The 124,727-nt window shown below is 36.6% G+C and overlaps 13 protein-coding genes and 1 long non-coding RNA gene across 41 annotated transcripts; 5 read left to right on the top strand and 9 right to left on the bottom strand.

Moving 5' to 3' along the window:
• Positions 1–24,650: 24,650 nt before the first annotated feature.
• On the bottom strand, positions 24,651–31,375 carry LOC112294698 (DEAD-box ATP-dependent RNA helicase 13). The gene is made up of 13 exons (XM_024545450.3): positions 30,950–31,375; positions 29,838–30,503; positions 29,314–29,570; positions 28,953–29,141; positions 28,465–28,641; positions 27,302–27,948; positions 26,919–27,099; positions 26,574–26,696; positions 26,226–26,342; positions 25,820–25,927; positions 25,462–25,602; positions 25,276–25,341; positions 24,651–25,116 (listed from the first exon to the last, which is right to left on the bottom strand). Exons 1-13 carry the CDS (start codon positions 31,119–31,121, stop codon positions 24,811–24,813), a joined length of 3,150 nt encoding a protein of 1,049 aa, XP_024401218.1. The 5' UTR covers positions 31,122–31,375; the 3' UTR covers positions 24,651–24,810.
• A 618-nt stretch (positions 31,376–31,993) lies between these two features.
• On the top strand, positions 31,994–34,349 carry LOC112294699 (COP9 signalosome complex subunit 6-like). 2 transcript variants are annotated; one of them, XR_002973449.3, is made up of 5 exons: positions 31,994–32,300; positions 32,797–32,965; positions 33,155–33,248; positions 33,559–33,620; positions 33,999–34,349. XR_002973449.3 is itself a non-coding variant. In XM_073540376.2 (4 exons), the coding sequence occupies exons 2-4, from the start codon at positions 33,158–33,160 to the stop codon at positions 34,008–34,010; spliced, it is 165 nt and encodes a 54-aa protein (XP_073396477.1). In that variant the 5' UTR covers positions 32,917–32,965; positions 33,155–33,157; the 3' UTR covers positions 34,011–34,159. The 2 variants fall into 2 exon arrangements, 1 of the variants encoding a protein (XP_073396477.1); XM_073540376.2 differs by lacking the exon at positions 31,994–32,300 and having other exon boundaries at positions 32,917–32,965; positions 33,999–34,159.
• Positions 34,350–44,395: 10,046 nt separating this feature from the next.
• Positions 44,396–48,563, top strand: LOC112294113 (flavonoid 3'-monooxygenase CYP75B137). The gene is made up of 3 exons (XM_024544287.3): positions 44,396–46,684; positions 46,841–47,034; positions 47,604–48,563. Exons 1-3 carry the CDS (start codon positions 45,919–45,921, stop codon positions 48,240–48,242), a joined length of 1,599 nt encoding a protein of 532 aa, XP_024400055.1. The 5' UTR covers positions 44,396–45,918; the 3' UTR covers positions 48,243–48,563.
• Positions 46,569–50,667, bottom strand: LOC112294114 (uncharacterized). 2 transcript variants are annotated; one of them, XM_024544288.3, is made up of 5 exons: positions 50,244–50,655; positions 49,839–49,997; positions 49,465–49,584; positions 48,458–48,698; positions 46,569–47,871 (listed from the first exon to the last, which is right to left on the bottom strand). In XM_024544288.3, exons 1-5 carry the CDS (start codon positions 50,311–50,313, stop codon positions 47,853–47,855), a joined length of 609 nt encoding a protein of 202 aa, XP_024400056.2. In that variant the 5' UTR covers positions 50,314–50,655; the 3' UTR covers positions 46,569–47,852. The 2 variants fall into 2 exon arrangements, with proteins under 2 accessions (XP_024400056.2, XP_073396485.1); XM_073540384.2 differs by lacking the exon at positions 48,458–48,698 and having other exon boundaries at positions 50,244–50,667.
• A 4,611-nt stretch (positions 50,668–55,278) lies between these two features.
• LOC112294050 (protein N-terminal and lysine N-methyltransferase efm7) lies at positions 55,279–58,791 on the bottom strand. 3 transcript variants are annotated; one of them, XM_024544161.3, is made up of 7 exons: positions 58,475–58,790; positions 57,593–57,701; positions 57,341–57,405; positions 56,880–57,013; positions 56,562–56,704; positions 56,155–56,226; positions 55,279–55,862 (listed from the first exon to the last, which is right to left on the bottom strand). In XM_024544161.3, the coding sequence occupies exons 2-7, from the start codon at positions 57,645–57,647 to the stop codon at positions 55,504–55,506; spliced, it is 828 nt and encodes a 275-aa protein (XP_024399929.1). In that variant the 5' UTR covers positions 57,648–57,701; positions 58,475–58,790; the 3' UTR covers positions 55,279–55,503. The 3 variants fall into 3 exon arrangements, with proteins under 3 accessions (XP_024399929.1, XP_073396593.1, XP_024399931.1); XM_073540492.2 differs by having other exon boundaries at positions 57,346–57,405; positions 58,475–58,788; XM_024544163.3 differs by lacking the exon at positions 57,341–57,405 and having other exon boundaries at positions 58,475–58,791.
• Positions 58,792–64,314: 5,523 nt separating this feature from the next.
• On the top strand, positions 64,315–67,305 carry LOC112294439 (F-box protein At1g47056). The gene is made up of 2 exons (XM_024544844.3): positions 64,315–66,127; positions 66,645–67,305. The coding sequence occupies exons 1-2, from the start codon at positions 64,733–64,735 to the stop codon at positions 66,789–66,791; spliced, it is 1,542 nt and encodes a 513-aa protein (XP_024400612.1). The 5' UTR covers positions 64,315–64,732; the 3' UTR covers positions 66,792–67,305.
• Positions 67,306–67,886: 581 nt separating this feature from the next.
• Positions 67,887–74,437, bottom strand: LOC112294438 (glutamine-dependent NAD(+) synthetase). 5 transcript variants are annotated; one of them, XM_024544842.3, is made up of 15 exons: positions 74,099–74,387; positions 73,280–73,412; positions 73,107–73,166; positions 72,356–72,579; positions 71,982–72,085; positions 71,606–71,743; positions 71,251–71,419; positions 70,990–71,125; positions 70,671–70,812; positions 70,125–70,301; positions 69,752–69,919; positions 69,453–69,548; positions 69,074–69,202; positions 68,635–68,848; positions 67,887–68,370 (listed from the first exon to the last, which is right to left on the bottom strand). In XM_024544842.3, the coding sequence occupies exons 2-15, from the start codon at positions 73,369–73,371 to the stop codon at positions 68,111–68,113; spliced, it is 2,109 nt and encodes a 702-aa protein (XP_024400610.1). In that variant the 5' UTR covers positions 73,372–73,412; positions 74,099–74,387; the 3' UTR covers positions 67,887–68,110. The 5 variants fall into 5 exon arrangements, with proteins under 5 accessions (XP_024400610.1, XP_024400611.1, XP_024400609.1 ...); XM_024544843.3 differs by having other exon boundaries at positions 73,966–74,102; XM_024544841.3 differs by having other exon boundaries at positions 73,107–73,412; positions 74,099–74,437.
• A 1,300-nt stretch (positions 74,438–75,737) lies between these two features.
• Positions 75,738–82,163, bottom strand: LOC112294434 (uncharacterized). Of its 11 annotated transcripts, none has more exons than XR_002973352.3 (10): positions 80,757–81,770; positions 80,018–80,146; positions 78,565–79,891; positions 78,268–78,375; positions 78,046–78,111; positions 77,865–77,930; positions 77,401–77,727; positions 77,114–77,271; positions 76,732–76,976; positions 75,738–76,190 (listed from the first exon to the last, which is right to left on the bottom strand). XR_002973352.3 is itself a non-coding variant. In XM_024544835.3 (9 exons), exons 2-8 carry the CDS (start codon positions 80,134–80,136, stop codon positions 77,116–77,118), a joined length of 2,109 nt encoding a protein of 702 aa, XP_024400603.1. In that variant the 5' UTR covers positions 80,137–80,146; positions 80,757–82,163; the 3' UTR covers positions 76,356–76,976; positions 77,114–77,115. The 11 variants fall into 11 exon arrangements, 6 of the variants coding, with proteins under 6 accessions (XP_024400603.1, XP_024400600.1, XP_024400599.1 ...); XR_016498034.1 differs by having other exon boundaries at positions 76,732–76,991; positions 80,757–81,764; XR_016498035.1 differs by having other exon boundaries at positions 76,732–76,930; positions 80,757–81,764.
• A 268-nt stretch (positions 82,164–82,431) lies between these two features.
• Positions 82,432–83,672, bottom strand: LOC149987575 (uncharacterized). 2 transcript variants are annotated; one of them, XR_016498038.1, is made up of 4 exons: positions 83,516–83,672; positions 83,077–83,159; positions 82,689–82,798; positions 82,432–82,586 (listed from the first exon to the last, which is right to left on the bottom strand). It is a non-coding gene; the product is annotated as an uncharacterized LOC149987575 (long non-coding RNA). The 2 variants fall into 2 exon arrangements; XR_016498039.1 differs by having other exon boundaries at positions 83,520–83,657.
• Positions 83,673–84,113: 441 nt separating this feature from the next.
• LOC112294435 (uncharacterized protein At4g15970) lies at positions 84,114–88,249 on the bottom strand. Its single transcript, XM_024544836.3, has 4 exons — positions 87,440–88,249; positions 86,622–86,987; positions 85,409–85,717; positions 84,114–84,599 (listed from the first exon to the last, which is right to left on the bottom strand). The coding sequence occupies exons 1-4, from the start codon at positions 87,680–87,682 to the stop codon at positions 84,393–84,395; spliced, it is 1,125 nt and encodes a 374-aa protein (XP_024400604.1). The 5' UTR covers positions 87,683–88,249; the 3' UTR covers positions 84,114–84,392.
• Positions 88,250–89,402: 1,153 nt separating this feature from the next.
• LOC112294436 (uncharacterized) lies at positions 89,403–91,991 on the bottom strand. 4 transcript variants are annotated; one of them, XM_024544839.3, is made up of 5 exons: positions 90,975–91,991; positions 90,785–90,826; positions 90,568–90,632; positions 90,372–90,464; positions 89,403–90,214 (listed from the first exon to the last, which is right to left on the bottom strand). In XM_024544839.3, exons 1-4 carry the CDS (start codon positions 91,191–91,193, stop codon positions 90,380–90,382), a joined length of 411 nt encoding a protein of 136 aa, XP_024400607.1. In that variant the 5' UTR covers positions 91,194–91,991; the 3' UTR covers positions 89,403–90,214; positions 90,372–90,379. The 4 variants fall into 4 exon arrangements, with proteins under 4 accessions (XP_024400607.1, XP_024400608.1, XP_024400605.1 ...); XM_024544840.3 differs by having other exon boundaries at positions 89,403–90,041; XM_024544837.3 differs by having other exon boundaries at positions 90,372–90,456.
• Positions 91,992–93,896: 1,905 nt separating this feature from the next.
• LOC141046440 (uncharacterized) lies at positions 93,897–97,649 on the top strand. 5 transcript variants are annotated; one of them, XM_073540362.2, is made up of 7 exons: positions 93,897–94,359; positions 94,508–94,631; positions 94,743–94,854; positions 95,258–95,363; positions 95,694–95,885; positions 96,014–96,142; positions 96,624–96,790. In XM_073540362.2, the coding sequence occupies exons 4-7, from the start codon at positions 95,285–95,287 to the stop codon at positions 96,668–96,670; spliced, it is 447 nt and encodes a 148-aa protein (XP_073396463.1). In that variant the 5' UTR covers positions 93,897–94,359; positions 94,508–94,631; positions 94,743–94,854; positions 95,258–95,284; the 3' UTR covers positions 96,671–96,790. The 5 variants fall into 5 exon arrangements, with proteins under 5 accessions (XP_073396463.1, XP_073396462.1, XP_073396464.1 ...); XM_073540361.2 differs by having other exon boundaries at positions 94,495–94,631; XM_073540363.2 differs by lacking the exons at positions 93,897–94,359; positions 96,624–96,790 and adding an exon at positions 97,179–97,649 and having other exon boundaries at positions 94,366–94,631.
• On the bottom strand, positions 97,482–101,970 carry LOC112294433 (uncharacterized). Its single transcript, XM_024544830.3, has 4 exons — positions 101,180–101,970; positions 99,507–101,018; positions 98,544–99,134; positions 97,482–98,277 (listed from the first exon to the last, which is right to left on the bottom strand). Exons 1-4 carry the CDS (start codon positions 101,714–101,716, stop codon positions 97,792–97,794), a joined length of 3,126 nt encoding a protein of 1,041 aa, XP_024400598.1. The 5' UTR covers positions 101,717–101,970; the 3' UTR covers positions 97,482–97,791.
• Positions 101,971–104,581: 2,611 nt separating this feature from the next.
• On the top strand, positions 104,582–118,008 carry LOC112294475 (kinesin-like protein KIN-14C). Of its 2 annotated transcripts, XM_024544939.3 has the most exons (26): positions 104,582–105,209; positions 105,613–106,651; positions 107,341–107,498; positions 108,285–108,422; positions 108,658–109,036; positions 109,183–109,325; positions 109,738–109,812; positions 109,996–110,073; positions 110,212–110,313; positions 110,589–110,618; positions 110,781–111,122; positions 111,290–111,371; positions 111,674–111,769; positions 112,107–112,289; positions 112,515–112,621; positions 112,981–113,159; positions 113,311–113,475; positions 113,801–114,054; positions 114,233–114,396; positions 114,721–114,939; positions 115,242–115,554; positions 115,735–115,791; positions 115,953–116,130; positions 116,385–116,593; positions 116,785–116,840; positions 117,482–118,008. In XM_024544939.3, the coding sequence occupies exons 2-25, from the start codon at positions 106,354–106,356 to the stop codon at positions 116,832–116,834; spliced, it is 3,999 nt and encodes a 1,332-aa protein (XP_024400707.1). In that variant the 5' UTR covers positions 104,582–105,209; positions 105,613–106,353; the 3' UTR covers positions 116,835–116,840; positions 117,482–118,008. The 2 variants fall into 2 exon arrangements, with proteins under 2 accessions (XP_024400707.1, XP_024400704.1); XM_024544936.3 differs by having other exon boundaries at positions 115,242–115,791.
• Positions 118,009–124,727: the final 6,719 nt, after the last annotated feature.

Raw genomic sequence — 124,727 nt, 5'->3', positions numbered from 1 at the left:
AAATTTAAAAAATGTAATTTTTCAAGTAAGAGGCAATTATTAAGGATCTTAATAGGCATGATTTAGTTTTGAATTAATGATTGTTGATTAGTCAAAATATTGTAAATATATATATATATATATAAATGTTTATTCTTTCAAAATTGATTTAAACAACTATAAGGTTTGAATTTATGCAAAATGTTTAAAAAAATTAAAACAGAATCAATTTGTAATTTAATTTTATTTGAATTTGTAATTTAAAAGTTACATTCTATTTGAGTTTTGTTTTATTAATATATTTAAAAATTATTTTATACATATATATATAAATTTCTATAATAAAAAAATTAATTTTCTTATAAAATATTTTTTTGTTTAAATGATTTAAATCAAGTATCAAAAATTTTAATGTTAATTTCTTAATTATACATATGTAAAAAAATATATAAAGAAATTGTATTATTAATTCTCCATCTTTTGACTATCTCTATTTAAAATTAAAAAACTTGGTTTATTATTCAAATAACATACACCTTGTTTAAAATCATATAATTCCTCATCACATACAAATGATCTAATTTTCACCTATTTATTAATAAATTTACAAGTTTTTATTTTTTAAAATTTAACATGTGAATTTACTCATGAAGATAAATTGATTATGTGTCTAAATGTTGTTGTGTTGTAATATGGACATAAGGTGAAAAAGAAAAATATGAATTATACTTTAGAAAGACATGGATAAAAGATAGGGAGATAGTAATTACATTTAGTGTTAATATTGCATTTTTATAAAAAACCTTCTACTTACTTTGTGGGACCATAAACAAAAAAAAAGTGGATTGAATAAGCAAATAATATAGGCATCTTTAGGAGGATGTTAAGAGTAGTTTCTAGCAAGTATTATCTTAAAAAGCTAGAAATTGATACATGGAAAGGACATGTGGTGAACTAGGGTGAAAACTAGACCCCAAGGCATAAAGCCACACATCTATGGCAACCTTGGGATTTTTTGTTGATCAAAGAATAAGGCTAGAGAGCAAATGTACTAGTATTTGTTTGAGTGTTGATATTAGATGATTTGGATTAATGTTAAGTTGTTGAAGGCTTTTCAAATTTGGAGGTATTTAAAGTGATTTGAGATTTTGAGAAATATATATTTTTTTACATATTTAAAGATTTTTTAAACATTGTAGCAAATTGATAGATGAAACTTTGTTAGATTGTAAGTTTTCTTATCTTTAATGTGTTTTGTGAAGTTTAGAACAATCAAATGGCTAGATTGAAGGTTATTAAAATCCAATTAGATTTAGAAACTTGGATTTTAGAATTCAAACATTAGTGCATATTTCTTTGAACTTGGAGAATCTGCTATTTGGATTAAGATGATTTTTTGTGAGGTTTTAGTTAACTTAGATTGAAATATTTTTGTAAATTTTGAGGGCAATGGAATAGTACAATGGGAAGAAACAATCATTGGTAGATTAACATCAAGATTGAAGAAAGAAGCTAATCAACATTGGAGTAGATTAAGAGCATATTCTCCCAATTAGTAAATTAGATTTTCAAAATTTTCTTGTGCTTATCAATAACCAATATATTATAATGCATACAAATTTTGAAAGAACATCAATAATTTGATTAATAATTATTTTGGTTTTAAATCTATTATAGAATTTGAATAGAATATCTTAAGGATCTTATTAAGATTTTAAAGATTAGATTAGGATTTCATAAGGATTTCATTAGGATTTGTCACGATTTGGTTAGAATTTCATTAAAATTAGGATTTGACTAGGATTTTATTAAAAACTGCAAAGAATTAATTAGCATTTATTAGGATTTGATTAGTATTTTATTAGAATTTGATTAGGATTTACTTAAGATTTGATTAAAGTATATTTGAAAGTTTTTTTTAAAGGTTTTTTTTTAAATTTTTTTTTAATAGATTTTTAAAGATCTATATATATATATAGTTTTTAAATAATTTCTTTGATTTTTTGTGCTTTTTTTAATGATTCTTTTAGGATTTAATTAATATTTTATTAATTTTCTAAAAATTCAATTAAAGTCAATTTAAGATTTTATTGGAATTGTTAGTTTCATAGTTTATTGCAAAATAAAGGTTACCTTCCATAGCTAAGTACTTGGTGCATTCTTAGACAAGACAACATGTAAGATGACAACATATCAAATAAATAAAGATTTTTATACCATTCATAACATTACTTGTAACTAGCATAGTTTGTGGCTAGAAATTTTGATTTTTTTTAATCTTAAATCTTTATAATATTACTAAACATATCTTTAAATTTTCCATCATATATACAAATTTATTATTTTTTTACAATATTAGCTTATTTTATAGAAGATATACTTATATTTTTTATGAGTCACTTAAAAAAAATATAGAAATATAATAAAATATCTATATTAGCTTTATTTTTATCATAGTTGATATTTTTTTTGTTAAATTTTTTTTACTATTTAATTATCATTTTTTAAAAATAATATGGATTTTAATATTTATAAATATTTTATTTGTGCTTTGTATTTTAATTTTTTTAGATTTAAAGATTTTTATTAAGTACTTAGATAAATTAAATTTAGTCAAATATTTAAAGTTTCTTAATTTATTTGGAATTAATTTCAAGCTTGAGTATCCATGTAAATTAAGTTTTTTCAAAGATATAAAGTTGTACAATTCACTTGGAAATAATATTAAACTTAAGCACTCAATAATAGCAAATAAAGTTAAAGATATAAATCTATGTAATTTATTTGATAAGGATTTTAAGCTTGAATCTAAATGTGAGAAAATAAAGAAGAAGTGTATTGCTAAGATAGAAGTTTTATGAAGCAAATACAAAAGAATTCTCTACCTTACTATCAAGGATTGAAGAAAACAAACGCTTAAAATAAATCTCTATTTCTACTCCTTACATAACACAAGTCTATAGTTTAACCACATGGACTTTCTAGTGTGAATATAGAAACAACTAGCCTAGTCAACAATGTCCAATTAGCATGTAGATACTTGTCTTGTTAGGCTGTATGATAACTTGATAGGATATGGTGGCTAAATGGTATTACCACCAAAAAATGGAGGCTATAACTTGTCAACTAATAAAGTGGTGTCAATAGCCTATTCTACTTTATGTCTAATAGGAGTTATACACTCTATTAACACTCCTACTTAATGACGTATTAGACTAACTTAATTTGATGATTTCCATCATTTCTTTGAATTTATAATATTTTTCATGAATTAGATCTTTAGTCAAAACATTTGCAACCATGTCTTGAGTCTCACAAAAAACTAAGTTGATGTCACCATTATCAATCTTTTCATCAACAAAGTGATGATAAATTTTAATATGCTTAGTAGTAGCGTAGAATGTAGGATTCCTTGAAAGAAAAATGTAACTTTGATTATTATTGAAAATATTCAAAGGACTATCTTATAAAAATCTAATGCCTTTAAAAAACCTATGAAGCCAAATTACCTCCTTTGTAGTATGAGTAGCTGCTATGTACTATGCTTCAGTGGTAGATATTGTGACTGTTGGTTGCTTCTTGCTATTCCAACAAGTTGCACTACTAGCCAACAAGAATGTTTAACTAGTAGTTGAACATCGTATATCAATATCTCTTACATAGTCTACATCAGAATAACTAATCACTTGCAATCTTGAAGAGCTTTGACCATATTATAGCATATAATATGATATGCTTTAAAGATATCACAAAATTTATTTCACAGCTATTCAATGTTGTGGGCTAGGATTTGCCATGTATTGGCTAATAACTCCTACTAGATATGAAGTATTGGCCCGAGTGCCTATCATTGCATACACTAAATTGTCCATTATATTTCTGTATGGAATCTCTTTCATTGCTTCAACCTCCTAAAAAATCTGTGGACTCATGTGTCTTGACAATTTATTGTTAGAATCCAAAGATATAGGCAAAGGTTTACAATCTTTCATGCCAAACCTTTCAAGGACATTTTCCATATACTTTTGTTGATTGGGATAGATTTTACAAATCTTTTGGTTCCTAATAATTTGTACATCTAAAATATAGTGGATTTCTTCTAAATCCTTCATTTTAAACCTCTTAGCCAAGTTTCTCTTTATTTCTAAGAGATTTTTTTTGTTATTAGACACAAGCATCAAGTTATCTATATAGAGTGCAATGGTGATGAAGAATCCATCAGTTGTCTAAAAAACATAAATGTTAGAATTAACATAGCTTCTTTTCAAATTTTGTGAGACAAAATAATCATCTATCTTCCTATACCATGCCCTAAGAGATTATTTGAACCCATAGAGAGTTTTAGAGAGTTTATACATCAATTATTTTTCACCTTCTAATATATAGCCTTCTAATTGATCCATACATATATCTCCTCTTCAACATCTCCATTTAAGAATGTTGACTTGACATCCATTTGATGAACTTTTAAATCTTCAAATGTAACTAGTGCAAGAAGTATACAAATCGAGGTCATTTTTGCCACAGGACAAAAGTCTTATTATAATCAATATCTTCTTTGTGTATATAATCTTTTGCAACAAGACTTGCTTTGTAGTGCTTCACTGAACTATTTACATTATATTTGATCTTCAAAATTCATTTGCAGCTAATCGATTTTTTGTTTGCTTGCAAAGGTGTCAAAGTCCAAGTCTTATTGTCAATAAGATTCTCGTACTCTGAATCCATTGCTTCTTTTTACTTCCAAGTATTATTCTTTTTTATAGCTTTAGTGATAGTAAATGATTCTTCAGTGCTTGTGTGAAAAGTATGTACCATATACGTTGAAGATATGAATGACTTGGAAGGAATTCAAGCCAATTCTAATTTATTAATTACTTGTTATTGTGCCAAAAGTTGAGCTCTTATATACATCATTATAAGTGAAGGTGGAGGTAGAGGTAGAATTAGAGGTAGGTTTAAATTTGCATATTGTTGTTCAAGTGCTCGAGCTTGTATTTGAATATCTCAAACATAAGATGAAGATTCAATAGTTTGTTGTTGGTAACCTTTAGTAGTGTCTAAATCTCCCATTGTATCTTCAGTATTATTTTTTGAATTTGATAAAGATTCCATAGATTTAATTTTAATCCTTATTTCTTTAGGTTTATCAATAGAAACATCCAAAGTTCCTTCCGTTTACTTAGAGTCTTCACACTCAATAAACTTAACATCACAATTCTTACTTATGGAACCATTTTCAATATCATAAAAATGATAGTACTTAGTATCCTTAACATAGCTCAAAAATATATATTTTTTGCTTTTGAGGTCAAATTTTGTACATTTTTCATTTGGAACATGCACATAGGTATTACATCCAAAGACACAAAGGTGTTGTAATAAAGATTTTATACTTGATTAAACTTCTTTGGATATTTTTTCTTCCACAATTGTAATAAGAGCTCCATTAAGGACATATATTGTATTATTAATGGCTTTTGCTCACCATTCATTTGAAAGTTGTTAATGTTGTAACATGCATTTCACACTCTCAAATAATATCTAATTCTTGTATTCTACAATTCCATTTTGTTGAGGTGTATAAGGCATTGAAAATTTTCTTTCAATGCCATATTACTCACAAAATTGCTTAATGGCCTTAAATGTATACTCTCCTCTATTATTACTACATAGTTTTTGAATCTCTAAGGCCATTTGTTTTTCAAGTAGAGCCTTAAAAATCCTAAAGTTATCCAAGACTTCAGACTTTTGTTTTATGAAATATACAAAAAAAATTCTTAAAAAATCATCAATAAAAATAATAAAGTATTTTTCTCTTCTATGAGATCTTATCCTCATAGGACCATTTACGTCGAAATGTATCAATTCTAAGAGTTTTGTTGCACTAGTACTATATTTTGTTGGAAAAGCATCACAATGTTGTTTTTCATAAACTCATTCTTTACAAAACTATAACTTTGTGTCCTTGCTAATGTTCAAATGAGTAACCATATCACCTGGTTATAGTTTCTTCAAGCCCAAAATGCCAAGATGACGATATTGTTGATGCCAGAGATCAGCCTTGTTTAAAGTTTATTTTGTTTCAATAATAAAAGAAGTCTTTTTATCTTCATCTAAAGATCTCAATAGTTTGTATAAGCTACCATGTCTAACATCTTTGATGGCTATGTTGTTTCATTTCATGAGACATGTATCAACATTCAAATTGATTTTATAACCTTCATTTATCATTTTACTAAGAAAAAGCAAATTCTTAGCCAATCTTTCAACATGCAAGATATCATGTACATCCTTGCAAATATTGTTAAAAAATTGGAAAGAGATCTTACTTTTTTTTTTGGTAGTAAATCTAGTATCATTGCATAAATAGACTTTAGGGCCTTGCAATAGATTTTTATAACTTAAAAATTAACTTCGATTTCTTGTCATGTATTGAAAAGCACCAGAATTCTTGTACCATTCTTTATCACTCATTGTAACAAACAATGCAGCTACAAAGATATATTCATCAACTTTTCAATCTTTCTTATCTATTGTATTAGTTTGCTCTTTTGAAAAGTTTTCTTTAACTTTCTTGACTTCATGTCCTTCTTTTTAATCCAACACTCTTTTTCATAGTGACCTTTCTTGCAACAATATCTACATTTGAAATTCTTTTTGTCATCATATGAAGACTCTACATGAGTATGAATATGAAAATGTCACTTGGATTTTCTTTCCACAGCTAATATTGCTTTGGAGGTTGATCCCCCATTCTTGTCGTGAGATTTTTGCTATAATAGTTGAGTTGTGACCATTTGTAATATTAATTCCACTTGAGATCTTGTTCCTAGTGTCACCACTAATGCTCGATATGATTCTAAGAGATTCTCCATTAGTGCCATTATAAAGTATGTATCAAAAATCTTCTTAACAATAGAAGAAAGTTACTCAGCCATCTCCTATAGCTTGCTTATATATGTAACAATGTTGTCACTTTCACTCATTTGCATAGTCTAGAACTTGCAAATCAAGTATAATAGGCTCAAAGTATTTTTTACTTCATATGTTGCTTCTAGACCTTGCTATGTTGTCTTTGTGTTTTCAACTTTACTTGAGGTCAAAAATTTTGTATCTATAAGATATAAACAAATTATAGATAATGCTCTTTGATTTATATCTTCCCATTTTTCTAATTCTTGTAGATCTACAGATAATCCAATAGGTTTCTTATATTTTCCACAAACAACCTTCCATAAATCCTTAGCAATGAAAAAAAATTAGATTTTTTTTTTACAAGTTCTAATTGTCTCTATCAAGTTTTTCTATAATATCATAATTCATTACCATCTTACAAGAAATATGCCCTAAATAGAAGAAAATAGAAAAATAGAAGAAGAAATAGAAGGTGAACAGAAATGAGATTTACGTAAGATTTTATACAGACTTATAGACTTTTTGAGTATTAATAAAAAATCTTAAAGAATTTCTAAAAATTTCTAAAATATTTTAAAATATGGAAATTATATCATTAACATTTTAAAAATATTTCAACTTAAAATTCTAAAAATTATAATTTCTAGACCTCTTTACATGAAACTATATCCAAAAACTTAAAAATAAATCAAATTTAGAGCTCTCTAGTCTTGTTAGAAATCCTTAGACTGTATTGGCCTTGCTCTCATTGCCGGGTCCTGCTGCTATTGCTGCTAGGACTTGCTACTATTGCTAGGTCCTCCTTCTGCTATGAGGTCCTACTACTATTGATGGACCCTACTATTAGTCTAATCAAATAAATAGCTATAAGTTCTAGCACCTATTGCTTGTAGCACTAAAATTTGAAAATATTCTTTTTCTTTCAAAATTAATACCTCATCGCTTCAATTATGAGCTATCAAAAATATTAGTGGTTTGAGTTCTAGGCTCACTAGAGGTTCAACTCCTTTCAAGCTATTGTAAAAAATAAAACCTCTTCAAAGTTGATGAAAAGATCGAGTCCTGCAAAACAACCTAAATTGATTCACTCAAATTTATTAAAGGATAAATCTATAATATTAAGGCTTTGATATCATATGAAAAAATAAAAAAGAAGTGTATTGCTAAAATAAAAGTTTTATGAAGCAAATACAAAAGAATTCTCTACTTTACTATCAAAGATTCAAGAGAACAAATGCTTAAAATGAACCTCTACTTCCACTCCATATATAGCATAAGTCCATGATCTAACTACATAGACTTTCTAGAGTGAACAAATAAACAACTAGCTTAATCAATAATATCCAATTAACATGTAGATACTCATCTTGTAAGGCCATATAACGGCTTGATAGGCTATGATGGCTAAATGGTATTACCACTAATAAATGGCAGCTACAACTTGTTAATTGACCAAGTGGTATCAATTGCCTATTCTACTTTATGTCTCATACGAGTTACATATTATATTAATAAATAGTATAATAAAAAATAGAATATTATCTAATTTATTTAATAATAATAATGTCAAGCATAAGTACTTATATATTTCAAGTTTAATCAAAGATGCAAGATTACTAAATTTATTTGACAATGATGTTAGATTTTAGCACCTAAATAGAGAAAGTTTAGTTAAAGATTTAAGATTTTTTAATTCATTTGATAATAATTTTAAGTTAAAATATGTTTTATATAAAATTCAATCAAAGATGTAAGATTGCCTAATTCATTTAGAAATAATATCAAACTTGAATATCCATATTGATGAAGTTTGGTCAAAGATATATAATTTTTCAATTTGGTAGACAATGATGTCAAGTATGAATCTTCTTTTATATGAAATCTAATCAAAGATGTAAGATTGTTTAATTAATTTGGCAATGATTTTAAGCTTGAGTACTTAGTATCGAGGACATAAATCTTGAAGAAAGAAATCTTTAATACACTCTTATGATATTAAAAAGAACTCAAAAGTCACTCAAAGATGATATATTATTGAATTAGAATGGCTATTGCAATAGACATGAAGTTTAGAAAGTCTTGAAATAAGACTAGGGACTAGAAAAGCATTGACAAGAGTGAAGAAAGCTTCATTCTTGCCACCATATATACTCTTAACTAGGAGCTATGTAGCAATATCCTGTACAATCTCCAAAACGTGTTAACTTTGCAAGACACATATCTTAACTTGCAAAGCAAGTTTTCTATATAAGCGCCACATAATTAGCTTGTTTTGAAAGCTATCAATACGTGGTTAATTTTTTGACCAAGTTTCTAAACTATCAATCAATTACAAACACATATAAAGTCAAAGCAGCATCTATAAAGCTTTTAAGAAGCTTTTTTAGAAGGTATTATGAAATTAACTTACTTTTATCTACTTTTATTTATTTTTACTTACTTCTATCTAATCATATAGATATTTATCAAAGTACCTATATATATCTGTAATATTATTCTCCCTTCTAGAGATGAGTTTAATGAGGAGCAATTTTTATATGTTGAAGAAATCTAAGATGTGATGAATTATATTTGTCACATATTTTGATCTTTGTTTTCTTTGGAGATAGTTGATAGGTCCTTTTAGCCATCAATAATAATCCATAATAAGATAAGAAGACCACCTTATTATTCTATCATTATTACGGTCTTTGTAACTTACTTTAAATAAAATATTTAGAATACAGTCAGGAGTTGTTCCTACCTTTAATAAAATCACCAAACATTAGGAGTCCCTTCTAAGGTCATGATATCAAACACGTTGTGTCTATCCATCTATTCAAGAAAGGACATGTTGTTCTTGAGGATCTTCATCTCGATTATGTCATCTTGAAGGTTGTGACAATTGCAATGTCTTATCTAGTAAATCTGCAAATGAAAGCTCTTGAATTGAATCTATTGGTTGTTAATTCTCCATCTCCTTAGCATCACAAATATAGAAAAGCTACCAAGACAAATAGAAGGTAGAATGTTATCTTCTTATGATCTTCTTTCTTTTATACCAAAGATTTGATATTCTTGATTTTTATTTTGATGGATGTTGTCAATGAAAAGCTTCAATTCTCTTTACTGCATTTGCAAGATTCTTTGCTGGCTCTCATGTGTATTCATTAATATCATATCTATGCCAATGAATAAGATATTTCAATATATTTCACCGCCACCTTAAATCTAAGACTTTTTCTATCTCAAACTCTTGATTATTATTTATTTCTATAGAAGGAGGTAGTATTTGTCTTTTTCTTGAGATATTGTCACGGACACAGAAATACACGCTCGAGATCTAACAAGAAGTTCAAGAAGAACTGGCAAGAACTAGATTAATCAGATGAATACAAGAACAACACTAGAGAGGTGAGCTAGAGCTCCAAGAGATGTGTTGTCCAGACTGAAGAACTCTTCAGCCTTGATTCTAATATATACTCCTATTTACGAAGCTTCTTAAGCAACTTCCACCAATTAGGAAGCTTCTTAAGCAACTTCCACCAATTAAGAAGCTTTTCAAGCAACTTCCACCAACTAAGAAGCTTCTCAAGCAACTTTCACCAACCAGGAAGCTTCTTAAGCAACTTCCACCAACTAGGAAGCTTCTCAAGTAACTTCCATCAACTAGGAAGCTTCTAGAAGGTTCCAGAGACTTACTTCTAAAAGATTCTAGAAACTTGTCTCTAGAAGGTTCTAAGTACTATGTTCCTAACATCACCCCCTCCTTTAGCTTCAAGGTCTCTGAGAAGCAATGTTATTGTTAATCAGTACCAACGTAAGAAAATGAAGATCGGTCGCATAACGTTTGCTATGGACTCCAACTGTTGTTCATGAGGCAAGTGATTCATCAGCCCTTAAAGCCAACAGTAGTGGCCCACGCCTTCGACTTTTCACCAAGCATGAACTTTCGTATCCTCATTTTAAAATTGTCCTACAAACATGCCTTGTGGCTGACTATCGTAAGCAGGCTCGAACTCAAATACAATCACCAGTGATCGGTTACTCGGTATCCTTCGTCGTGGTCGTGGTGTAGGTGGTTCTTCATCTCAAGGTCGCCTTTCTGAGCTAGTCGATTGATATAATCTGACTGGCATAGTATCTATCTCTTGGCTATCCATATTAGAAGACCAAAATAACTACATCAACTACGAGTTTTGATGGTGCTTACCTCCTTTCTTATATTCTTGGGTGAGCAAGCTTCAGAAAGAAGCTATCGTCAAATCGGCTTAGGTTTATGAAGATGTTGTTGATGAAACTTCTGTATCTTTTACGACGCATTGGCAAGATTTTCAGCTGGTTCCCACGTTCGCTCATTAATATCGTAGTCGCATCAATGAAGAAGATACTCTAACTTGCCCCCATCTTCGTCGTGAATCCAACACCTTTTTGACCTCGTATTCCTCGTGGTTCTCGATTTCAATACTAGGTGGCGGACATTGCATTCTTCCAGAAAAAGACGACTCTTGATAAGGCTCCAACAGAGAAGCATGAAAGACTAGATGTACCTTAATAGAAGCCGGTAATTCCAGACGGTACGCCACTGGATTGATTTGCTTCTAGATGATAAAGGTCCCAATCTTCGATAGTCCAACTTATCACATGGTCGCTTGGTCTTGATATTCCGTCAAAGAAGCCATGCTTTATCTCCAATTTTGAAAGTAGGTGCTTGATTCTGAAATCAATCTATAGACGCCTTGTAGGATTCTTGAGCGGATTGTAATTGAAGCTTCAACGTATTTTGAAGCTCTGATAGTTGTTTCACAAATCCTTCAACTGTTGGATTGTTACTTGTTGACGGACTCAATAAATCAAGCTTCGGATGATACCCATAGTTGAAAAAGAATGGTGTGTATTGAATCGACGCATGGAGGGTGTTGTTATATGCAAACTCGGCTAATGGCAGATATGCGGTCTAATCGTCTTGTTGATAGTTGATGCTGTATTGTAAGTATTGTTCCAAGACTTGATTCACCCGTTCCGTTTGGTTGTCAGTTTTAGGATGAAAAGTCAAAGAAAGCTTGATATCCACCTTCAGTATCTCAAAAAGAGATCTCCAAAACTTTGATACGAACTGGGTTCCTTGATCTGATACGATATCATCTGGTAGTCTATGATATCGATACACATTATCGAGAAAGAGCCTTGTTGTGACTTCACTGGACGATGTCTTCTTGCAAGGAACAAAGCGTGCCATCTTTGTAAGCCGATCTACCACGACAAAGATGCTGTCAAATGAGTTCGATGATGGTAGGTCCGTGATGAAGTCCATGGAAACTAAAGACCATGGTCGACATGGAATCAGTAATGGTTGTAGGAGTTCATAAGGGCGATGTCGAGGATTCTTAGATCTTGAACAAATATCGTAGGAGTGGACAAAATCTTTCACATCCTTCCACATTTGGAGCCACCAAAAATCTTGAGAAATAAGCTCCAAGGTCTTGTTGAATCCAAAATGTCCCGTAGCTGGAAAATCGTGGCGAGATTGAAGAACTCGAAGTTGTGCTAGTCCTTTTGGAATATACAACCACTCCTCAAAGTATAAAAGATCTCCCTCTACCTTGAACTTGTCGTCATTGGTACGCTGCTTGATATCAATGGCTACTGGATCTTCAATGGTTACGGCATATACCTGGTTCAGGAAGTCAGCATCAATTGGCACAATAGTAGCGCAAAGCTGAAATTGCTCTGGCTTCAATAACGTCGTATATTGTTGAATAAACACTGCTTCTCCAGCCTTTGGTACAAGATACAATCTCCTCAAGAAGGCATCGGATAGTCCTTGCTGCTTTCCAGGTCGATAAGTGATAACAAAATTGAATCTAGATAGCAACATACTCCATCGAGCTTGACGTCGATTTAGAACTTGAGCCGATATGAAATACTCCAAATTCTTGTGATCAGTGTATATGGTCACTGGGTGTGCAGTTCCTTCAAGAAAGTGATGCCATTCTTGGAAAGAATCCACTATAGCAAGAAGTTCCTTATCGTGGATCTCATAATTGATTTCAGCAGCAGAGAACTTTCGAGAATAAAATACAACTAGATGGAGCTTCTTGTCTTCTCTCATTTGTGAAAGTACAGCTCCCAAAGCAAAATCCGAAGCATCAGTTTCTAAATAGAAGGCCTTTGTAAAGTCTAGATGTACCATGATTGGAGCCGTAGTAAATGTCGTCTTCAGGTCTTGAAATGCCTTCTCTGCTAGAGGTCCCCATTCCAGCTTATCCTTGCATGTCAATCGAGTGACAGGAGCAGCAACTTGAGAGTAATTCTTGATGAAGATTCGATAGAAGTTAGCAAAACCAAGAAAGCATTGTACGTCTCTCACCGTCTTCGGAACCTCCCAAGACATGATTGCTTCCACCTTCTTGGGATCCATCTTCAAGCCTTCCGTAGTCGCAACGAACCCCAAAAACTCCAATTCTATTTGGTGAAATAAACACTTCTCCAACTTGGCATATAGTCCTCGCTTGCATAGTTTCTCCAAGACCAAACGAATGTACTTTTCATGCTCTTCCTCGTTTTTGGAGAATATCAAAATATCATCCAAGTAGATGACAATAAAATCATCAAGGTGCTCCCAAAAAATGTCGTTCATCATATGTTGGAAGACTGTTGGAGCATTGGTAAGACCAAAGGACATGACATTATATTCAAAATGGCCATACCTTGTATAGAACGATGTCTTCCACTCATCTCCTTCCTTGATTCGTACGAAGTTGTAAGCTCCCCTTAGATCAATTTTTGTAAAGATCCTTGTACGTCCAAGTTGTTCTAAGAGACCAAAAATCAAGGGTAACGGGTAACGATTCTTCTTTGTTATCTTGTTGAGGCCTCGATAGTCCACGTACATTTGCAACGAGCCATCTTTCTTCTTCACAAATAAGATGGGTGCCCCAGTTGATAATTTTGAATGATGGATGAAGTTCTTGGCTAGATTCTCATCGATGTACTTCCGCAACTCCGCCAACTCCGTCTGCGATAGATTGTAGATTGGGCCAAAAGGTGGTTGTGCTCCTTCCTGCAAGTCTATGGCGCAATCATATGGTCGGTGTTCCGATAGCATGTCGGCATTCTTCTTTTGAAACACGTCTTTAAAATCCTTATATTGCTCAGGTATACTTACTGTCGAGATCTCCTCTCCAGTACTTGGAGCCACATAAATGACAAATGGTATGCCTTCCTTGGACGATCTTATAAACGCTCTTGCTCCAATGAATAAGGATTTCTCTATTTGGGGTTTTCTACTAGGCTTGCTCTTGGATGATTTTGTGGAAAAGGTCATCTTCTGCAACCTCCAATCTATGGATGGGTTATGCTTTTTCAACTAGGAAAGACCAAGAATAATAGGATTTGATGGGATTCTAATAATATTGAAAATAATATGGCTACTATGGCCCTTAAACGTCACTTCTATAGGTTCTCATTCATGAGTGACACTACCAGACAATAAAGGTCGCCCATCTATGACCTCAACGTGAATAGGTTTGGATTTTTGTACTAAAGGGATCTTATGATGCTTTGCAAATTCTTCGTCTAAGAAACAAGCAGATGCTCCTAAATCTAATAATGCTAAGGTTCTCAGTTTTTGAGGGCCAATAAACAAAGGGATTGTAAAACAAAGGGCAGGATGAGCAGAAAGAAAGGAACCTGATTGTTGTTGCGATATTTCACTGTCTAGTCGCACGGTTCCTATTGTGGCTAGGCATCCTCGTTTTTCTAAACAAATACATCCCTGGTCCTAACAATGCGTCGATTTTGCTTCTTGGGATAGTTTCCAACTTTGTGGCCTTCTTCATCGCAATATAAGCATAAACCTTCCTCCATACGCCGCTTTTTTTCTTCTAAAGTAAGGGATTTGATACGTACCACATCAATTTGCATGTCTTCTACCTCTGAATGTGAATTCATGCTGCTTGGCGACATAGTTGGGGCGTGACGAATCATATGTTGTCTTGAACGTTGGTCTTGGCGACGTTGAAATAGGCGGTTATCGTACTTCATAGCTTAGCTAATAGCTTTGTTGAGCGTTCGCAGATAAGGAAGAATTAGTAGTAAATCCTTCACATCATCCCTTAAACTCCAATAGAATTGACTCATCAATGCTTCTTCGTCCTAATTGATGTCACATGCTAGTTACCTGAAATCCGATGTATAGACTGATGTAGAGCGCATCCCTTGTCGTAGTGACCGGATCTTTGTTGTAGCCCATCGAACCTTGTTGTGTTCACCAAATGCTTCCGCAAACGCCTCCAAGAAGGTTTCAAAGTTGTTTAGTATGGATGATCGTTTCTCAAACAAAGGGGCAAACCATGATAGAGCTTGCCTTGTAAGTAAGGTTCCAACAAGCCCAACACGTGACTCCTTCGTTGGATAGTGTTCGGGCTATAAAACTGTTATCAACCTGATTTGATTGACAAATCCTCGAAACTTGGAACGCGTACCATCAAACTTGTCCGGAAGGCTAACTCGGGACTCCTTATGTTGTAGAACTAACGGTGCTTGTCAAACTTAAGGCAAAGTTGTTTCTTCAAGTGTAGAAGTTTGAGGCTCGTGCAACCTAGATTGTGCCATCCCAGATGCTCCATCATTATGAAGCCTTGCCACGACTCCTTCAATTTCTGCAGTTCTTTGCAATAACGTATCGAGGGCATTCAAGATAGCATCCAACTTGGACTCCGAACTTTCTGTCATACTAATGTCTTGGCCTCCAGCCATTCTAAGAGAAGGACAGAAATGACTCTACAAGAAGACAATATTGGTTTAGAAGAGGGTACTCTGCAACCTCTAAAACGCCTTAAGAGCTTCAAGAAAAGAGGTAATGCACTCTCTCCAAGAAGAATAAGACTCTAATATTGCAAAAAAAGAAGTATCAGTTTAAAGGAGGGTAATTCGCAACCTCTAAAATGCTAGTACACCTTCAAGTAGAGGGATAATCCACACTCTAACGAGGAAGAAACTAGCTCTGATATCTGAGGTGAGTTTGGTCTCGACAAACTATCACGGACACAAAAATACAGGCTCGAGATCTAACAAGAAGTTCAAGAAGAACTGGCAAGAACTAGATTAATCAGATGAATACAAGAACAACACTAGAGAGGTGAGCTAGAGCTCCAAGAGATGTGTTGTCGAGACTGAAGAACTCTTCAGCCTCGATTCTAATATATACTCCTATTTAGGAAGCTTTTTAAGCAACTTCCACCAATTAGGAAGCTTCTCAAGTAACTTCCACCAATTAGGAAGCTTCTCAAGAAACTTCCACCAACTAAGAAGCTTCTTAAGCAACTTCCACCAACTAGGAAGCTTCTCAAGCAACTTCCATCAACTATGAAGCTTTTAAAAGGTTCCAGAGACTTATTTCTAGAAGGTTCTAGAAACTTGTCTCTAAAAGGTTCTAAGTACTATGTCCCTAACAAATATTCATTGTCTTATATGGCTTAAGAAGAGATGTGTGAAATATAGACTGGATTCTCATAGACTCCGGTACATATAATTGATAAGCAATATAATTGTCTTCTTCACTAATAAGAAAAGGAGCAAGCTTAGAATAGTCCAACTTGTCGTAAGGACGAGTAGTCTTGATATTATAACAAAGTAATTATATCTTGTCACCTACATTGAATTATAATTATTTCTTGCCATAAGCATCTGTATTACTTTTATGTCATTTATGAACTCCCTTCAACTACACCTTCATTGTTGCAAGTAAGTCTAACAAATAATTTACTAAATCTTTTACCACAAGATTATTAATTTTTAAAAATTTAAAAATATCAAGTTGTAGATAATAACTATAGTTGGTAAAGAAAGATGTTTGTTGAGTAGAAGAATGTATTGAATTATTGTATGTAAATTGTGTCAATGGTAGAAAAATTGTCCAATCATCTTGATGATTGTTGATAGTATACCTTAAATATTGCTCTAAAACTTGATTCATTTGTTTTGTTTATCCATCAGTTTATAGATGAAAAGTCAAAGAGAGTTTTATATCCACTTTTAAAATCTTGATATAAATTGAATCTTCTTATTTGATATAATATCTTTAGATAATCCATGATAGCAATAGATATTGTTAAGAAAAAGCTTAGCCATTTTTTTACTTGTTATAGATTTTATATATAGTACAAAATGTGCCATCTTAATAAAACAATCTACTACCATGAATATAAAATCATACGAACTTGAGATTGAAAGATTTATGATAAAATCCATAGAAATGAAAGACCGCAATTGTTTTGGAATAGATAAAGATTGAAGAAGTCCATAAGGTCGATGGCAAGGAATTTTAGATCTTGAATAAATATCACATGATTGTATAAAGTCTTTGACTGCCTTAAATATTTGAAGCCACTAAAAATCTTTCAATATTAGCTTCAAAGTCTTGTTGTATCTAAAATGTTTGATTGCTAAAAAGTCATGATGAGTTTGAAGAATTCATAATTGTGCCCCACCTTTTAAAGTATATAATTGTTCTTTGAAATAGAATAGGTTGTTTTTGAATTCAAACTTAGCAGTATCATGAGAGTTAGAAGAATTATTCTTGATACCATGAATAAGAGGATCAAAAGATATACTTGATTGAATTTGCTTGACAAACGTTGAATCAACAGTCAATGTTGATTTTATTACTCAAAGGTGAAAATATTTTGGCTTCAAGAGATTTGAACTTTGTTGATTAAAAGATGTATTTTCTTCTTTTGGTACAAGATAAGAACGTCTAGAAAGAGTGTCCAACAAACCTTGTTGTTTTTCGTGTCAATAAGTGATCTTGAAATCAAATCTTGATAAAGACATGCTCTAATAAGCTTGGCAATGATTTAAAATATTAATTGATATAAAATACTTAAGGTTCTCGTGATTTGTATACATAGTGATTAGATTCAAGGCGTCTTTTAAATAATGATGTCATTTTTAAAATGCATCCATCATTGCAAAGAGCTCTTTATTGTGGATTTCATAATTAAGCTTGATTACAAAATACTTTTTAGAATAGAAAGCTACTAGATGGATTTTGTCATCTGCTTCCATTTGTGATAATACAATATCTAAGGCAAAATGTGATGCATCTATTTCCATAAAAAATACCTTGAAGAAGTCGACATGATATAAGATTGGTGCAAAAGTAAACTCTATTTTTAAAACATCAAATGATACATCAATTTCTTTACTCCATTCAAGTTTATCTTTACAAATCAAATATATAAGTGGAGTTGTAACTTGAAATTTTTTTTTGATGAAGATCCAATAGTAATTGGCAAAGCTCAAAAAAAATTCCATGTCTCTTACTGTTCTTAAAATCTTCGAATTCATAATAGTTTGGATCTTCTTTGGATCCATTATTAGTCCTTTATTCGAAATGATGTATCCTATGAGGTCAACTTGAATAATGTAGAATACATATTTTTTTAACTTCCCATATAATCCTATATCTCTAAGTTTTTGTAACACTCGACAAATATGAACTTCACGATCTTTTGTATTCTTAGAATAAATTAAGATGTTTTCCAAATAATAGATAAAAAAATCATTAAAAAACTCATGAAAGACATCATTCATTAGATGTTGAAAAGCAACTAGTGCATTTGTGAGTCCAAAAGGCTTGATGTTATATTCAAAATGCCCATACTTGGTTCAAATTACAATTTTTTATTCATCTCTTTTTTAAATATGTACCTGGTTATATACTCTTTACAGATCTATTTTTGTATAGATCTTTGCTTGATTATGTTAAATATTACTATGCTATTGTGATCTTTAATTGCTATATCTAAAGGAACAATCCCTTGCATAACAACTTCAAAAGATAGCAAATGATCATTTATAACTTTTACATGTACATGTTTAGTTTTTTTGTCTAATGAAATCTCTACTTTTTTGATAAAATCTTTGTCTATAAAACATGTTGAGGCTCTTGAATCTAACAAAGCTAAGACTTTGTGATTTTTTGGTCCTAAATAAACTTCTATTATAAAACAAGGTGAGGAATATGAAGAAAAAATAAGACCTTCATTAAGAATTACATGAAATTCTAGTGCACAATTCCTATTGTAGCTAGAGAAACTTGTTTTTTTGTAGACTACCTTCTTTTACTACCATGCTTCTCATTTTGTGGTTGCATTGTTTCTTTAGACAATGTTGAGCATTTTGTTTAGCTTCTCTACAATATAAGCACTCATATGGATCTAATTTAATTAAAGGAGTGTCATGAATATACATATTTATTTTAATAATTACCTATATGATTAGATAGAAATAGGTAATAGTAGATTAATTTCATAATATCTTTTTAAAAAGCTTCTTAGAAGCTTCATAAAAACGGTTTTGATTTTATCTATGTTTTTAGTTGATTAGTATGTTAGGAACTTGATCAATATATTAATAATATGTCACATGTATTGATAGCTTATGGAACAAGCTAACTATAAAGGTGCATATATAGAAAACTTACCTTACAAGTTAAGATACATGTCTTGCAAAGTCAACACATATTAGAGGTCCTATAGAACATCGCTATATAACTCCTAATTAGATAGTATATATGGATGCAAGAGTGAAGTCTTCTTCATTCTTGTCAATGCCTTTCTAGTCCTTAGTCTTATTTCAAGACTTTCTAATCTTCTTATCTTTGGCAATAGACATTCTAGTATATCATCTTTGAGTAATTATTTAATCTTTTTGAATGAAATAAGAATAAAATAACCTTTTAGTTCTTTGAGGTTCATGTCTTTGATAAGAGATAAGTTTTTTTTTAATTTATTTGATAATAATTTTAGCTTTGAATATTCAAATAAATCTAATTTAATAAAAATATAAGATTATTTAATTTATTTGGAAAAAATTTAAACCTTAAGCATCAAAATGTATTAATTTTGGTCAAATATTTAAGATTTTTTTAATATATTTGGTAATAATATTAATTTTGAGTATCTAAATAGATCAATTATATATAAAGATTTAAATTTGATAAATTTAATTTGTAATAAGATTAAGCTTAAGGACCTAGATAAATTAAGTTTAAACAAAGATATAAAGGTGCTTAAATCATTTGGCAATGGTATCAGATTTAAGCATATGGAGAAGTGAAGCTTAGTCCAAGATGTAATATTGCCCAATTTATTAAGCATCATTTTAAAGCTTAAGTACCTACAAAAATTAAGTTTATTGAAAGATGTAAGTTTACTCAATTCATTTTAAAACATAACCAAACTTTTACATTCTTTTAAATTAAGTTCCAATTTGTAATGATCTTAAAATTGAAATTTAAAAGATTTTTCATAAAATATATATTTTTTAATTTCAAGATATTTAAATTCTTGCATTTTATTCAAATATCTTTTTTATTTAACATTTGAGATATTTTATCAATTTAAATAGATATTTTTAGTGATTTTTTTAACCTATTATATTTTTAAAATAACATAAGAAAAGTATTTAATATTTCATTGACTTCTCTTAATGACATTGCAACAATGTCAAAACTCAAAAAATGCAAAGAATAAAGATAAGTACTTTCAAATCTTATTGGTATAGTATCATTTTGTCCATTATAAATTAATCCTTCTAATTAAGAACAAAGATAGTATAAAAATTATAAATATTATAATTTAAAAAATTATATTATATTTCATATCTATGTAATTTTTATTTTTTTATAAACCTTATATTAAAATATACATAAATTATTTTCATTACTAAATTTCATTGATTAAAATTTCTTTTGTTTCATAATTTATTATATTTTTATTTTTATTATTATATAAGATATACAAATAATTATTAAGAAAAATACCTTCTTTGAAAATCCATTACTTTATTATATGCTTATATTTCAATTTTGAATGCATTTATAATTCATATGAATGTCAACAATCTTTCTATCCATGTCTTGTAGTTGATTATGCATTCTTGTTATTCTATTATTTTCTATTTTTATCAATTATTTATAGTTGAATACATCTAATATATATATATATATATATATATATATTTTATTTCTTTGTATTTGTAGAAAATTATTAAATCTATCTATCCAATTTTTAAAATCAATCTATCTATTATTATATACTTCCAACCTTTGGTAGAAAAATTCTTAAACTCAATTATTCTTTCATTATCATAACTATTGCTTAAAATAGATTATTTGTAACCAAAAAAAAATATAGAGGTTTTTTTATAAAGCATGAGGAATCTAGAAATATTTGCTAGACAAACTACAAGTAAAGAATTGAGTCACATAACTTAAATACTTTACTTCAAATTTTATAAGAAACTTAGAAAAATGATACAAAGCTACAAAGTGCTTCAAGCCTTGATTTTTGAGAAGATCAAGACTTGTAAGAGAAAATAAAAATCTAGAATAAAAAAGAAATATAGACTATTTTTAGTATGATCTTGAGGTCATAGATATTTTATTTCAATTTATTTGCCATAGCTGCAATCAAAGAGCTCGTGTTTGTCCTTAGAAGGCCATATAGGAGACACCCTTGTAGGAAACTTGCACATACATGAGTAGTATATTAGTAGGACATATATATATATATATATATATATATATATATATATATTTGTATAGTGATTTAAATAGACATGTCTATATACCTAGAACTTATGTTCAAATTTTCATGTATTGATACTATTATTACTTCATAAGACAATTATACAATTCTTCTTCATTTTTAATGTTTCTACATGGTATCAAAGCTGAATAAAGATCAAAAATTATAAAAAAAATAAATTTTTTACTTATGCATGAATAATTGGTCATAATTAAAAATCATATAAAAATGCCTACATCAACAATCTAATGTGAAGGTTATAGTTGGTATTAAGTCTTTAATCTTTCATTTCATAAAAGACAATGCCCACCCTATACAAATCAAGATATTATCCATAGATACAATTAGCATAAAAGCATTTTAAACCATATATCTAAAATTATAAAAAATATTAAAATTTGTTATACAAATCAAGATACTATCCATAGATACAATTGGCATAAAAGCATTTTAAACCATATATCTAAAATTATAAAAAATCTTAAATTTTTTTATACAAATCAAGATACTATCCATAGATACAATTGGCATAAAAGCATTTTAAACCATATATCTAAAATTATAAAAAATCTTAAAATTTGTTATACAAATCAAGATACTATCCATAGATACAATTGGCATAAAAGCATTTTAAACCATATATCTAAAATTATAAAAAATCTTAAAATTTGTTATACAAATCAAGATACTATCCATAGATATAATTGGCATAAAAGCATTTTAAACCATATATCTAAAATTATAAAACATCTTAAAATTTATTGAATATGGCACTTGTAAAGAACAAAAAATAAAGATTTAACAATTTCCTATTTGTAATGCTATTTTTTTTAACATGCCTTGTCGAAACACAACATTATATAAAGAAAAACAAATATCAAAGAACAAGTTATTTTCTTCAACTGTCAAGTCATTAAAGTTTATCCTTAAAATATTCAAAATCTTATAGTGACTAATTTTTCATCTCTATCAAAATTTCTTTTCCTTCTCAATCTTTGTAAAGCTTTCTTCCAACATCTCAACCTTTGTTTTTCTCTTAAAAATGTACTCACAACTTTTTAACTTTAAGGTAGGCCATTGCAAGCTTTTATATTATTTTCAACCTCAAAAAAAATTCATTAGTCAATTTATATTAGTCTTTGTAAGAGTGAGTAATGTATAACTTTAAACTTGAATCTTGATCAAGCTCTTCAATATTTATTTTTTGAATCATCATAGATCATGACTTTATTGATTTCTTATCTTTAGTTGTCACAATCAATGTACTTTTATTAAACATACAAAAACTCATAGATACAACACCTTCAATTTGACTTTGGTTCTTCACTTCATCAAAGACCAATACAAATTTGTTTTTGGTAGAAAATGCATTTGATGTTTTTTGAGTTTTTTTTTTAATAACTTTAATTTTTCAAATTTGAAATTTTCTTAATATATTGCAAGAGATTATATATTTTTCATGACTATTTTGAATTTTTCAACAAAGTATGCATTAACATATTTGTACTTTACATTATTAAATGTGGTCTTTGCTATTGCAATCTGAGAAATAGGCAGAAATAGTTGATTTTCTTTAAAAATACCAACTTGCAAATTAAAATAATATCATCAAATTAAATCATATCACAAAGCTCATATTTTAATCTAATTTTATATATACAAAAGTTTACATTTTTGGCATAATCTCTATTCCTAAGTACATGTATGTATATAAGAATAATATTTTTATTTATGCCTATTTTTTGAATGAATGCTAAGTTGCAATATTATAAGAATCTAAGAAATAAAGTTAGTAGTAATATCTTCAAGAAGGAATGACAACTTTTTAAAATTATTATAGCCATTTTTTTACCATAATAGTGTTAAAAATTTATGGAAGAATCTTCACCTACAAAAGTTTAAAATAATAAGAGTATTTTTAGAAATGGATTATTTGAGATTGTAAAAAATTGTAAAGATCTATTAAATAAAAGATTTGATGAAAAGATCTCTAAAGCATGCCAATGAGGAGTTCAAAAGACCAAATCCATCATTGCCTTTAAACTTGTGGATAGATACCTTGTGCATTTTCAAGTTTATGAAAGATCAAGAAATGCATTTAGGATATTTCATAATGTACTTAATTATAAAAGCTCATTTAACATTCTCTGTGTAATGTAAGTTTTTTGTAGTTAAAATATAGAAGAGATATGATAAGTTGGATCTTATTAATGGAAAAAATTACTTATTAATCCATTTTCTTATATAGAGGTAAATTTTGTAAGGAAGATGCAGTGATGTATTCATTCATATTTTACTAAAAATTGTCATATTCTTACAAATACCTATTTGAAGGTTTAGAAGTCAAATCCATAATAGAACTTATTTGAGATAATACCTTTATAGAAAATTTATACATAAAATAATAATAAAGTCCTTGCTTTAATAAATCTATAAATAAAAGATGGTGTTTTAATTTCATAAAGTTTTGATGCTTAAAATTACATTTGTGAAAAGTATAAGTCCACTATAATAACAACACATAATGTATTAGATTTATTCATCATAAAGAAGAATCAAAGGTGCACATAAAGCAATTTAGGTTTATAAATAAATTACAGTTAAATACAAACTTGTATTGTGTGGCATAGAATACAATGTTCAATTTGACGTAAATATATTGCTGATTGAAAACTAATAAGATATCAATACAAACCCTAAGATGATATTATGCATTTAGTTTTTGGCATTCATATTTAAATTCGTGATTTGAAAGAACCTGTTTCAAGTATTTTTGGGTTATTAACATATACTACTTTAGTTATTTGAATTCATTATTTAAATATTTCTCCACAAATGTAGATGGAGTTAACTGATCTAGACCGGTGGAGTACCAGCTAAAAAGACACATTAGGACCGCTCTAAGTGGCTCTCTGAAACAGAACCAAGATGCTTCAGGAGGGAACGGTCCCACAATGGGTCAAGCACAAAGTGCACGCTCTAGGCGAAACGTAGGAAGCTCCTTCAGGAGAATAGGTCTTGCCTTAGACATCAGCCTCGAAGTCCAAGGGGTAATTGCAAATGGCACGCTGATCATTGCAAATTCTAACCGCTCTCTAGAATCCAACATTGAAACAGTCAAAATTGGCTTACAGAACGCCAAATGCCATGTAGCAATGAAGACGACACTGAACCTGATAGATAAATTGTTTTTGCTGCGTCAGCTTGGTGAAATTACGAGACGCAAGGAATTTTTGTTCAAAATCCAAGGTCATGAAACAAATAGTTAAAAAAAACAGGGTTAAATAGCTATGGTGTCAAAATTTGGTTAAGTGGAGATAATGAGTTTTGATGCATCTCATCTTCTGCGCCGCTTGGACTTGGGACCACTAGAACTGCCTTTGGCCTTGGAATCGCCGGGAAATCCTTTCGACTTAGGAGCGGTAACAGAAATGGCTTTTGACGAAGTCTGCAGTACAGCTGACCGACGAAGGGCATCCAAAGGTTCTACTGCCTCTTGTCCAATCACAAGAAGCCTACTTTTAGAGGATGCACTGTTTACAGTACTAATAGGTGTCTTGCTACTTTTCTTGGTCGTCTTTGAGGTTACCTTAGAGGCCGTATACTCCTTCAATTGTTTCGCAAGCACTGGAGTGACTCCTGACTGCTCAATCCGACAGAAACATGTCAGAACAAGAAGCCACTTTCAAACACGCAATAAATATGACAAATTTACTTGCAAGAACATGAATGGGGGGAACGACACAAAATAGATGATACGAAAGCTCAAAAAAGAGGGAGGGGGCACAGGACGGACACATACCCCCGTAACGTATCGCCGGGAAAATGCCTTCGGTTCCAGAGGTTGATTTAAAAGCACCTGTAGCTCCTGTTAAATACGTCAAAAGAAAGTCAATTCCCAGTAACCTCCACTTACTACCAGATTATTATTGGAATTAATACGAAATTACAAAGAAGATCAAAAAAATAGTTTGTAAGTAGTGTTAACCTGCTGCAAAGCTTGAACTTTCATTAACTCTCGCTTCTCCACAGGCATCTTAACTGAGGCCTCGTCATCATCATCGCTATTTTCAACATCAAGTTCAAGAGCCTCGGCATTGCGTTTGACCCATGACTGTTTCGCTTTGAACTGCCAAGTGAATCAACACGTACTTTAGCTTTCATAAAGCGTGAAGACATGATCTTCAGGTCGCCAAACTGCACTAAACTTCTCTCTCTTTCTCAAAGTGAATTACAGTGCAAACTGGATGGAGCTTCAGTGCAGCCTGATAAACCGACCTAGCACTACAATGACTCTGCAATGCATATTGGGCATACTGAATTCAAACTCAAAGCCAACAATATACCTGCTGATGTTTGCGCAGCACTCTGTCAACCTGGAATGCTAAACTAACTCGCTTCAAAACTGCTGGAATATAGGTCACATCTATCGGAAAAGATGGCAATCCATTTGTCTGCACACAAATCATCCACAAAGAGCAATCAAACTCTGATAGCACCCAACAACGCATAAATTTGTGCTAGATGCGTCCGAGAAACTAGACCAGGACTCTAAAGGTAATCAATTTTTTTCGACGTAAGTATAAGATCAGAGATGAGGGCTACCTAACACCCATACTAGGTATTGTTACAAGGGTAGAAAAAAAGCAGAAAATACTAGCATTGTAAACTTAAGCATTTAGAACTGCAATAATTCGTACTGACATGTAACGGTTCGTAGAGAGTAGGGATCAAAACATACTGCACGCATACCTTGTCGAGGTTGCGACACAGGGTGTTGTACTTTGCACGATCTGATGGAGAAATAATAGCAATACTGCAACCATCAGTATCTGCACGTGCAGTTCTCCCACTTCTGTGAACATACATCTGCAGGTGTGGTAATAACGCGTAAATAACTAAAAATGTGACACGACCCACTTACTCGTCACTTCAGACTTAATTAAATAATGACAACAAAACAATGAATAGAAAAATACTACTTATATGTTTGCAATGTTATGTAGTGATTGCTATGATAGATAAACCCTGTGCAGGAAAAAATTGCCTCAGCAATCAACAGTAGCAGACATATATGGAACACTATAAGCACAAGTTTACCTCAGCAGAGTGAGGCAGTTGATAATGAATCACAGTTCGAATACCAGTCACATCAAGTCCTCGAGCTGCGACATCTGTTGCTACCATCACGCAATCATCAGCAGATTTGAATCTATCCATTGCCTGGTTGAGTGCACCAAATTTCTCATTAGTAATGGAAAAGCAGCAAAAATATCAGATGAACAAACAAAATAGGTGTGCTTCAATAAAATTGATAACTACTTGCAAATGCATTGATGTGAACTACGAAACAAGTACTGCTAACATGAAGTCAAACTGCAAGTTCTGTTTCGATCGATTTAAAAGTAGAATTTCAAACGAAGAAAATGAAAGAAGATTTGTTACCTTGAGTCGCTGCTTCTGTTGCATTTGAGCATGCAGCGGCCAGACAGAAACTTGTAAAAGTCGAAGAATCGCGGTTACATGCCGAAGAGCTGCAATGGATGTGCAGAACACCAAAGTTCGTCCACAACCATGTACCTTCAATATGTAATAAAGATACGCATCCTTCTCTTCATCGCGACACCTTCACAGAACTTAAAGACATCAATGACAGAGCTGCAGCAAGTATTTTATTTCATAACCGCCGGATGTTCAACAACGAGAAGCTAGGAGAAAAATTCCATACCAAATACACTATAGACTAGCTCAAAAGTTCCGTGTTCCTGTTAAAAACGTCAATTAAAACAAACTCAAAACATCACAACATCATGAAAGTGGCAACTTACTGTATCACTGATTCTTCAAGCTTTCTTGCAAGGACGTCTTTGGTAGTGAGATCAATTATCACTGCATTGTCTCTCATTGCCGCCCTTTGTATAAGAGATGCCACTGAATACTCGTTCTTCTTTGATGTACTCTTGTCATTAAAAAAGCCCCTCTTTAGCTTCTTCTTAAAACCAGGGGGAAGTGACAATGTGGCCGAAAATACTAACGTTTGCCGCTTCTTCACTGGTTCTATAACAATTGTTTCGGTAAAATCTTCCTTCATGGTTGTATCTTCTGCTGGTTTTGACTGATCTTCATCTCCTTGCTCACCATCCACATCTTGTTCTTCATCTCCATCTTCTTCATCTTCATCTCCATCTCCTTCTCCATCTCCATTCTCGCTGTTGGTTTCTTCAACATTATCATCATCAGAGTCTGGATACACCTCAACATTTTCGTCTTCTTCAGGATCATCTCCTTGCTCTTCCTCGTTTTCTTTGGGGGTTTCTCTTCTCCTTTTACGTCGTTGAAGCGGCTTTTCATCATCTGCAGCAGGTTCACGTCCAGTCTTCGGAAGCATATCCATGATCGACTGAAGTTCCTTGAAATGACCTCTTTCTACCATACGATCGGCCTCATCCAGGACAAAGAATGATAGTTGTGCCAGCTACATCCCACGAGGTAACAAACATGGTTAACACAGCAAGACAAGCGCCGAAGGGCTAAAAAACCCTTTCTCTTCCTCTCATACTCAACTAAGAGACTTGTTATGTGAAGCGAAAGAGCACTTAGGTTCAAAAATGAAAACATCATATAAAAAGACTACAACGAGTGTCAAGAGTAAATCAATTGAAAACCTATGACCAAACATCATTCTCTTTTATGACTACTCGCAGGCCATACACCAAAACGGTTTGTACAAGACAAATTCCGCACCAAACATTCATACAAAAATTCCCAAGCGTCTAATTTTTTTGCATTTACACAACATTCCAGCATTGGATATCTGTATTGCGACATACTACAAGTGAACTATATCCACCTGCTCATAGATCATAGCTAAACAGGTGGACAATTATTAATAATACTATGTTAGCAAGGGAAAAAATGACGATTGCCTCTAGATGTCTTTTTCCTGATGTCCTCCCAAACTAACTGATAGTCATACAAAATGAAAACTTACATCAAGAAGATGTGCTTCACCGGCACTCATAAGCTCCCACAAACGTCCAGGTGTCCCGACCACTATCTGTGGCTGGTATCTCAGAAGACGCTGTTGCTTTTGAAGGGCCATTCCCCCAACTATGGGCACAACATTGAAATTTGTGAATTGAGCCGCTGCTCTCAAATGATCGCACACCTGCCACAAGGCCGCAAATCAGAGTTAACGCCACTTAAGCAACTAGAAAAAGAGAAATGACCTAAAAATACTAATTGATAAACGGATTTTTCCTCTAGAATATCATTTTTGAGAGTAATGAGCTTTCAGATCGAAAAATACAATGAGGTTTCCAGCTGATACCGGCAGCAGTTCAAAAATCCAACCCAACAAACCTAGCACAACCACCGTCGGCTCCTATTCCGGAAACATTTGCTTTCAGAAACCTTGGAAACAGTAAGCACCCGAAAAAGTGTTCTAATCGTAAATAATGGCTTTTAATAAGTGCGCACCTGCAATGCAAGTTCTCTTGTAGGAGTAACGATGAGAGCACGCAAGGGACCTCCAGATTGTTTCTTGCTAGCCTTGTCAAAACCTGATTTCCTTTGAATCTTTTCATGATCATCCAGAAGCCGTTGTAGTATTGGAAGGCCAAATGCAAGAGTCTTTCCCGATCCTGTCTCAGCAGCACCAATGACATCCTGAACATCCATATCAAGGTATAAATCTAAGCTCATGCAAAAAACCGCATAAAATTAGGATGCAGAACGTGGAGAGAAAGCACAATCAATCTCAGACCCAACTGCTTTCCATGAGGGGAAACTGACAGGCGCATAGACAAATTCATGCAATATTAAAAATTGGGCAGCACACCTTTCCCTGGTAAGCAGCAGCAGCAATACATTTCTCCTGAATATGAGTTGGCTTCGAAAATTTTAACTTCATTAAAGCCCTCATTAGAAGAGGATTAAGCCTTAGTTGAGCCCATGCCGACATGTCGATTTCCTCTATGTCATCGGCTTCAATAGAAGGTGTATTTTCTAACCTCTCTATTTCCATATCTTCACGTTTACGCATATCCGCTTCAGAGATTTTATCCTCATTGACATGACCCTGTTTTCCGTCGACCCCTGATAAAAACCTTAGCTAGTGTCAATAAGATGTTAATGAAAGTCTAATGCATGCAGCGGCTAATCTCTCCAACTCCAACACCCTCAAGTGACAATGTTCAAGAGCCCACGTAATTAGTTTATGCTACTTTTTTGAAAAAGTACAATTGATAAAACCTTCAGATTAAAGGTTTCTGAATATGAACAAGGATCCATATACATGCCAGGAACACAAAAGAACATAAAAATAAAAATTGAAAATTGAAAAAACCAGGAAATGATTGGCACCGTTCTGTTCCTGCTGCTTTTGCAACCGAAGAAGTCTCCTCGCTTTGGAACCAAGCTTGACTTTCTTTCCTGAGCCATCCTCTTTGATGTTCTTGAGTGTGACTTTTGTTACGGCCGTACTGTCCTTGGCGTTCTTAGTTTCAATGTCAGTTACAACCTCTCTAACATCCTTGGGCGCGCTCCCGTCAGTGTCCCCCGCAATAGTATTGATTACAGGTCCCATTACAAACAACGACTTGCTGTCTACTTTAGACGAATTCTTCTTAGACGGTGGCACGTCTACTTTGGAATTATCTTCTTTTGTCTCAAAGTTCTCTACATTTGAGGAACCATCAACCTCTGCATTCTTACCTACTTTAAGTTTTTTCTCTTTTTTTTTCTTCTTCTTTTGCTTCCTTTTCTCATTCCCGGCACTAGATCGAGACAAAGATCCTGGAGTGCTCCCATCAGATGGAACAATTGCATCATCTCGTTCAGATGGCAAGGTAAGCCCCTCAACAAGCTCACTTGACTCGACAGCTTTCTTAGAATCTAATTCCTTCTTAGTTCTTTTCTTAATTTTCTTTTCGGACTTTGCATTGGCTTCTGGTATCGCACCGAGCAGACCACCCTCCTCAGTCGTACCGACAAATACATCCCCATCAATCTCTTCAAGTGACATAAACCCTGTATTCATACCACAAATGCATAAACCTTAGAAAAACCTGACCATTGACCAGAGATCAGCCGTAATTTATAATTGCGCGTCGAGAAAACTCGGCGCTTTAAAAACCAATAACCGCAACCAAATCCGAACTAAAAGCCGAACCACAACGTTGCCTGCAAGCGCCACGAGAACTTGACCATGGCATCAACTGTGAAGGAGCATAACAAGCTCGCCATTGATGCAGCACAAAATTAACCAAACAAAAAGCTAACTAAGCCCAATAATCTCCAACAAGCACTACCACAGCCCCAAGGCAACACGTGGAAAACCCTAAACACAAACCAAAACCATTGTACGCTAAACCCTGACCTAATACCACCACGGGGTGTCAATTCGGAACTCTTCAACGCATCTTCAAACAAGGCTAACAGGCAATCAAGAGCCAGTAACGGTGACACGAGCGCACCTCCCTCGTCGCTGCCAATAAGGATCGACAATGGATCATTCGGAGTGACATTTTTCCAGGCAAGAGAATTCCCCCACACTGCATCCCGGGATCCCTTTGCACCGGCGGGCCTCTTCCTCTTCTTCAGCTTGCTCTCGCCCTCTCCGGAGCCCTTCTTGCTCAACTTCCCCATCTCAATCCTCACTGGTCCTCCAAAAACCACCACCACCACCGTCAGGGGAACCTGCGCCTCTGCTCTTCAAACTCCTAATCCTACATCCTCCGCAGTGAAATTCTGCGCTACTCGGGACCTACCCCCTCAAAAAAACCAAATCAACGCACGCTCCTAACGACTTCTGATGAACTTCAGAGTCATGAAAATTGAATCAACAACATTCAGCGAATGAATCCTTGCGAGCTTCAATTCACACAACAGCTCCGGATGAAGCCCTTCAACCAACTCGCTTCTCGGCCTGGCGGCTTGAAGGCCAATTTGTTCGTTCGTAGATTTTAAGAGTAAACTCTTCTTCTAGTATACATCACCACTTTAGTTTTCTAATGAAGATAATTGATGTAATAAATTCAGTTTGCGAAGATAGGAATTTAGAGATCTACTCTTTCGGATAATTATGGAGCATGATCTAAGAATATTGTTAGATCGTAGGATCTAGGTTACGGCGACGGCGAACTTGTCGGGGCTTGAACTGCGTGCGTGCGTTGTCGTCGTCGTCGTGAAGAGAGTGTGAGTTCCCTGAACTGGGTTAGTTAAGCTTTGCGAGGATTTACGCATTCCGCGACTACTGCCTCTTGTGCCCGTTGCTGTGCAAACCGAATATTATCATCAAAGAGGTGGATGAGTGGGCTAAATTTAGTCAAGCGCTTCGTCTTTGACGTTGGCGTAATTTGAGAATTTAGGGGTTGGTTTAATGGATTCGTGACAGCGTGGAGGTTGGTATCGGAGAATTGCGTGGAGGATCTTTGGAGGACTACGGTTCGTGACATTTTTCATGAATGTGAATTGGAGCCTAGATTGCAGATTGAATCGTCAATCCACCGTCCTTTTAGTTCAGGGCGAGACGCGAGGTCTGGAGACTCGTGCTCAGAGTGAGAGAGAGAGAGAGAGGGTGAGAGATTTCGTCAAGCAGTGGATTGACCTTCAAGTTGCACCCTCTGCTGATTGTTAGCATCTCCGATCATCATACCCGGATTATGGCGCAGATTGGGGATGCTAGTTGTCCACCTCGGGTTTATGGCTGTGTGTTAGGGGTGCTAGTGGGGCGTACCGTTGGGATTTTCAATAGTTTTGAGCTTCTTTACGACCTGGTAGCAGGGGAGCTGTGTCGCGAATTTCTCGAGGTTAAGCATCTGCAATGTGAGTTGAATATTTTATGTTTTATTTTTTATTTTTTTATTATCTTCTCCAAAGTTCCCAAGCCTATGTGTCATGTTATGATTGGTTTGGTCATTCTGATTTGTTTTGGAGAAACTTGTGTTGCTGCACACTTGGAAATTTTAACCTACTGCTTTTGACCTGCGTCTGGTCTGAAGGTAGTCTACATTATAGAAACAGAACTTATGAACTTCCTGTGCTATATACATTACTGGCCTTATACTCGCTGTTAGATGGTTTCGGTTAATAGTATCCGTTATTACAGCCTCTTTTAAGTAAGCTCTCACGCAAAATGAAGGCGCATCCCATGAATCAGCGAATTCTACAACGAACACTAAATAGTTATGTTGTATTCTACGGGCATGTTCAGAAGCATTAGGGCGGACTTTCGTACGCCTCGAAATTGAACATCCGATTCTGAAGCTTTAAATGAACTAGTTTGTTGGAAGCTTGAATGTTTTTGATTTGGTGCCAACAGACAAGAAGGTCTTCCCCAAGTATGACATACTGGGCTGCTACTCAACTGGTAGTGATGTCCTGGACTCGTACATGCATATTCATAAAGCCGTAAGAGTTTGGGAGTCTCAAGAAATCTATACAAGTAAATGAAATGAGAATTTCATGCATCCCTAATCGTTTCTTCAGCGGTAATAACTCTTACAAATCTCTGTATCGTCCTTTATCTGATGAATTCGAGTTGTGCTCGCGTTGTCATGTTGTGTTAGTATTGGCGAAGACAAGTATTGAGGAACTATTTAGTCCCCATTGCAAGTATTGTCCCTATAAGTATTTTGACTAGGTCAAGGAACCTGACGTGTTTTCTCTCTGTATGCCAGTTCATGGACATTGATGAGAGTCCAGTGTATGTACTGCTGAGCCCTGCTATCAACCACGCACAGAAAGACCTCCTTATCAGTACTTTCGAAAGCGGTGGGTTGCTCTGTGCTGTGAGCATACATGCGTTTGCAATACCAATTCAGCGAAGTTTTTTTGGCTAGAATATCTGATCTCTTAGCAACTAGTGGTTGCATTCAAGCGTACGATATGGGGGAAACTGTCTCTCGAAAGATTTAGTTTGGAATTTTCAGTGCGAGATATTTTTGCACCAAGCATAGGGAATGTTCAAGCATTATTGACAATCCCTTCTCAACTCTCTTCGTTCGATTGTTGAATTCATTCCAATTTCATTTAATTTAATCTAATTTCGTTTTGGCCTTTCTTTCTTGGCATGGCCTTGCAGAATTACCCGTGATTGATGAATCTCCTTCCCTTATTTTTGTTAACGCAAATTATACTATAGAGGTACGGCTTTTCTCTGTCCATCAGTTATCTGTTAGGCTCTTTTTTTCACATGTGGTTTGATCATGGGATGTCTGAGAATACCAGTGGATCACGTGGCTCATGTAAAGCCTTCTGACGGGAGCTCTGCTGCAACGCAACGAATAATCCCTTTCAGTAACCTTGCTTGTTTTCTATATTCTATCAAGCAAATTAATGCATTTTATTATATTATTTTGATTTTTTACAGTTATAATTATTAATCTGAGAGCGATCAGCGGGCTTATGTTTATTATTTAAAGTATGACCGACCAGGACAAAATCCAATTCAGTTCTGGTAATGTTCATTTTTTTTATCGTCATATGTCGACTTATGGAATGAATTGTTCCTATTTTATGCAGTACTATCAATGAGTTGGTGGACAAATTCAACGTAGCTTATGACAAGCAAAACCGGTGGGGTGGAGGGACTACTTTCATTTGAGTTGTTGAAACTGGCCAGAATTTGTATATGGACCAATGCTAAGATACAGGCAGACTTTGTATGTCTTCAGCAGGATAGAATGTGCGAGCAACTACTCTCTGTAATGAAGGTGATTATAGATGTGATGCATATTTCTTTACCCAATTGAAGATACCAGCTTCAGGAAGGTATCATGGGTATGGTTTTAGACACGAAACAGGTTTGACATGCGATATTCTCCTCTCAAAGCAAGAATCTGATTGCCATTGAGCTTCAGAGTATTTCCGTTACATGGCATAAAGCAGTTTCCATATTCTAGTGATTCGTATATCCTTTGGCTGGTTGATTTGAGGCTGTTGTTAATTCGAGCCCCACATATTGTCGTTGAGGATTGAAGTGTTCATCGATAGCATTATATGTCGTTACAACAATGAGGATGGGTCCAGTTTGAAGTTTGTCGTGGTACACCATTTACTACAGTTCACGCAGCGAATCCACGGTAATCTATGACCGCCGTCTCTTTAAAACACTCGTTCGGCACAGGTTGAGAAGTTTACTGCTTCGAAAATGGCTTGGATCTCTGGAAGCTCCGTTTAATAACAGTATCGACTCAACGATGTACTTTTAGTGAATCGTTACTTTTCATGTGCTGTGTCCTCAATATTGGTCGCGCATGGAATGAGGAGAGCATCTTGTCACAGTAGTAGATGCACAGATGCTTTGTTTGAGGCTATGGTGACGTGATTTTCTGAATGGCTTCATTTCGAGAGGTGGTCGTGACTTGCTCAAGAATGTCAGAGAACTTAAAGTCCCCACTGTAGGAGTACGTTCATAAGTGGGCCGTAGCATTGAGAGCAACAGCGTAATCCAGATATTTGTGTCACTGCAGGATCTCGGTGCCTCGGTGGCTGAATCGTATCGCCAGTGGCCCCTTGTTACCATCCCTTTTTTACAAAGTCACTGTCAATTTCTCCACTCTAGCGACTTCGATTTGCTGTGTGCACAGTCCATGCGACCGACTGGGACAGAGCAGCATTGCTATGGCCCACAGGACGAACTGTGCAGCCTCGGTTACTCTAGATTGTCTGGTCTAATTCCTTGAGCTCTATTCCCACTGTTGCTGCGTTTCTTCGACCTTTTGTAATGCTGTAAGTGCGGCATTCCTCTCGACTCACAAGCTACAGGGCATCCTCCACGCCATGCAATACCGTTCACTTGCCAGGTTTGGCCTTCCTCATCGTGTTAACCCATGTTGTGCTAGCAGGAAGAGGATCCTCAACTCGCGTTCATCAAATTTGTTCTTGGACTAGTTCAGGCCAAAATAGGGAAACGTGAGTGAGTGCACACATTACCATTCATTGTACTTTTTGGTATATTCAAGTTCAAAACCGCAGAATCGCATCAATTTGGTTCTAGAGTTTCTTAGTTTTTTCAAAAGAATTGTATTTAATCGTCCCTATATCCCATCATGAATGCTACAACAGCCAAGTAAAACCTCAAACTCCAATTGGTCTGTGCGATGAATCTACATACCTTCAATTTTAGTGTTTGTGCGCAACATGACATTGCAAATTAGTCTGTCACTAGAAGCCCTCACTCCCATGCATGAATGTGGGCCACAACCCTGCCATCCCACCAACTGCTTTTCCCTTAACCTGTGATGCCAAGAGCATCCCAGTGTGAAAACTTCAAAACTGGAACTCCAGCATGCCAAGCTTGGTGGGAGCCCTATTTTAGTTGCTTCCTCAGAATGGCAAGACCAGTATTTGCCATGGGATCAGGCCCAGGTGGATGGGGCTGATAACCTGCAAGTGTGTTTTGACTGTATGCAGTTGTAGCGTTTCTCAGACATGACAAAATGTGCACCAAAAGGATTTTGCCCCAGGAGAAAGACAAGAAAAGAGAGCAGCAAAAAGAGCTAGAGAACCATTTTCAATTGGTATCTGATTTCCGCACAAGCTAACAAAAAGGCTGAGGAACACAGAGGCGTGTGCATCTGGACCAAGAATTATGAAAAAGCTCTCTCAACCATGTTGTTGGTCCAATTGTAGGTGAAAAATGCCACGTCTCTTGAGTGGGGATTGGTTTTCACACACCTCCCCTTCAGGCACAGACTTTCCTCAATTACAGCAGCTTTGCAACAAAACCCAACATGATACTATCCAATACAACATAATTTCACCGTTGCACTGAGATTGCTTGGAAATGGGATCCACCCATTTTTTTTGTTTTTTTCCTGCCCCCCCTCTTAACCTTTCCTTTTGTCCTGGGGTGTTGCTACGTGGGCCATTGAGGGCACCTCATTAGTTTCGGCTAAAAGGTGTGTAAAACTAGAGTGTGTTTTGTTTGTTTGTTTTTTTTTCTTTTTTTTTTGTACCATGTATAGCTAGATTACAATGTGTATAATGTGGGATTTGATCCAATCCACATATACAAGATGGTGATACAAATGTTGAAGTCTTGATGGATTGTTTACAAAGGATCACTTCTTTGCACAACATCATGCGATGATGTGGAATAAGTCTAGTGCATCTATTATAACAAGTGCTATTGTAAGATGTGAAATAAGTCAAGAGGACATGTCATACCAAATCTATTGACTTTTACATGTAAGATTTAAAATAAATCTAGTGCATCTATCATTACAAGCCTATTGACTTTTACATGTAAAATGTGAAATAAATCTAGTGCACTTAGCATAAGAAGCCTATTGACTTCTACAAGTAACTACTTTAGATATCCAATTTGGTTCTTTTTTTCTATTTTCTTCTTTCTTTTTTATCTCTTAAAAACCTTACAGATCTCTCAAGTATGTATAATTTTCTTAAGTTCAGTAAATTTTAGCAAAAACATCCCTCTCAATTTATAACTTTTACAACACATATGTGAGAAGTCATTGTCCACTGAAATTACATAGTATATTTGTTTATATTGGCAGTAAATAACCTTAAAAGAACATTATTTTTTGATTGAGTTATTTTCAAAAATATTTTCTTCAGTTTTTAAGAACCCAATTCCTTTATTTTATATATTAGTATTTTTTTTTTCATATAATAAAAATTGGCATGTGAAACTACACTTTAATATGTACATATTAAAATAAATAATAATTTATAATTTAAATACAAATTTTATGCGTAATTAGAAGAAAATCATCTGCAATTAGGGGAAAATTCGTATTTACATTTATATTTGGTAATGAAAGTAAGGAAATTCTAATATGTTTTATTCATTGTTAAAAAAATATTATAAATTGTATAGGTCATATATTTGAAACTTTTAGTTAAAAATTGGTTTGAAAAAATAAGTTTATTTATGTTCTACTTCTGCATGTTAAATTTGTGGTATGCCACACTTATAGATGTCAATGCATCCAATATACTTAATGGGTATAAGTAGTGGAATATGTATATGCAAAATCTATTTTTGGATTGGCTAGAAATTAAATATATAAAAATTTGATAAAAGCTAGTACAGATAATAGATGCTAAAATATGGGAATTTAAGTTCAAATAAAAAAAATTTAGAAGCACAAATAAGATTTGAAAATTTGTGTATTTGAGGCAATGTGTAAATCAAACATGCATAACATGTTTTACATAATACTTTCAATATTCAAAAGTAAATAAAACCATTATTATATTTATTTTATCTTTAACTTAAAAAACACAAAGGTATTCAAATCATAACTTAATCTGTTTAATTTAAATTTAAAAAATAAAATTTAAATTAACATGTAATTTTTAATATTAAGTCTAAATTATAATGTTATTACTAGGAATATTAGTTACTATATAATTACATATTTGTTTGAATAAGATTTTAATAAAATATGTAGCATGAAATAGTCAAAGTGATGTTTAATTATGTACCTAACAAAAAAATTCACATGTATTACAATGTAATCAGTAATTGCTTATAGAAAAATACAATAAGTTCATGAATTACAATACACTACTATCACTGACACATCAATATTATTATTGTTGATATATTTATAACTATAATATTTTATTTTATTTTATTTTATTTTAACTAATTTTGATGTCATATAAAACTTAATGAATATTTTTTTAGTTTCAAATATTGATAAACATGTATAAATAATAAAAAATGCAACATATCTATGTTCTGAAAATGGACCCACATAAATTTTATCTCTATCAAGTAATTTTATTTAATCACTATATTTAGAGGAAAATATTAAATTAATTTACATTTTTCTTAAATCAACCCATTGTTAGTAAAATATAGATCCAACCTCCGCCAAATAAACTCTGCTTTACTCCCAAATCTATAACTCTCTAATTTGATTTCAAATCTACAATGCACCACTCCTAAATCCACTCTTCTATGATCTACTTCAACCTCAAATCTGCCCAAATATACATTTCTTTATGAATCTCTGCTTACATTAATTTATGGTTATTTTTAAATTAAAATATAATCTATCTATTTGATGGATTATATAAATTTTATTGTGTTTCAGTTTTTATTTTTTTTTATTTTTTTTTAGATGCAAAAACTTATCCATTCTATTTAACTGCTTTTAAAGATACTTCAAAAAAGTTATTAAAATTTTAAGCTATTTTCTATGTTTTTTAAATATTAATGTAAATTTATTTATATATATATAATATATATAACATAAATTTAGACGCAAATTTAATATCTTAATAGTTTATAAGAAATAACTTTTGTATTGTTTATACTTTTTTGTATCTATCTCAATGTTGGTAGTAGAATAATAATGACTCCTTGAAGTTGCTCATACACAGCTTATATATGTGAATATTTCTTGCACGAGTTTTTTTCTTTTAAAAAACCAGCAATTCTCTTGAGTTAAATACGTAATTATTTTTATTATTATTCCATAGCTTTAAAAAATATATTAAAAAAACTTTTTGGTGATTTACATTATGGTGAAATTTTAAAATATTTAATTTTAAATATATATTAATCATTTTTTTCATTTTATAATTTTTTTTCATCAATAAGTTTATTCTTGAGGTCTGCTCTGGTTTTAATCTATTTATCTTATACAATTCACCATATTAATTACGATTCTGGTTAACCAATTCAACTCAATCTAATTAAAATCGGGATGTAAAATATTTTATAAAAATTTAAAAATTTAAAATTGTAAGAATTACATTACATTATAAATTAAAACCAAAATAAGTTTACGCAAAAAGTATTTTAAAAATTTAAATCATTCATTAAAACATATAATTTTATAAACTTTATAAGAACCAAAGTTATATTTGTTGCCCAATACATAATACTTATTACTAAAGAAAATACTTTACAAAATATTTCAGATACTAATCACATTTACAGGTGTCTGAAAATATATATATATATATATATATATAAATATATCTTTTTCTTTGAATTCACTAGTACTTGCACTCTAACTCTTTAGATTGCATTGCACAAAGTAGTCACTGTAACTGTATATCAAAATGACCCCTATCTAGTTATCTATATTAGAAAGCTACTCAATTCCATCAGTCTTTATTGTAAAACCAATAATTACCTAAAACTTGAATGTTATATAATCAATTTTAAAAAATGAAAAATAAAAAATAAAAAATTGAAAATTTAGTTTAAAAGTAAATAGAATTTAAATATTGATTTTTTTATTTTTTTTCTATTAAATATATAGGATTTTATAATCATTATCAATAATTCAGAAATAATAATAGTAATAAAAATTTTACATTCCAAAAAGTTTTAAAAAAAAATTATTAATTTAAAATGAGTATTAAGGTATAATATTTTATTTTTATTTTTGTGGAAGTAGGTATGTTTTTTGGGATTTTAACATAGTTTTTAAGAAAAAAATTCAAAAATCTTGTTTTTACAGCTCAATATAATACCAAAAAGGTTTACAAAGACAATTGCATTCACAAAAAAAATCCTACATGTAAATAAGTCGTTTTAGTATTTGCTTAGTCAGTTTTTTCACCAAACAATAATTCTTTCTAATACTGCATTTGATATTATATATATATATATATATATATATATCTTACATCTGATTTTACCAATTATTTTCTGGTGGATTGGTTTATACAGCTCTTCTTTTTATGTGATATATTTGTATATATTTTATGCTGTATTTTATATAATGACTGACAAATATGCTTGACGTTACAAGATTTCTAGGTATCTTTTCTCTTTGATAAGACAAAAAAAAGTTTAAATCCGAGTCCCAACATTCAAATTCTAAATCTGCTAAGATCAATGCACTGATGTTGTCATATGTCAAAAGAATTGGTGGTAAATGACTTCATAATAAGAATGAAAAACCCAATGATAATTGGGAAAAGATATTATTATAATTGGTTTGAAATGTGGGGACTTACATTTGGATTAAAGGGTGACTTGACATACTATCAAATTTTTGAAAACTATCCAATAGAATTTAACCAATACTTTATGCTTTTTGTAAAGCATTATTTAGGTTAATGAATTATTTTTGGAACTAAACTAAAAAGTAATGTTTTAAAACAGACACAATTTTAAATACTAGAAACTTATCTCTAAAACTTTGGTGCCTCCTCAGCATTAACTTAACCAAATTGAATAATAACAATGATTATAAATTAATCTAAAAGAAAAACAAAAAACAAAAAAAAATCTCTAAAAAATTAGTTATATTTTTGGATTGTATGATTATATATCATAGTTACTTATACCACTCAAACAAATAAAGATAAGTAGAAACAATTGAGGTACGAAATATCTTTTTGAAAAACATATCAAAAAGATATTTTTAGACATGAGTTGGATCTATAGATGTCCTTAGATGCACAATATGATTATACAAACTTCTTCAAGAAGTTTGTTACATCTAAAAAGCTACTATAGAAGTGTTTTACACCTTAGAAACATGACCCACGTGTCCCAAAGTTATTTAAAAATTTTCACATGGTCTTTCTACTAGCTAATCAATAAATATATATATATATATATATATATATAGAAATAAAATTAAAGCCATGTTCAATACTTTTCTTGTGCTTTACTACTTGTTCCAAACTCTTGAGTTTCTTTGTACTTGACAATATTTGTTCTAGTACTTCACCATCTTAGAAATATCTTTTTTTTATTTTATTCTTTATTTTTTGATGTACATAAATATGTAATTTTAAAAAAATTATTTTCTAGATTTATGTTCTTCAATATATATATATATATATATATATGCATAATTTTACAAAAACATGTATTCAAAACAAGAAAAAATTTAATATATTATTATACCATTGGTTATTATATTTTTATAAAATATAAAATTATTTTTTAATTTGAGAAATTTTTAAATAATCTACATCAACATTCCATATTCTTATTACTATTAAGTTTAAGAATTCAGAATTCTTTTATATTCTTTTGGAAACTTTTTTTCTTTTATTTGGTTCCTAAATTCTTCTAGTTGCTCAAATCATAAAGTGTATATTGTTGATTTTGTAAAAGTGCTTTATATAAAGGTTACCCATGAATTTTATGAACTAAAGTTTATAATTTTAAATAGAAAAAAAGTAAAAAAATTAATTAATAACTTAACTTTAAAGTATATTTTGTTTTATACAACTAGTTTCAAACATTGTGTAAGTGGCATTTCTACTTTTAAAGTAGTTTTAGAACATTTTTTTAAAATAAAAAATATTTAAAATTGAATCCTAAATGAACATTTTGTATTCTTTTATGCTACCTCCACATTTTTAAAAACTATCTAAATGGAATCAACTAATAAAGTTTTGGTAACCATGTGGCAATAAATAATTTATGTCAATTATGTCCACAAAATTGTTTGTCTTCGCCCTTCCAACTAACGATTTACTATTCAAATTGGCATGTTTTTATACTTTTCATAGAGATGTACAAATATATTATATCCCAACCACCCAATCAAAATGTGCAAAGGATACAATTCTTGTATGGGACTTGATGGCACATACAAGCAACCTTAAGAAACTTAACAAAATATTAGTGCTACACTCATGTTACAAAAACACTTATGAATAGGATTTCTTTTGGTACAACATTCACTAAATAAACGAATAGGAAAAAATTACAAAATTTATACGTTAGGTTAGGGTACAATGGATGAAAATCATCCTTTTGGACGAGGATGACATTCGTTGCCACGCTGGCAGAGGCACATCCAGAGCAAAGCAGAACATTTGTCTCCGTTCTGTCTGTGTTCTGTTTCTGTTCCTGTTCTGTGGTTCCCTGGTTTCTCATTGTGCCCACAACTCTCTCCTGTCTGCTGCCTGCTCTTGTGCGACATCCTCCCCTCGCGCTCGGACGGACAGATGAACGAATGGACGGACGGACGGACAGACCGACTCACTGTCTCATGGACCGACTGGCTGACGCAGAAGTGGACGAACGAATTGATGGATGGATGAAAGAACGGACGGACGGACGGACGAGTCAGTGGACGGAAGCATTGGGTTCCTGGAGCACGCAACTCTGGAGTTCCGCCCACCATCACACAATCCCATTCTTCTTCTGCTGCTTCTTCTTCTTCTATTCTGCAGAGCTTCTTTTGACTTTGTTCACATCACTGGATTGAATGCTTGAATTCATGAGCTCTCGCACACACGAACTCAAAAATATATATATATATATATATATATATGCATAAATAGATGGATAGATATATTTAAAATTATATTGTATTCCATTCAGATTATATTCGTGTTTTTGTTTTCTTTGCTGTTTGTTTTTTGTTTTGCTCAGTAAAATTAGAAGAGAAAAAGAATCTTTAGTTTTTTAATTTAATTTTTAATTTCACGTTGTCATTAACGATGACATTAACAATGTGTTTTGCTGATCCCGCAGCGTAGAGTTTCACTGTAGCGTCTCCTTTGTGTGTTGATTTCGTTAATGTCGATGTCTAATTTTCGGCCATTCACAATTCGAAGTGATGAAAACTAGCATGGGATCTAAGCAATCGGCATGTCCAAAACAATATTCTAAAAAAAACACAAAAAAGAAACCAACTGGCTGACATCAATGAGCCTTTGAGTTGTCTGAACGATTCATGCAAGGGAACACGGACCGGGGAATCTGAAAGAGAGGGATACCGTTTGTCATTCTGTGGAGGAGCCAAATTCAGGTGTTGTTGTTGTTGTTGGAATTTTTCCTTCTTCTCCTGCTTCTTTCCCCATTGTTTTCTTCTCACAAACAAGACCCTTCTCGCAACTTGTACGCTTGTGGTGGCTTGTCGGAGCAATTACAAGACAGATTCCTGAAGGAATCTTACACCAGCAACGAAACCCAACCCTCTTTTCCTTGTCGCAACCTGCATCATGGAAGCAACAGCATGTGTGTGTTTTTTTGCATGTGCGGCTTCCGAGGCTTTGGAGTTCTCCCCCACAAGGTTTGAAACTTCCAACCCAGTGCCCTCCCCCAATAATAATAATAATAATAAAAACTGGCTTACTCCCTTCCATGCTTCGTGGTCGGTCCTTGTTGCACGGTTTCACGGGTGTTGGTCGGGCATTCTCCGGCTCTTCCACGCGAGCAGTCCCCCAGCAGGGAATTCATGCATTTCCCCCACTTCTGCTGCTGCTCCTGATGCGGCTTCTTATTCTTATTCTTATTATTTCCTCTCAAGATGCTGTCGCGAATCACGATCCCACAAGCTCTAGCTCAGTCAGCGTTGGAGGAGGGAGGGGGGAGAGAGAGTCAAGAGCAGACGAAGAAGAAGGTGGTAGAGAGTTACTAAGATTACTGCAGGCGCTGTTACTACGATTACTGTTACAACTGATACTACTACGTCGTCGTCGACGAAGACGAAGACGATGATCATGATCATGCCCGTAGACAACGCTATGATATAGTTGGTAAAAAAAAAGAATCCAATCCTCCTGCAGTTACATTCATTTATTTTTTTTCCTATGGTGAGGCGAGTGCATGACTTTGTCTGTGGTTGGCTTTGCATTATCCTCGAGGATTCCCTACACGAGGGACTTTAGGTCCTATTCAATATGGGGAGCAGACGAACACAAGTCAAAGGTGTGCCAAACGAGACTCAGTTGCAGAAGCAATGGCATGGAGCGGTGATGATCAAGTCCTCAGAAGTAAAACTGCATTACGGAAGAGAAGAATGAAAGAATATAATTATATAGTTATATAGTTATATATTTATATTTATACATGGTCATAAAAAAGACATATTAATCCGATCAGAAAATTTCAGTGGAGTCCCCAAATTTCAGGTCCCTACACTGAAACAGTTTTTTTTTTTTTTTTTTTTTTTTTAAAATAGATTGGGCTGTTTGTCCACCTGTCTCGAGTGGGTTGAGGAAGAATTAAAAACTTGGGAAATAGTGGGTGGTACATGAGATTGGGTGGCAGCGGTCACATGGTAAAGGGATATGAGCACGAAATAGAGCATGCTTGGACTGGGATATTGAGGGGGAATTATGACCTTGGGGTTTTGATGACACCAGGGTCCGTTGGTTATAGCATGATTATTATAAGATAAAGGCTGGACAGGACGCTGTACTATGTATGTATATGTATATATATATATATAAGACGCTGAAAAATAAGGGAATATTCAACACGGTTGCAACTGTGAGAGAACGACAAGCAATGGGGGCGGTCAGAAAACAAAGTCTAGGCGAGCGAGAGACTAGACGGATGGACTGGATACCAGGCTTGGACCTCCTCGTTGGACTGTACACTCAGGGGTGACGCTGCGCCTGTTGCGGACAGTATTCACTTCAGAGGAATGCTCTATCTTAATCACTGCTCACGGAACTCAGGGACATCTCGGGAGTATTACAAGTGAGTCGATTTGTAGACCCAACTGAGGAAACCCCATGAACATCAAAAGGTGTGCATACAGACGTGGAGACAGACGATGATTCCGGAAATAGTGCCCTCCCCGGCATGAGTAATCCGGACTGTGGAGCAGCATAAAAAGATCCCCGGAATTGGGGGCAACTTTGAAGAATGAGAGCCATCGTGCAAGCTAAACGCAGGAATTAAAATCGTTTGAACAGGGAGAGGTGGGAATCCTGACCGAGAGAGTATGCTTTACTTGCTGTTGAAGTCGGTATTGATGACGGACCAGACCAGGTCGAGTTGGCATAAAAGCTGGCAAGCGTTGAAGTTGATGACACAATCACTGTCGACCAGGGTCACATCCGTTGTTGTAGCAATCACAAGAGCCAAGCATGATTCGTACGAGGCAGCGGGGAGGTCACTTGCTTTTTGTAACTGCTGCTGCTGCGCTCGTCGACACGCGAGACGAATGCGTCAAGCTCGGGTCGTCATTAGCTTAGATCGCAGCCCTGCACTGAAGAGCGTCCTCTAGTGAAGAAGGTTTTGCAGGTCGGCTCACACATTCCTCCCACTTCTGTCCAGAGGGTTCGTTACCTGATCGTGGACTGGTGTGAGCGCTGGTTATGATTCTGTTATTCAACCACAGAGCCCATTTGTTTCATCTGTGAGCGTGTACGCGCACCGACTGGGTTGATCTGGTCCGGTGCATCTATTGGGTCGTACCTTGCCAGATTGGCCAGCACAACTGTTCCCCAAAACTAGCCGCTTTCAGCGTTAAAGGATTACCTCGGAGACCTTCATTTCCCTTAGATTCATATTGAACGACGATTACTGGAGTCTTGTAATAAATATTTTCAAGCGCCTTCAACTTCCCTCTTTCTGTTAAACGCGTTACTCACTTGCACCTCTCTTTTTCTGCCATTGGTAGCATTTCAACAGAATCCTCCAGAACGCTTCAATCACTCCACAGAATCGCGAGAAGCGTGTTCAAGGGTGTATCAGATACACCACTGACAATTGTGGATCTTAGGAAGGATTCACAAGATGGAGTCGAAGATCGTTCCAGTTACAGGATCAACTTTGGTTTGTTTGGCCGCAGCATTGCTGTTTCTGGTGGGAGTGATGAGAAGATGCTGGTTTGGTGAGAAGTCTCTGCCCCCAGGGCCAACTGGATGGCCAGTTGTGGGATCGCTCTACTCGTTGGGGCCTAGAAACATTCCTGCGTGTCGAAGGTTTGCCGCTTTAGCTGCCAAGTATGGTGCACTCATGTTCCTGCGAATGGGTTCGCGTCCAACTGTCGTCATATCCGACTCTACAACAGCCAAGGAGTTCTTCAAGAGTCAAGACAACAATTTCTCATCCCGGCCGCGGCTGGCCACTGGCAAACACTTCGGATACGACTACAGTAGCGTGGTGTTTTCCAGCGGAGAAAAATTTACAGAGATGCGACTTATCTACAGCGCTGAGCTGCTCTCCTCGACAAACGTGAAGAAGCTAGCGCCGGTGAGGATGGAGGAAATCCGATTCCTAATGGCCGACGTTTTGCGTCGTTCAGAGAGTGAAAGACTCGGTGATCGTCCCCACGCGACCGAAGGACTCATCAACATAACCTCCATGGTGTTCAAAGCGAATCTGAACTTGATGGGGCGAATCATTTTCAGTCAGAGCCTGTTTGGAGACTCCGGGACGGTGAATGCCACGCCAAAAGAAGTTGAGAACTTCAAGTTCTTTGTCAAATCTGCAACAAGACTGGTGGGACTGTTCAATGTCGGCGACTACATACCCGCGCTAAGATGGTTGGATCTACAAGGTTAACAAAAAACACAGATCCCTCTTCAACTGTACCACTATCGTATCAATTATGTCGTAACGCCGGCTACACATACACACACACAATGTGCAGGATGCACTGCTATGCCAAACACACCACTGGTGGTCTCAACTTTGCATTGGTTTGAACTTGCAGGAGTGGAGGGAGACTTGCAGCGCTTGAAACCGCATCAAGAAGGTCTCCTTCTTCCGATCATTCATCAGTACCGGAAGATGCACCATAGTGCGGAAGGGTTCTCCAAGCAGGAGGACAGGCGGGTAGACTTCATCGCTGCTTTAGTGGCCAAATACAGCACTTTGTCCGATGAGAATATCATGGCTGTTGCTATTGTAAGATTTTTCCTTCCTCTCGTTAGCTTTGAGCGACCAGGTTTTAAATCCTCCTGTAACTTGGTCTTAGGTTCCCACCAGCAGCGTTCCAAATACACTATACACAGTCTTGGTCGGTTCTTTCGTGGCGTTCAAGCAGCGTTCAAGTAATCTGGAGGTCCATCAAATGGCTCTAGCGTTGCCGCTGGATATACTTTTTTGGTCAAAAGTTTAGAAATGTAAAAATTACTTTAGTTGATTTTAGCAGACTTCTTGAATTAGAGGAGGAGCCAGAGATAGAGTTCAGTTAGGAATCTTTCCGGCATTGTTCTGCTAGGCAAGATATTAAAGATTCTGCATATTTACAGACAAGTAGAGCAAAGAAAGGGTATCGTGCTCGTCGCAGTGGGTTCAGCCAGTTCTTGAAGCATGTATCTAATTTGTGGGATTCACTTGCCCGGATTATTATAGCCCATGCTGGTTTTGAATGAAGTTGAAAGTTGAGAATCTGAGAAGAAGAAGAAGAAAAAGGAGAAAAATCATGTGACTATTTCCTAAACCTCAGTTGTATCCGGATTGTGGTGATGCAGGACCTGATTGTGGGGGGCAGCGACAGTGCATCCACTGCCGTGGAGTGGGGCATGACCGAGCTACTCCGACATCCCCACTATTTGCAAGAGGTGCAAGCTGAATTGGATGCAGTGGTGGGTCGAGACAGGCTAGTGGAGCTGTCCGATTGTGACAAACTGCCATTCTTAGACTGCGTGGTAAGAGAAACCTTGCGGCTTCACCCACCATCTCCCTTGGCCATTCCCCACTACAGCAGCCAAGAATGCACTCTAGGTGGGTGCCGAATCCCTGCAAAAACAACAGCCTATGTAAATATACACGCCATACATCGAGATCCCAAGGTTTATACAAACCCAAATGAGTTCCAGCCGAAGAGGTTCAAAACCTTGCCATCAATGCAAGTGATGGCTCAGAATTGCGAGAGCATCCCATTCTCCGCGGGCCGAAGAGCGTGCCCAGGACAAAAATTCGCTTTCCCCACTGTGATGCTCATGCTCGGTAACCTACTGCAATGCTTCAGTTGGTCTCCCCCACCTGGCATCAGAGGCGAGGACATCGATGTGGACGAGGCTCCGGGAGTTGTTTGCTCCCGTCTTAAGCCATTGGTGGCTTCAGCGACACCAAGAGTGGAGAAAAGCGTCATCCTCGACCATAAGTAGAGAAGGGTAACACAGAGAAGGTTCAGTAATAACAACATGAGCAGCTAATTCAGATGTTAATATTCAGGTTTTTCTTCTATTTTTATTTTATTTTTTTGCCTTATATTGTAAAACGGCTTAATAAGATGGTCTTGATAAATGATACATCGAAGCTCACTGTATCACAAATACGAGAATAATAAGATGTATAGATAATTTCTAGGTATTTCTAATACCTGACTTGTAGTTTCCAGTAATGACGATATAGTTGTTTCATTCCTGTCGGAAGAATTTCAACTTCTGTGCAGCAGGCTGGCTCAACAGTTGTCCATTTCTCTGAGCTATCCTTCGGTGTTGGGACTCCCATGTTACGCCGTCTACTCAGCTGTGGAAGAGGGTAACTAAAGCATCTCAACATGCAAACTCTAACTCGCTGCCTCCCCTTTGAAGAATAGTGTAATGAATCGCTGTTGCAATCTGTAATGGAGATCCATGGCTGACTGAGAGCATATTATTCTATAACCAAAACTATTCTATGCGTGTCTGCAGAAAAAAAAGAGGTGTTTTGATATTTTAATCTTCGGCTTCTGGAGTCACTGAGTCGGACGGTCGAACGATTTCGATCAAATTCCAATTGAATTGAACAATAATCGGGCTATGTTCATGTTGAGTTTCATAATTTAACTAAAATCTCACAAGTTTTACCGAAAGACAGACCTGTAGAACTTCACAATTTCCCCACCATATCTTGATACAATCGAAGAACTTGCAAAGATAAAATCAAAGTATACTTTCCGTTAACGATGTTTGCTCATCGAACAACGTGATCGCATGAGAGGTGTCACCAGGCGTGGAATAGGAGCTTGTCAGTGACAGCTGCTGTCAAAACGGCTGCACAGACAAACAGGGAGAAGAGTCCAAGCACAGCGGAACTCCCTAGATTTGTCCGAACCTACTGGACCTCCAACAGTCTAAGCTTTATTCTTGGAGGAAATTTACTCTCGTGTTCTGTAGTATAGGGATCAGCACAAACAAGTGAGGCTTTCCAAAGCCCGTGCAGATATGTTTGGAGCCTCTGAGAGATCTTTTTAAACAGATTCTTAACAGATTTTCCGGTGATTTGGGATCCTCTGGCCACTCCCCCTGACTGTTGTGCTTGTTGGCTAAATTGGCAACAAGCGTGCAGGCACCAACCGCTAGTTATGGAATGAAAATGCCAACCATTGGGGGATTCACCACTCACCATTGGGTTTGTGTAAGCTGTACAAGCGATGTGGTCCCCCAAGTGGGTCCCCGGCTATTTCGCTCGCTGCTTGGCGTTTTCGTGAGAGAGTTTGGCGGAGTAAAATGTTGGTAGCAAAATCTGAGACCAGAATTAGTTGAGGTCAGATTATGGTAGACAACCAGGACAATTCAAAATTTGAGATCACGTTCACTTGTAAAAAAAACCCTAACACCATTAGCAATTGCAAATCTGCGATACGGCACATGACGAGGCATACTAACAGAGAATTTTCTGTCGACTCGGATACTTGGGTCCTCTACATGTCGAGTTGTTGAAATGCTTCATAAAATGTTTTAGCTAGGGTACTAGGATGCAACCAGTTCAGATATTACAGTTCTTCGCGAGTCGGACTGTGCTTCTTTCCGCATTAGTCTCGTGACGGAAGATGCATTTGTCCATGCAAGATTCAAACACACTCAGAACTGAGCTCTCCGGATTCCAGTCATTGTATCGAGAGGTCGTAGGATCTGCGAGACGAGTTTCTTGACGATCTGCACCCAGACACGACACAGAATGGCATTCGAGTCGTCACAAAACCCACATTCCGAGGCAGGGAGCAATCAAATCATCGTCAAATTCGGGCACGATGGTCAGTGAGATGACAATTTCGAGAACGCCACCCTCCCAGCGACCTTCCCTAAATCCAACATCACGGTCTCGCCCACGAAGAAACTATTTAAAGACACTCTTCCATTCTAATTGAGTTGAATGCAAAAGGAGTGTTGTGAGAGCCAAACCACACAACCAGACCGCAGTGCTGTGTGATTCATTCATTGTCCCAATGCCAATGCCACGAGAGGCAGCCATAGTCTACATTGTCCTCATGAAAAACAAGCCACAAGACGAGAGCTACTGACAACAATCCTCACTAACATTGCCTTCTTGGTTTCCGACCCCCTAAAACAAAATGATATTTTGACAGACGATAGATCCATAAAAAAACACTAAAAACACAAAAAAAGAAGTTTTGAGCAAGACTTGGCATTCATTCAGAAGCAACAAACTGTGGAAACAGATTCAGCTACAACTTGAGCAACGCACGCTTGAGTTACAAAGCATGAGACAACGGAAGAAGAGTGAGAGCTCGTGGCTGCAAGGGACCCTCTTCACTCTCCCTCGTGATTAAGGACTTGCCTGAATCCTGGAAACGCCCACTGTAAGTGTATTAAAGGAGTACAAAATGTAGGTAGAAATCACTCATTGTTGAAGGATGTTGATATCTCTGATGTTATTGTAAACATGGAACCAACTCCTGTTGGTGCAAATCTCTGCACATTCTATTAAAGCATTTTGTTGTTGTTAAAATTGAAGGTGCTTGATAAACCGTTTTGTTTCATTGTTGATGTTCAGTTCGCTTTGTGTTGTGTAACCACATTTCTAGTTGTAATGTTAGTCGAGAACTTTATTTTGTTTTCAGATTTTGGTGCAGTGTTGCAAAGTGTTAACAAGTAACATATGATGTGTTAACAATTTATTACTTTATGTTGAATTACAGTGTAATAAGATTTCTTGTGTTTTCATCACATAATCTTATAAAAAATATGTATGTTGTTCTTGCTTAAGATTTTTAAAACTTAAAGAATGAATATCCAAGAACCATTTAAATAGCAACAATTCCATTTTTATTATGTAAAGTATTAAATCAATGCTTACAATTTGAGTTTTGTGCTACAATTGTCATAAGCCATCAAATCTTAACAATAGAATAAATTTTAGCAACCTATCTCTAGGAAAAGAATGTTTTGTCTTTTACCTAGATTCTAGAGTCAATGTAGGACTACATCTTGTATTCATCTCATGGCATCCAATACATATTGTAAACAGATTTTACTATTAAAATTAAAATAAAATAAAATAAAAATCATTACAAGCTCAAAGTAATAAATAAGACAAGGTTCACACAAGACATCTGTAGCTTGTTGGCATTTCCAAGATTTGAGTAAGTTTTAGTGACAAAAGTTTTCTTTAATACTTAAAGATGGATAAAAATTATCATAATCATCTACATTCTTAACCTTCCTTAGTCTATCTTTTAACTAATTTAGACTACATAAAACTCTTATTTATCATCTATAAACAGCAATTTCGATGGTACTACATAAACAACAAAGATTTAATTATGTGTCCTTAATTTTATTTATTTGGTTATTGATGGAATAAATTATAATAAAATTAAATAACGAGAAGAAAAATAATGGACACATACAATTCCTTCTATTATCTACAAGATTATATAGAAGTCATTTAGAGTTTTTTTTAGAGGTTATTTAAAAATCATTCTTAGGTAGAAGTAAAATTCTTGTACAAAGCAAAATCCAAAGAAAATTTAAGATGATCTGAAAAGCTTCTCTAAGATAAAAACATAAAAATAGTCAAATATAAAAATTGCTTGTCATTCTCTTTCATATCTCTTTTTTATACTTTTAAACAATCACCAATTTTATTTTAAGACTAGCATGATTCTAAAAGAATTTGTTGTTTATAAAGAATAATAATTTTATATTTATATGTATTAAAAAAAACTCAATTATTTAATATATGTTACATTACAATAGCATTTTTTTTGTTTTTTTATTATATAAATAACTTAATTTTGTTTGAGATTTTCAGAAATGGTTCTATATCTTTTGGGGAGGAATAAAGTTTTAATATTCTAATTTGTAAGAATATTTTCAGTGGTTTTTTGTCTAATATAATTAATTTAAAAAAGTGAATTTTAATATATTTCATAATCATGATAAGTAATAAAATAATAATAATAATAATAATATACAAGAAAAAAATAAAGTTTTGAGATAAATAGTAATTTATGAATTTGGCTAAGATAATTTATTAAAATTTTATATTAAATTTCAGATTTAACAAAATTATAAAAATACACTTCATATATGCATATATGCAACTTGCAAAATAAAACCACAACATATTAAAAAGATATGTAAATAGAAGCTTTTGAAATAAATTTGTCATACAATGTCTATAGGCTCTTGCATATATATATATATATATATATATATATACACACAAACATACATCTTGAAGATAGGATATGTACAAAACTTCTATAGAAAAATTAGCCTTATCATTTACATGAAATTATTGCAATCTCATTAATTTTTTTTTTTGTGAGATTATTTCCTTAAATTCTTTGCTTGTAACTTAATAAATTATTTTATATCAATTAAGATCTATTTTTTTATTAAAAAAAAAAAAAAAAAAAAAAAAAAAAACTTTCTTATCTAGTAAGATCTAATATTTTTTTTTATCTAAGCCTAAAAAAAATAAATTTCTTTTAAAAGACTTAATTGAAATTAAACTTATTTATAATATCCTAAGTATCCATAACATCATTTATAATTTATTTTAAAAAATCATTAGATATATATATATATATATATATATATATATATATACCAATTAGAGTTCTATAATAGAAAGTTTTTATAATTTTTAATAACTTCTTATAAAAGAAGATTGTAATGTGTTATTGTAAAGAATATTATTGTCTATGATATTGTTAGTTCTTCACAAAGAAAGTACTTTTTGAAGTATTTTTTCTTCCTAATTTATTTTTTCTTCTATTATTATCAAATTTTTAAAAATTAAATTTCAATAGTTAAAAAAAAATCTAATATTTAAAAATTGAAGCTGAAGCTACTCTAAAAAAGTAGTCATAATTGATAATGTAATGTTTTTATTACAATTTTAACTTCTTTTATCTTTATTGCAAATGCTATCAATGGACTAAGAATTTGTTGGTAGTTGTAAAAGTTCTTCTAGGATCTTATTGATTTTTTGAAGAAAACTAATCTTAACAAATATATTAATAAAAAAAAAAATTGTTCAGAAAGATAACGAAGGTATTTCTAAGAACTTCTTGATTTCAAAAGTAAGTAACTTGAGCTCAAAGTACAAGTTGCATTGTCATGATAAAAATGTACATTACCTACTTTTTTTCTATTTTCTTTTCCAATTTGTGATGATTTTAAATCGAAAAGTTCTTTCTTGCAAAAATGATTCTACAATTTCTTTCTTTGTATTCCTAGTCAATATATACTTCTCAAGTTGTTGATGATGTAAACATATTTTTTGAATATAGTTTTAACATAATATATGCTTTAAATTTTAATTCGATTAGTTTTAGGATTTCTAAATTTTGCAAATTATAATCTAGATATCTTTTTATTCTTGTTTCAAAAATTCAAGGCAACTTATTAATGCAAAAAAAATCAAAAAATCAAAAACTTTTAAGAACACTTGAGCTAAACAAGTGCTAATGAGTGCAACTTAAGAAGATATTCCAAATAACGTATTATATATACATATACAAAAAATAAACAGAACCCAATCACATAAACAACTTACTGTGACAACTTATGCATAAGAACAGTCGACTTCCTCAGTGTTCTAGACTTACAAAACTGTAACAAGAGCCATCACTAAAGTACAAGTAACACAAAAACAAGCATGACGACTACCCTAATTATGATCTACGTCCAGTAAAACATCAACGTTTGGATAAGATGGTTTAGGAAATCATAATTAGTTACCTACTTAAGTCTCTATGCAAGTACTCTTAAGATTGTTGCAGAAGTGATGATGTTCAGCGTCCTCTCTTGAAGCAAGAGACAGATCATTATGTAGAATGCAAGCATGAGAAGAGCAAACGGCAACGAATGGGATTCCTAGGCAGCCTCCTGAATTAGTCAATATTAACCAGCTTGCACAGTGACTCACCATGTAAAAGCACTGTAGACTTGTCCACTGTGATCGGCTTCATGCTGTGCACGGACGCAGGTGAAGATGGCTCCTCCAATGACACTAAAGCATGATAGTCTAAAAGAATATAGCACTACCCTGCAACTGAATTTCAAAAGAAGACTAAATAGTGACGCGACCTAGCAACCGTACTAGACATAATTGTACCCCAGAATAAGAAAGGACATTAAATCACAACAGAACACAATCCGTGAACAACAGGTCTGCATAATAACCACGAAGACAAAGGATGAACCCAGGAAGAAGTAACTGGTTCAGAAACAATAAATGTGCAAGGTAGGACTGTAACAACGCTTTCTTGCATGAGTCTACTTTACTGAAAGACGGTGCTGTACTGAAGAAAACCAAGATGCTGGCGGTTGCTAAGAAATAACAACAAGACCAGTAGTTCATATAAGCATGTGTCTAACTCTCCCCGGGGGTTCCAAGTTACTCTACAACCACATACCATGTATCTCACAGAATTAGAGCCGCAAGTCCTCAATGTCTACACACCAGACTTCCACTCGAACAAGAAATTTAAAGGGAGACAGTCGACCCCTAAGAAACGCTGTTCTGAAATTCGAAGCAGAAGATTCTGTTTCCTTTCCGCTAACTACGCATCTGGTATAGTACTCTCCCAATGTCAATGGAAGTATAACAGGGCAAATTAGAATAAGTATAGCTGCACGGAAACGAGAACAGGAGAAAAATAATATAGAGGGTATGTACCTGCTCATGCAATTTAATACGAGAAATTAAGTACTAGAGTGGGTGGACTTTGTACAGGGTACAGGTTAGCCGGGTTTCCTCTTCCTTACATTTCCCAAGTACCACGTCCTTCTCATGCCGTACATATCCCACGTTCAGCACTCGAATAGACAATCTTAGTATCACTTCCGATGATTTTTAAAAAATTGAGTCAAGACCCATAACATCATAGTTCCTGCTAATGACGAACCGAAAACGTAAAAGCGGAGGTAATAAACACGTCATGATATTTAGTAGACCATCTCAAAAAGGTGATGTCTCCGTTAGGGACGATCACATTCATAAAACGTTTTCTCGATCATAATGACATGCCCTGAAATGTAATAAACCTTCACTACTAAAGCTGCAGTAAGGTCTCAAGTGCCCACATAAATATAGCTCCTACATGTTATGGAAAACTGCAAAAGGTGAGACGAAACGTGAAATGAACATCTCTCATACACGTCTAAGTGACCAAACCATGAAAATTTATTCTACTTCGTGCCGTGGGTAGATGCAGTAAACCCGTGCCCCGTAATCAGCTACACACAAACCTGCAGCTCTACACCCATGAAAGAATTGATCTTCATCATCTTTGGGTATTCGCCTTCTCCAACTCATAAGGAAGCATGGTTTAGGGAGAAACAAAGGCACATTGGTTACATTATTCCTTCTATCGTTCAGCATTTCTTCTCCCAAATTTAAATCAAGATGGTGACGGGCGTGTGGAACGCCATCGGTAGTTCCACTTGAATCAGGTGATAGGTCTTCCACTCCAACTGCCTTTGGTTTCCATGTTTGTAGTAAAAAGACCAGTGTCTTCACGAGATTTGCGTATTGCTTTACATCTGTAATAATGAACAACAACACGGATCACTTACTATCGCTAACATTATCAATTCCTGAGATATATAGAACATAATTCTATTCTCCAATTAAAAGTCAGGTTCAAAAGATGACCCCACTTCTTTAAAATACTCGTAAAGCACGTAGCACTTGGGGCTAAGCCACAACCTCTTTGACCACTCCAAAACATTTCAGTCCACAGCTGAAATATTAATATAGTTTCAGTATGAGCTCTAACTTTGAGTACAAAACTACGATTAGGAATGATTCACAAGCTCAGGATTCGGGGCTCACAAAGCAGGATATCACTCGCAATTATCAAGTCCCAATCTGGACATTCGATTGGAAATTTGTCGCCCCATGTATCTGATATATATCATACAGCATCAGCACTTAGAAAGACCACCCAAAGACCTAGCAAACCAACAGTGTAAAGCCAGGAGCAAGAAAAGCACTTATGAACGTAACAAGACCTAATTGACAAAATTTCTGAGAACATCAATCACTCAGTAAGTCACATAACCAGAAGTTATCAGGGATTAACTTTAGAACGATTAAAACCTCACATCCGTCTATTGCCACAATCCCAAAGCAAGTAAAGAAAATAACTAAAGGTTGATCTCTAATCTAAATGAATTTCTGCCAATATAAAGAACAATGACCTGAAGAGCTTCAAGGTAAGTGAGCAACGTGACTCTTACGGCGAATGTGAGGAGAGACCGATACGTCGTTGGCTCTATGGTTGCAGTGAATATTTCTTTCTATGTCCTCATCATCATAGTCGGAGGTGGTGATGTCGAGGTCGTAAGTCTTCCTCAAAAAAATGGTTAGCGCCCCAGTTCCACTGTACGATCAAAGTATTGCAGTTTGTAAACTAGAAAAGCAGCACATAAGCAACCAAAAACCTAAACAATAGTCATACAAAACAGTCAAGTCGAAATTCCTTAATCATTTTAAAAAATAAAATAATAGTAAAACAATTACTCAAAAATGGAGGAGACCGTTGGCAAAGAAGACACCTTCCAAGTTCCAAAATTCGACGGCCAGAAAGCAGGGTTGAATGCTTGATCAGCCATTCCGCAAAAATACAAGTTCCAGGCCACAATAAATTGGCATTAACTTGGTGGAAAGAAAATTCCCGAATCTTCAGTGTCTGTTTTCAATTACATCGAACACGAACAATAAATGCATGTGGACGCAACCAAGCAGACCCACTCACGTGAAAGAAAAGCATTTCTCACGTCTAAGATAATATTCAAAAACGCACGGATCCTCGAGATCATTTACAGCCCATACGACATACGACAGGTGGACTCATCAATAAACACTACTTTAAGAAGAGAGAACACTTGTTTCTTATGTTTTTTTTCAACGGCGTTCATGAAAATTCCACATTTCTGTTTCAATCAAATAAGAACTGTCGAATTCTTATCAGTTCCATACGAGGATATAACCAGATGATCACAAAATCAGCAAGTACCATGCCATGAAATTCATGATCTCTTTCGACAAACGCACTATCACCAGCTGAATCAGCAGAATCATCTGCAAACCACATGCATTTATTGTTCGGATTTAAAATCGAGTTCACTGAAATAAATAGTGTCTGTAAACTAAGCATGCTTTGTTTCAGATTGAGAATAAAATTCACCAAAACCTGGAGAAGGCAGGGCGATTCCATGATCTAATGGGAATCAATTGAATGGAAAGAGAAGTGAATCTATCGTCCTACCTGAATCCGAGTCACCAGCGAACAGATTACCAGCTGAGAAGAGAGCTGGGTCCATTGCTCCGATTCAGAGATGAGTTTAAAAACCTCAAGGTGTTCACGCATCTCCGTTCTCCAGTTTGACAAACACACCAAATAAAATAGCATAAAATTGAGAATAAAACCACAAGAGTCAATCCAGTTCGGAATGAGTATAGGAAAATAAAAAGGTCGACTTTCAACTGTATAAACAACCTGCCATTAATGAAAATGGCGCGATTCGAGACATGACAGTGACATATAAACACGGTTCCGGACCTCCAAGCTTGTACGAAATTAGTGTCTCGCCTTAGCGATGCTTGAAGTAATCGCATTTGCAAACTCAGAAATACCGGTTAAGTATAGAGCATTATTGTAATACTCAGTTCAAAGAGAGAAAAGTCCATTTGGTCATAAATTGATAAGCGGAACGACGTATTTATTCACAAACAACGAATGCCATTAGCATTTCTGCAGGAAAATAAAAAATTGTACGCTGAGCAATAGATAATAGTTCCTAGATCACGTCTCCGAAATCTTGTGAAACAAAATGAGTACGGCTTGAGGCACACTAGATTTGAATACCTCACTACAAAAAAGGATTGCACGTGTAACCTCAATTCGGCAGTCACCAATTCAATAGAATTTAAAACTAAAAAGCATTTTAAAATTGTAGAATCAACACACGCGATTTCTGTCCAACACTCTACACATCACGTGGACGCAGGGAAGAATGCGGAAAGGACGAACATCTTTTTGGCATCCACACAAAGCCGAGGGCAAACTTTTCAAGTTCACCAGCTGACGATTAGCGGGCAATGTTTCCAAGAGCCGAACAAACCAAAAGGGAAAGATCCCGAAACTTACAAGCGGAAGTTGTTTTACAATTCTCCAACGACGACTCGAAAGCATCACAATGCGCATCTCGCAGAAGCACCAGACATCGCAAGCACTAGAAGTCGCCACCGGATTCGAAACCTAATTTTATGTCACCCGAGACTGCTGCTGCTCCGGAATCCACAGACACGCACTCGTACAATGTTTTACTGCTGCTGTGCTGAACCAGACTCGGCGACAACGAACACGTCGTGAATACTGCTTTGCTGCGTCACAGAAATTGGCACGCCGAAGGGGAATTGCGACATGGCTCGCAGCACCAAAACCTCTTCTCCCTGCACCGCAAAAGCTGATTTAGTATAGAAAAATTCGAACTCTCGTGTTCTAGTGAGGTCGTTCTCCACCTCAGTACATGATTTGTTAACATATTTGATACACATTATGTACAATTTAATGATGTAGATTCAATAATGTCAGAATCTTTATTTTACATTGAGTGGTTTCTACATGATTTAGGGTTGGAATCAGATTTAATATTGTTTTTTTAATTAATTCATGTTTTATTCTTTTGCCTCCTGCTTTTTGTAATGAAATATTTTTTACATGGTTTTGAAAAATTAAAATGACCACGACAAACAACTAATGAAAGAATGGTTTTCTGTTTGTTTTTAATAGATTAGGATGTAACATGCATCATATTTAAGTTCAAAGAATGTGCACAACTATATTTTTAGTGACAAAATTAATTTCATTTGTATAAATTGATAATGTTGATGAAAGTAATAAAGAAGTTTTTTTTATTTTTTATTAATGTTTCCTAATGACTTGTAACCTTGTTTTGTGTGAATACAGTTGTAATAGAAGATGGAATAAATAAATAGAATTTATAAATAATTAGATATCTTAGTACATTAAAGTCTGATGGGATACCTTATTCAAGGTAAAAAGTCAAAGTTGGATGTTTATCAATTATTAAAAATAGATTGCTTTATGTTTAAGAAGTTTAGAAGAGTTTTTTTTTATTATTATTATTGTTAATTAGTTCAAGAAGAATTTCAAATCCCAATGTATAAAAATCCACATTAGTTTATTACAAAACAATGTGCAATTTATTGTTTATCTTTGAGAGTAAGAACCTAAACTTACTCTAAAAGATAAACAATAAATTAGCTCCTAAATTAGCTAGAGGCCTTGGAATTGCACCAAAGGTTACTAGAACAAACAACACAAGTTGATGGAGTTTAGTAAAACACTAAAGTAAAGAAGCAATAGTTGGAAGGGACATTAAAAATACAAGAAACTATGCTAAGAATATGGAGTGTGGCAGGAATGTGTGCAAACAAGAGTAGACTTCTTCAACAAGTTGAAGGCTTAGCTCTAACAATTCCAATGAAGAACTTTGAAAACTCTTAGAAGAAATGCCAAAGTCAATTCTAATCAAACTAGAGAATCCAAGTACTTCACAAAGTTTTGATGTTGTTTACTTATTAATTTATTTATTTATTGTTGACATCATTGATTCTAAATTGCTATAAATTGTTCAATTTTTGAAAGTTTGGATTTGAAATATTTGTTTAGCATTTGTGGCATAATGCTTTATATTTTTATTTTATCTATTAAATTTTTTTATAAATATTAAAAAAAAATACTATAAGTAGGTTTTAAGCCTCACTTAGACTCCATTTCTAATCACTTTTTAATTTTTTTTATTATTTTTCTCGTATTGGATCATTTCTTTAAAAAAATAGCAATAGAGTATTGTAATATAGACAAATTTGATAGAACCAATTAGTATCTCTAGAATGAGAGGACTATATTCATTATATGAATAAGGATTAATGGAAAGTGGTTTGCAAGAAGTACAAGAAATCTATTGAGTTACCCATAGATCTAAAAAATTACACAAATATGAAGATAAAAATTTCATAGCACTGTTTGCAATTTTCTTTTATTTTTAAAGTATAGAATTTATTACTACAAGTAAGGTTGAAAGCATAAAAATCACATAGAAACATCTTGACATAATGTACTAGGTGGAAGACACTTCAAACCTATTATACTTGATTTGTGGATTTTAAATTGTGTTAATGAATAAAGGTGATAGCATTATTACATAAATAAGCAAGCTATAAGAGATAACTAGGCAACTTATATCAATTAGCAAAAAAAATCAGATATACACTTTGAAATAGAGTTATTGGAAAGTCTTACAAAAACATTTAGTACAATTGAAGTGTTACTAGAAACTTGCACCTTTACCAAATTGACTTTGCAAATAGTCACAACTTAGCTATCACAACAATTTCTTATAATAAGAATGCAAGATCTATCTCAAAGGAGGCTTTAGCAACAAGTGTCAAATCTAAGTCATAATCTCATATTCATAATCATGGAGGATGTTTTTATAATCACAAAAATGATGTCAAATATAGATATTATGGCAAGAAAGATTTCTATGAGAAAGAGTATTCAACCAAAGAGAAGGACAAAAAGTCATGGAAGTTGTATATTAAAGAAAGATGATAATATATATATAAGAAGAAATTGGAGTGGCTATTGCCAAAAACTAGAAAATTAGAGACTCTTCAAACTAAACTAGAAGCAAGATAGGAATTGACAAGAATGAAGACATCATTCTTATCTCTACATATACTATCTAAATAAGAGATATGTAGCAATATTCTATAAGACCTCCAATATGTGTCCAACTTGCAAGACATGTGTCTAACTTGCAATGTAAGTATCTTATATGTATATCACATAGCCAACTTGTACCACAAGTGACAAACATTAGAGGCAATCAAAAAGATATTGACTCTGATAAGATTTTTGCTCTAGTAGCAAAAATGACTTCAATTTATAAACTTATTGGATTTGTTGTAGTTAGAAGTTTATCAAATGGATTTAAAGAGAATATTCTTAAATGAAGATCTTAAAGAGGAGATTTAAAAGAAAAGATTTACATGGAACAACTCCAAAGCTATGTCTCTAAAAGCAAAGAGTCTTTCATTTGTAAGCTCTCTAAAACTCTATATGAATTCTAGCAATTTCTAAGGGCATGGTACAAGAAAATAGATGAGTTTATTGCCTCACAAAGTTTAAACATGGGTTGTGTAGATTTTAATATTTATATCATGAGGAATTCCAATGAACTTATTATCATTGCATCATATATCAATGACTTATTATAATTTGCAACAACAAGGGACTTCTTTTAAAAACCAAGAGTTACTTTGCTATAAGAGATGAAATATTTGGAAGAAATACATAATATCTGAGGCATGCAATTTATAAGAAACCAAAAGAATCATATGATTTATTTAAATCAATAAAATATATATTTTTTTTAAATTAAAAGCTTTAGCATGGAAGATTACAAATCTTTAATTACAACATTAGTTTTTAACAAATTATTAGGAATCATGAGTCCAAAAATTCACAAAGAAGATGAAGCAATGAAAAATATTTCATATCAAAGCACAATTGATAACTTAGTTTACACAATAATAGGCACTTGAAGAAGCATTGTATAATTGAGGCTCACTTCATGTGGTTAGTTTTTTTGAATCTTCTTAGTTAAGTGGTGAATTTATTTTGTATTTTCATCATTAAACTTCTATTTCAAGAATATACCTCATCATATTTTTTTAATAGTATTTGCTATGATTCTTACTTAATTTTTACTAAATTTATAAATTGCATTCTTCAAACAATACTACTAATATGAAACCATATAAAACACTTTAATTTTATACCAATAATGTGATTATGTTTATTATTAAAAAAATTCTTATTAACTTTTAACAATAATAAGATCTTTGTTGTATATTATAATAAATATTATAATATTGATTTTTTTGAAATATAGATGGAAATATTTTAAAATAATAGAAAGTTAAAATATTAACTAATTTATAATTTTTGGATTCCAAAAAAATCAAAGGTGTTGTATAAATAAAGATTGTCATACACTATAGATCAAGTGCCAAAAATCAACATTAAGTTGCAATCTAAATCAAGTAAGAATGCACAAGCATCACATTCTTAAGATCGATGCAATTATAATTTTAAAACTACATCATTAAAAGAATTTTAGATTTTTCATCTTTCACTTGATAAGAATATCAAGTCAATAAAAAATTTCTATATAAATCCCTAGTTGACACTAACAAGGTCAACTAATAGAAAATGCTAAGTAGATGAAAATCCACTAAATTAAATGAGATTACATCCATTCAACAAGACATTGCCACATCATATGACAAAGAAAAAATTAAAATGCTCATGTACTTGTTTTGTGATTAATTTTAAATTATAATATTTATTTGATAAAATTTAATATATAATTATTTTACTATATTCAACTAAAATGATTAATACATGTGATTCTAAAATTACAATTATATTATTTAATACAATTTTCTTTGAAAGTAAACATTGGTTATCAATTCTTCAAAAATTATATAATAGTATAAAGACTTATTAAGTTTGAATTATATTTTCAATGATTTTATATAAAAATATTAAAAGAAAAATTATAAATAAGTATGATGAGATTTAGATGGTAGAAATGATATGTTACTGAATCTCTTGTTATTTAAATAAAGATGTCAAGTCTTGGATAAACTCAAATCTTGGAATAAAATCAAATCTTGAAAAACAAGGCTTGAATATTAATTTGTGTCTTTGAAAGAGAAAACTTTGGAAAATGACTTTCCTGAGTTATTCAAGTTGTGTTTGGTTTGAAGTGGGGTTACTTTCTAAAATATAATATCATGCAATTATTCATATGTTTTCTATTCTTTTGTTGACAATATTACTGAAGATTTTTGTAAATATCTTTTGACTCTCAATTATTTAGACCAATATAATAAATGTTTCTATCACTGTCCAAAACTATATAGGGATTGACTCAGCAAAAAAGGAGTTTTTTTCTTATGATCTACAACAATTGTTCCAAATAACTAAGAGAGGGGAGATTAGTTTTTCTGTCACATCAAGAAGAAATATATAGAGGCAGCAAAGTTCATTTATTATTTTCTTATTAAAATGCTCAGCTTACAAAACACTTGTCTTTAAAAGTATATTCAGAAAAAACACTAAATATTACGTGATTCATTTTTTAATGCTATTAAACCCTTCTTATGTGCAAAGTTTGATAAGTAAAACAATTATTTCTTGTGTACTGTGGTTAAACCTCCACTTCAAGATATCAATATTAGAAATATTTTCTTCATGTTGACTTAGTTTATCCATTAAAAAGGTAGTTTATGAGACTCGCATGAAGGCCAATAATTTCACAGTGATTGATTGGGTGTCTGAAATTGTTATAGCGAGAGTCAAACGTCATATTCACATATTATAGCAAGTCATTTACACCAGCTCATATATACATTTAGCATTCGTCCAGAAGCAGAAACATGAGGTTAACCAAACCTAATTCAAATTCCAGTATCCAAACAAACAAGAGTATAAAACCTAAACAACGATAGCATCTAACTACAGAAGCCCTTTGTTTCTAAACTTGGGTATTGCTTTTCCAGTAAGATTTTGAATATGGATGAATGAATAAGAGACTGAAGAATCAGCGCCATACTTTTCATTCATCCATCAAGTGAGGCTCCCCTCGCGATTGGGCAACAGGGAGCCTCGCTAATCATGATCACATGCCAAGATAACGGAAAACGACAGAGAAGCGGGTGGATGAAGTTTCTATAGCGAGGGTCAAATGGTGCGGAATAAGAGGGCGCTCCACTGACTCCATCCAATAGCGGGGGAAAGAGACAATCCCATCTTTTACCATATTAAGGTACACGAAGTTTAATATGGAAAGACGGGGACACCTCGCTGTTGGCAACAAAGTCCCCATTTACTTCCTCCTTATCGCTGCTCCTCCTCATCTTTCCCACCTCCTCCTCCGAGCCTTATGATAGTTTGCCGTGCTGTGACGATTTCGACGTCGGTGTCTGCGATTGCAGCCTGGATCGAGAGACGTTGTGACGCAAAAGGATTCACGCCTCGCGTAACGGGAAGAATTGCAGCGGCGCTTCGTGGAGGACGTCGTGGTGAACGGAGCTCGGTAGGGCGGACATGGCTTCTCTTGTGGTGTTCGAAAAGATCGGAGGTGATGGTGTCTTTGCAAGTTCTGTGAGATATGGTGGTGATGGTGATGTTGGTGGTGTGAAGGGGGTGAGGATAGCAACGTTACTGAGTTAGATGCGGGGGTGGTGGTGGTGGTGAGGAGGAGGAAGGGGAGAAGGAGTTGTGGTTGCGAGGGAGAAAGCAACCATGGGCCAGGGAGCTTCGACGGTAGTAGCTTGCTCGGGTAACCCTAGTCGAGTGCAGGAGGAGGAGGACGAAGAGGAAGGGGAGGAAGAGAGGGAGAGTCAGAGCAGGGCGGTGGAGTTGCAAGAGGGAGATGACTGGACTGAGTATGCGCCCGACGAGTGCGTGGCTTCGGTGTTCCGGAAGCTGTGCACCGCGGACCGAAATCGATGTGCGTTGGTGTGCAAACGATGGTACAGAGTGGAGGGGCAAGGGAGACAGAGGCTGACGCTGCACGCTTCGGCGGAGCTAGGGTGTGCCCTGCCGGGGCTGTTAGAGAGGTTTCCGCATATTACGAAGCTGGTGCTCAAGTGCGACCGGCGGACGGTGAGCATCGATGATGGAGCACTGGTGTTGGTGGGACGGTTGTGCCAGCAACTGCAGAAGGTAAAATTGAAGGCGTGCAAGGGACTGTCAGATAGGGGACTGGAGGAATTTGCAGAGCTGGTTTCGGGGTCGTTGAGGACGTTTTCTTGCGGGTCGTGCCAATTCGGGCCTCGGGGAATCAACGCGGTGCTGCAGCAGTGTGAGAATCTGGAAGAGCTGACGGTGAAGCGGCTGCGAGGGTTCATAATGGGTAACCCAGGTCCTGCGGAGCACGTGCTGCCAGGGCCGTGCAGCATCAAGAGGCTGTGCGTGAAGGACTTGCCGAACGCCCAGCTGCTGGGCCCGCTGATAGCAGGGTCGAAGAGTTTGCACACGCTGATTCTGAGTCGGGTGCCGGGTAACTGGGATATTCTTCTGGAGATTATTACGGAGCACACGACAAGCCCGGTGGAGTTCCACATGGAGAAGGTGTGCGTGACGGATCGAGGGCTAAAAGCGGTGGCGCGGTGGAGCAATCTGCAGGTGCTGTACTTGGTAAAGCCAACGGAGTGCACGAATCATGGGCTGTCAGCAGTGGCGAGCGGATGCCCGCTGTTGAGGAAGCTACATGTAGACGTGATGAAGAGCAGTCGCGTGGGAGATGAGGGTCTGCTGATGGTGGCGCGGAAGTGTAGGCATCTGCAGGAGCTGGTAATAATCGGAGTGAGCGCGACGACGGCGAGCTTGAGCCTGGTGGCGTCAGAGTGTCCTGGGCTGGAGCGTCTGGCGATCTGCACGAGCGAGACATTCGGTGACCCAGAGCTGTCGTGCATAGCGGATAAGTGTTTGGCTTTGAAGAAGTTGTGTATAAAGGGATGCCCTATCTCGGACCGTGGAATGGAAGCACTGGTGAGTGGATGCCCGAACCTGGTGAAGATGAAGGTGAAGAAGTGCAGAATGGTGACTCCGGCGAGCGTGGCATGTCTTCACTGGAATAGAGTGTCTTTAGTAGTAACACTGGATGCGCCGTCAGCAGTTCCAATTGCCGCCCAGGTGAGTTGCGGATATATGCAGTCATGAGTAGGATAGGGGAATAGCTGGTGACTTGTTAAAGGGTATGCGAATTGGACAACCGGGTGTTTTTTAAATTTTTTATTTTTAGAGCTGTTTATAATTCCCTCGTTTGGTAGAAACAGCATATGATAGTTTTGCGACACATTTTGAAAATTATAAGAGGCGCGTAGTAAATTTATTGCTGATTCTGTTCAACATGAACTCAGTTCTAAATTCTATGGTATTGTAGAATGCAGTTCTGAAGTTTCTAAGTTTTTAATACGAATTTCATAGGTCATCAACATAAATGCTGTAGTCTTCGTTCTCTACTCTGAACAGCCTCGCACCATTCATATCTTATGCTGCGCAATACGTATACCTGTGCTTTGTATAATGTTTTGTGTTGAGTTGCAGTGAAGCTGAATGATGACCTCATCCAGAAATTGCTCGAGTATTTCTGTGTAGCGAATTTGTCCCAGCATGCAATGCTAAAGTCATGACTCTGGTTGATGTGCAGAGTGAGGAACGTAGAGGATCGATCAACATCTATCCAGAGAACCGTCCACGACCTTCCCAATCCAGGACACCCCTTGCGAGGGCCCGACTTGCGTTTGGTCTTGTTGCAGGCCACATGCTTCGGTGGTCTGTCTCGAATGGTTCTTAGCGTGGTGCATTCAGTGGACTCGGCAAATTGAAGCTTGTAACTCTTAGTATTTTCAGTAGGACTCGAAGTCGTCTTTGTCAGGATAGGAAGAAATTATCATGTATGTGATCATTCTTTTTTAGTTAGTTTTACATCGCACGACAATTGATGTGATCGCCGAAGGCAACTACACAGCTGGCATTCAACGATATTGGAGTGGTTTTCTCCAATCATGAGAGATATTTTTTTATTCTTTACCCAGGCGTTGGGTTTGTAAAGCGTTTGAAGAAAATTTTCTAAGTGTGGAAACCATACTGTCCATCAGCCGATAGTGCCGTGATGGGGTTAATTAGGTGTAGACAACTTTATTTTCTTTCCTTTTTATATTCAGGATCGTTTATTGTTTTTTGATTTCAAGTTGCAGTTCATGACCCGTACTGTATGACAGCCGTCAGTGTGCACAATAAATTGCTGCACAGTGTTATCAATTTCTTGAATTGTTTCTATTTCAGAAACAGGAACATATTTCAACAAACTTGAATTTGGACTTTGGTATGTCGATGGCATTTTATGACGACTCCGAACTCATTAGCTTTGTTGAATATCTGCGTTCAAACAGATTGTGTTTCGAACTACCTGTGCAGGGACAGCACGAGATTACATATGCTATAAGGCCAGTTTCAGCAGCTCTTTGGGTAGGTTCCCATTATCAGGTTTCTCTTATTCCTGAGACCTTCCGCTTTCAATAGAAATCTACCACTTACGGAGATATGGGGCATGAACCTTCCATGGAGATGAGATTATGCAGCTTCATCCGGAAGTACCATGACGGATGACTTTCTGATATTTATAAATTTATTGGTGTCACATCTATCGGCCTCCACTTTGAGCGGTCTTTCGCCCTCGGTGCATGAAAGGTTATAGCCGTCCTTCCTTGCTTCAATTACTGCCCTTTTCAGAGCCTAGGGATCCTTGCCCCACCGACTTATTATCCGCTACTTTGAAGATATGATTCGGTACTCTTCAATTGAGTTTGCCATTTAAATAGAAATATGATCGTTTTCATAGTTTAGTGTACGATCGAATCTCATATATAATTATCAATGAAGGAAGAAATAACAAAGGAGGCATTGTTTGTTTCCTTCCCGAAGACTTCATACACATTGTCCGTAGACACAACACACAGTTGATTCGCGAGTGAGTTCAATTCAATATCTGCCATGAAATGTAAGTTATCAATACTGACACTAACTCTTCAACTTGGCCTTTGACTTTTAAGGTGTCAAAACGAGAAGAGTATTCTGCTTCACCTAAGAATGCAGGCTGTAAAAGAAAAAAAATCAAAGGATTGCTACTGATATCCTTGGGGGCCACATTTTAATCCCCAAATGATGAAATGCTGTAGGACCATGGATCTGAGCGTAAGGCGCCCTGATTTTCACAAGATTGTTACGATTTGTGATGGCTTTGAACCTCTGCAACGAAAGTTTTGTCATATTTTTTCGAGGATTGACTCCACAGCCTGATAGAATAGCTTCAGTATTGATTCGTCTTGTCTGGACCGGCTCCGCAGGCAAACCCTTAGAATCACGACGGATGCCTGCACAATTCCCAGACGAAGACCTGCCTACTTATTCTGTTTCCATGTGGTACAAGTACTAACCAGCACAGCTGAAAAAATGTAACCCAATATGAACCAATCGCAGTAAGAGAAGTTAGGGGAGTAACTAACAATAATGAAACTTCTATATATGTTAATAGATCTATATTTAACTCGTTCAATGATGCACTATCGACAGATTGAGGCTGGGGGAGCATGGCGGGCAGTACTACTTCTGCAAATTCCCACTAGCCTGTGGATTACCAGAGGACGCTGCAGGGACACCCAGGCCGGTAGAGTTGGGAGCAGCAGCTTCAGCCGCAGTAGGCTGCATATGCTGCCTAAATTCCGTCAGTGGTTCCGGCATACTGGTTTCATACTTGTCCACAAGCTGATCTATACGCCGAAACTGCCATGGCCAGCGGGTGTTGTAAAGGAACTGTCGCAGGTCGTATCTATTGTCCTCGGGAGAATAGTTCTGCAATTCAAAACCATGCAGGTAAAGCAATATCAGCCTCGTTGAAAATTGAGGCAACGAGAGGAGGAAGAGACCTGCTGATTTAAAGCTAGCTCCAATACAAGGATATCCCCGATGTAGAATACAGATACCATCCAATAATTCCATCCAAATCGACCATCCAAATCCAGATCAACAAACTCAACCCATTTGGATTCTTAGCTGCAAGTTTTGAAAGCATCATACCTCTGCATGGTAAGACGGTGTCAGGGTTGTCATCTTGTGTCGATTAATGGAGTAGTACTTGAAAAAGTCCTTCACTTTCTGTGCCACTTCTGCGGGTGTAAGACGTCCATGCCACCGTATACACAAGTTCTGGCAGGGCAAAAACACCGCTAACAATAGTTAGATGTAGAATTGATAGTTGAAGTATCTTTTTGGATATAGATATAACTCTTGATGATGGTTCTTGAAAAGAAGTAGCGTTCTCAAGGCCTGTTCAAAAGTAAACTTGAGCACAGTACGCATTTCGACAAGCAGTGAGGTAATTTCAAACCTGACTAGTACTTGTGCTTAGGATCACTAAAGAGTAGAAATAAATTAAAACGGTTTCGGCCAGGTTTACCTCGAACATAGATACAGGACCGCAACGAAAGATCTTTCTCAGTCGCCCATACATGCCCAGCTCCTCATAGGTCATGCCCATATCGATCTCATCAGTCTGGGAAAGTAACGGCACGTTAGAGATGAAAACGTCTGCACAAATTTATCAAATTAGGCTTATTGAGCAAGGCTTAAGTTCATCCCACTTTTATACAATTCAGAACTTCTACCGTCTTAGAATTTAAAATCACATCTCACTTTCGTACAATTCTGAATTTAAATGTTGCGGTGGTAGACTTAAGAGTGGGTAGACTAACGTACCTGTGTATACTTCACAGTGATCGGCTCCAATTCTGCTGTCGGTGGTGCGCCTTCAACTTCGGCTAAAGTTCCGTATCCAAGGTTCAAGGCACCCCAACGTAAAAATGCTCGAATATCTCCTTTGCTAATACCTCCAATTGGGTTTATATCAGCCGAACTGCAATCATACTGCATTGCTCAACATCACCAGAGGTTCGTCATTTTTCGAAAAATACAGAAAAATAGAAGCGAAGTTAACAACTGTGAGAACTGGTTGACTTAAGGAACCAATGATGCCCTAAGAATCCGTAACATCTCATGACCAGATAATTACTTTCGGAGTAAACGAGCATGGCAAAGAAATGGCATAACGATAGATATTTAAATAGCGAACCTTAGTGAGATAGCCTCGAAGACCTTCATCGACATTTGCGCTTCCAAGTACAAGCAGAAATCCGGGCTTGCTCCGCACCCATGGCATAAGAGAGGCTAACATAAATGCAATCACCATACGAATGCGCGCTTGAATATTCTGCAACGCAAGATTCTCTGTCTGTGTTCCACCATGCACCTTTACATGCAACCAAACCCCCACAAAAAACTTCAAATCTTTTGAACATAAGAGCGGTAGGACACATAGACTTCTATCTGAGAATGGCTTGTCAAATCAGACGCTCTTGAGGATGAACTAAAGAGGTGGTGAATCTCCACCCTTCTGAGCTACGAAGCCTTGCATGCTACAGTCCACAATCTAGACAATCGAGACATTTTCGCATATTCCTAACATTTAATGGAATAATATAAGCCTGATGGTAACCCAACATGAAAATGCGAGAGAATTGGTCACTCTGAATGAGAAAACACTAAAGAAACAGCGTCTCCAACTGCTACTATATCCACAAAATACGAAGTATCTTCAACACTCAAATAAAAGACTCACCTTGTATCTTAGTTTCCTGCCAGGGAATACTGATTCAAATAGGGTGAGCAAGGCTTTCACTACCACATCAATGTTGACATTTAAATGTGAAGCACCAATTTCACCCGCTAATCGTTTCGCTCGATCTCGAGTTGCATGTGAGCTGCATATTGTAAATAAATTTCAATACAAATTTAGGTATTCCTCCAAACGATTTATGGCAGAACCAACGGAGATGTGAAGTAATAACCATTTTCATAAATCACTGAGGATAAAATCTAAGCAATAAAAAACCCTACGGATTACCACACAGTTTTCATGAAAGTTGAGTTGCATGAACCTATTCTCAGTTCCCATGTACACTGTGTGAAGGAGGCGTTGAGCAAATTCATCAGCAGATTCAGGTACTTCGTCGTTTCGATAATTGCCCATGCGAATAGCATCTGCAATGACCTGCTTGTCACCTTCCCTCACCGCTGCATTGCAGTAGACAATAAAAATACAAAAATAAAAAAATACTCTTAGTGAGATTATACAGTAAACCGCACTTGGAACAGATGTACACCATGCATATGAAGGGAAGAGGAAGTTTTGAAGAGACCTTTGACAACAAGCTGACACATACAACCAACAATAGCAGCTACCGATGAGCTGTCAGCGCCCCCTGAAAGGGGTAACAAATACCCAGTGGCTCCACTGCGGCGTAGGTAATCCCAAAGCCAGCAAGCTGGACCAAGAGCTATTTCCTCGTAAGGATCATGGTAGCGCACCTACAATGTTTGGAATTAGAAAATCAAAATATCCATCAATTCTACAATTAAACAACAACCAATAGTTTGCTCCTCAGTCTAAAAAGACTATAGGAACATTTCTTAAGTATCACTTGAGGTCCCGTGTGGTTGGTCACAAGGAGAACTACAAGGAACTGAACTGTAGAAAAATGGATTAGAACTCACCTTGATGGGAAGTGAAGGAAAGTGGTTCGCCATATTCATGGGTCGTGAGAGTTTGAACTTCACTGCAATCGACGGAGTTCGAGGTTCTTGACTGGCCTGTTCCCTTAAACTGCTTATTGTACCCCTAAAACTTGAAACCTGTCAATTGCATATAGTCAAGGTCCACAAGCATGTTAGTTATCTTTCTAGTATTCTACAGAAGATCTCACGGAACTAAACTTTGTATCTATCTCGCTTGCTTAGTGCATCTTAGTGGTTGTTAGGACAAAGTTGACCTCATTTGACGAAGACCATATACATAAAAAGCCACATTCTCTCAAATACTCCGTACATATCAACTAATGTTGTTGAGATAACATGGAAGGAGTAAACTTACGGCGTCCAAGTCCACACATGCCGTAACAACCTCAACATCTTTCATAGAAAACTGCGAACCTTGTGCAACCACATCTCCGTTAACCATTATGCACGCGCATCCATCTGCAAGATATTTTTCAATCGATCGTCTGTTAAGTGACTGGATTTTCCGCAAATGGCAACAACAAACTGAAAATGTAGATAGAGAAGGACAAACACACTTCCACTTCTGCGCTCCAGATTAGTGGGGTGACATTGACCATGAGTAAAAGTGCATAAATTTATACAATCGAACAACCGCATGAAATATAAGAGTCATAACACACCCATATTGAGCATGACATATTTGCAAACCCGAAAACTATCGGACGTGATGCAATAAGTAGAGAGTACCATAGTATAGACGACCCCCGTCGCATCCTTGTTGATTAGCATACATGTAGACACCACCACATTTACTAGTTGCACTCTGCATCAACTCTATCCTTGTGTTCAGCTTGCGCAGCTGGTGATGACTGCCGCTTCCATTAGCAATAATTTCAACTCCACCCAAGGACAAGCCAATGTGAGGTGCCGAAGGTGTGAATAGTTCTTCACATGTTTCTGAGGCCACACCTCTGTATCAAATGCATTCCATAAGAATAATAGAGGGATCATTACCGACTTGCAATCACCGACTAGCATCCCAATAATTGATGTTCTTAATACTCATTTCTTGACAACTGCCAATCAACTTCACGACATACTTTTATCCATACCCAATCGTGTTGGATGTGTGGAAGGTAAGGCCAGCTTTGAAGATTACTGAACAAAACTCTACTAACCGCATGCAGAATACTCTGCGGTCTAATGAAAGTTCGTATAAGATTTAAAGCTTTGCAAGTCAACACATTGTTCATACTTCAGTTCCACCTTCGTACCAGCTTGCATGCAGACCATTAGACAACTGCAACAAATTAACAACCAGAAAAATAGAACTGGGATACGACCACAAAGACAAACCTTGAATAATGAAATTCACCTAGACCTAGAAACACACGTACAGATACCTTACGTGTCAAAAAGCTTTTTTCTTTAAAAAAAAAAAAAAAGGGGGGGGGGGGGAAAGAAAAACATAAACGAAATAGAAGCGCTGAGTACTCACGTATCCTCAAATGAAAGGTAGCCATCACCAAAAGGAACAGTTTCCTGCCCAGTGACTTCCCTGATGCACTCCGGAAGTTGATAAGTCTCCAACTCACGGAGCCGTTTCCAGGAAGAAAACCAACGAAGTTCACGGTAGTTTCCATCATTGGCTAGGTAAAGCTTTGGTCTTACAAGTAGGATTTGGCCATCAAGGCAGTAGGCTCTGCAGTTATAGCGCACTCCACATTCTTCAACTGGTAAACCGATGTCGCACACAATTCCATTGGTGAGGTCCGAAGCCAATATCTCGGCCATACATTCCCATCTGCAACAAAATAGCAATTGCTCAGAAAAAGCTGTCCAGTCTGAGTGAAAAGCAAGACACGACCCTAACGAAGAATAAGGTAGCAAATGGTGCCTTCTTTTCCAAACTCATCACGTTCACAGCATTACCAAGTAGAAGCAGGATTCACAACTGGCTCTAGTCAATTGGAATTGAGACAACAGAAAAACCCCATAAAAATCGACAACGCACAAATTTGATAAGTGCTGGATTTAAAAATGACTCTATCCTAAAATAAACATGATGAAATCGATTAAGCACCACATAACGTCGCCCAAGAAAGAAAGAAATAATCAACATTTCTACTGTGAGATCTTCCAACACAGTCAAAGAAGGAATCTCACAGACGAGGAGCCACAGACCAAAACCACCATTCACAGACCAATCACCAGATTCAGTGAGCCTTGGAAAACCAACCAAATTAAATTGAATCAATCCCACATTCGAATTCGAACAGATAACACAGACGTCATGCACTTGGCCACGCCTTCAAAAAAAAAAAAAAAAAAAAAAAAAATCAGATAAAAATACTCACCCAAACAAACGCGTCAGCGTGGCACACACAAAGTACAAAGAGAGGGATTGAGCGATTTCTTTTTTCTTTTTTCTTTCCAACTTCGTCCGAACATTTCAAGTACGCAGAAGGGAGATGGTTTCAGAGTCCATACGAATGTTTCAGCGTGTCGCCCTCCAGGAAATGATCCTCACAGCCATAGCCGCACAGCTCCAGCTCGGGCCCTACCCGGAACGTTGCGCCCGCATTGCGAGCTTCCCGGATGGATTGCTTGGTCCGGGCCAAGTTGCCCTCGAAATCCATCGCCCATTGATTCAGACTACATGTCGCCAACTTCACCACCCTCATCTTCCCGACGCGCCACAACCCACCGAACTCACAAAAACAATCAACAAAACAAAACTGTTCACAAGCTCGCAAGCCCGAAACAAACCAACAAACAAACAAACAAATAATTCCTCCGTTGCTCTGCCCACCCAATTTCATCACCGCCAAAGGGCATTCGAGTTGGTCTCTTTGTCTCCGAAGCTTTCCAGCCTCGCTAATCAACTTACTGATACACTTACTAACCAACTTACCATCTCACTAATCAAGTTATTAATTTACTAACAAGCTCAATGGCGTACTATTTAAGGGAAGCATCGTTTTAAATGCAGCATGGCTCATTTTGATTGGGGTTGATTATTGATACGTGTTTGGTGTTAAATAAGACTTCGATTACGACTGATCTGTTGAATGCAGTAATAAAACATGGTGGCTTAAAACTGTGGGTTTTAGGGTGGGTTTATTGCCGTTGAGAGGGGTTCAATGGGTGCAACAGAAAGAGAAAATTTTAATTTAAAAAAAAACTAGAGTATTGGGTGAATATTTTTAAAAGGCGAGAATATGTTTCAAAATTAATATTAAGTACATAGAGTTGAATTATTTTACTAGTGACACAGAAATATCCACCTGATTACTTCTTATTTGTATTTGAAAGTCTCGCTAAGATAAGTTGTGTACAGTAGCATTTTTAATGTGATGTCGTCAGATCTATATCATTTATGTAATTTCAATACTCATGGAATCAATTTTAAACATTTGCAAGATATTTTGAATATGTATCTCTCTCTCTCTCTCTCTCTCTCTCTATATATATATATATATATATATTTTTTGTCAATGAAACAATAAGCTATACATTTTATTTTATTTTATTTTATTTTGTACTAGTTTTAGTGGAGTAATATCAATGTACAACAAATTGACTTTTTAATTTATTTTTATTTTTTTTCTAGTTTTGATATCTAACAATCAATTATTTCACTAATAAATTTTACAATCCTCTCGCTGTAGAAAATTTCAGTAAGATATTTAATTCCTTAAGCTTGTGAAAATAAACTGAGTCAAGTCTACATTTGTGGTGGGGATCAAATGAAAGCAGCTGAGTCGTTCAATGGTCTCAAAAGACCTTTTTTAGACATGTATCTGTGTGTATATGTGTGTATATACATATGTATATATTTGAATATCAAAATTAAGCCTGAATTAAGCTTGAATTTCCATATAATTTTAGGTGCACATGAATATACTATGACATTTAATTTGTTATTTATGAGTTTTGCTATCACAAGCGTTTTTTTAAATGATATTTTTTACAAAGATGATGGAATCAACTCATTTCTAAAATGCGCATTGAAGTTGTTTGGCACATTCAGAGATTCCCAGCAGAAATAGCAGCCACATTTACAAGTACCCAACACAAACATCCACACAAAAAAGAAAAAAGGAAAAAAAGGTAAAAACAAAAAGAGTGAGGGTTAAATCGAATAAAATATATAGAAAAATAAACATGGGTACTTCCTGTTGTGATTTCATGGTTAAACTTGATTGACTGATCTGCAACTTAACAGTTGAACAAGTACGGCAGGATTTACTTCCATGGAATCTGCACCAAAGTTCTAGAAATATCTGCTTACCCATGCAGAATGAGGTTTCATGTTGTTGCCGCTGATCAGGAGTAGAATCCTTTATCATTAAGATTCCTGCAATCGGAGATCCGTTTCGGAATGGTGGAGGTCTTGAAACAGCTCGAGGAGATTCTTGCCACTTGTGCCATCGATGACGCAGAAGCAACATCAGCTGTGCATCGTTGGCATGGAAGCCTTGCATCAGGATTCTATCTATCAGCTCGCATCTTCAGTATAGAAGTCGCTCAGAGATTCGACAATGTTGCTTAAGCTGGGACTCCAAGTTTCATACAATTACTGGATCACAGATGACACAGGTTAAAAGTTTTAGAAAATAGTTTTAGCCCAATGATATTCATTTCAGCAAGAGTAGCCAGGAAGATAATGGTCACTAACAAACAAGAACAAATCCCATTGTGAGTGCAGCGACAATGGCGTTAGTAAGTGACACGAGAGCTTAAATAGTTTCTAATAACAAAGTTTATTAAATTAGAAACCAAAAATAAAGAACAGCTCAACAACACACAGCATCAAAATGCAGGGTTGACGTATCGACACGGCGCATCTTATTCTTATATGCGCAGTGTCACTGATTAATGGCGAAACAGTTCCGATCCCGACTTTGGCTACTGACACAAATCTCACAATTCTCTGCATAACTGTCGAAAAATACTACCTAAATGATGACTCATCGCAACTCCCAAGAGAACTCTAATCCTACTGAAAATTCCCGAATGGAATGGTAATGACCATGACCGCGGTTTAACATTCAGGCTCTTGTTCCATTCAACTAGGATCGCAAACAGATAGATGACATTAAGTTTACACTGACGGCAACCTTCTCCAAGAGTTTGCACTGCTCCATTTGTCAGTCCAAAGCTTAGAATTCTTCAGCTTTGATTCAGTCCATTGTGCAGAAGAGGGTGCTAAACACATATCCGGCTCTTGAAGTCCATTTCCAAAGGGCCACCAAGTTTACATTCTGCTTCGTTACAAAGACTGCATCAACTTGTCCACGTTCACCAAATTTTCGAGACCTTTGCAAGCACGGTCATTCGGTCAACTTTCCATAACAATTCTTATCTGCACCAACAAGAACTTTAACCACCTGATTAAGAAAAAACTTCTACAACGCAGTTCCTCCAGTAATTGGTCGCCGACCAATGGTACAGATTCATAGCCCAGTTCATCCCTAGAAAGATTACACCAAAAAAACTCACCATTATTGAAGTGGACCTCCACCCATATTAGGAGCCCGCTGGTGGTGTTGCAGATGCTGTTGATGTTGATGAAGTTGGTGCTGCTGAAGTTGTTGCTGTTGAAATAGAAGTTGATGCTGCTGCAACATATAAGCATTACACTTGTCAAGGTCTAGACCCTGCACATCAAAAATGCACTAGATGAGTCTTGGTGCCACGAATACCGACCGAAAAGGCTGGCAGCCCACAGAGGTCACAATAAATTACCTCCGTCAATCACTACACGCAACGTGTCTTTCAAATCTAACCTTGGTCGTTTGCATTGGCTGATGCTGACGAGACATGCTGGTATTATAACCCAAAACGCCTGGCTGTTGATAGCGGAGGTCATGTACATCAACCATAGAAGATGTGTTTGCCAAACAAACATTGAGAGGTGGCCCTGTATGAGACTGCATAGGCATTCTTGTTCGTCTTTGTGCAGCCTGCTCCATCATTCCCATCCCAAGTCCCATTTGCACCATCCCCATGGACGGCATTGCTGCCACCTGCGGCATCTGCGGCATCTGCATGTGTTGTAATCCAGGAGGCATAACCATTGGTGGCAAAGTCATACCCGTCCTGATTGACATCATCTGCTTCACTAAAAATGAATTATTAGCCCATAAACTGCGCAGACGTACTTTGTACAGCCGTAATTACGCTATAAATATTGTTTTGCAAATAGTATCTTATTACAGGCAGTTAGCAAAGAGCAGTATGGAGCGAACACCTGGAGCTGAAGCTGAAGAATTTTTAGATAATCAATTGCCTCGTCCAGCATGGATGCCTTGTCCGTCTGACATAAACACACCACAGCATGACTATCTGAACTGTGGAGTTGAAAGTGAGATTAAGTACAAGAGGAATCATGCAATAAAGCCTGCAAAGAATGGCAATTAAGATGTATGCACCTTGTTAGAGTTTGGGATAAGCTCCTGTAGTGCTCTCATTTTTTCGTTGATTCTGTCTCTTCGACGCTGGGAGGTCAAAGACATAAGCATTGTGACAAATGGGTAAAGGCCCACAGAAATTTAACCTGCTTGAACTTCAAGGAACAAGAGAGGCAATGCGGAGACAACATTTTCTTCAAGAAATTTCCGCATCAAGATGGGAAATGAAATATGTTGACTTACTCTTTCGGACTGATTGTGGACTTCGGCAGCCCTGCTTCTTTTAGTAGTACTTCCACGACCAGTTGTAATAGGTTTATGTTTTGTGTCTACCGACTCGTCTTCGCCGTCCTATCATTCAATGTACACAACAACAAACATCACATAATGAAAGATACAATGCTGTTTCTATTGCAACGTGAAAGTCAATTGTCAATGCACTAGCAAGCATGGAGAGCATGAAACAACAGTCACCTCATTCTCAATCAATGATTACTTGTTACTTCCCTACCTACGACTTCACACAAAGTATATGCTTACTTCACTTTGGCATTCGGTCTCTTCTCTTTCGCTACACTTTCTTTTGTTACTTGTTCTAACCTTTTGAAGCGGTTCAATGCTGGTCCCATATCCACCTGAGGAGGAAGTGATGGTTGGCTCCTGTACATCGGGGTGTTGTGTACCATGAGAAGCTCCTTTATCAGAAGAAGCTAATACAGCACCATTAGTCACACCTGATAGCCGGCAAGTTTCTTGATCCGGGGGTGTGCTCCTAAAATTTCCTTCTGAAACAACACAGTCACTATCCTTTGTCGGTGACGGACAAGGTGCAGATGGCCATCTAGATTCCTCAATGCCATTGTTCTGTTCCCTCTCCAAAACCGCAGGTTGCGTCTTCACCTCCTGATAGGACCCAGATGGTCCCTGCCCTGCTGTGGTGGATTCGGCAATCGAAGAACCAGTTGATGTGCACGCCTCCATAATCGGCCTTACAACAGGAGAGTTGTGCTGCTGCTTGACACGTGTACTGGGAGGTGGACCACAGTTTATGCCTACCAGACTATGCAAATTAGCTTTAACCATCGCCGCTGGCCTCGAAAAGTGAGAGAAATTCATGGAACCAGGACTGCTAGGTTGAGGTGTATTCTGCGAATTAAGGACGGGGGCTACACGCTGTGTTTTAGGGGGCAACATGTGATGGGAGGGAGATGCCAATGTAGGTGCAGATGCTTTTGTGAATGTCAAATTATTTGTCGCTAATAAACTTGAACCACTTGATGAATTGGGGGTGAGCGGTTGTGGCCATCTGGGAAGAGAAGAATGTTGTTGTAGGGAGTGCAGAGAACGTACTTTGTTGAAGGCTTCTACTCCACCCTGAGGTAATAAACCTGAAACACGGCCAACACCTAATAACATGGCAGAATCGGAAGGGGTTTCCCTGTTAATTCCAGCATCATTCCCTGAAGCTCCGGGAAAATTAGTGCGGGGCAATGTCTTAGTGGAACCATGCGTAAACGATTCTCTCAACAACTGCGTGTTGGCTTCTTGAATCTCTCCAAAAAAATCAGAGCAGAAGGGATCATCCAGTGGATACTGTAACCAAGACACCATTTCGTCGTTATCAACATCAATGTTGTGTACTGGATTGGGTGCCGTATTTGATCCATTTCCTCCAGTCTCCAGTAAATTTCCACCCTTCGGAGTATCAGGTTTACTGGGTGTCACTCCAGCTTCAGCTTCCTGTCCACTGCTCCAATCCGAGATGCAGTTTATCTGCCATGGAGATTTGCTCCTTTGACTATCTTGTCCTTGGATGTCTATTTTTCCATTATCATTCCAAGCCACTTCCAAAGTATCCTGATCAGGCCTGTCACACACACCAAAAGTAACCAGCACGTGAGAAGAAACCCGACGTTTAAGGCTTCAATTTCCGAAATTCATTCCACAAAAATCAATATGCTAGTGTATGACTTCAAAAGAATTAGACACTTACACAGGTGCTAATGCCAATTGAGAGAAATGGCTCTTCTTTGATCTGTGAAAGTCATTTAACGGAATAACAGCATCAAGCATTCCGCCACTCCTTTCCCGCTCTGGCACATAGAGACTCATAGTCCGACAACTGCATCAAGCCACCACGGTAGAATGGTTAAAATGATGTCATAAATTCTTGACAATATATATATATATATCCGAATTCAATGAACTTCAACATGCTACAGTTTTATGTAAACCTCCAACACATACTCCATTCACCCACACACATCAGATCTCACTGCTGAAGCCTTATATGCCACATGCTCCATTGCCAGCCAGATGGCCTTCTAAATATACCAGCTACCCAAAAACATTGATATGCTGCGTCATTTGCAACCAAAAGTACACCAACCAACGCCTCAACAGTGACAATCCTACATCTAGAGGTGCACAAGAGACGAAAAAAACAGGAGCCACTTCAAAATAGATAGTGAGGTCAACACATGGTACCGAAACTTCCAAACAGCATTCGTATTCGAATCAGCTCCTAACCAAAAGCACCTAAGCTAAATCAATGTAGAATATAACCTGTCTTCCACTTAATAAAGCTGTTAGAGTCACTAATTACAACCTAAAATGCTATCCATCTTGTGCGACCAACAGTGTTCGATTAGGCCCTTTCCTCAGACAAAGAATTCTGGTCAAGAAATGAACAAAAACTACTTTTAACTTGAGATGAGGAGCTCGGAGCTTACCTGTTATCAGTCCCGCACTGTTTGCGTGTACACCAAACTCTCAAGCCGTCCTACGCAGGGAAGCAATTTTGAACAAAATACACTTCTCTTGCGCAATATAACCCCACAGAGTTCACGAGGTCCAGTTTCACCTCAAGAAACGTCTTGAACGACCACACCGCAATTGCACTGCAACCACAGCTGCTCACCCTCCTCGACAAGGCATCCCGCAATATCACCCACGTGTTCACACATTCACCATCACGACACCAAGACACCACTCTCGACAGGGTTGCTGCACTCTAGCCTCTTCAGAAGTCTCTTTCTCGCCGCAACAGCAGAACCATCGTCAATTCTTTCATATATTTTAATCCTCCAACATCAACCTATCACAGCCAAGACCATATCACCCTACAACCTAACGTCTTCTCTGCTCTACTGTGCCATCACCTCGAGCCACTACTGCCCCAGAAACGCATTGAGCCAGCATCACTCTCTCCATCTCCCGAAAAAATCGATGTCGATGCAGCGGCATAACACAACTTCCAATCCAAGGCTACATACGCAGGAGCTGAGATATGATGACCCGGGAAAGAACGAAGCAAGACTGGGAAGACGCAGCAGACAAAGCGATGTGACGTGACCACAACAAGGAGGCAATTAAAAATTAGAAAACAACACCATCTCTTCTCTGTCTCCCTCTGTCTCTCTCCCTCACTCTCTCTCTCTCTGAAGTACGCGCGCGCGGTCACAGGCACATGCTTCTCTGTCGTGTGCTCTGCCCCGCGAAGCAAATCACATGGTGAAGGTTTGTTCTTGCAAACGAGTGAAGAGTATTGTTGAGCAGTCGTTTCTGTTCTCCGCCATGACTGCTCCTTCCATCCAGGATTTCTCCTACAAAGTTTTGTCTACAAACAAAGACAACAACGCTACCAGTAAATAGAGAGAGGACCCATCAGACACAAGGTTGGCGACGAGGTGGTCTACTATCCGATCCGACCCAAATCTCAAGCCACGACGAAACTAAAAATCGAGGCAAGGCGAAGGCAAAGGCGGGCCGGGGTCAGTGTAGTGGGAATAGGCGTAATCCTTCCAGCAGTGCACATACGAGCAGGACCCACCAGCACTATCCCCACCCACTCATTCTCCCATTTCTATGATCTCCCCAAGGCCAAATTAGATATCACATCCGTCAGCACACACCCTCGTTGTCACGCTTAAGTTGTCTCATGGGTGAGCTTGAGAATCTGCCGTCCCTGAACCACCTCTCCCCAGGCCTGGAACCCAACTCACACACCAGCTGATCAAACGTCATGTTCAATTAATCCCCAGCAGCAAGACTGAAGTGATTTGTATTGATTTCCGTCTTGATGGCTGCTTGAATGTTGCCCCTCGAACGCACACAATTTGGATGGGCACCGTGTGATGAGGCATCGAAGTAAAGGCCGATTTGTGAGTTTCGGGGAGAGGTTATAGAATTGATGTTTCCCAGAGAATAGTTCCAGTAGTCATCGAGGCAGGGATCGGACCTTGAACTCGCAACATGGATTAGATTACGAGTGAAACCAGGTAAAAAAAAAAAGAAAAAGAAAAAAAGGGGGGGCGCTATTCATGCAGCATTTCTTGGCGGTATAATCTGGAAGGAGGGGATATAGGATGGCTGCAAAAACGAGGATGCCGGTTTAATAGTATTTTCTTGTGAGTTGGTGTGATGGATGCTTACCGCAACCGAGTAATGAAGACAATCGGTGTAGGGTTGGACTAGCCACACATACTGCTGGATTCCAAAGTGCTCGATGTATATGATTTTCTATATTAGAAGTAAGCCAAGCGCACTAGTGGATGGCGACCCTGCAAAAATGTTATCCACTACAGAGGATTCACATCTTGCCCTGATTTTCTGTACTTTAATACTTCACCAATGACAAATCCGTGACGTCACGAAAGCTCTACCACTTTTCCAAGCGCCGGCCTCCTCCTTGATTTTGATTCTGCATCTTCGATTCTCCATCTCTCAGCGGCACGGGACAAAATTGCTTTTCTCTGACCACTCCACATCCGCACTGGACAAACACATGCGACCGAAATGGGGACCCAAGAAAGAAAATCTGCAAGTTGTTGTGTAGGGCGACGAAAGGATGCAGACTATTTTGTTAGGCATGCCCCCTAGCTAATTTATAAGCAAGATATATTATGAGTAATGATACGGCTAGCATTCAGGCAGGTCCTCAAATTTCCTGCTAAACAACACACGCTAGCTCTCGTTCATCTCGCCACGGCAGAGCGTTATTGCCAAAGATGAAGCCCCATGTCCACCACGGCTGAATCTTCCGCAGCTTACCTGCCACACTGCACGCGTTCCTAAACGCTCTCCCTGCGTGACTCGGTTAGGATCAGTTGCTATGCTAGTGTCTGAACAGCAACCTGCGCATCAACCATTTAATTCCTTCAGAGGAGTATGTAATGACTAGCAGCAGCAGACGATATAACGCCGAGCATCTAAGATTGGTAACTATGGATATATCATAAAATATGTTCAGCAATCCAGATGCCCTGCGACGATTCAAACTCTGATACTGTGCACATCCAGCAGGACGAGAATGCCGTGCAGTTATATGTCGTGGTGAATCCGGCTCGTGAGATCGATCTTGGGGAGCAAGCCATGAAAGGAGCGAAAATAGATGCTGCAGAGGTCATCAGGAGCCTCTGACAAGCTGCTGCTGGTGGACATGCAAAACAACAGATCGTTTTTGACTTCGCAATGAGAAGGACGTGCTCACCAACCATTACTGACCATGGTGTGAAGGCTTCCTTCACCACGCCTTCATTCATACTTGTGCTCACTGTTCTCGACGTGACTAGTAGCATAAGGATTTGAGTCGTGACGCCTTCACCTAATTTTACTCCTCTAGAAGTAGCCCCCTAAAAGTATCGGTTTGTAGGCAAATGAGAATATTAGTCCTCGATAGTGGTGCACAGAACCTGGAAATTATTTTAACATATCAGAAAAAGAAAAAATTAGAATACGTCTGGCTACTGTCTGCGACCATCCCACCCGTTATAGGTTCTGTTCATATGAGTTGGAAACTTCGGAAGGGTCTCTCACCACCATCCAGCACGGTTTCATCTGCGCCGTGAGAAGTTTAAATGTGGTAGAAGACAATTTTGATGGTGAAAGTAATCACTAGGACCTTGCAGGAGTGGCAGAGAATAATGGATAACTGTACTATAGATCCCATTGGGTAAAATATATGCTTCGTTAAATGTATAGGATCGGAGATGAATTATGGCACCCATTGCATTTTTCAATGGACAATGTTCTGGGGATTTTGATCGACTCGCTAGATGCATTTGTCATACTTGCAAGTTGCACGTCGGTAAGTATAAGCAATCATTCAATTATCATTACGTTAGATATAACCACAAGCTAGATCGAGTTAAGTGGATCTATCAACTTTGCTTGAATGAATCGTCACATGACCATGCTGACTATGGACATTCAGATTAGCACGTGAGAAGGATAACAGTACACAGTTCCTAATAAATAACAGCTCAACAGTAAACGCAATAATCTACAACTGAAATAGACGATCTTGCCCATTAATTGGATAATCACGCGGATGCACTGAAACCGATGGGCGTTTCCTCCTTAATATTCTAGTCTGTCGGTTTTTCAAGAGTTGAGAAGCGGCACTCTGAAGGAGCCCGCCATTCTATTTTCTGATTATGCTGTTTCAATTGTGGAGTCAAGACTTTAAATCGTCTCCAATCATCCATTACAAGACGCAGGTCCACCAGCTTTCGCTGCAGCCCCATGCAGCAGTTGGCATGCATCGTAACAACCTCCTCGAAGTCTTTGCTAATCTGTTGTCACGTCAGAAATTTCAAGTTAGGCAACTTCTGACAGAAATTGAACGACTACTGCTCACTGCTACAGTAATCTGAGATCCAAAAGTGAAGTAGAATGCAGAGGATGCAAGACGAAAACTGTGTCAACAAATTATTTGTCACATGCACGTATGAGCTTAAAAACAGACAGTAAAATAATAGTAATCAGGTGCAGAAGAGTTAAATACTGTTCAAAATATGAAGGGCGCCAAGGGGGGTAAAATAATATAAAATTGTATTTTAAAAAAATCATGGTAAAACAGACTTGAATGGTAGCAGTACGAAGATTGTAATGATTAAGCAAAAGTACTGAAAAGAAAGAAAGAAAAAAAATTAAACAAACAGCTTACATGTGCTCAAGAGTGCTTTTCAAGAGGAGTTTAATAGTGGGGAAACCGTAAAAGACAAATCAAATCTCTTGTTTGAAGGATTAAACGACAAACGCATCTCAGATAGCATTCAAGTTCACACATCTAAATGAATATGAGTCGAAATAATGCTTAATAAATACTTCTAACTATGTATAGCTAGTTAGGACTCATTCTTAGTTGTACCAAGAGGCAAGAAACTGAATGAAAAAAATAAAAATAATAAAAATAATAAGTTACATATTGAGGCACAGATTCCCTATACATCAATTAACAATAGTCTAAAAAGAAAAAAAATGAATGCGATCTCAGACTTATCAAGCTCCGAAGAAAAGGAGGGGGAAGGTCTCAGTTTCATCAAAATAAACAATTTCTGAAGCTTCAAAGAAGGCTCAAAGAGAAATTCAGTGTACTTGCCTGGCAGAATCCGCTAAATTGTTTAGTATCGAGAAAATGAAGATGTAGGCCGATGTCCACAAAATCTTGATCTGTCTTGATTCTATTCAGCACATCCTGGTCATGCAAACCTGGATAATCGTCTCTTGACATGTACCAATACTTGTAAAAATCGATGGTGCGCTTGTTGGACCGTGCATACGCAAATCCTCCATTCGCCACATTATTCGTGTCTTCGTGAATGCCTGTGAACTGGTCGCATGCTATTTGAAAGTCCGCATTTTTGTCGAATCGAGGAAAGGGATCACGAAACCACATTATGTCTGCATCCTGCACAAGATATCACGTAAAATACATAACGGACGTACAATAGTCACATAGCATACAAAATTAACTAGATATCATGAATCGAAGTGGCAATTGAACCACAAAATATATAACCGAAGCACCATTCAACACTGCAGATATTGCCAGCGCCGGATCCTAAACATGCTTATTAACGTAATTGTTACTTTGCACTGAATCCAAATACATGCCAACAAGAGAGGAACCTATGGCAATGCAACTAAAAAAGTTACAAGAACAATATGAAATATATGTAAGCATAAAGCAAAGCTGTGTAAGAGCAGTACACCTAACTACCAACCAAAAAAGGCTCACAAGCAATGTGTGTGAGCATCTTGTGCACATTTTTTGAACTGAATTCAGCAGTCAGGCAAGCGCAGTTTGTCTTCGAACTTTGATTCGCCGACAAAAGCATTACAATTCCGAAAGATGTCAATAACAAAGTTGAACTGCAGCAAGACCAAAGAAAAGGCTACATAAAGAAGGTCGAATCTATATAAATGGATATCGAACCAACTTGAAACCGGACCTACACCTAGACAACTATGATTATATCAGGTGTATGGTGTTTCAGCGACCTGCACAAGCTGTGGTTCTTAACCAAAAAGAAATGTAAACGGCACCAGCTGATTGCAGGATATCTCTAAGTGTTCACTAAAACTCAACATCACCTTGGTTGGCATTCTCAACATCCAGCTGATATCGATATTCAAAGGGTAGATTTACTTGCAATATGAAACTCACGCACGTCATCGTATAATACTGAACTAGAAAGCTTAAGGAGGTCTGAGCTCAGTCAAGACGCATGGGACTCAATTCAAGATTAACATCACAGCACCATTCGGCCAGAGATGTAAACAAAGTTGTAGAAAATTATGAAGAGTATTACCGAAAAAACGAAGCTGTAACCCATTTCGAGAACGACTTCGAGGAAGTATATTCTTCTCCACATCATTTTTAGGTAATCATCGGTCATAAAATATTTTTCTCCCGAAAAGTCGACACCTTTTGTCTTTAGCATGTAACAAAGAGTGTGTAGCTCCCGACATTTATCATAAGACACTTGGTCCAGAGCGACAATCACCAGGTGAGGGAGGAGGTGCGAGATTTCCTCTTCACGAAAACTTTCCAGAAACAATTGTATCATTGTGTGAGGCTGCGCCCATGCTTGGTTTAACGTTGTCATAATGATGGTTTTATTCGGCATAGAGGCCCTCTCCAAAACGTTTTCCAAACCCGGGAATTCATCGTTGTTCTGAGGCCAAAATCATGAAAAATGTTAGTGGCATGTTTCTGTTAAGCTTGACGTGGCTCTCTTATAGTAGCAACCAAGAGAAGAAATAAATAGAGACTAAAAATTCGTTGGAAAATTAGCGAATCGCATGGAACAAAACTACAATTTCATAGAGCAAGCTCCCCTCCCCCAATGCCCAACAAAATTCCAGAAAGGCAGCGTCAAGCGGGCATTCATGAAGCTCCGCTACAAGATTTGGCAAAACTTTGGGGATTCATAATGGAGTTACAAAAACAGCAGGCGTTGGAGTGGTCAACGATCGGAGTCCCATTCCTCTCCTCTAAGACTCATTAATAGCGGGACTTCCCCAAAATCACGGAAATTTACCACTGCCTATGGCCATAGCAGACACAGCACCTCACATAGCGGACAAAGGACAATTTCATCAAGAAAACGTCGCGCAGCTTACATACGTCTTGACCGAACTCAGCCTCAGCACTCTCTCTCCAGTTCGGAATATGTCTGGGGCGACCCGTCTTCCATAACGTCGAACTGTGCGCTCCAAGGCCGCGCCTCACCCATGATCCACCCGCCGCATACATCCCTGCTGTAAACGCTAACGAAACTACTACAATCCACACAAGCATCGACTTCATCCTCCGCTGACCACCAAGCAGCCCCATCATCTCAACGCGTCCCGGCATCAAACCCTTCATCGTGCTCCCCTAAAATTTACCCCCAACCTCAAATCACCCACACCGTGTCACCTCAGCTTCATCTCCACTACACGAACCCTTCATCGAAGAAGCGCATTTCAGGTCCATCATCGGCCGCAACACCTCTCCAGACGCAAGAAGCATTCTGCATTAACCTCGTGCAGGCAACATCGTCAGACGGCATGAAAACCCAAACTTCGAGCAGCGATGCGTCATTGCTTAGCCATCCAGAGATCGCATGAGGGTTTTTCGTGTTTCAAAACGTGGTCACGTCTCCATTCACATTCGACTCATGTGGGCATGGAAATGAGTAGTAATCCCGACAACGAAGCGGGGACGAGGGGGGCGGCCCTCCGAAAGTCGGCCTACACGACTGACTGTCTATCTGGCGGACCGATGTCAACTTCGTAAACTGTGACATTCACGCCAGAATGGCTTCTAAAAATGTCCCTTCGAGGGGTTGTATTATAGATTAGGGCTGGAGGTATTGCTGGCGCTACCGATCCGGCCCAAGCGCGTGCCGATTCCGATCGAGGCTGAGCATGCATCGTCCTCGCTATCTGGGCCCGGTTTGCGTTTACAGATCGATATGGAGCCCCACCTCGATCTCCACTCTACCGGGTGGCCGGGCACTCCGGCGTGGGTGGAAAGGCGGGAACTGTTCCCCACGGTGATGGGTGACCGTGAGAACCTCGCCCGCCAGCGCCTACGTGGCTGTTGTCGCCTCGCGCGAGAACGACCCCTGAATTCCCGCCAAAACCCAGCACTGCGTGTGTTGCAGAATACTGCAACTTCGTGGTTTAGTTTTTGGAGTCACTCTCTGAGCATGTTGTGTACAAATCAATTACTATGGTCTAGCGTGTTTAGATAATATTTAATTTTAAAATGAACTGAGTAAGTGTATATGTATGTATGTATATATGATTTTGTGAAAATTAAATAAGTACATGAAATTTTTATAATTAATGCATGTTACTATGTTGCATCCTATAAAAAATTGTAAATTTTATTGAAAAAACGAAACAATTTTAATGTCACTCAGGACATCGATTAACTTGAATTGAGAAACCATTGGGTGTATTGGCTCTTTCATTCATAGAAAATACTTGGTTTGAAAGTAATAATAATAATAATAATTGATTTGAAAGGAGTACATGTGAATGAAAGAGCCAATACACCCAATGGTTTTTTCTTTTTTGTCAGGAAATCCCTACGACATAGCAAGTAATACTACAAACTTCTAGAACATGATTTGCAATTTCATTTAATGTCCCTTCAAAAACCTTGCAGTCGCCACAAATCATTGCTTTTCATGTGTTATAAATACACAAAAATAAATATTCAATTAAACTCCAAACTGTGGACATTGTCAGCTAACATCCCTCAAAGCTTTGATACTTTGATACTACGAAGTAGCTTACTTGAAACGTCGTTCAAAGTTTAACTTGGGTGAATTACTCCATAACGACAAATTTTCATTTTTGAGTTATACTATATTTAATGTTAATGCCAACTCCACTTATTCATTTTAAAGTATTACCATATTTATTGATTACCATATTTCTTTATTCATATTGAATATAAAAACTATGTGGCTTTCTAAAACCATTCTGCAGTAATGTTTTTTGACGCTGCAAAGTCAAGTTCTTCTTATTTTGGACACCTCCTTTTTCAAAAGACTAAAAATACTTTAATGTGAGCACAACCAAGAACTTTAATGAAAGCACCGACATGTATATTTTATTAAAATTACCATGCTAATTTAACCCATAAAACTCCAAACTTTGAAAGTAGCAAATCAATATTTCTCGAGCCATAACTAAACTCTACCACGTAAAATACCACACACGCCACAATTCAAAATATAACATTGTCTTCCACACTGTGCAACATAATGCATGGTGTAGATTTTGAAAATTTTAATCTCCTTACTCGCACATATTAAGAACTGTCTTCAAATCTATTATTTTTCAAAAAAGACAAAAAACAAAAGAACCCATTAAAATCTTTTACAAATAAAGTGGGAAAGCATTGTGAGGGGATACACACTCCGTATATACGGTAATATCTCACGTCACAGTTTCTAATACCGTGCACAATAATAGGTGCCCGTGCCCGTCCCCGTCCCCATCCCGACAGAGCACACCGACGGACGTCGACGGCGACGACGAAAAGCTGCAGCTGAGCGAGGCGAGGGAGGGTTGCGAGTGGGGCGTTACAAATCCAAAACACAGCACCGGCTGGATTTGGAATCCTAGACGTCGAAGGCATTTCGGAAAGATGGCCGTTCTGGGTTTCGGATGCCATTGATTCGTAAGCTTCGGCGTTGTCCGGTGTAGCACGAGGCAGCTGCGAGGTTCTGGTAGCCAATGTGCACATGGCCACTGATAAGCGGGGGTTGTTTACGGTTATGCCTGGGATGGATTACTTCATAGAAAGAAATTTGTCAACAGCCAAGAGAAGCCCCTCGGAATTGGGCAAGGATCCGTGCTCAGCGCCCGTGGTGTCCTGAGAAGTGGAAATGGATTTGACCTTTCACAGGATCCATCGCAACATGGATAAGTGGGCTGGTTCTCTTATCAAATATACAGACGCTGAAGAATGCAGGAAACGTGATCAATAAGAAACGAGCATTACCCTGGATTTATGTACCGCGATTGTAGCATGTGAATCAGGATTTAGTCCTTACCGATCTCGTCAGGTGCTGCCGACTAGTGGCCGATTTTTTCGCAGGGAGGTTCGACGTCTCCGAGAAGCTTCTTGAGTCCGGGCCGCTGCAAATCTGCAGGGGGTGAGCGAGAGAATCGTTGCGATTCGTTACAAAGAGGAAGGGGCTAACACGGATTAGTTGCTATGAAGTTGTAAAGAGTTGACGTATTACTCACACGCTGGTAGCTTTTTCATCACGAGCCCGCACATATCCATGTGGGCAACACGAGCATCCACAACCCTACCAAGGAAGTCGGCATTTTCACAGTCAGCAATCGATGCAACCACAACGCACCTACACAAAGCAGTATGTGAGAATCTTCAAATATGAGAAGTAATATCGTCTTAGATAGATTCAATTCCGCAAGAAGCTTTAAGACTCTGAAGCTTCACCTTCAAGTTGGCGTGGCACTTCTCCTCCTTCAAGTCTTGGAACTGTTCCACCAGCAACGAATCCCATAACCACTTGGTCAATGATATGCTGACCATCATCGAAGCAACCCAGATATTAAATCGAGTTATTTGATTCTCCTTACTACTGATAAATTCAACAAACACAGACGGATCACAATGTCCACATCACCCGCTGTCTGGCTTCCATGAGCTTGCGCTCCAACTCGGACAAGTGCTCCCTGTCGGTGCGAATCAGTCCAGGGTTACCACCTGCTGCAGTAGCGCGTTGGACGAAATATCGGCTCGCCCCTGCTGCAGACGTTGTTGGCGAGGGTTTCCTCGTCAACATGTCCATGGCCTCAGCGGCGTGAAAGTATTGAGGCATGGGAGGAGCAGCAGATTCCATCATCAAAAATGATAACAGGAATTCCTCCGGGCAGACCCTTGAGCTTGGCAACCTTGCTGCGTGCTATGTGAATGACATTGTGGACGGTCCCACTCACACACGAATCGCTTTTCCCGCTGCAATGACTGTCTGTCTGGATCTCTGATTCGTTCCAGGTCCCTTCCGTTACAGGCGACGATCTTGCACACTCCGCCATTCCCCTTCCAAAACGGCTGCCCGCCACAGGCCCGTCAATCCGCATCAAGATCAATGACAGGCCTACGCAATCCAACACATCACCATCGATTCACTCCAATCCAACAGGTAAGAACACAAGCCCCAGCCTCAGAAACTGACAGACAGCCACCGCCTATTTTTCGAAACGATTGCAGCATGCCGACGTGCTGGACCTCAACACAACATAGATTGTGTGTGGATGTGCACGACGGCGTCGATGCACACACTAATCGACGAAGCTAGTGGGGCGGTAGTGGCGATTTCCAGACGAAAGGCGCTCATCGGGATCCAAGTGCATCCCGATGGCGGCGCATGTATCTGGATCCTTCGCGCCGAAATGCATAGATCACGTCCAGGGTATCGATCGGGGATTCGATTTGCCTGTCTTGCTTGCTCTCACTCTCGCTCTCGGTCCCATTGTGTCTGTTCGTGGCAATCTCGGCTCTCTCTCTCTCTCTTTCTCTCGGTGGTTTCGAATTCATGGACACAGATCCTACTTCGATCAGTCGATTTGCAATACTATCTCCGATGCGAATCATGGCCTTAGTTTCATGAAATCCATCGCTGCGAATGTGCCCTTGTTGCCGTTCGATTGTTCCCGACTTGCTTTTCCGGCGTTGTCGAAACTATAAAATAAAAATAAAAACTCCTTTAAAAGGTCTTTTCCCGACCCTCGGAATCTTTTACTTTAAAAAGTAAAATTTTGTGGGTTCTGTCATTGAGAAACGACATTGTGCTAGAGATAGAGGATTAACTTCTTTGTTAGCATCTCTTGAGGAAACAGTTTCATACAAATTAATTGTTTGTAAGAAGGGTGTACAGTTGTAGAATCAATCGAGAAAATTCATTGTATTGAATATCATTTGTCAAAGAATAAACTCTCTTCAAATGTGATTTTAACTGAAAAGGGTTTTAGAACATCCATCTTTAAAACAATTTTGTCTTTTTTGTAACTGCATTTGTTGCAAGGGCTATATAGGGTTGAAAGGATAAAGATAATTTTGAAAATTAATCATTTTTGGGGTTAAATTTGAGCATATTTTTGACAAAAATAGTTTAAAAAGTATGAGATTAGGTCTGTTGTATCTTTGTAAAGAACAATGTGGCACAACTATAGCTTGAAATAGAACCTAAGGATTTAACAGGTGATTTTAAAAGTTAGAATGCATATATATTCTAAATTATTATATACATATATATATGAATTGGTTTGTGAAGATTGAGAGGGGGGAAAAAATGAAAATAAACCTACAATTCTTACAAAGTGTTTTAAACCTTTTTTAAAAGTATATTTCTATTTTGAACTTTAGTCATGTTGAAGATTACTTCTTTAAATTTATGATGCTATTAACTAACTTTATTTTGTCAATAACCATGACAGATTCTAATAACTTTAATAGAAGTGAAAAGGCTTACTTTTATAAAGCTTTAAAAAGTGTATAAATGCAGATAACCATATATTAATGAGAAGATATTCTAATCTCAATACATTAAAATTTATCCTATTTAATTTTAATTCTTTTTAAAAAAAATTACCAGTTAATTTTAAAAAAAGTGTCAAACCCACCAATCAATCAGTCAATGCATGTATTAAAGAACTAATAATCTACAACTTGGTGATGTTATTACTATCACCAAAAAATTTGAATTAAAAAAAATACTATTTCTATTTTTATAATTATAAAGTATTACAATATATAAATATGTGTATGTATGTGTATATATATATATATATATATATAGAAAAAAAATCAAAACTTCCAAATTTAATTTTAAATTTTTTACTACAATTTTAAAAATATATAAAATATATTTTTTTATTTTTCCTAAAATTGTCATCAAATGTCCAATTACTTTACCCAATATATATATATATATATACATATTTATTTATTCACATGCACTAAAAATATTAATAAATACTTAAATTCTAAACAAAGCTATTCACCCACATACAATTTTTTTATATATATATACACATACATACTAGCAAAAATCCATGCCATTGGGCATTGCAACATCTAGCACATCCTTCTATTCTCTCATTCATCTATACTTCCATGTCCATTGATTCCCACATTCCCTAAATTCCTAGTTCTCATGTTTCTCTCATTCCTTGAGATCTTCATGTTTTCTTCTTCACTGCCAATCGAAAGACTTCTTTGTCTCTTTATGTTATATCCAATTTGTTTTATATAAAAGACAGGTATTACTAATACCATCACAACTGCTATTGCTATGATATTTTTCCCACTATTATAATAATTGTTTTTACTGCTACTACAACTTGCCACAACTTGCAACCATAACCAACCACATGCTAAACATATTTCTTTGTTTTATTTTTATTTTTATTCGAATTGAAAATTATATTGAATCAAATCAAATGGTTTGAAAGATATTGAATAAAAACACTTTGATTAATTTAAAAGATATTTAACTCTATATATATATATATATATATAAGCACTCACATATTTATACAGTGTTACTAAGTGTCGGTAAGCGTGTTGGAGAGGCGATGTTGGGTTGGGGTGGGGCGATGTGAAAAATGGCTTGGGATTGCCTTGCAGTAATGCTATAAGCTACTATGACTTCCATGAATAAGAAGAGCGGAGAAGAAGCAGAAGGTTCCAACACTCTCATTGCCTGCCTGTCTTGGCACTACAGTCATGCTTTCCTCAGGGTTGCCATCACTTGTGCGCACCATTCATTCTCTTAACCAACCCAGCGCCGGCATTTGTTGCGATATTCGCTTCCCCGATGGCTTGTTCGTGGTTTCCAAGTTGGACCCACGAATTGGTTACGACCCGAATGAGCCAGAGACTGCTGAGAGGTAGAGGTTGTTATTGTAGGAGGGTGACTGGCGAGACCTAACCTTCTTTTGGCCAGATGTAGAAAGCAAAGCAACTCCAGAGCGGGTGCTCACAGGATTCAAGACCTATTTATGGGGGTACGAGAATAGTGTCCACACTCTCCAGTTTGCCAAGACAATGATCCGTTTCTATTTGACGAGTTGGCTCTGAAACTTCTCTGCTGAGCTCCTGCTTTGCTGCGATTCGGTCATGAGTGACTTTTTGTTTGTCAGGGTCTGTGAACAGTGTAGCGGGAATGGCGTAACTATATTCCTTGGATCACATTGTCTTCATCGTGTCCTCCGTTCGTCGTCGTTACAATCGAACAGGAAGGGATGAAACGAAGCAATCAAACGCGGCGTTCATCCCGGTAGGACACCCCAAACTGCTTGAACTTTCTCTCGAATTTCCCCTGCAGCTCACATGCTAAAACCTAGAGTGAAATTGTATTGAAGTCTTGTGTTGAGTTGGAGAATTACAGCAATTTGTAAGCAGCAGATCAGAGGGACACCAGGGGAAAATCTTCAATCACAATTTATTTTAAAATAAATTCCAAACAAGTCGAGACTTTTATTGGTTCCACACTTTATCAGGTTATTTTTTCCTACTATATATCTATGTATTTTTCCAATCTTTCATTTTGATTTTGGCGATGCATCCAAAGAACAGAGGATGCCTGCTTTGGTAGAGGAACTGATGTTGGGTTTGTCTGAGAGTTAAGCATGTGGGACACAGTACACTTGAAAGTGAAATCGTCGTCGTAAAAGATTATGGAATTGGCTTTCTACCCTGATTTTGAGATTTTAGAAATTGTGAATACGACACTCCAAATTATTTTTCAGTCTAGTGGTTTTTAAGTTTAAAAATAAGTAGTGTGTGTGTGTGTGTGTTTTTTTTTTTTTTTTTTTTTTTTAATCATTTCCTTCAGCCAAAGCAGACATTTATTCAGGCGAATGTTAACGGATTCCATCGCGTTCTTGCTGTAGTAGAGTTCAGGTTGTCTGGGATGTAGAAAATCTCCATATGTTGGATACTAGCAGATCACCTAAGCAGAAGATAACGGAGCAGAAAACTCCTTGCTATGCACCGGACGTTGTTGATGGTGTGATCGTCATCTCTTTATCTCTGCTTCATTTAACTTTTCGCCAAAAGTATTTACCAAAAATAACAGTATCGTGTTTCGCCCGTGGATGTCCTCCGCAATTCAGTGTATCATTAAGAGCAGCAATTGTGTGTCAAAAGAACTCCGCGTGCATTGTATACTGTGTCGTAATCTTTTTCTCTCGCAGCAACAAATAATGAAAAGATTTTTAGCATAGAAGATTTTGCATATCTTTGGTATCTGAAACATATTTGTCTGTGTATGTGCGAATGGACACCAACGAGGGACGTTCCTACTGAGCTTTAATGTTGGAGCGGAAATGAGCTGCAGGAGAGTTTTCTCCCGAACCTGACGATGAGAGACCGCAAACGAACTCAGCTTCGCATGCTGAGGCAGTGAGGCATGCTTTGTATGGAGTTGCAACAGAGGACGGAGCTAGTAGTAGCCGATTACCCAGCCGAATCAGCAGTATCAATTGGAATTTCAATGAAGATGAGCTGGATGGGATTACAGGAGATGAAGGTATTGTCCAAACAGTAGCAGCTTCTCAACTCTTCCACCTCAAATTACTTTTAGTTTTACTTTTAATAATTTATTGGCATGTGGGTTTAAAGGACAATTACAATAATTAATTGTGGCGTGATGTGCAGATGGAATCCACTCAGGAAGCTTCGGGGAACATAGACGTAAGCATTACGACAATGAACACAAGAAAGCTAAACTGTTGGCCCAGGAGCCTGAGAATAAGGTCGAAGGTGGCGAGAGTATTGAATACACAAGTACGTCCATCTTACACCTAATCTAATATGTATTGATACAAGAATGTAATTTGAAGCTGTATGTAATAAACGGTTTTGTACAAGATGATTGATCGAACTAAAGCGATTTGTCTAGAAGCATTTTGATTTCAAAATGAGAGCAATGTGTTGTGTTATGTTTTTTTTTACTGTATTCCTTAGCACTGTTAAATCAAATAGTACTTGAAATATACTCATATTTTATTGAAGTTTTTGTGAGTGGAATTTTTTTTCCTGCATGTGCAATTTTGATTTTGTTCAAACCTCTCATTCAATGACCTTTGTATATAAAAAGTATATTTGTAGAAGATGCTAAAGAAATTTTCTTACCAATTTGTCCAATCTTTTTTAAAGGCATCAATTATCAATTTCACTTGCAGTTTATATGCACTTTTGAAAAGATTAATATTAATCAGAATAATCAATTTTTCTCCTTGACTAATCAAATTCAGTTCAAATTCAGCTCCTTTGCAGTACTATTCTGCTAATGCCAGCAAGAACTCTTTATGACTCATCTTATCCTAACAATGCAAATAATCGAATATATTTTCAAAAAAACTTGGAAACATCATTTGAAAAGAAGGATATGATTTTTGATGATTTTAACATATTTTACAATAAATTATACATCAACAGGCTTATATAATTTCCCATATATCTAATCAAGAATCCTTGGATTTTTTTATCCTTAATTTATGTGACACGAAAACACAACATACGTGCTATACAGACTGTTGATTTGACGTGAAATTATGGGAAATTATGAACAGTAGTGTACGCATACAACAATCTTTCTCCCATAACTACCGTCTGGAACAAATCCATATGACAATACCATAACAGGATTGTGTTTAATTTTTCATCATATGCACTTGTACATGGATCTGAGTTAAATAGCAAACAATGTTGAGGCCAGGGGTGCAGCATGTTCCACTAGTGTGGCAGATTGTTAGAGGTGGAGATTTCCACAATAGATTTCCACTGGATTTTGACTAGTACTAGAATTTGGACATGGTAGGCTTCCAAGGTCACAAACACAGGCTGTGAAAACAAGGGCAAAAGTTGAGGATCGTCTTCGAGGTGTGAACCAATTCGCACGATTAAGAGAAAATGTTTAAGGCAATCCAAATACTAAGCAAAACTACACGCTTAACTACAATAATTATCGCTATACCCAGCCTTATCACAGTGCCCATGGTCGAGCAACCCAAGAAATTGGTAACAAAAGCAGGGAATCATCTGTGTATTTAGTCAGTCCGTCCCTACTCCTAAAGAGTTCTGACTAATTGAGTCAGACAAATACTAGGAATGGCGAAAGGAATAAAACATGAGCTTCCAATTGCAGTTGGAGTCTCAATTTTAGCATAGCCAGAGCTATACTTCATATCCTCTGAACTTGGATATTACACCAATGTCAAAACTGTACATTCAACCTCCTGGCTTCAGGAGAATCGAATATTGATAAATATAGATTGGCGATTATGATTGACTGCAGTAGCAACAAATTGAATGACTACTCTTTTTCACAGCAACCAAATTGACTTGCTCAATGCTAATATCTAGCAACCTCCTAACAATGCGGCACATAATAATAGTGAAATGTAAATCCATGCATGACTTCATGATTCAGATTATACTTTCCGAGCCCTTGTCCGCTGCTTTGAAGCAAATTGTACCAACTTTTCTTCCACAGGCAAGCCCTTCCTCCTTCGAACCGCATCGATGAGCTTTCGAGCAGTGTTTTGAACTACACTGGATCCATCCCCAAATTCCTCGATTTCTTCCTCAGTGCGAGGCACAAAAAATGGATCTTCTAGTAAAGCCTCCCAACGGCTCAGCACCAATTGAGGGCTAGCAGAGCCTGACGTTTTTCTACGCAACTCATCGGCAAAACCAAAACTTTCAGAAACGGGCATGTATGCATGCACGATGAATAAGGCGGTGCCTTCTTTCATTTCCTCGTTCAGAACACGTGCTCTTCGCCGACCTAATACTCCATACACAGAACCCAAGTGCTCGGCGGGTGTAACCACTTCACAGAAATACAAGGCCTCCACAATGCGAGGGCGTTTCGCTAAGACAGCTGCTCGGCATGCGTCCTTCACAGCAGACATTACCTGCATTGCATTTGTGTCAATGAAGGCTTCTTATACACGTGAGACCAAATCCAAGCGAACATGTTCCAGTTCATGATACGTTACATACTGTATTACTAAGGCTTGTATATTTTGCAGACTGTGCTGATTTCTCTTCTCCCTTTCTTATTCTTCTTCTTCTTGTTTGTATACACATATATACACACAAATTAAAGCAAGATATTTCATGGCCGAGGGGTTGGGATTTGTGCAACGCGATGTAAGAAATGAGAATGCAGCAATCATACCTGACTGGAGAAAGGTCCATACTGATCTGCTCCAATCGCACCTTCTTTCTTCGGAAGGACAAATGCCTCGACACTAAAAGCCAATCCCCAAATAGGCTCCTCACACAATGGTCCAGACGCGGTTGCCAACTGAAAGCCAGAAACGACACTGGACTCTAGGTTTCGTGCTTCCGTTGCAAGGTCTACTTCCTCCTCGTTTACCGTGCTTGAAGGAACAGAAGCTTCTTCAGCAACATCCGAGAAACCCAACTTTAGTGATACATGCGCAGTACCTCTGATAAGCAGACCTGATTCCCCGACAGCCTCTGGTCTATTCATTGAATCCTCAGGGGTTATCAGTATATTGGGACCAACTCGGTGAGGTCCAAGTGCCCAAATCCGTTCTAGTTTCTGGGTCCATAGGTCTCTAACTTCATCCGATTTCTTTTTGCTCCCACCCTCTACTTTATTTGTTGCTGCAAGAAGACTGTTGCGTAAGACTGAAACTGGGTCTTCACTAGATTTCGTTTCTTGTTGACGTCCTTGATTTTTATGCACCTTATTCTCTCCTTCGACAATGTCTTTTAGAAGTTCCACATTACCATCTAAGACCTGTAAAATCATCATTGAAAAAACAAATTGATAAATTCTAGGTTTAAACAATTACTACCTTGTGTTTAGTATTTCAGGTAACAAATAACAGTATATCAACCATGATGAGTCCAAATACTGTGGAAGTCAACTGAAACTATGCTAGATCCATGATTATAACTAAACAATCTTACTACTTTCTGTGAGCGAATTAGAATTCAAAGGAGGCCAATTGCTACTGTACTCTCCATACACCGAAAACGGTGAAATTTCTGCTATTACTGACAGGACCTTATGAATATGTATAAACAACACAAGTTTTCACTTACTGATCGGCCCTGAAGGGAGCAACTGGATCCACACGATGTGATATCTCCGACCAGAATAACGTACCTCAATAACTGTTTTGGGCAGTCTTGTCACATAAACTCGCACCACACATCTCCCATTAGGAGTGATCCTTTCTACAAACTCAGCCTGTCCAACTGTAGTCTTGTCCACGTCTGCAGTGTCAGCTTCAATATCGCATGTCTCCCGAAACTCTACTAATGGTGGGGATATGGACAATTCAACGCGCGCAAATCTTTCCTTCAAGTCTTTGATGCATCGCTCCAGGTGAACTTCCCCTGCAGCTGCAATTACGTGTTCCCCGCTGGCAGACACACTGACTTCAACAAATGGATCTGCTCGATTAAGAAGTCGCAATCCACGAGCCAGAGCTCCCATGTCAGAGGGGTCGGAGGGCTCTATTGCAACCCGGACAATTGGAGCAGCCTGGAAACTCATCCTTGCAAATGGCCAGCAAATAGGGGTTGTGGATAGAGTTCCTGATTTCAATATGTGCTGACCGAGACCCCTGATTGCAACTACGTTACCAGCCGGAACCTCAGATTTTGGTTCCAGGCCTCTTCCCATCATCATGTAAAGAGCTTCCACTCGCGCTTCAAGCATATTCTTACCTTGCTCGGGATTTAAAGGGTCATACAACGCTGACAAAACGTATACCTTGGAACCCACGGACAATACACCACTGAAAACTCTTGCGAAAGCTAAGAAACATTCGCGCTGAGCTGAATCTGTGTCCCCTACACCCATATCTAAATTGACGATTTCTCCTTTAGGAAGGGCTTGGATTGGAACAGCTACCATCTTTGATACAAAAGCAACACAGGGAGCCTCAATGCTGTCGTCACATGTTCCAATTGCTGTTTTCACCGACTCCAACTTGCAACGTACCTCTTCGTCAACTGTCGATGGAATGAAAGTGTTCGGCAAGAGCCTTGGCAGCCGTTCTGGTAAAGCAGTGATGGGACTAGGTAAGCAATCTATGACCATAGACAAAACCGTGTCAGCTAGCGGTAGCCATGAGGCCACCACGGTCTGTGTAACTACTCTTGGATCCTTGTGCTGCAAATCTCGCGGAGATATTTTTAGGCCCATTGATTTAATAATCTTTCCAAGCATTTCTGCCCCATCTTTTCCCTGCATGCCTACTTCGTAAACTTGCCAAAGTGGCTCTAAAACAAATTGCACAAACATCGGCTTCAACTTCCCTCCAGCTGCTTTCTTTCCCACTATCTTCTTGGTCTTAGGGTTGTAATAATAGTCCCCCCACAGAGCCTTCTTCAAAGTAGCAGCATTAGCTCCAAGTTTTGCTGCAAACAAATCCGCAAATCGATCTATGCGGAATGCACAACCATCTATAGCACTTGCAAAAGCGACATTTCCCCGCTCCGGAGCAAATGCATCAGGTTCATCGTCATCATCTACAATATCCTCAGGTTCTATGTCTCCTTCACCGCCGTCCTCTGACGTATGCGTAGCTGATAGAACTGAATCAACATCGGATAGATACTTCTCTGATCGAAATGCATTGATAATGTTGTTAACCTCTCCAATTATAGCCTGCATGAATTTGCCAAGAATCAAACACCACATTTCCCCGCACAGTAGCTAGGAATTAAGTATCATGAAGGTCATGTCACAAAGATAAGATACAAGAACCTTAAACCCTAATACACTCTGCGCCGTCCAGGCCAGGAAATTCACAACGCAGCAACCACTACCTTCATACGATTGTATGCCTCCAGCGGCGTCAACTTAAGCTCCAAAATCAGACGATCCAACTTGTTCAGCACCAAACAGGGCGTGAGCCGCTCCAACCAAGCCTGCCGCAGCACGGCATGCGTTTGGATGTGAACACCCTCGCAAGCATCCACCAACACCACCGCGCCATCGCTCAACCTCACTCCAGACGACACCTCGCTACAAAAATCTACGTGACCGGGAGAATCGATCAAATTAATCACATGATCCTTAAACGACAGGGAGATTGAAGAGCTCTTCATGGTCACACCCCGCTCTTGCTCATCTATTCTATCGTCCAAGTAACGCAGCTTCCCCGCAAGTTTGGCGTGCACCAGCCCACCCCCAGCTGCCGCAATCAAGTGGTCGGCCAATGTTGTTTTCCCATGGTCTACATGAGCAACGATACAAATATTTCTAATCCTATCCTGCTCCTTCCGCTTCTCGTTCATTTCTCTCCCTAATCCGTTTCCTTCTTCCTTCGTATACGCCATTGCACCGACTCCTCCACCATTCATCAGCTCCTTGTAGGGAAACCGCGAACCCTAACTATGTCAGCGACCCGATACCTTCAGCTCTTACAAATTTACAATTCATTGCAATTGTGAAACCCTAATCACTTGCTCCCGTGCATCCACTTCACCTTGCGGCCCACTCCACAGCAACTCTGGCAGCAATCCATGCATTTGGCGACTGCCTCGAAAAGGCTCCCATAACACGTGACAATGTAAAAGGCCATTTACATAAAATAAACGGCAGTTTCTAAGATCTACCTCGAATTAGCCCCCAACTCAAGTGAAGGAAATACTGAAAGCGAGAGTCCCTTCAACCATTTACTTCCGAACTAGGGATCGAACCCTCCCGTCCACACTTTGAAAAGTGACTCATGTAGTGACTTCAGCGTTTTCTATGAGCGGGAGCACGATGGAGAACCTACGACTTTTCTCAATGTAAAGAAATCCATTGAAATTTTAGTTTTTGAACTTTAGTTTCCTTTTCATTATATGTTGAGAGAGGCTTTGTGAAAATTTACATGTGTTTTGTTTGATGACATTATAGAAATTAGTGTGTGGTTCATGAAACGTTGCAATAAAATGGTCAGGAAAATGTAAGAAAAAAAAGTATGCCTTCTAAAATATTTGTATGTTTGTATGTACATGTGTATATATATGTGTGTATATATATATATATATATATATAAATAATATTTAGTATTTTCTTTTTACAAAGTGTTGCAATTGCAATATTTCTTTCCAAATACATGTGTTCCATATATCAATATTTTAATGCAAAGTTCTAAAAGCATACAAATGATAAACTTAGAGAGATTGTTATAATTTTTTTAAAACACTGGATTAATTCATGACAAATCTAATTTCTGTAAAAATATCTAATATTGCCATGGTCACATAAATATAATACCAGGAGATCTAGAATTATAAGAGAAACAAAAATAAATATTATTTAAATAAAATAAATAAAACTATATATAATACTAGAAGCAAAGTTGTATTCAAATTCTTCTAAAAATTGTGATGACTAGACAAAGGTATCTTATGTCTTGCTCTCTTACTTATATTAAGGTAATTACATCCTATACAAATTTCAAGGAGAAGACACGAACAAAAAAAATAATGTTTTGTACTTTTAAAATGTAGAAGGGTCTTAAAAGCTTCTACTAGATTATGTAAGATTTAAGAAAGTAGTAGGAGCTTCTAAAGATCAATTAAAAGAAATTGTACCAATGTATAGAAAGCTTTTAGAAGATGTTTGAGACAATAGTCTATTGTATGTCCAACATAAATGAAATAGAATAAAAGTGTTACATAAATAAAGACAATAAATAATAAAAGCATACATGATGATGAATAAATACTACTGACTTTAAATAAAGACATAAGGCTATGTATATATATATATATATATATATATATAATCATAAAAATTAGAATAATAAAAATAAAATGTATATGTATAATCATTAATTGATTATTATTTTTTTTACAATATATTTTTTTAACTAGAGATAAAACAATTATTTGGTATGTTAAAAAATATATAGTTCCCTTTAAAATTTAATTAAAACTAGTAATGTGTCACTTATTAAAAACTCAGAAATAATATAAAAATATTCCAAAATATTACACTTCAAAAATGACATGTTAAATTGATTTAAAGAATATATGGAGAAACTTCATAAATTATCTTCTTTGTCTTTTATTCAATTTGATAGAATTTTCTTTTTCTTTCCTAGTACACCACATGGTATCATAATCAAAACAACTGATTTGACATATTCTCTAAGATTAATGTCTATGACATGTTCCAACGTCTTGTAACACTTGAAATTCCCAATCAAGCAGAATTGCTTATTTGGAAGAAGCTACACAACTGGAAGGTATGGAGCTCAAACAAACAATTCAAGGAAACCTAAACAAAGAACTAAGCATGAAAAACAACTCAACAATGATTTCATTTACTATTGTCATGTTATAGTTTATTGTGTAGATTTACTTTCATTAGCATGCTTTTTCCACCATCCATTAAGGCCATAAGTGACCATGGAATCATGAAGAAGAATGGGAAGAAGCAAAATGTTTGTCCTCATCCACCAAGAGTGCAATAAGTTTGTTTCTGTCATTTCCATGGCCACACACCATTTTGTTCATCCAGTCAAATTGGGCAGTGCTGAGCAGTCAAGTCAACTCACTAACACCAAGGCTGTTGTCAAGAAGCAATAGGGAGCACCCCCCCCCCCCTCCCCAAGATAAGTGATGCTCTCATGGTTGTGAGCCCAACATAGGGGCATGAGTCCACATGGAAAATGCCACCACAAGGAATTTGAGTTGGTCCAATGCAGTTTGTATGTATGTATGAAGATGATGAAGAAGAAGATAATCTAAAAGTGGATGGTTTTCCACATTACAATGCAGATGATGCTTTTTTTCTGGGTGGCTTTTGTGCTAAGACTAGTCCAGCTGTACCCACCTGCCTGATTGGACCCAACCCTTGAAATAACCACCTGGAAGACAAAAAGCAAGCAAACCACCACCCCCCTGAGCATATTGACTGAGAGGACTAAGAGACCAATGCATGTGGGGCTAGGACCACGGTTCTGGATGGAGTACCCCATGACCGTGAGGGGAAGAATTAATTTTCCATAGCACTCGTCTCGTCCCCGTCCTGTGTCGTCCTTCCTTTTCTTCCTTCCCGCCAGATAGGCCAGACCCTACTCCATCAATTTCGCCACGTAGGACTCTCGATGTGCCCTGATGATAGGGGAGCGGCACATGACGCCAGGGGTGCCGTGGACCCCGCGCTCCCGCGTTCCTGTTCCATCAAAAGCCTTCAAACTAATTTAATTTTTTCACGGCCGACTTTTTGGATGGCTGGCTGGCTGGCTCCGGATGCTGAAAGCTCCGACCGGGGCGCCTGCCCCACACCCTGCGTGACGCGCGGCAATTCTCGTAGCCGTGCCCAGGGTATCGCGCTGAAAATCCGTTTGAATGGCCAGAGGAGTAAATTGCGAACTTGTCACCGGCTACACCAGTTTGATTCGGATTGGCGAGTTATTCTCGGGGTCGACAGGGGGTTTGGAGTCAGATGCAGGTGGCGCTCTTGTGGCGAGTCTTGGGGGAATGGTAGCGCCATTCTCGCTCGGCCTTTTCACTGGAACAGGACGGGGCGGGGCTAGACGCAGTGGACGAGGATGGCAGAGCAGGGAAGAAGACGTAGTGATTGCGTGGAGATGCGGGAGCGATGAAAATACCTTGGGGAAGGTAGATCTGAGTGGTGTGTGCTTTGGCGACTGGAACAGGAATGAAGTAGATTTGGTTTGACATGAGGCTGGCGCACTGGGAGCAACGAGAGTTACGACGGAAGGCGATTTTGATGGCGATGCTGATGGTCTGTGAGGTCGCCTCATGCACGGATTGATTCCTTACATGCTTTTGATGAAATGGTGATTCAGACGGACAGTATGGTGGCGCAGCTGGTGCTGATGCAATGCTGGTAGGTTTGCAGGTTTCCTTGTTTCAGTTCGAGGGGTAGGGCTGTGGCGGAGGGCTGGAGTGTAGCAGAACTCAGCAGAGCTGTCAGTTTCCATTTTTTAATGCTTTTTTCCTGCCTCACTCCTACTCTTTTTTGTTTGTTTTATTTTGTTTTTTGTGGTGTCGATGCTGTGGTGGTTGCGGTCGGTGGTGAAAGAGAGAAACCGGTTTGAACAGGAGTAGTAGCGGAAGAAGTTAGCAGGCTGTTGCAAGGCACGGAGGATTAGTAGTTGTGTATAACTTTTCGTGCTAGTGAGATAAGCGGGAGTGACGGTTGGGTGGTGAAACCTTGACGGAGGGAGAGGTAGGAGCTCTGTTGGATCGTTTGCTTTTGTGGTGTATTACTGAATCGATGGCTCTGGCAGGGGAAGCAGTAGTCGACAGACAGGGGTAATAGCTCGGAGGTTACAGGGAGCAGGGACGATGGCTGGACTGCGTGTACAGGCTGGATGTTTTTAGGCTCAGCAGATTGGGACAGGATTGCTAGGCCTCGGTGGAAATTGTTAGTCACAGGCGGACGTGCTTCAACACTAGGCTTTCATGTCAAGAAACTATTTATTGTTGTACGAGATAATTCTGCGTTCTTAGCTTGTAAGCTAAATAGCAACGAGGTTTCAAGGAACAGCGGTTTGAAATCACTACAGGCTTAGAACTCAAAAAGTCAAGAAATCGCAGTTTCTTTTGTGTGGAGTGTGAGTTTGCAACTGCAATATTGTGGACTTTGGATAATCTACTGAGAGTTGCCCCGTACATCCTAACATTGGCAAGCGACACTACGGATGACAGAACAAGTTTTATAGTTGCAAGAATCGCAGGGAGCTATTTGGGTCTATTGTTTTGGATTACTTACGTCGGTGCAATTGCTGATGCGCACTAGGATTTCGCTTTGAATAATTGAAAAAAAAAAAAAAAAAAAAAAATTGGGCGGACGCTCAATGATCTAGATTTCAGTGGCTGGAAAGGCGATTTTAGTTATATTCAGGACCTTGGCTATGGCGTCGAGTGGTACGTTTTTCTCAACCCGCGGTTGCGGTGAGCTCGGTTTACGCCCGCACCATAGGATTCTGGCTGGCAAGTGCTGATAGTTGCGCTTGAACGCTGAAGTTATGGATGTGGCAAGAATGGGGTATGAGAACGGTTCATCCACTGTTTTCTCTTCTGTTGAGGGAACGATGTCTCATGGCCTGGGATTGTCCGTTAACTCTTGGTATGAAGGAAATGAGACGTTCTATGATCCTGAAAAGAGGATCCCTGGTATCGAGAGGCCAACGGGACAGGCTTATAAACATATGAATCAGGGTCACATGAATCATGCGACAGGTTCCATTGTTAACGATGCAGTCTCTTCGGCAGGAGTAAGGTTGAGCGATACACATTTGGCATCCAGAAAAGCAGAGGAAGCAGGTTCTGATCTTAGGCCATTTTTGTTTTAGGGTTGTGGCATTAGGCTACCTTATGACATGTCAGGATTCACACTACACATCTGTAGGGAACTCTGTAGTTTAGAGTGATGCTTTTTCTATAAGTGACTTTATCGGCACAATCAGAAGACTCGCTCACCAATCTACCTTGTTCGGGGGAATTGATGTTCTTATGATTGCCGTTATAGTCTCTTGTGGGATTCATTCTTTTCCCTCTTTTGAAACTTTGGAATACTAATCGTTGCGTAGTTTGTCGAGTACAATTTGTGTAAAATCATATTTTATTTAACACTTCTTTTCTGGCTCGATCCTCTATTCCGATTGCAGTAAATATTGAGTGCATAGTGGTGAAAACCTCAGCATGGTAGACCAGAAAATAGTGACTAGTGAGTGAACCTGGTGTTTAAAGCACGAGAGAGGTTTACTGCTCATATCATTACGAAATGCTTGTCAAGTACTCGGCGCAATGATTGCTTAGTGCTCCATATCTAGTTATTCAGGGTTAATGTGCGACTAAGTACACTATTAGTGAGGCCATTTCGAGTAATTAGCAACTTGCTTCACAGTGGACGGGTTGACAGAATAGCCTGCCACCGTAAAACTTTAGCTAATTCTGATTTTGTTTTTTTCTTTTGCTTTTTTGTTTCCTTTTGGCAAATGTTGGAAATTCAGCATCAAGGAGGCAGCATGCGATTTCATGGTTGCAAGGGATGGTTGGAAGCTTGGGTTTGTCAAGTGACTCCACAGAAGAAGACTTGAGGCTTTGCTTGAGAAATGGAATCAATCTTTGCAAGCTCATCAACAAAGTGCAGCCCGGCGCTGTACAGAAGGTTAGAACACCTGCTCATATTTGTTTCTCGTTCTAAGTGTTCTTTGTCTATTTCTTGAACATGTCTGAATATGAATAACATGGCACTGCAATCGAAGCGTTCAGTATACTTGTAGACATTTGAAAAGCTTGGGAACAGCGATTTGCTTTGTTGTTGGAAAATACTTGCGGCTGTTATCGGATATGGCTTGTGTTAAGAATGCAATCATTATTTCAGAACACCATGGATTCCATTTAAGCTGAAATTGGCGACCAGTATCGGACATGAATTTTCTCATGATCGCTGCTTGATCGAAACCAAAACCTTAAGTAGTTTGTAATGACTGTATGTCGTTGAGATACGATTAAAAAAAAGAATTCAATCATAACAGGACATGGCCTGATCGCTACTACTTAAATGAAGGTAAAATGGATCTTACTTCAAGCAAAGTGGGTGAGGAATCTCATAGATATATAGTTATCCTTAAGAGACTGGTAGGTGGCCTTCCTTTCAATTCCACGTTTTTGCTGCTCCTTTGAAGGTGTTTACGGTTTCTAATTGTATGCACCTCAAAATATTCCTTGTGGAAGGTCACATCTGATGCTCAACAATACTTTTGGATGATGCTTTTGTGATGAATGTAGCTTAAGTTAATCTATAACATACTTCAACTTCCGCTGTGAATGTTTCATTCTTCTAGACTTTCAATATTTTAAGTTGATGTTGATGGACTCGAGGTTCAATTTACTTTATATTCAGTTTTTTTCAATCTTGTTTTTGGGCTCGCTTGTGCTATTTTGTGCTCAGGTGGTGGTAAATGCGGTTCTTTCTAATCATCCTGACGGAGCACAGTCAGCATTTCAGTATTTTGAGAACGTTAGGAACTTTCTGGTAGCAATAGAGGAGATGGGCTTGCCTTCATTTGAAGTCTCTGACTTGGAGCAGGTATGAAGCCTTTGGAGCAGTGTGAAGCCATAAACATTCATCTTCAAGTTTATCATGTAGCCCCTTTCAGTGGAACTTAAAAACCATTATGTACCACTTTGTTTTACACATGTAACGTATATAGTGCCAAACTCTTTTAATCTTGATGGAATTACTAGATTGACTAGTTAATGCTAGACGTTCTTTTTCATCAGTAGTCGCCATTGCTTGTCCTAAATGCTCCTCATCGTAACAGGGCTCGATGTCTTCAAGCTCATCTGCAAAGCTGGTGGACTGTATATTGGCGTTGAAATCGTATCATGATTGGAAGCAGGGCGGTGCTTTGGGATTTTGGAGGTTAAAATCCCCTAGCCACCCGCCTGTGAATATGAACAAATCCGTTTCAAAGTCTAGTCACTCTAAGAGTGATAATAGGAGTGCCAACGCCGGAATACAATGGGCAATTCCAGATCTTGATGGCACTTCAGTGCCTAGTACATTCAAACAGTCAACGGGCTTTGAATATAGCGGCCCCTTTTCAGGGCATACAGCCTTTACTAGCGATCCATCTGGGGAGAATAACAGTCCAGTCGGAGATGCTGAGGAGGTGGCTTCTATTGATAATAGCTCAGCAGGTACCACCACGCCGGATTTTTATGCAGTGTGTTTAAGTTCAGTGGGTGATCCGACAGAGGAGAAAATTTTGTGTCTTGCACAAAATTCAACTGCGTTTCACATTTCCAGCTTTTTCTGTGGTCATAACTTGGCTTGCATTGTGCAGTTCCCAGTTCTACCTGGTTGCAACACCTCGGAGACAAATTTCATGAGGTTCTTCAAGTAAACGCCAAGAGTATGCATGGGGTCGCTGATTCTATACCATTTACTACCGATGACTATGGTGGAGAACCGACTCCGGCAGTGGATGTAAATACTCATTGACCATTTCTAACTTAAGATTATATATTTTTTGCTGCATTTTAAATGAACCATATTAACTAGTCGGAACTAGTCTTCCTCACTCCAAGTATATCAAATTTAGTTCATTTTAGGAACCTGTCTTGATTACTGTTCTTACAGAAACTAAATCTTCCTGTTTGAGGGGTTTAGGATTCTCTAATAAAAGTACATGTATTACTTTGATTTCAAGTATGTGATTTATACGATAAAGCTTTATTCATTGCCGCTTTTCTTACTTTTTTGGATGTTCATGCCGTAATCATCAATTTCCATCTAGAACACACTGTTTTTTACTATTTGTTTTCCCCCCTGATATCGTGGTATTTGTTCAGAATTGTGTACACCACACTTAACTATTTAATGCATGTGTACCATGCAGAATGCGCCGTCTCAGTCACTACTTAGTCTTATCAATGCCATCTTATGCGACAAAAGTGGTGAAGAGGTGCCTATGGTAAGGCAGCTTCGGTCAATCTCGAAGAAGTTGCAATTCATTTTCTCACTCTGTTTGTTGTTTGTTGTTTGCATATGCAAGTGCACAATGTAGTATCTAAAACTTGAACATCCTTGATCTTATTTTCATTGTTTTGTTCCTTTCTAGAATTAGTCTATCTTAACTCTTAAAACGATTCTACAGGCCGCGGAGTTTATGTTGCACAAAGTCATGGAGGAATTCAAGCGACATCTTGTTACTCAGAGGAAACAAGTCACCAGAGTAAGTACACCTCTAGCAACTTTGTGATCCTTTTGTAACTTATGGTGTAAATTGCTCCGAATTTGTTCTGTCCTGTCAGTTGCCCTCAGTATTTTCTTGAGCGTATTTGGCGTGCTTTTTTACTTCCTCTTTTTGCAGATGAAGAGTTCCATGAAAGAGATAATGGCTCGCGAGTTCAAGCTTGCCTCACAAAATTCAGTGCTATTAACATTGGCTGGTGGAACGCAGGAAGAACTAAAAGTAAGTTATGTTACATTATTTCACGATCAACTTATTTCCTTCAAGAGGTCTGGTTTGGGTTCTTGGTTTGTAAAACACATCAAGGGCCTCTGTGAAAAATTGGTTGCGGTTGCTAGATTTTTTAAGATCATATCACCCACAAACTCAGGTTATTGTTGCAATTAAAAATGTAGTGTCACAATTCCGTTGCGATATCAACTCTTACTTGATTTTCTATTTATTAACACCTCATGGATTAAATCTTACTCTTGGTTTTTTGACACACGGGCTTACAGTTATACGCTCAAATGCTGCGCAAGATCGAGGTCACTGCCATTCTCTTCTCAAATATTTGTTACTTACAATCTCTTATGTTTCCCAATGTTAAAGTAAATGGCATGACTAGGAATTCAGCGTTATCATATCTTATAGATGGGATATTCATGTCTCACTTCAACTTAACATAGACATCCCGTGTACATTTTCAGGCAGAAATAAGGGAGTTGAAAGAAGATAAGAGAGCGAAGGAAGAGGAAATATATAGTCTCCTGAAAGAGAACGAAAAGCAACAATCAGCTGTGCAAATGCTGACGAATGAGTTGGATCTCATCAAGCGCTCTGATAAACAGCTACAGCAGCGCCTCGAAGATCAGAAGAAAGAATTGGAGCAGGGGTATAAAGAAACTATCCAGTCGATGGAGTTACAGCTACAAGGTTCTTATGAAAAGTTGGAGGTAGCAAGGCTTAATGCAGCCAATGAAATGAGTAGCCTGAGATTGCAGGATACTCAATATCAAACTTTCCTCTCTAATCAGCTACTTGAATGCCGGGTATATTTGTCCTTCTGCCTTGATTCGCAACTACTGATTTAGGAACCGAGTACATTAATTTGTGCTTCTTACCTCATCTGATATTGATGTCCGACGAGTTGTCTAAGAGTTTAGAATTTACCATTATCTGTAAGTTCTCATTTCTAAGTGAAATATGTTGTTCGCAGGATCTTAGGCTGGCTCAACTGAATACCAAGGATGAGGTTTTGAATATGCAGACGGATTGGAAAAATCAGTTCATTATGCTAGGTATAGAGTTTTTAATCGGATAGTTTTGTATAAATTTTTTACGGATTAAATATTTAACTATGGGATAGAAGAAAAAAATTCTAAGGAAAGTCTCAAAATTCTACAAAACAATTATGATCTATCTCAAAAGAAAGAATGCATTCACTAAGAAAATCGTACATTTTTGTTTTCTTTGGTGTTGGAGTTGTTTTTGGTTGTAATATGATTTTGATTTCAAGTGTAGGTCCTTCGTGATAATGTCCTTGTCAGCATTATATGTGCTTGGTCTGGATTTTATTGATCCTACTTCGGTGACGGTGCAGAGGAACAACTTCAGAATATGGCTCGAGCTGCATCAGGATATCATAAAGTACTTGCCGAGAATCGAATGCTTTACAACGAAGTGCAAGATCTGAAAGGTGCGCTTCTAGTGCTAGCATTTGCTTGCTTAATCAAAAGTACGTAGTTAGTAGATGAGGCAATTTGGCAGAATACCAATGACAATAGTATAAAATGATTTTTTTGAAGGATTGCTTTTGATATAGTTGTTTTAAATGAAGTTGAGCTATTCTGTCTCCATCATGTAGACTTTTTGAGGTCTTTACGCAATGAAATTTTAATTTCTCTGTGAACTATAGTTCAATGCTGTGACTTTGCGTTGACCCACTCAAATTTTCTTGTGTGTTTTACGTTCAGTCTCAATTTATTGTTTCCACTCAAAACTTCGCAAGTAACTCCTGTATATTCTGTGTTTAGGAAACATCCGGGTCTATTGCAGAGTGAGACCTTTCCTAGCAGAAGAAGCTGGGAGATTAAGTACACTTGACTACATTGGAGAAAATGGAGAGTTGATGTTAGTTAACCCTCTGAAGCCTGGCGCCAAAGACTCGCGAAAGTCTTTCACATTCAATAAATGTTTTCCTCCTACTGCTTCTCAAGGTATGTTCTATTTGCAAACGTGGAGAGTGCGTATTGAGTATACTTGGTGGAGTGTGTAGTGTCCTATGTAGATTACCTGGTATGTCTGAGTCACATTGTCTCCCAATGATTTTGATCTAGCTTGATGGCGTTCGTGCATTTAGAAATGTTAGCCTCTTGACATTTCTCTTCAATGTTCTGAGGATTACTTATTGATCTTTTAATAATTTGATTTTCCTTGTTCAGAGGAGGTTTTCCTTGATACCCAGCCATTGATTCGGTCTGTATTGGATGGATTCAATGTATGCATCTTTGCCTACGGTCAAACAGGATCTGGAAAGACCTACACCATGGTAATCTTCTCTTTTCTTGTCTTTCTTTTCCTTTCTACTTTTTAATTTAATTTTATGATACACTTTTTTATGGCTTTACAACTTTTTAACTTTTTTCTTGTGGTCATTTTTTCCTTGCTTATGCTTTTATGAAATAACCATGTTTCTCCATAATATTTTCTACTTACTCCATGATGCTGAAATATAAGTTGATTCATTTAACTAAGAGTGTAATAGTTTTATAGTGGACCTTTCTCCTCAGTGTTTTAATCTTGCCTTCGTTGCGCTTGCAAAATAATCTCTTCCACCTTGTTCTGTACTCTGAGTTCTATTCAAACTTTCCTATATGTTTGGAATCTAACGCTTTGTTTTGTTAACAGAGTGGTCCAAACAACATGACATCAATCGATTGGGGGGTTAATTATAGAGCCCTTCATGATTTGTTCCACATAACTCAGAGCAGACAAGATGTTTTTCGCTATGAAATTGGAGTGCAGATGCTTGAGATTTACAACGAACAAGTCCGGGATCTTTTATCTGTAGACGGTGCTCAGAAGAAATATCCTTTTGATAAACTTGGGGCTTGAATCTTAGCTAGTTTCACGGACTTTCATTTTTTCTGTCTTCTTCTTCGCTCTTCTGAATTAGACAATGTACCTTTGTGAAACAAATCTATTATTTACAGTGCTTTTTGCCTTGACTATAAGCACGCTTGAGATTCGGAACAACTCTCAGTTGAATGGTCTGAATGTTCCTGATGCCAGTAGGATGTCAGTGCGGTCAACAGAGGATGTGCTGGACCTTATGAAAGTTGGTCAAAAGAATAGAGCAGTTGGTGCTACAGCTCTTAATGAGCGCAGTAGCAGATCTCATAGGTACCATTCCTTCTTATCTTTCTTCATGTTGTCATTATCTGTGTCACTCTGCTTTGTGATAAGTCATTTCAAGATTTTCTTGATGTACTTCGTATTTACTTGCCTACCTGATGTTGGTTGAACACAGGCTAAATTGTGACTGAACGGTTTGCTTGTTTCTATTCAGTTTAATCTAATTTTTTTATGAAATTCATCTCAGTTTTGTTTCTAGTTATTATATTAAAAGGAGAATCATGCACATATGTAAGATTCGGAGGGCAGTCTTAAAGACAATTCTAAGCAGATTGGAAGTAAATATTAAGACGCAACTTTATTTTGTGTGCAGTGTTCTGACAGTGCATGTGCATGGCACTGATCTGGAATCTGGAGCTGTTCTGAGGGGATCGCTCCATCTAGTTGATCTCGCTGGAAGTGAACGAGTAGACCGGTCTGAAGCTACGGGTGATAGATTGAAGGAAGCTCAACATATCAACAAATCTCTCTCAGCCCTGGGCGATGTTATAGCTGCATTGGCACAAAAGAATGGCCATGTGCCTTACAGGAACAGCAAGCTTACACAGCTTCTGCAGGATTCATTAGGTATTGGAAGATAGAGATGTTAATGATTGTCCACACTTTGACTCCGGGTATTTTCTGTTATTATTTGCAATGTATAACAGCATTAGTTCTAGTCCTTTCATGTGTTGGTTATTTCAATGGTTATTACAATGGTTATTTAGCACCGTGTGATTGTTTTTTGTTCATCATTCTTATGCAGGTGGTCAAGCGAAGACATTGATGTTTGTACACATAAGTCCAGATGTGGAGTCCTTTGGAGAGACTGTTAGCACATTAAAGTTCGCTGAAAGAGTTTCAACTGTGGAGCTTGGAGCTGCTCGTAGTAACAAGGAAAGTGGAGAAATTCAAAATCTTAGAGAGCAGGTACAGTTCGGAGTCTTAGCTCTTGGGGACGTATTTTTGGCTCCCCTATTGTCTTAGATGTGTGTCTTCATTTGTTGATAGTGCTGTATGCAGCTTCGTAATTTTCTAACAGTGCCTTCTTCTTTTGACACATTGAGGAGCATATCTGATGTGTGACGATGTATCTTTTTTACTCACATCTTGAAAGATTTTTCTCGGATACCTGTTTGCATCTATCCGATAACAACATTATCTGACAAGACAAGGGTTAGTAAACGTATATTCAATTTGACTAGTTACGATTGCTAGCCTTCTAACCCTTTTAAGTTCTGCTTGATCGTCAAGGTCGCTCTGCTTAAAGAAGCTGCTGCAAAGAAAGATGCTGAAATTGCGCAACTTCAAGCTTTCAAAGAACGATGTGAGAGAGGTGAAAGTGGTGTAGGCACGGAGAAGTTGAGGTCCAGGTCACTAAAATCATCTGCCCGTGTCCGTCCGAGCACTGATATATCTGTTGCTCTTAAACTGAGGACGGCGCAGAATGAAAATGGAAGTGGGACCATGGAGGTATGTTAAATTTTGTAGAGAAATTTGTAATGAAGAGCTTAAAGAACTAACGTAAGTAGAGGATGTTACTGAAGACTAAAAAAATACAATGGAACCAGGTGACAAATTTTTAAATGGAAGATGATAAAAGCTAAGCCTTGATGTTTCTCTTACTGTGGACTTGAGTTCAAAATCAATTCCAGGTTGGTTATTGTTTACCAAGTTTTTCCTCACTGTCGTATAGAGTCGGCACAAAGTCTTCAGATTAATTTCTTTTGAGTTGATATTCTAAAATTTTCGTACCACTCACCTACCTTTTGCAGTCTCGGCCCATTACGCGTAAGTTACCTAGTCAACCAAAGTCCCCTCTTCGTGAAAGTGCTGGATTCTGCCATGATTCTGAAGTTCCAGCGGAGCTATTATTGTCCTCTTCAGTATGCTCTCCAACGAGTTCTCCTACAGAGCAAGGCCTGAGCTTGTTCGATGTCATGGAAGATGGAGTGAACACTATAAATGAGAAGCTTAAATTCGTGAAACATCAGCGGAATGGCTCTGGAACTGGGGTTGGTAGTTGGACTTCTCCGATTCGCGGTGCAAGAGACATTGATAACGGGCAGCTGAAAGCTTCAGAAGGAAGTAAGCACCTTGAAACAATTCTCGCAAACAACGCTGACTCAAGTTCGTCCTGCTTGGGAAAGGAAGTATTGGCTAGAGAATTGCCAGTTGGATCTCAACAAGGTGCCGAAAACAGTGGAAACCTCTCGCTAGAAGTGGAAAATCAACGAATTCATGCTAATGGTGGCTCCTTTTATGAAGGAAATGGAGATTTTGAAGGCATACGCTCAGTGTGTTCCAGTCAGCGGTCGTTGCAGGGTATATCTCAGCGTTAACCCTCCTTTTCATGTTGCTTCTCGTGGTTTCGATATGATTGGTTTTTTGTAAATTTTCAGCACAAATGCGGGTGTTTTGGATCAACACAAAATTAAGTGGGTGATCAATAAAAAAAAAAGGTTCATATGTGTCGAATGATGCAGGTCTGGAAGAGCAGTTTGAAAGTGATGGAATTTTTGACCTCCGGGATGGATGCGATGATAGTTCAAGCTTGTTCTCAGAGAGTGGTCTATCTGTGGAAGCTGACCTATCCTCACCTACCCACTTGGACCAAAATAAGAAGGTCCAGTCAGGCCATGCGCAGGTTCGCAATGACAGAAGGTATGGTTTTCTTGTACAGTTCCATTTTAGTATTTACTTTCTAATAGCTATGGCTGCAAAGGAAGTATACCCTATCGTAGGGTTTGCTTCTTTTTATTACTATGCTAGCTTACCTCAGTTGAGATTTCAGTGTCATATTTTATTGCTCGTGCCTTGCTCTTGCTTGCTGTCTCTTCGCTACCTTGGTTATAATTTTAGTGCATCAGTTAATGGTTGTTTTTATTGCGTCATCTTTCTATGTTTGTGCTTTGCAGAGCTTTAACACAGACTCAAGTTCCTCGTCCTCCGATCAGTAGCACACGGAAAACTTCATCAACGATGGAGCGTAAGCCTGTTGGAGCACCATTGCATATACGACCCCGCCGACACACAAATGTGGGGATCTCATCATCGACTGAGAAACTTGTGTCCAAGCGGAATGCATCTATTGGAGCAGTTTCTAACTCGGATTTTGAATTGAATGGTATGTTGTTCTTATCTGTCGCAAGTCCTATGTTATAGTTATGACAAATCTTAGTTATCATAGTCTACGCTAATCTTGGTTCATTGTCAGGCCATTTTTTTGTCAATATATTTTTCTGTTTTCACAGATTCTCTTAGAGTTACCTTGTTTTGCTATAGACCTTAAAGAAACTTGTCCTATTGTTATTATAGGCAACAGAAGAGTAGCAGTTGGTGCCGGGTCCTCAACTTCCTGGAGGTAATTAAGGGTAAGTTCGTATCGTGGCGTGTGTTGTTCGCGAACCCCATGTATTGTTGATATCCGTAATTTTTTCTGTGCATTCAAAATAGCTTTTACTTGTGGGGGGGAAAGACCAAACAAAAAAAAGAAAAAAAAAGAAAAGAAAAAAAGAAAATACAGAGAAATGAAGGAGAAAAGTAGATAGAAAACCTTCCGAGGCACAGGAGATTAGATGATATTTTGTGTACCAGAATTGCTGTGCGCTTCAACCATTTCCATAGATTTATCAGGGCCGACAGTTTAGTAATCTGCAACGTTACATCTCGTTGCAAGATCTAATCGTCAAAGTTTTAAGCCCGACTTTGCATAGTCGAGGCGTAGTGAGTGAAATGTGTACAGTGAATGAAGAACAATCATTTGTATTTTGAAAGATGGTTAGATTAAATCGATTTGAGTTCTGGTCCGTGTGGTCAAGTGTAGGCACATTTGGGATGATCTGTACAGCTCATCCGTCCTACTCTTCCGGACTTGTATACAGTGTCGTCACTTGTTATCGATTCTGTGTTGCTCCACTGTAGTTCCTTGCGATGTAGTACGGTGTCAACGTTCTTTTATTAGTCAGAGTGGCAGAGCGTATCTGTTGACTGACGAAGAGCACATATGATGCAGCCTTAAAATCTTCCTTATCGGGGAGAATCACACCAGGTTGAAGGTCATCCAAGCTATGGATTTGAACAGTCGTGCTTAAAATCTCTATAAGCGCCTGGCAGCTGCTTGGGTGAAGCGTCATCAATAGGAATATTCCGTACCTTGTATCATAAACAGTGCCGTCTTTAGAATCCTGTAGATATCGTAATGACTATCAATGGTTTATCATTCAACTTACCACGAGGCTTGGTAACAGGCTCACAATCGTAGAAGCCATTGTATTCCATTGATATGAAGAGTGGCTCTTACCTGAAACATATCAGGAAGGCTGTGAACCAGTAAGCTGTTGCTAGCATTTGTCATCTGATTGTATTGATGATTCCATCGTAGACCTTTTTGATTGCAAGACGATTAGTTACGTTTGAAAACATTTGGGCTAAACTGATCTCTAAGCCCTGGTAGGACTGCTTGAGTAACAGCAATTATTGTGTATTTTTCTGCACATCCCAAATCAATCAGTGTGGTGTACACCAGCATTTGAAACGCAAGGCATGGATTGGGTTTGTTAAGAGGATATTGCAGCACCTTTTGGACTCCAGTAACTAAGATTATCAGTGAATAATCTTGAGATAGAAATATATTTGGACAAGAGTTAGAAATTGCAAAATAAAGTGTTCACCTGAAATCGCAAATACGTTGTTACTAGCTAAGAGCCTCTAATTTATTTTTTGTCTGAAATGTCTGAAGTGCTATAAAAGAAAACAAAAAGAAAATAAAAATGAAGACTGTAATGGAAGTAATGAAGATAAAAACAAAGAACTAAGTTTATTGTTACTAATATTTAGGCTTGGTTTTTATTTTGTAGTTGTTAAATTTTAGTTCTATTAAGAAATTGGATCATATTTAATACAAGATGATGATTAAATTTCTAAATAAAGGATTGGAGTTGGTAAGAGATCAATTAAAAGTCCTAATATCATTATTGTTATTTAGATTATATTCATTATTAATATCAATTTCATAATTGAATTTTTTAAATTAAGTTATTTTATTTTATTTTACTTTTTGTAGAGATAAAAAATGAGTGTTTATGGTGCTACTCTCAGTACAACAATCAATAATAATATCATATTACTAAATTTGAGATTTTAAAACTAGCTACTCATAGTTAAATTCCACACTGTAATAGATATTTTAGAAGCTAATTCAAAAAAAAATATAATAGAAAATTATGTTTTAAAGATTATTTATACATTTTGAACATAATAAGAAATTTTAGATGCACAAATGCATTGATTACATTAGTAAAATTTACAAACAACATATGCTGAAACTTTTTTAAAAAGCTTTATTATAAATTATTTGCAAGTTGTCTTGATCAACTCTAAAATTCTTAACAAACACAAAATAAGTATTTATTATAATTTTAAAAATCTTGATGATATTCAATTACAATCTAAATAAAAATAATAGTGGTTCTAATAGCATTAAGATAGAGCTTTTTGGTAGATTATTTTTTTTATAAGAGTCATTTAATAGATTTTATAGAAATTAAATTATTAAAAATAATCAATTTTAATACTAGTCTATGATATTTGATATGTTCTTTGAAAAGTAAATGTTTTATAAAAAAATATATATTTTTTAAATAAATAAATAATAAATATGATCAATTTTTAATTATCATTATTTATTTTTATTCCAATAATACTAAAATATATTATATAAAATTTAAATCATATTTATAATAAATACTAAAATATTCTTGAACAATAAAATAAAATATTTAAAATAATATATATGGAACAAGATTTCTTGTAAGATGACACAAAAATTAGTTGATTTATAAAGTTTACTATAATGACAATCAATAATGTCTAATATATAAAATTATGCATTGTTAGACATCAATGGACCAAATAATTCATAGTTTAGAAATGATTTTAATTTTTTTACCACAATACTATGTCTGTAAATTTTGTTGCAAATGATTTATCAATTTGATAAAATGATTTGTGGTTTAAAATTTGTTTGCAAGCATTAAAGTAAAGTTTTTTATTTTAAAACATTGTCTCATTATTTTATAATATTTTTATATTTTTAATTTTTTAATTTAAAATATTAAATATTTTTTAAGAAAAAAAATCTAAATAATCTATTTAAGATTCAAACACACTAGAAATTAATAAAAAAGAAAGAAAAGAAGTGGTATTGGTTTCATAGCATGCAACTAAGGATTTAATTTCTATATAATCACAACTAATATGTTTTCATTGTTTTGCATAGGTGCAATAATTTTTAAATTTACTCTATAATGCATTCCTTTCATTAAATATTATTATGTGTAAAAATATTTAATCACTAAAAGTACAAACAAAAAAGGAATTCAAAAAATATGCAACAATCTACAGATTGGTCTTTGTACATAAACATTGCAACAATCTAAGAATAGGCACAACCATAAAACACAACAATTGCAGAATTATGAGGATTGCATAGGAGAGAATGAAGAGCTTAATTGCAAATCACATGAGTAGTTGTAAAGTAATAAATAATATAGGAAAAAAGGCATTAATGAAAAGCATAGCTTTGATTCTAATAGTGCATGTTTAAAATCATTATTATCTTTGCAATCTACTAAAAGCAAGTTACAATATTATTAGCAATTCGTTTTATAATTTTTTTTATCTCCTAAATGTTATAAAAACATCCTCTTCACTTTCAAAGATTAAAATAAATTATATAATACAATGTTGAGAAATAGATGTTTAGGAAAAAAAAGTATTATTATAAATGTAAGATTGAATTATAAATTTATAATTTATTTATTTATTTTATACATTGAGAGATTGACATTAGCATGGTGACCAACAATGAAGAATATATACACCACATTTAATCATACAAGATTTATATTTGTCTTCATTCTATTAAATAATACAATTAAATCAACATTCAGAACATTTACAATTAAACATGTATAGTTCTTTTGTGTACAAGAATTTATTTACCATTATTTATAAAGTTTATTTATTTATTTTTGTATTTATTTATTTTATAAGAAAATTATACAAATCAAAGGAATAAAGATTGATTCCATGTACATAATCCTAGAGCTTAAATAAGGTGGATTGAGAGTATTTTGAGCTTGCCCATTTAAATAAGACAAAACTAAATCAAATATATTATAAGATGGGTTCTTAATTTTAAAATCAAATAAAATAAATCAAATACATTATATTATTATTATTTTTAGGACAACTTATAAGATGGGTTCTTAATTTTAAAATCTAGACTTGCAAAATGTAGTTTGGAAGAAGTGGAAATTTGAAGTGTAGTTTCTTGAAGTTAGAGTTTGTATGCCTAAATATTATTAGATATTACAACTATAGAAGAAACGATGTTAAAGAAGGAACTGATGCTCAATACAAAGGCACCTCATTTGAGTTGATCAAAATGATAAAGAACAATTTGGCACAATTAACCATCATAGGAACAAACACATGTCATTCTTGGATGTTTTGGCATCACAACCGTGACATTTTAGAAGATCTTGCCAATGCATGCTCTAATTATAATAATTATATTTTCTTGAATTTACCATCTTTATTTTTTAAAAAATAAATGAAATATATAATTTATAATAAATATATTTTTTTAGGATATAAATTTGATTCATATATTTATATAAAATATAAGATAAAAAACCATAAAAATGACATTTAGAAGTTCTTTCTAGTTCTTATCTTTTCCATTATCTTGTAAAAAATAAAATTATAAGAAATATAACATCTAAACACAAGCCAAATTTATATTATTTATTAGAGTTCAAATATTTGATAAATTTTTAAAATAAAAATTAATTAATATTATGAATTTTAATTTTAAAAATACATATAGTCTAATAAAAAATAATTTTTTAATATAGATAAAATATATAATAATAATAGAAATTATAGCCAATATCATTAAATTTTTAGATGAATTATGATTTAATTATAATGATGTTAAGAAAAATATTAGACTAATATCAAATTATTATTAGCATAAATATCCAATTTTTTATCTATTATAATATGATGTAAGTATTTTATGTAGAAATTATAGCTTTAAAAAATTAATTATAAATAAAAAGTTATATATGACACCTTTTACTACCAATATTATTTTAATATATAAAATTTTATGAATATTAAAATAAAATCCTTACTATTCAATTCATTGATAAGTTTTTTACATGTAACTTCATCACTTGATGTATTTTTTGTTGCTATGATGAGAAAGTGTTCTAAAAATACTGCATTGGGGTGCAAAGTTTTATTTGTGGTATTTTTACATCCGGAATCAAGTCTATGTTTTAAAGTTGTATTGTGAAGAATACAATTGGTATTGATTTTTATGTGGGTTGAATTTGGATTTGTTTTTTGACAAGATCTTCATCATCACATGCAATTTTGGAATTGTTTACAATGTGGTGTACATGGCTATTTCAACAACTAACATCATGAAGCAATTCCATAGATGCAACAAGGACTAGAATTCCAGTGCAATGATGGATACGTATAACAACTACTTGTTTCCACACCAATATAGTAGATGTTTTTGTCAATATTTCATTTGTATTGTAGATGGTGACCACCAATTAGTATTATTTTCATCCTAGCATGATTAGATCTAAGCAAGCATAGCATCACCTTTCCACAACTATAGTTACTTGGCTTGCTTAGTAATTGTTGAAAGATATGTGTCTTTTCTCTTTTATGCATGCCTACATTCTGCAACATTGTTCTCAGTGGTACAAATAGCAATATTGCTAAAGTAATTGACAAAGATTGTTGTGCCTAGTTAACTTTCTAAAAAAGTTAGACAATAATGTAAATCAAATCAGACTACAAAGTGGTATACTATAGGAGTAGTAGATTACATTTATTGAAGCTTGAGTACAAGTATTTGAGAACAACATCTCTATGGTTGAGTTGATCTAATAGTTGAGATCATAATAAGATTTTAAGGAAGGTTTGAATCAACAAAAGCTTGATTTGCATGCATTTGATGGTAATCATTTGCATCTTAGCTTCAATTGCAAAGTCAGATGGTTTGTTTAATTGTGGAAAAATTGATAATTTAGATTTTGTTCATTATTGTTGTTGGTGCAAGTAGATGTATTGTTAGAGTAGTCAACAAAGATTGTTGTACCTTCCATACTTTTTCCAAAAAATAGATAATTGTGTGAGCCCATTTAAATTAAGAAGGTGTACTAAGTGAGTGGTGAATTGGATAGATTGTAGTGTAATGACAAGTTTATGAGATTAATTTCTTTAGATCTAAATGACTACTATTTTGAAGTGTTTTATTTTGTAATTTTTTTTGTTACTAGAAGTGACAAAGTAAGTAGGCTAATGTATTGATTATAAATTGAAAGTATATTGTATTAAAAGAAAATAGACTTAGTTTCAAGTAGATGTTGAATAAGAATCTAATATAATTAAGCTATTTTATTAAATAGAGTTTTTTTATTTATAATACTTAAAATATTCATTATTTTAATCTTACATACTTTTATATATAAATTATTTATTTATTTTTATAATATTTTTAATAAAATCTACACTTGTGTATATTAATGAAATATTAAGTGACTAATGTATTATGATAAAAATTGTATGTTTTTTTATTCAAATCATATTTAAATAATATATATATATATATATATATATATATATATATTATAATAATAATTATTTTTATTAATCCAATTTGCATATCTTTGTCAATAAAATAATATTCAATATACATTATAAATACATCATAAGTACCAAATATGTCTTTTAAAATATAAAAGCTATATTGTATAAATTATACATGCATATATCATAGTAATTACTTGTATGATTTATTTTATCTAAAAATGGTATTATCATGCATGTTTATTTTAAATTTATATTTTTATATAAAAATATGTAATAATTATAAAATAATATGTGTGTGTGTGTATATATATATATATATATATATAAATAATAAGATTTTTTTTATTTGAATGAAATAAATTAATTAAATCGATCAAATATTGTGATTTATTTTTTTTTATAATATTTTAATTTTAATTTCATATAGTATATATATACTAATATGATTATAGTTTAGATTGTTAATTGAATGATGATATTGTAGATTTATAAAAAAATAAGTATTAAATAGTAGTAAGTTGATTTAATACAAAAACAAAAGGTCTTATTATTTAGACTTGTGAATAGTTACCAAATATTGTATAGGGATGGAACCAAATTAAATGTCAAGGAAAAGAAAAAGAAATTGTAGAAAGGATGATAATAATAGTAAAAATAATATGTAAATATATATATGTATATATATGTATATATATATATATATATATGGTTATTCAATAGATTTAGAAACCATACATCTATATTAAAACAGAAAATAAATAAATAAAATAATAAACATAAAATGCTCAAAACTATATTCAAATTTCTTTTCAAAAAATCAATAAGAATTCAAATCTCATTCTAGAGAATGGTTTCTAGTTAGTCAAGGTGACTAGTATTTGAGGTTATTTGATAAATATTATCAAATTTGTTATTTAAACTTTAATAATTCCACAATTATCGTTCAAAGCAAGAAATGTAAGCTAGGACAAAATTGACTTGGCAAATATGAGTGGTCCGACGTTTCCCAAAGTTCTCCAACGTTCCCGAGCAGGGTCCCAAAGACACACGACAACGAGGCACTGTGTGGTTTGAAGGATGGGGTCGGAAACATGCGCAGCGGAGGATGAGGGGTCGACTACATCCATCGTTCTGCAGACCTATCCACGAGTTCTCATCCACGGGAGGTATGTTCCACGGAACGGTCCTCCAGGGGCACCAGTCCGGTTATTTGGAGCCTAGTGGAACTTGCAGCGGGCCTTTGAGTCCAGAGGGGATTGCGCTTCTCCGCACTATTTAGGATTTGTCGATGTTCCAGGGGTTTGGTGGTGGCCGCCGTAGCTTGTGGCACTGCGCGGTGTTCAGGGGCGGAGGTAAATTTCTCTGTAGGAGCTTTACGTCAGAGGAGAGAGATTCACCAATACGTGGCTTGGCACTGTCGGAGGTTGCAGAGTTTTGGTTCGTTGTAAGGTTCACAGTGGTTGCTGCATCAGGGTATGCGTTAGGGTATGTATTAGGTTTCGAGGGGCTTGCATATTGCGTTGCGTGGCTTTCGGTGTTCCCACGCGTATCATGATTGTTGAGATACCTCACTTCTC

The sequence above is a fragment of the Physcomitrium patens genome, chromosome 17, assembly GCF_059467195.1.
Source record: "Physcomitrium patens ecotype Gransden chromosome 17, ASM5946719v1, whole genome shotgun sequence".
NCBI lineage: Eukaryota > Viridiplantae > Streptophyta > Bryopsida > Funariales > Funariaceae > Physcomitrium > Physcomitrium patens.
Note: the sequence above shows the minus strand (reverse complement) of the source record. Positions and strands in the feature narration are given on the sequence as shown.

What these genes read in the sequence shown, in the direction of transcription:
- LOC112294698 (XM_024545450.3), bottom strand. Translation starts at nt 31,121, where the DNA reads ATGGGGAAGTTGAGCAAGAAGGGCTCCGGAGAGGGCGAGAGCAAGCTG. An exon ending in CAAGAGAACTTGCATTGCAG is followed by an intron (nt 28,642 to 28,952) that starts GTGCGCACTTAT and finishes GCCTTGTGGCAG; the next exon opens with GTGTGCGATCATTTGAGAGC. An exon ending in AACAGAAGCAGCGACTCAAG is followed by an intron (nt 26,697 to 26,918) that starts GTAACAAATCTT and finishes GCACTCAACCAG; the next exon opens with GCAATGGATAGATTCAAATC.
- LOC112294699 (XM_073540376.2), top strand. Translation starts at nt 33,158, where the DNA reads ATGGACATTGATGAGAGTCCAGTGTATGTACTGCTGAGCCCTGCTATC. An exon ending in TATCAGTACTTTCGAAAGCG is followed by an intron (nt 33,249 to 33,558) that starts GTGGGTTGCTCT and finishes ATGGCCTTGCAG; the next exon opens with AATTACCCGTGATTGATGAA.
- LOC112294113 (XM_024544287.3), top strand. Translation starts at nt 45,919, where the DNA reads ATGGAGTCGAAGATCGTTCCAGTTACAGGATCAACTTTGGTTTGTTTG. An exon ending in AAGATGGTTGGATCTACAAG is followed by an intron (nt 46,685 to 46,840) that starts GTTAACAAAAAA and finishes TTGAACTTGCAG; the next exon opens with GAGTGGAGGGAGACTTGCAG. An exon ending in ATATCATGGCTGTTGCTATT is followed by an intron (nt 47,035 to 47,603) that starts GTAAGATTTTTC and finishes GTGGTGATGCAG; the next exon opens with GACCTGATTGTGGGGGGCAG.
- LOC112294114 (XM_024544288.3), bottom strand. Translation starts at nt 50,313, where the DNA reads ATGGCTGCCTCTCGTGGCATTGGCATTGGGACAATGAATGAATCACAC. An exon ending in CACTGCGGTCTGGTTGTGTG is followed by an intron (nt 49,998 to 50,243) that starts GTTTGGCTCTCA and finishes GTCTGGGTGCAG; the next exon opens with ATCGTCAAGAAACTCGTCTC. An exon ending in CAGCTTACACAAACCCAATG is followed by an intron (nt 48,699 to 49,464) that starts GTGAGTGGTGAA and finishes TCTCCATTACAG; the next exon opens with ATTGCAACAGCGATTCATTA.
- LOC112294050 (XM_073540492.2), bottom strand. Translation starts at nt 57,694, where the DNA reads ATGCGTGAACACCTTGAGGTTTTTAAACTCATCTCTGAATCGGAGCAA. An exon ending in AAGAGATCATGAATTTCATG is followed by an intron (nt 57,014 to 57,345) that starts GCATGGTACTTG and finishes AATTGAAAACAG; the next exon opens with ACACTGAAGATTCGGGAATT. An exon ending in CGAATTTTGGAACTTGGAAG is followed by an intron (nt 56,705 to 56,879) that starts GTGTCTTCTTTG and finishes TTGATCGTACAG; the next exon opens with TGGAACTGGGGCGCTAACCA.
- LOC112294439 (XM_024544844.3), top strand. Translation starts at nt 64,733, where the DNA reads ATGGGCCAGGGAGCTTCGACGGTAGTAGCTTGCTCGGGTAACCCTAGT. An exon ending in CAGTTCCAATTGCCGCCCAG is followed by an intron (nt 66,128 to 66,644) that starts GTGAGTTGCGGA and finishes GTTGATGTGCAG; the next exon opens with AGTGAGGAACGTAGAGGATC.
- LOC112294438 (XM_024544841.3), bottom strand. Translation starts at nt 74,430, where the DNA reads ATGAAATTGGGTGGGCAGAGCAACGGAGGAATTATTTGTTTGTTTGTT. An exon ending in GTGTCAGCTTGTTGTCAAAG is followed by an intron (nt 71,126 to 71,250) that starts GTCTCTTCAAAA and finishes ACTGCAATGCAG; the next exon opens with CGGTGAGGGAAGGTGACAAG. An exon ending in GCAGGAAACTAAGATACAAG is followed by an intron (nt 70,302 to 70,670) that starts GTGAGTCTTTTA and finishes TTGCATGTAAAG; the next exon opens with GTGCATGGTGGAACACAGAC.
- LOC112294434 (XM_024544832.3), bottom strand. Translation starts at nt 80,136, where the DNA reads ATGAGTCTCTATGTGCCAGAGCGGGAAAGGAGTGGCGGAATGCTTGAT. An exon ending in AGACCGAATGCCAAAGTGAA is followed by an intron (nt 78,376 to 78,564) that starts GTAAGCATATAC and finishes ATTGAATGATAG; the next exon opens with GACGGCGAAGACGAGTCGGT. An exon ending in TTCTTCAGCTTCAGCTCCAG is followed by an intron (nt 77,728 to 77,864) that starts GTGTTCGCTCCA and finishes TTAGTGAAGCAG; the next exon opens with ATGATGTCAATCAGGACGGG.
- LOC112294435 (XM_024544836.3), bottom strand. Translation starts at nt 87,682, where the DNA reads ATGAAGGGTTTGATGCCGGGACGCGTTGAGATGATGGGGCTGCTTGGT. An exon ending in AGGCTGAGTTCGGTCAAGAC is followed by an intron (nt 86,988 to 87,439) that starts GTATGTAAGCTG and finishes TTTTGGCCTCAG; the next exon opens with AACAACGATGAATTCCCGGG. An exon ending in GTTACAGCTTCGTTTTTTCG is followed by an intron (nt 85,718 to 86,621) that starts GTAATACTCTTC and finishes TATCTTGTGCAG; the next exon opens with GATGCAGACATAATGTGGTT.
- LOC112294436 (XM_024544837.3), bottom strand. Translation starts at nt 91,193, where the DNA reads ATGATGGAATCTGCTGCTCCTCCCATGCCTCAATACTTTCACGCCGCT. An exon ending in GATGAAAAAGCTACCAGCGT is followed by an intron (nt 90,457 to 90,567) that starts GTGAGTAATACG and finishes GCAGATTTGCAG; the next exon opens with CGGCCCGGACTCAAGAAGCT. An exon ending in GGCAGCACCTGACGAGATCG is followed by an intron (nt 90,215 to 90,371) that starts GTAAGGACTAAA and finishes ATCCTGTGAAAG; the next exon opens with GTCAAATCCATTTCCACTTC.
- LOC141046440 (XM_073540362.2), top strand. Translation starts at nt 95,285, where the DNA reads ATGTTGGATACTAGCAGATCACCTAAGCAGAAGATAACGGAGCAGAAA. An exon ending in TGCACCGGACGTTGTTGATG is followed by an intron (nt 95,364 to 95,693) that starts GTGTGATCGTCA and finishes AATGAGCTGCAG; the next exon opens with GAGAGTTTTCTCCCGAACCT. An exon ending in TGGGATTACAGGAGATGAAG is followed by an intron (nt 95,886 to 96,013) that starts GTATTGTCCAAA and finishes CGTGATGTGCAG; the next exon opens with ATGGAATCCACTCAGGAAGC.
- LOC112294433 (XM_024544830.3), bottom strand. Translation starts at nt 101,716, where the DNA reads ATGAATGGTGGAGGAGTCGGTGCAATGGCGTATACGAAGGAAGAAGGA. An exon ending in TGCCCAAAACAGTTATTGAG is followed by an intron (nt 99,135 to 99,506) that starts GTACGTTATTCT and finishes ATGATTTTACAG; the next exon opens with GTCTTAGATGGTAATGTGGA. An exon ending in ATGGACCTTTCTCCAGTCAG is followed by an intron (nt 98,278 to 98,543) that starts GTATGATTGCTG and finishes AATGCAATGCAG; the next exon opens with GTAATGTCTGCTGTGAAGGA.
- LOC112294475 (XM_024544936.3), top strand. Translation starts at nt 106,354, where the DNA reads ATGGATGTGGCAAGAATGGGGTATGAGAACGGTTCATCCACTGTTTTC. An exon ending in CTGGAAAGACCTACACCATG is followed by an intron (nt 112,622 to 112,980) that starts GTAATCTTCTCT and finishes TTTTGTTAACAG; the next exon opens with AGTGGTCCAAACAACATGAC. An exon ending in CGCAGTAGCAGATCTCATAG is followed by an intron (nt 113,476 to 113,800) that starts GTACCATTCCTT and finishes TTTTGTGTGCAG; the next exon opens with TGTTCTGACAGTGCATGTGC.